The sequence below is a fragment of the Camellia sinensis genome, chromosome 7 (assembly GCF_055761805.1).
Source record: "Camellia sinensis isolate YWXY chromosome 7, ASM5576180v1, whole genome shotgun sequence".
Lineage (NCBI taxonomy): Eukaryota > Viridiplantae > Streptophyta > Magnoliopsida > Ericales > Theaceae > Camellia > Camellia sinensis.
The window spans coordinates 72,895,463-73,039,641 of NC_138967.1; the positions used below are offsets into that span (position 1 = coordinate 72,895,463).

The window sequence follows — 144,179 nt, forward strand, 5'->3', positions numbered from 1 at the left end:
ACCCGCCTAGGGCCGCGTGTCACGCGTTCTGAGATAAGACAAAGTGGTGTGCGATGGATGCACAAAGTGAACAAGTAGGTTCTCATTCCGAGACACAAACGACTTTACCTGGAACTCCTCCGAATGAACCGTACATACAATATCATTTGCCTATGTTGGCAAAGGAAGAAAGAAAATAACTTTCCTGTTTGCAAAAGCATAACTAACATGAATAATGTGCGATACAGTGTCAATGCATATTCTACGCAAGATAAACAACCGAGATATAAAGTTAAGTGAAGGCATGTTCTATGCAGGGTACAAAATCATGTTCTATGCAAAATTGGACAGCATGTTCTATGCATGATACAAAAGCATATTCTATGCGTGAATCATAATTGATGCAAGACGCGCATGCAGCATACATATATGTGAAATGCATATTCTATGCAACAATACATGTGAGATGCACATTCTAGCAGCAAATATGTGAAATGCATATTCTATGCAACAATAGAGAATTAAAGGAGAATGAAAGGAGAACGAAAACAAAATGAACAAAAGCGACATTCGATGGCACCTTCCAATTTACCTCTCGGAGGAATTGCAATATGTTTAAAAAAGATACACCCCGTTCATGTTGACAAGTGATGAACATCGTGCGCCGAAAAAACAGTTTCGAGCTTCCATAGAGACAATCTGGACCCAATAGTGAACTTTCCTTGTACTTCTTGGGAAACAAAGGCACAAAACAGCATCAAGACTCAAAGGGAGGCCACCGGCCACCTGCTGGCCACAGGGGGAGGCTGCCGGCCATGAACAAGCTTTGCTGGCCACCAATGAGCCTTCCTGGCCACCTGCCGGCCACCGATGGCAATTCGAGGCAAACTTGTCTTTTCACACACGGGTCTTTAAGTATAGGCTTCCATACTTCATTTCCTCATAACCCCATGTTCGAAAATGCTCCCTCCCTCTCTCTAGACACGCCTTCTCTCTAGATTTACGCTTTCTACGCGTTTTCCAATGCCCCACACAAACTTTATTCGCTAAACCCTCTTAGTTCTCTTCACTTTGAACCGATTGAAATTTGATTTTGACACTTTTTTCCTCATTTTCACCCGTCTAGGCTTGTTCCCCTCGAGTTTTCCTTGGGTTTGTTGAACTTTTCCTTTCTTTGACTTTTTCTTCTATTTCTCTCTCCTAGGGTTGACTTTTTCCAAGTTTACCCTCTTTTCTCCATTTTTCTTCATTTTTCACCTACTTCTCACCTATTTTCCGGATGGAAGTGATTCACCACATGACGGGGCTCCTCCAGAGGTTCCCCCTATATTTTTACCTGTTGCTAAGGCAGGGGAGCCGGTTGCTGTTGAGGCTGGCGAGACGGCTCAAGGCATTGAGGCCGAGCTCGAGGCAGAGTTTGAGCCTGAGGTCGAGCCGAAGCCATTACTGTTGATGGTACACCCTTTTGATCTAGCGAGGTACCATCCCCGCACACACATCTTGCCAGCCAGTGGCATTAGGCACTTTAGCGACTTCATTCTCTGTTTACTGGAAGACCTCTTACTGAGGGAGCCGGCTTCTCACCTTTCATCCATCGCCATTGAGGTATGAGCTTTGTTTTCATGCATTCCTGCCTTTCTGTACGTGCATTTCTTGCACTGCTTTTTATCTGACTGTATTTTCATCACTGCCTTATCTGATTCATCTGTTCTTTACCACAAGGTGAGGCTCATGCCTTCAGAGGGTACGAAGCCACGACTGTACTGGTACAACGAGCTCCTTATTAGAGTTCGTGACATTGTGGACGAGACTGGTTTCGGTCTCTTCTACTTCGGCCTGACGCGGGTCATCGCTAACCGTCTCCTTCTGGGAGCACTTGTGGAGAGGTGGTGGGACACCACCAACTCCTTCTACTTCTACACTGTAGAGGAGATGACGATGACTCCCTACGAGTTTACCATGATCATTGGTTTAGGAGTAGGAGGTGATCCGATCCCGTTTGACATAGACATCGAGGAGTGAGAGGCCGTCTAGGTCGAGCTGCTAGGAGCACGCCCACCCCTGTATAGGACAGCTATGGTCAGGTATAGCTGGTTCGCTAAGTAGTTCAGAGGAAGCGAGCCAGAGACATTAAAGGAGATGGGGCAGTGCGCCAAAGGCTTTTGGATGTTTATCCTCGATACCACCTTGTTTTTGAACAGGTGGAACACCATGGGCTTATATCTACTGAGTGCCCTAGTGACCTTCTCCCGGGTGCGCTTCTATAATTGGGGCAGAGCTGGCCTCACTACCCTGTATGGCTACATGAGCTCTACCTCCCGCCTGAGGGGAGAGTTGATCGGAGGCTACTGGCGAGCCTGGGAGGTATGCATTTCAATTCCCCCTTTGCACTTTACATTTTCTGTTTTATATCTGTTCAGCACTTGTGCTTTCTACTTTGCACTTTTTGCTTTGCACTTTCTGCATCTGTTCATAAATTATGCTTTCTGCTTTGCACTTTCTATATTTGTTCATGTTGTATGCTTTCTGCTTTGCACTTTCTATATCTGTTCATGCTCTGTTGATCACATATCACTTCACTTTTCTTGCAACTATGGGTTTGTGCTTATTTCCCGACTCTCGCCCCAGAGCCCATAGAGGAGCTCCCCCTGGCAGTCCCCTATTCGAGGCGGTATGAGGACAGGTGCCAGCGTCAGAGCCGTGAGTCATTCACATTCTTCCAACACTATTTCGACACAGTGGCAGCCCATGAGGTAACCCAAAACATATGCATTTTTTATTTACAACTATTCTGATTCACATTTTTGTAACTGACAGCAACTAACAATCTGTAGACTCTTTGTTTGCAGATCACGTAGCAGCCTTGGGCCATGATGCCAGCTGGGATACAGGACCAGTATGTCATGGCATAGGCCATTTCTCACTTCCGTATTCTTCTTGAGGGCCCAATTTGTCGAGCCTGGTTTCTAAGTGAGCAGTTCGTTTGCTAGACGGTGGGCTTGCCGGACCCGATCATTCTGATGGCACCACATGAGTCTATGAAATCAACAGACAGCCTATCTGTGGATGTAGTTACTCAGTTTATAATGGGCTTGGATGCTGAGTACTTCAGGGTAGAGGGCGACTATGCGACCTTTATTCAGACCCATCTCATGCTACCTTTGACTGGTGTCCGCGGAAGTGAGAAGGTAAGGGCTCCTACAGCGGGAGAGGCACGTAGGGTGACCAAGGCGACCAGGGCCTGTGCTAGAGGGGCTCCTCATGAGGGGCAGTGGACCCGTTGGCCAGAGCTTCCTACCACACTTACATGATGGCGGCATACTGAGACGGCTTACTAGGTCCCGATTGAGCCTACAGCAGCTGAGTATGAGCTTGTCGGGGTTCGAGGCCTGACTAAGGTATGGACCATACTTTACAATTTCCACTCCACATTTCATTTCATATATATTTATTGCGAACACTGATCATCCAAATGCATTTACAGGGATCGATAGAGTACACAGGGGGCGCTCTCGAGTTGATAGCCTCCTTGATAGACATGGTATAGAGGAGGGAAACGCTGCTTGGCCTCCACGACATCCCAATAATTTCTCTAGATAGCGGTGCTGATGGAGATAGTGCTCCAGAATCCTCTCCTCTGAGGAAGAGGACGAAGAGGGCCTCTAGAGTATGAGGCCACCGACGTTGATTTTTGATTTTTTTTCTATTAGTCTCTTTTCTGTTGGCACCATTAGCACATGTATAGCTTCAGATAGGTTTATTTGCTTTAAAACTTGTACTCCTTTTTTTGTAAAAAACCAAGATCGAAATAAAACCTTGTAGTTTTTATGAAAAGAGTGTTGTTACTTTTGCATCATGAGCACCATGTTTGCATGAAAATGGACATGGAATTGAATTGGCCAAGGGCACTTGATTAAAACAACGTTCTTAATCGGGTAATGAACCGACCAACAAACAAAATACAAAATGCAAAACATAACTCGATAAAAAAAAATAACTCGATAAACAAAAACAAATCGAATACAAATAAACAAACTTGCTAAAACCGAAAAGACTCAAAATAAGACCTTAAAACACTCGAAGATCAAAACAGAACACATGCCTTCAGCATTGCTTAGCACACAGGTGGATGGCAGACCCGAAAAGAAGGATGTCGGCCAGAGAGGGAACCTGCCGGCAACCTGTTAGCCACAAGAGGTGGTCTACCAGTCACCTGCCGGCCATCAAATGCAAGAATGGCTAGATTGTTGACAGTTGGCTTCCACTCACTGCCTTATCTTCTACAAAAGGTCCAGGTTCGTGAATTCTTCTCCAGAACTTCATTTCAGCTACAATTTCTTCACAAATGGAACCATTTTTCACGAAAAAACTCTTGGATTGGATTGCGACTTTAGATGGCTCGAAAAAGGTAAATTTCTGAGGTTTTGGTATAAATGCACTTTTTTTGTTGAGCCATACTCCACTTTGTATTCTGTTCCTTCGTGCCGCGGCTAGATGCTGGGACCCGATTACACATGTCTTTAGCTTCGGGGGACAAGAAATGTGCCCGACAATTGAAGAATTTCAGGCTTTAATGGAATCCCGGCGCAATGAGAAAATAATGCCTCAACACCATTTTGGCCACGCCCAAGCTATGGGACAGATGTGTGGGCTCACTCTGCACGAGGCTCGATTTTTGGCCCACAACAGAGAATTAGACATTCCCAGTTTGATTCATCAATTTTTCGACAACGGTGACCAAGGTGACTTTCTCTGGAGAGGTTTTCGGCAACATGCGCTCTACTTATGTATGCTTGGTCATTTCCTTCTTGCCCCTCGTTTCGGCAGGTCGAGCATTCGATTGATCGAAGTAGTCCAAGGTTTGAAAGATGGCAAGAGTTGCATTGGCTTGGTGTTGGCCGAGACTTTGATGGGCTTAGACGCCTTTCATCAGTGGGAGACTACCAGATTTGCAGGAAGTCCACTACTTCTTCAGGTAATGTTTCCCACCCTTTCTCATATGTGTTTCTCACATCGCTCAGCACTCATGCTCTATTTTTCTCTCAAAGCCCTTTTTCACTTTTCTCTCAACATACATCTCTCTATTCTTTAATCTCTCTTTCCTTTCATCCCTCTCCGGGTGTGGCTTATGGATAAGCTGAAGGTAGTAGACTTTTACCCTGAGTACTTAGCTCGAGGCTATTTTTCCGCCACCGTCTAGTGGATTTCCCAAATGAGGGATGGTGGTGCCACTAGATGTGTAATAGGTATACTGCTGACATAGCCTGACGTTGCCCCTGGCTTAATCTAACTGAGATGAGATATAACAAGGCTCGGCAACCTGGTATACAATTGATTGGTTTCACACACTGTGTGTTCTACTTCCTTTTCTGGTTCAAATGTTAGTTTGGGCATGATTAGACCTGCCTAGAGGAGGGGGTAAAGTACCCAGTTTCATTCCCCATATGTAGTTCACACTTGGCTAGGCACCTCACTGCTTGGAGGACAAGAGAGCTTCTAGCCCCTACCTCGAGTTTCAATTTCCCCCTTTCTGCTAATTACTTGGCTTGGCTCGAGGATGAGGCACAAACCGGGCCCACTTTGGCTTCAGAAGCTTCCACAAGCACAAGCGAGGGACGCAGGAGCACCTGACTCACCTATGCCCCTAATTTATTGCTTTGACCTTTTTTTTGCGATGTAATAAAAGAAACTTTGATTTGTATCAGAGAGTTTGAGAACTTTTATGTTGAAATCAATGAAATTAAAGTTATGAGCACTGGAAAATTTCATTTTGGTCCAAAAACGGTCTAAGTTGTAAAAGACAAAAATTTGAACAAAATCAACTTTTATCAAAACTTTCCAAAACCATTTTTGAAAGGGATCACCACTTGACATGCACGGAATCAATCCTCGAGATGTACAACCCCGAATCAAAAGATCACAAATTGCCCCTTGATTGAATAGCACTGCTCAACATTGTAACCAGCTCTTCTCTCAGAGTGAAGATCACAACCGAACCCTCAAGTAAAGAATAGACAAAGATGACCTGATCAGACAAATGGACAGGATAGTTGATTTAGAGGTGTTTACAGTTGAACTTCAGGATGAAGTTGCCTACGTATCCCGAAGATGGGAATCAGGCCTTACGTAGTTCGATTCAAGTTCACTCGAGTATTAACTCTCTCCTTTCGTGCTCTAACCTTTGCCAAGGTCGTCCTTTCAGGTTTTCAACCTTGCGAGCTCAATTTTTCTTTATTTCTAATTTTTCATGCTCTAACTTTTGCCTAGGTCACCCTTCTGGGTTTTCAGCCTAGCGAGCCTCTCAGGGATAGTATTTCTTCAACTTGTCCATATTGATCAGTTGGGAAAATTCTAGGCCATCCAGGTCCATGAGAATAACAGCTCCACCCGACCAGATAGCTTTGATGATGTAAGAACCAGTCCAATTGGGTCTGAACTTGCCCCTAGGGTCATGGGTGGGAGCTCGATTGTCTTTCAACACCATATCTCTCTCTTTGAGATTCTGGGACCTAACCTTCTTGTTAAAAATCCTAGCAATTCTGCGTTGATAGCCCTGAACGTGATACAATGCTTTCAGCATTCTCTCATCAAATAGCATCAACTCCTCAAACCTACTTTGTTGCCAGTTCGCCTCTGTTATCTGACACTCAACCATGACTCACAGCGACAGGACTTCTATTTCAATTGGCAGAACAACTTCCATCCCATAAATAAGAGAATAAAGAGTTGCCTCTGTAGACGTCCGGATTGTAGTTCTATAGCCCCAGAGTGCGAATCGCAATTTATCTGGCCAGTCCATGTAGGTCTCAACCATCTTCTGTAAAATATTCTTGATATTCTTGTTGGCGACCTCGGCAGCTCCGTTGGTTTGCGGCCTATATGTAGACGACTTATGAAAAGTCACATTGTATTTCTCCAACAAGTCTATCACCTCCTTCTTGAAGTGGGAACCATTATCATATATGATCTCGTTTGGGACTCTATATCGGCAAATGATATTGTTTCTGATGAACTTAGCCACATACGATGCTTTCAATACTGCATAAGACTGAGCTTCCACCCACTTTGTAAAGTAATCAATTGCCACCAGAATGTATTCATGCCATTCGACCCTTTGGGTGTGACTGCACTGATGACATCAATCCCCCAGACCGAGAAGGCCATGGTGAAGTCATGTTGTACAGTTTTGACGACGGGATATTCATGCGATTAGCATGAATTTAGCATTTGTGGCATCGCCAAACAAAACCAATACAATCCTCCTCCATAGTTGACCAGTAGTAACCTTGCTTGAGAATCTTTCGGGCTAACATTACTCCGTTCATGTGTGCTCCTCATTCTCCTCCATGGATGGCCTCCATTAGGCGCTTTGATTCCTCTTCTTCAACACACAACTTGTGCATTCCCAGATGACCTCTTTTGTATAGTTTACCTCCGCAGATAATAAATTGGACGGCCATTCGCCGTATTCCCCTTTTGTCCTTGGCATTTGCCCTTGGTGGATAAATCTCCTTTTCCAAGAAGTTCCAAATATCGTAGTACCAAGGGTTTCTGTCTTGCATTTCATCTATTGCGGCGATAGTCTCATAAGCCGACATGTACTTCTGCTCAATGATAATCGGACACATTCGGACTACAAGCGAGATGTCTATCAAAGAAGATAGAGTTGATAAAGTATCAACAAACTTGTTGTTCTCTCTCAGTAGATGCGTGAAAGTCAACTATTCGAACTTAGGAATCAAAACATCCAGGGTCTGATGATAAATCTTCATCTTTTTTTTTTTGACCTTCCAATCTCCATTTGCTTGAGAAATAACCAGACTCCGCAGACTCTGTGGAATCATATTCTGGTTCATCACCCAACTCAAAACTAGACATGTATCCCTCTTCCAGCTGCCAGATAAGAGATGGTGCTTCAGATGCATCCAAAATGCTACAAGATGGGTTCACACCCGGTTGGTCCCTAATCATGGAGATGGTAAGGTTGTCCCCTAAGCTCTCTGAGTCGGCAGGAGGATCTGTAAAGAGACATGCTAGTGCTGCCCCTACTCCAAGCTCGCTGTTGTCCGAGTCACTTTCCATGCTCTTTTCAGTTTCAGCACTTGGTTCAGCCTTTTCCTCAGCATCACTTTCTTGCAATTGGAGGTCAAAGAAGATTTCAAAGCCAGAGACGCGCTGCTTCATAGAATTCATCCAGGGCTCAGGAAAGCCGCAAAAGGAGAAGTCTTCACCCTCCCAAACAAAGCAGCCATTCAACATTCCCAAGATCGGCCTGTGGATAAGCTCATAGTGTTTCCCGGCTTGCTTGGCTCTAGCTTTGCCTGCCATCTCTTCCCTTTTCCTAACCTAATCCTTTTTGATGGTTACATAACCCAGACCAAGGGTATGCGGATTATGTAGCACTTCAGCCAATGCTATGACACCTTTTCAACCACTTCTTCCAAGCCCCATTCCTGGCACATGTTACAGTTTATTCATGAAATAAACAGACTAGGAGCTGACATATATGCCCTCATCTGTTACCAAGATGGTCTGCACTACCCAGGCCTCAGCCAGCGTAAACCCTGAGAGGAACACATCCTCCTCGCCATGAACCATCTCCAACACTGGTGTAGTTACCTCTGGTGGGGGATGGATAGACGAATTCCCGAAGACAATTGCCACTCATTTCTCGTGAGGGTATTTCAGCATTTGATAGAGGGTAGAGGAGACTGCTTTCACAAGGTGTAACCAGGGCCTTCCTGGCAATAAATTGAAGGTAGCCGAGACATCCAGGACATGGAACTCGACATCCTGCTGAGCTGGGCCCACCTAGACTTTGATTTGTACCGTGTCCATAACCTCTCTACTTGTATTATCATATGCCCAAATTACTTGGGCGGTAGGCACAAAGTCTGCCAGCCTAAGGTCGATGGCATAGGCTGTGCGAGAAGGACATACGTTGATAGCCGAACCGGTGTTGACCAACACCATCGGTACCCACTTTTCTCTGCACTCAACAAATATATACTGGGGTTTGTTGTGAGTTGAGCCTTCCAGTGGCATTTATTTATCAGAAAAGGTTAAGGTTGGTTGGGCACCACTCGGGAAGACCAATCCCACAAGCTGTTCAGGGGTAGTGTCAATGGATAGTTTGGCTTTGTCCATTGCCGACAGCACAGCTTGTCGATGCACCCGGGAGGCCATTAAAAGACCCTAGATCAAAATGTTAGCTTGGATTTTCTTTAGTTGCTTCAACATTGCCTCTTCTTCCAACTGTTTTTCTTTCTGTTTCTTAACCTCTCTATCTTTCCAAGAGGCCTCAGCTTGGTCTAAATGTGGTGGCTTGAAATAATGTCTACTCCTCATCATATGATCAATCTCTTCAGTATACCACGTGTTGTCTGGAAGGGTCTCACCCTAGTCCTCGTCGATGTGAGCCAGAAGTAGATTGTCATCCTCCCACCATATACCTCCGACAATCGAAAAACGGTTGTCTGGCTCCGTTTGGATCACTTTAACTTCACAAGTTTCCCCTGCAGGGTGTTGAGCCATTCCAACTTTCTGCTTGTCTTCAACCCTCTCTTGTGCAAATTGTTGCAGCGCAATTTCCTGTTCTGTGTCCATAGTACTCACGGTGCCCAGTTCCTAAGTTGAATTTTGTGTGCCGGTGTTCTCCGGCATCTTTCTCTTTTCATCGGCCATTCCGACCACTACAACAATTCTTGCTCGATTTTCTTCTGATTTTGTTTCAGTTCCTTCCTCCCTGTCGGGTTCATCACTCAACCACCTAGAGTTGTCCGTCGACTCATTCAAATCAAACCAATCAATCTGCACATCCCCTTGATCTTGTTCGTCAAAGAATTGCAGGTTGTCTAAGTCCCCTTCTAGCTCCACCAGATCATCCAAACCTTGGCTCGGGCCATCCTCCCTAACCACATTGACCTCCATTGCAGTTGGCAATACCACTTTTGGCTTGTCTTGATCAATCAGCACAATGTAGCAGCTTGGATCATACTCCCCCTCAGACAAGTACTCAGAGCACTCAGGCAACGGACTCGTACTCTCCTCTAAGGCCAGCCTCTCTTCTACTCCAATCGTTACCAACACAGGTTTAGGTTGAAGTGTAGACGTGTTCATCATGCACAAATCTATGCTTTCAAGAATGAATACTGTTGGTTTGGGTAGGTAGGAAGGGATAATATATATGCTGGGGTCGTAACGGATGGCCAGTGTATGGATTAGGTTTAGGTTCCGAAGTGGGGGAACTTGATTGTAGGCTGGGAGAGGGTTGGTGGTTGCATTTGCTTTTTAGGGTGATGCAATCACCTTATTGTCAATGAGGTCTTGAATCTCATGACACAGTCTGAAGCATTAGTCAGTGTCGTGACTATGCTGCTGGTGAAACGCACAGTACTTGGCTGGGTTGTGTTTCGATGGAAGAGAATCGGGCAGTTGGCGTGGCTCTAATGGTTTAAGGTGCCCCTTTTTGATTAAGACCTTCATGGCTTGAGATAAAGGCATGTAGAGTGGGGTAAAAATCCTCTGGGATCAGGCAGGGTTGTTTGAAGTTTGTGGAGCTGTATTGGCAAAGGGATTGGTGGTCTTGGTTGTGGTGATGATAACGCTCATATCAGATAGCCGTGTAGCTGTGCTACCATTACTGGTTGCATTGGAACTGCACACAAAAGGCCTCTTGACCTGCTCTTTCTCATCAATAATCAGCCTTTTTTTCATGGCGTCTTCAATCTAAACCCCTATCTCATAGAGCTCGATAAATGTGAACAAAGGTAGGACGATCATCTTCTACAACAACTTCCCGTGCAGATTACGGATTACCATCCTTATCTGAGTTTTCTCTGAAAGTCGTGTAGTCACCATTGAAGCCTTGGTCCTCCACCTTGTCACGAATTCTGAAAAGCCCTCATTTGGCTCATGGCACATTGTCTCGAGATCACGGGTTATGACCTCGATTTGTGCGTTGTATGAGTACTATGCAACAAAGGCCTCAACCATTTCCTCCAAACTCTACTTCACAGAATCCTCTAGCTTTGCATACCATATAGTTGTTATTCCCGATATAGTCTGCCCAAAAGTGAGAGCTTCTACAGTATGGTCAAGCCCATCAGCCGTAGGATGTCTAAGAACAACCGAAGATGAACCATGGGGTCTCCAGAGCCATCGAACCAGTTGATGTGTGACATTTTGAACCGATCTGGCAATGTCACTGCATAGTCGGTATATTCGTCTTCTATATCAGGAATAAAATTAACACACTGCACTCTCTTGAAAAGCTTCTCCAACTTGTTGATTTTAAGCATGGTTGGGTCAACCTCAAACTCAAATAGAACCTCAGTCTGATACACAAGCGCTTTAGAGGCTTGTGGTGGGATCGGCTCTATCGGATTTCCCTAATTCACAACAGGGGTAGTGGCTCCGGGTGTTGGGATACCCGTAGGAGGTGCATGAGATGCAAAAGCTGCTACCGGTTATGGTTGTTGTGATTGTTGTTGTTACAGCCTGTTTATTACCTCAGCCTGGCGTGTTGTGACCTCGGCTTAACGAGCATCGTCTACTACATGATTTCAACTGTTTGCTGAAGGCGGTGAATCAAGTCCTTCATGCTGACTAGTGGATTTTGTGCCATCAGAATGGGTGAATGATCTCATACTGGACTGGATGTAGAAGACTGAGCCTGACTAGATGCAGGTGAAGTGAGGGGTGACTGCTGTAGAATTTAAACTGGTGAACTCTGTCTTACTTTCTTCCGTCTAGTAACCGGCGGGAGTGAAGTAAACACTGGCTATCTGTAGACACCCCATTTTTGACCGTCCTCAAGACTTGGACGTCACCATTGGAACACTTGGTGATTACCCTTGTTTGTGTTCGTCTTGAGTTCCCAGAGGTCTCAGTTGCGCGCCTTGCCTCAGGACCTCTCGACTCGACCGTGTTGTGTCTGGTTTTGCACCAAACACTTGTGTTTTGCCTTGGAGGGGCAGGGAATGCCTTGTGAGGCATCCCCACACATCATCGGCCATGGCTTGAGGCCACCGGCCAGTGATTTTATGCCATCGGCAATGTATATTGCCGATCGGCACTCTTTGTTGCCGTCGGCCATTTATTTTGCCAAAATGGCAATTTTGAATGACCGATCACTGTTCATCTACTTTTGGTATATTTTGTGTCAGCTGTGATAGCTGGCACCCACTCTGCTCCTCTCCATACACGTGTATGGAGGGATTTCTCTCTTAACAAGCTTATTTGACAAGCTTTACAAGAGAGAGCTCTATAAGAGAGAGTCTCATCTCTTGGATTTAGGGTTAGACAACATAGTTAGAGAGCTCTGGTTTTAGGGTTGGGAATTTGTATCTATCCTATATCTCTCTCTTTCTCTCTTGAGCTTAGTGTGTGTGTTTTGTCTTACTTTTGCTCACAAGCACCCACCATTACACCATCCCTTGGAGCTGAGGCCTCTTGAGGGTTATTTTGGAGGTTTTGAAGCTGGTTTCAACCTAAAGAAGCTGCTGGAGCTCCATTGTTGAAGAAGGTCTTCAAGGGTAAGAAGCTTGCTCCTTTTTACCCCTTTCTTGCATTGTATTTTTGCCTACCTTGCAACTATTTTTGTGTTTAGTATATAACATAAAAAAATTCTTTTTTTAGGCCCTTTAAATAGTTTGTTTAGAGTGTTTTATGGTTTGAGGTTGTTTGACCCCTCTTAAGCCTTGTAAGGCTCCATTTTGTGCCATTTTGTGTAAGCTCCGAGACCTTGGTGTTTGGGCCTCCTCACCACTAAAATCTTGAGGGATTTCAGAGGTGAGGATGGTGCCTTGAGGTCCCAAGAAGGAGAGGGCCACCCCCTCTCCTTGTTGTCCTTGAAAAGGACCATTTTTGCCTCTTGAGGGAGCACCTAGCTTAGGCTCTTGTTGACCATGCCTTGGCTGTTTTTTTGTGCTTATTATGTCATAATATGCCTCTATTTTTAGTTGGTTTTTGTATACCATGCTTGCTTAGCATACATGCCTTGTAATGCCATGATTTGCCTCAACATGTGCCTAGCATTTAGACTACCATGCTCATGTGTTTTGGCCTAGCTTTGTGAAGCTTTTATGCTTGTTTTAATATGCTAAGGGACTGTTTTTGGTCATTTGAGTCATCCATGCTTTGCTTTGTATAGCTACCATGCAAACTCTCTTGTGTACCTTGAGCATTGACCCCTCTCGCGTGCCATCCTTGCATCATTTTAGTAGGTTGGGATCAGTTTCCATGTTATTTCAGTCCCTTTGATATGCTTGTATGCTTGCCTTGGACACCTCTTTAATGCTTTGAAAGCTTATGTTGTATGCTCCATGTTTTGGCCTTTGTGCATGCTTTTGAATTTGAGCCACTTAGATTCCATCTAGGGGGTCCCTTTGCATGGTCTAGGTCTACCTTGGACCTGTTTTAAGCCTTCTTGGCCTTGTGAGGCTTGGTTGGCTTAGCCATGGTTTAAGTCCCCTTTGACTTGCTTTAAATGCTTGGACCATTTGCATGCTAATGTTTGTCTTGTTTAAGTTGGTTTGGCACCTCTTATAGCATGATTTTCAAGGCTTATAATGCATGCCATATGTCCATGATCATTCCCTTTTAAGTGTGCTTAAAAGTTGTCCTTTGATGCTTAAGCGTTAGGCCTTAACATGTGCATGTATGTATGCATGTTTGGTCCCATTTTCTTAAGCTTTTGGCCACTGTTTTGGACCTAACTTAGAGCTGTCCAATTAGTGTAAGTCCATCCCTTGCATGCCATTCAAGTGTTGTTACATCATCCCATGTTTGCATGCTTTGGTTGCACATGTTACATGCTTGAAATCACTTGCATTCACCTTGCATTCCAGTGGTCAAGTTGCTAGCATGTTGCGTGATTGGATTACATCTTGCATGCTCTAGTGGTTTGCATAATTGTGGTATGCTTGTTTGCTTTGTTGCTTAGTTTGTGTACCTAATGTGCATTGCACGTTTGTATGCTCTCTTTTATGCCATTTTGCATATTAGCTAACATGCTTAGGTTGCATCGCATTGGACATGCATGCCTTGCCTCTTGAAGTCAAGTGATAGAGGTTGGGCCTTTATGTGCTTATTTGGTTTGCATTTCATTTGACATGAAAATGCACAACTTGGTCTCTTGGGCCATCACGCATTGAAATGCGCGATTGATGGTCCGAGAACCAAGGACCATGTCCCTTTGAGTCATACACATGATAAGGGATAGGATTGGTGCATACATTGCTTGAATTGCATTGCCATGCTATGCCTTGCCCTCTGCTGCTGTCAATTGCAGATTCTGCAGACATTCTTTGCCAACCGGCAGTATTCAGTGTCGACCGGCAATCCATTGGTGGCCGATAGCTTCACCAACAGCCGATGATCACATACTACTACCGGTGGCCATTCTACTCAGCCGGTGGTGTCTCCCAATGTCCAGGGAAGCAATTCTGAGACTTTGGCAGTCTTCAAAGAGGCAGAGCAGGGAAAACAGAGGCAGCCTATGCATGGCAGTGCACTTCCGAGCAAGACCCGAGCACGCGCGCATCAAACTCTCTTCCTGAGGCCCCTTTTATTGCTTTTCTTATGCTTAGTTAATTCGTTAATTAATTAGGGGATTTGTAATGATTAATTAGCTTGCGAGTTAGTTAATTTGTATTATTCTTTCGATCCCTCTGAGCGAGGGCGAATTTGTAATAAGTGTGGGTGAGTGTGTGCATGTCTTCCAACCCCCACTTCTTTCTCCCTTTTACTTACCTGCTTTGATGGTTAGTAATAGGACATGTCTAATTTAGCATACCTTATGCTATGCATGCGTGCATCATTCATCAGTATTGCATGCACCGGGCTCGGCGCATCATGCTAACTGCATTAGTATTTCAAATCTAACTTGAATACATGATGTTGGTGTATTTCACATGCCACTTCTACATTAGCCGAGCCTATTCTAGTGACATTTTGTATGCGTTGCATTAGGCACTTAACATGGACTTGGATCATACATTGATTTGCTAACGAGTTCCCTGTTTTGGCTTGGAGTACCATGTAAGTATTTATGCTTTAGCATACCACATGCGTGTGAGTGTTGCCATAACAGCATGATTACCATAAGGCTAGCTGCTTACGTGATATAATTGCCTGAATGCCTGTGGGTGAAGGTGGGATTGTCTGAGTTGGAATAGCTCATTGAAATCCGTGTTTTAGTCTACTTGCGAGTAGAAAATTCCAAACCATTTTTCAAAACAAACGGGTATGCAATGCTTATTCCCAACTTAGGCAATCTAGTCTATACTTTTGTGCTGTGCGCATAACATAGTAATTCTAGGCTAATAATCGGGATAAGAACACATAACGTTTTCAAAAACGGATATCATGGTTAGTAGAGGCCGATCTTCGGATCGGGCGAGAGGGGGTGTTCATAGCTGACCTTCCCCAATCGTACCCTAGCTCCCAAGCCGAGGCAACTTTGGTGATGACGGACACGTGGCCTTTGGCACCGAGTCAGGGTTTCCTAAATTCCCCCAAAAATAAAATATTTAGGTGGCGACTCTGTATCTGGCAAAGCAGTCCATGTTTGGCACTTCTTTTCAAAAATTTGTTTCTCAAAATGATTTGCCGGATTTGGACTCTTTGGTTCAGATTAAGAACCGTGACACAAATCGAGTCCGAACTGTAGCGAGGCCCACGCGGGAGTGTCTACACTATCCCCTAACAAGATCTCCAGCCCTGTAAAGCCTTCTAACACGGGTCCAGAGCGCTTGGGGAATATTTGAACTGTCCGAAGCTATGGTGTTATACTACCTAGCAAAAAAAATAAAGCAAAAAGAAAATAGTAATCAGAAACTGCACAGCACCTTAGCTCAGATGTTAACAACACAAAGATCTAATCAAAGCTGTAGAACTGCACTCAATATTGAATTCTGCCCCTAAAACTGATACCCAACTTGCAACTGATACGAACATTCCCTTACAGTTTCACTGTAAAGCACATACCAGTTAAGTGAGAACCAAAACACCCTTATGAGGGGGTAGGGTTACCCTGTCCTAATTTCGTCAGGAACTAGGGTTCAGTATCTAAACAAAGCGGTTTCACGCAATCCTGTATTCGGGTGAGCATCATGTCCTAGTACGGAACAGTCTCTATGGCTTTCGATATGCAACTAGGCCAAATAGTCAAAAAGGGTACCTTAGCAAAAATACCTAATATATCTCTCACACCTAACACTAAGAAGTGAAAAGAGGATCAAACGGTATAGTGGTAGTCCAGATCCAAGGGTTGTGTTCCCATCATGGTAGAGCCCATGACCGGTCAGCCTTTTGGCAAGCTTTTCAAGCAAGCCTCCGACAAACCATCCAGGAATAGCATATGGCAAACACAGTGACTTAAACACACCAATGCAAATGCAATGCAAAGAAACATATAAGTGTAGATAAAATTTCATATCATGAATTTCAAGTCAACTTCTCTAATTTCCCCAGCAGAGTCGCCAGAAACTGTAGCTCGACTTTTTCACGCCCCCCTTTCGGAAGTTCGAAATAAGCCTTACAGTATCAGACTCCCACGGTTCTGAATCTAATCTCACAAGTGCAATGTGAAATTGATAAACACCAAAGAGTCCAAATCTTGTAAATCTTTTGGAAAATCGATTTTGAATCAAAGAGCCAAAAATGGACTGTTTTGCCAGATACAGAGTTGCCACCTAAATACTTCATTTGGGGGAAATTTAGGAAACCCATGACTCGTGCCAAAGGCCATGTGTCCATCATCACCAAGATTGTCTCGGCACGGGAACTTAGGTACGAGAGGGAAAAGTCATGAATTGAGCACTCCCGCTCGCCCGATCAAAGATTGGCCTCTAATAATCATGATATGAATCTTATGTAGATTATATGCTCTTGTTCCAGTTATTAGGCTAGCATTACTATGTGATGCGCACAAACAAGTATAGACTAACTTGCAAGAATTGGAACACTTGATTCATGTTTGTTTTGAAAATTGTTTCGAATATGTACCACTTGAAAAAGCGATCATATATGAACATTACTTAAACTATTCCAATTCAAGCAACAAGCCTTCATCCACAAGCATTCAAAAGTTATAACATTTAAGCATTTAGCCTCATGGCAAGCATGCTACACATGGCAACAATCACATTCATGCAATAGGCTAAAGCGAGTAAAGGCTCACCTAGTACTCCAAGCCAAAATAAACAAAAGAGTTAGAAAATGCATGATCCTAACTTTATGCAATATGACTAACGCAACACATGCAATATGCAACTAATAAGCTCGGTTACTAGTATGGCATATGAAACAATTTGATAACATGCGGTCTAAGCACGTATTCAAAGAATGTTTAAACTAACAATGCAGTTAGAATGATGAACCGAGCCTCGGTGCATGTAAAACAAATGGATGTAAGCATGAATAATGCGAAACAAAACATGATGTCCCTAAACTAACCATCATAAGCTAGTAAATAAAAGGGAGAAAGACGTGGGGTTAGAAGACATACACATTATTACATTACGCTCTCACAAAGGAGAGTCTGAATGAATAAACTAACTAATTAACTAACTAATTAAAGTTAAGCTAATTAAGCTAACTATTACAAACAAATTAAATTAGCTAAACTACCTAACTAATTATTACAACAATGAATTAACTAACTAGTTAACTAACAACGAAATTGAATAACTAGTTAACTAACTAATTAAATAATTACAACACAAGTGCAATTAAAAGAATTAAGTAAGCAAAACAATCTAGATACTACTTCGCCTTGGAAAGCGTGGAATGTTCATGCGCACGCTTGGTTTTCACCCGAAAAGCCACTGTTTTGCTTTCAGAGAGCCTCTATTGCGCAATAGAACACATTCGTTGTTGCCCACTTCCAGAATAACTCTGCTCTACCTTACAAACAGACTGCTAAATTTTGCATCAGTGGCCAGGTAGCCAGTGATAAGGGTTGCTGGCCACCAGTGATGGCCGGCCGGCCATCAAAGGTGGTCTGCCGGCCACTGGCCGGCCATGGAAAGTGGCCTGCCAGCCACTGCTGCCTAGTTCTCCTTACTGCAACAGAGAACAAACAGTGCAATGCACAGGGTATTTCAAGGGTTTGTTTGCACAACTCACCCATCCTTTTCATGAACAAATCAAAGGAGTAGTGAGCTTAAGCTACAAACCACCAACTCAAGCAATTTCATTGCATGATGGCTTGTGAAGCCAAGTGTGCAAGTTCAATAAATGAAATGAAACAAGACACAAAAAACCACCTCCCTATCATGAAAGATCAAAGGAAGTGATGACCTTGGAGACTTTGAATCATTTTATCACTAGTAAGTATGAAACGGCCCAAGTTCCATATGTTCAATTAACGTCCGATTGAACACAACCAAATTATTATCTTTCACCATTTCAGTTCCAATTTTATTATATCATTTTAGTTACCTTTCCATTCTTTAATCAATCGAGTCCAAAGGGTGAGTTTAAGTCCTTTAATGGAAAAAGGGATCAAACCAAAAGTTGTTTTAGGCATGAAAGAAACATCATACCGTTGGTAATAAACCCCAAAGGGATTAAACCATTAAGCATGATATCTCAATCTCATGCTTTAAATAAACGAGTCTTTTGAACCAATTTCAAAGCAAAACAAAAAAGGCAAGAAAAGAGGGAGGTTGCAGAGATTATTAGTGTTGAAAATAAGTGAGAAAAGCATAAATAAATGCTATCAACTCAAATGAGATGGTGTCTAAGGCCTAGAACACCAAACTCATGAGGACTATTACACTACAAACATGCAAAACAAAGCTCAAATGTAACTAACAGCCCAAAATAGTGCTAAAATAGTCTAAAACAAGTCCTAAAACATGCTGGAATTAAGACAAAGATAGCTAGATTAATATGTTAACACATGGCACAAACTAGGCTAGTAAGCAAAACACAAGGAGGGGAGGCTAACCCCTCATAATTTGGGCACTGAAAATGCTTTGAAAATCAGTATTTAAAAGCTAAGAAAAAGATAATAAAAGGGTGGGAAACACAAGGGCAAAGGCTTCCAAAACAAGGTACAAAGAAGGGTTAACAACCCCTTAACCTTTAATGGCCTTCGAACCCAAGTTTCAGCCCAAAAATACATAAGTTTTACAGCCCAAAATCAGTTGAAAGACCGCAAGAAAAATAATAGAGAAAGCAAGCAAAGAGACAAACCCTTATACCTCTTGAAGAGAAGAAGCAATTCAAGCAACAAAACCAAATAATCAACACCCTCGAAAGCTCAAACCAAGCTCAAAAGTACTCAGCTCAAAGATGAGAAGATTTGGTTAAGGGTGTATAGGCAAAGATTGAGAGTGTATAGGCTAAAGCGTAGAAATTTGCTATAGAGAGAGAGAATTGTAGAGAGAGAAAGGAAAAATTTTGACCTCAAAATTTTCTAACCTCAAAACATGAGAGAGGGGTCTCCTATATATAGAAAACATGAATTCCCTACAAGGATATCCATCTCTACACGTGTGGACAGATGCATGCATCTGTGCAAAACAGTTGGCACAGCTGTCATAAAATATCTGCAAAAGAAACTGGTGGCCGACAAGCCACATCAGTGGCCGATAGCCCAAAAGTGATGGCCGGTAGCCTCAACAGGTGGCTGGCAGGCCACCAGAAGCTGCAAGCTTGAAGGACCAAGGCCTGGTCCAAGAATGAGGCAACAAGGGTGTAGGGCTTGAAGAGCTCAAAGTTGTGGCATTCCGCTGAGGACTTCGAGCACTTGACAAGCAAATAAACTCATCATCGGGTGTGCATGCGATGGCATCCAAGTCGTAAGGGCTGTCAAGAATGGGGTGTCTACACATATGCACCCATAGTTATGACATTTTCTTATTTAGTTATGATATTATTTTAGTTATGGCTTATGATATCTTTGATTATGCCTCATGTGATTTTTGGTTATAAGATTTTTTTTTTATAAGGTATATATGCTACATAAGTGTGTACCATAACCTTTCCCTTTCCCCCCTAGAAAAATTTACTCATAAATCCCATATTGTGATTCATTTAATCTCATAAGATTTCTTGTAAATCAATTAATCCCACTATTTTTGATATAGTGAATTTAATGGGACTAGCTTCCCTCTAGTATGTGATCGGATTAGAGGGTACTATTGGGCCTGTGAGGGTCCACCACGGGTCCCATTTCGATAATTTGAATCGTTCAATATGTAGAACTCGTCGAGTACTATATGCTTGTAAAACATCATGTTGATCGGATATCGATAGTTACATGATCAAATCAGTTTTGTATATAAAAAAATGGACGGTGAAAAATAAACGATTGACAGAAATCTGTTTCGATGAGATAGCTATTGATATTCGATCAACGTGATTTTTTACAGATATATAGTACTCGATAAGTTCTACACATTGAACGGTTCATATTATCGAAACAAGACCTGTGGTGGACTCCCATGGATCTAATAGTACCCTCCAGTCGGACTGGAGGAAAGCCCAACCCGAATTTAATGGGTGCCTCTATTTACACACCACATTTTGTCTCAAGGCACACCATTAATTGGTTATTTTTTATTACAATAATGACCTTATCTAAAAGGTCCAAAATGACCACAAAAGAATATCAATATACACCTTAGTTGAATACACAATATCTAAACCCTGACTCTAGCCACAATTGTTGCAGCCGCCGTCATTTCACCACCGCTGCCTCATCGCCCCTCTCTTGCTTCAGCGATCTTTCTCTCTCTCTCTCTCTCTCTCTCTCTCTCTCTTGCGATTTGTATTTTCACAATATGCAAGGTGGTGGATTGCGGGGTTGGTGACGGAAGGAAGGTGCGACTGGGCTAGGAAAGGGACAGTGGCAGAGCACGAGTGAGAAGAGAGGTTGACAGCAGTGAAGGTGATCTACAAAAGAAGGCAACTTATCGGACTGGGCAGTGGGTGGAATACTCAAAGGGTCATCCATTTTTGAAAATGAAACAGAAAACAGTGAAGGATAAATCCGTTCGGAAGTACAGAGTCGGACTATTCAATTTTGTTCAACACTAAAATGTCGAACATATTGAAGATGTTCGACAGAAACACTCTGGACAGAAGGTTAATGTTCGACATACCAGAGTCGAACGGTTCACAAAATCAAACTTTAATATATAATGCCATTGGTTCACAAAATCAAACATTCATATACAATGCTCATGGCAATGGAAAAACGTACATAAACCCTCTAATCTAAGCAAAATGAGAATTTTCACCTACTATATCTCCAATGTGGAGTTGTTTCTACCGGCTTCTTTGATGAAACAGAGAATGTAGGAGAATAGGTCTTCACCAGTGGCGTCTTTGATGATACAGAGAATGGAGAGGGAGATGGAAGATCGTGGGTGGGGTATTTGAGTGAGTAAGGGTGAAGATGGAAGATGTGGATGGGGTGTGTGAGTAACGGTAAAGATGGAAAATTATGGTGTGTATTGAGCAAATTTTGAATTTATAAAATTACTAAAGGTGTGCCTTGAGTAGTGGTGTGCCTTGAGAGGAAATGTGGTGTGTAAATAGAGACACCCGAATTTAATATATTCTTTGAGTTGTGAGTGTACTATTTTACCCTTATTCCATTCAAATTTCATCCGATGTTTTTATTGGGTAAGAAAGTTTGGAGGTAAAAAAGGAATTTTTTTTTTTTTTTCAAAACACCCAAACCAATGTAACAATTAACAATTCCACATTAGGCACCCACCATGCATAATCTACCATGGATTACATACATTTATGTTATTGACCATTATTAATTAAATGTCTCCACACCCACATTGTATAAGCCACATTTCACAGAATTTGAACTTCGACGGTATCACATTCCCACATAATACACCATTGTTAATAAAATCAAACTTATTCAAAATGGGGGTGGATGCTAATATGAGGATTTTCCTATTTTAGAATGGCATTTGTGGAATTTTTGAAATATTTCATAAATGAGTACAAAAAATCTTTAGTAAATTTTAGATAAATATGCAATTTTAAACCATGGATAATTTGGTCATTTATGAGTACCACCTAGCAAGAAAATTATATTTTCACACACTTAATTACCTCAGTGTACATCTTTTTTTAGTACACACATTTATTAATTTGATTATTAATTAATTTTCTCAATCCACACACTAAAAGTTACAATTATACCATTCACTCATAATTATTATATACACACCACTCGACCCTCTTTTCCGCTCACTTGTTGAGCGACCCTACTTCCAGATTTATAGACCCATTGTAGACTCACGTGAAGACCATTCAAGACTATAGTGTGAAGTGAAGTAAAGTGAAGACAAAGTTTTCCATTGAAGACTCTATTGAACCTCCATTAAAAACATCATTGAAAACCCTTCAAAAAATATTGTTAAAGATGAGTCATCTTTCCATTTTATTATTGCATTTACCATTTTGTTATTGCATTTACCATTTCTACATCTCTGTGCACTTCATTGCCATAAAACCCTCTTCTTCTTCTTCTTCTTCTTCTTCTTCGGTTTGGGGATTTCGGCATTGATTTTCCGAAATTATACATTTAATTCGAAACTTAACTTCCGAATAAAAGTGATTAGTTCGACAAATTTGTTCCCGAAAAAAAATTTCGACAATTGATATCCGAATATAATGAAATAATTCAGCACTGGTTGTATCACAGAAAACAACGGAAAAAAAAATGTTTTACACAAAAAAACTAACATTTTCATTACTAATAGAGTATAAATCTAGATATTAAAGTAATATGAGAGTTGTTATGAGTATTGTTTTGTAAGCAATAGAGGAGTATAGAATGTGTAGCAAGCAAAGTGACAATAATAAAAAAAATTAAGGCTTAGTTTTTGAGAGGGTAATTTATATGAAAATTGGGCCGAGCTGGGTAATAGGTCGTTATGGGCCACAGTATGAAGGGCTGAGTAAAAAGGCCATAAAGCTACTCCGGTCCAAAGGAGGCTTAAAGTTAGTCCGGTCCAAAGGAGACTTGAAGTTACTCCGGTCCCAGAGAGTTTACGGTAAGCTCAGTTGTCACACACAAAGTTATCCTGGTCGGGACCACGTTATTGGTTATCCCGGTCGAAACATACCATGGTTAAGCACTGGGAGAAACCAGGGTAAGAGCCGTGAAGGGAAGAGCCGAGCTAAAGTTAGCTCGGTCTAGTCTACAGTTTAGCATGGCCATGCGTACCTCGGTCATATTGGAGTCCGACCATGGTAAAACCATCTCACTTGGTTTAAGTAGTGACGAGGGTGTTGAAGGATAAGCATTATCTTTCAAGAGTATGACTCCTAGGAGGACTCTACATGGAGGAGTAAGAGTCCTACTAGGATTATGCCACGCGGAACCTATAAAAGCTCACAACATCACCTATAGAGAAGTAACAAAACTTTGATTCTCAAATACACAAAGCTTTTGTCTATTTGTCTATTTTGCTGACTTAGGCATCGGAGAGGTATCCGGCACACACCCGCCGACTAGCTCACGTTTGTGTTTTCAGGGAATAAAGCGACATCATACGGAAGAGGGCAGACTTGATCAACAGGATTATACGAGAAGGTTTATTTCTTTTTCGTACAGTTTTTTTATTCAAAAAGTGTATGAGAGGGAGATTTATGATCTGGAATTGGGCTGAGGTAACGGCCGAGCAGGTTGAGAGCCTAATGGTGCATGGGGCCGAAATGACCGGCGATCTGCCCGGGGATGGGCTGCCAGAACTTGGGCCAGGCAGGAGTTGGGCCAAGTATGCGCCGCCCCAGACCGTAAAGAAGCTGCTCGGCAAGGAAGTGCTCGGTTGGACCGAGCTGCTTGATTAGGCGATGATGGAGCCTGTCAAGCTGAGTGACCGGCGCCCGGAAAGGCGTGGTCAGCCGAGGTAATCGTTTGATCGGCAGGAAGGCCGACCACAGGAGGTGCCCCAGGCTAGGCTTTGCCGAGATGCCGCCTAGCCCGGTCCTCCTTGGGCTTAGCCAGTGAAGTGCTTGGGTATGAAGCACAACACGGCCGTGGATAGAGAAGCTCGGCTGCCGAGCTCCAGCTGAGAAGGCAGGCAGTTGAGATTAGGTGATGTTCAGCAAGGTTTATGCTGACAGATGGGATAGCGGAGCCACGTGTCAGGAGATGACTGGGAGTGGATATGGGGTGCAAAAGGTATATAAGCATGTCTGAGCCCCCCATACGCGACAGACGAACACTTTGTAAGAAAACTCCTACACTCTAACCCCTCTCTCTCTCTCTCTATCCTAAGGTGTGTGCTAACTTGATCGTCGGAGGGTTTTTCCGGCCACACACCGCCGGGTAGCTCACCGTTATTTGCTCGCTGGTGATCGGACAGAAACGGAGTTCGGAAGAAAGGAGTACGGGCGTGCCAGAATATTTGCTCCCCGTACAATTGGCGCCGTCTGTAGGAAACTTGACAGACAAAACCTTGTCTTCCAGGCTCGTCTGATCGCCGTCCATGGCGAACAACGAAGAGTTTCCATTGTCTGCCATAGACGGAGCCACCCCGGAGTACACCCGAAGGAGAGAGGGACCTCCCGCCATCCATCCAATGGCGGACTTGGGGACGCCCACCGGAAGATAGTCAGTAGACGCGCGGGATAAGCGCGGAAGAAGTCATGGTCATTCACGGAGTCCAGACGGTCACCGGCGGAGGAGAGACTCACACGCCAGACGTCTGGAAAATAAGTTGAGAGACCAAGATGCCGTCATTCGGCGAATGGCGGCGGAGATGGAGGATCTGAAGCGGCATGTCAAAGGGAAAGGTATAGCTGGAGTGGGTGACCACAGTGAGGGCACCCCATCCCGCCGTTCAGGCGGTCAGAGTCAGTGACGCACCCCATCCATCTCTATTACCAGAAGTTACCAGGTTGGTGATTCCGACGTGCATGCAGAGAAGTCTAGCACGCAGGATAGCACATACCAGCCCTCACGTCCGGTGACGACGTCGAGGTACTCATATTCTGCTCACTCCGAGGATTTGCGGGCGGTCTTGAAGGAACGGGCTCGCCGGCGTGAAGCACAGAGGATACCGGCGTTCCAGCGGTTATCCTACGGGGTTCACGCCAGCGAAGAGGTCAGAATGCCTCCACCCCGCCCAGCAGCGCCACTCTTTGTAGATACGGACCTGGCCAGGCTAAGCGCCACCCCCTTTTCCCCAGAAATAGAAACAACACCGTTTCCAGCAGGCTTCCACCAGCCTAAGTTCACACTCTACGACGGAAAAACTGATCCTTACATGCACGTAAGCCACTTCCGACAGGTTATGGCCGGACATAGGCGAAATGATGGACTTATGTGCCTGATCTTCCTGTCGAGTTTAGGCGAGCTAGGCTTAAAGTGGTTCGAGAGGTTGCCGGAAGGGAGCATACAACAGTGGTATCAGTTGGCCGAAGCCTTTGTGACGCACTTCAAAACCAACACAAAAACACCAAAGGAGGTCGATCATTTACTTAGTGTCAAGATGGAACCGGGCGGCACACTGAAGGCATATAACTCCAGGTATTGGGAGACCTTCAACGAGATCTTGGATTGCCCGGTCAACCTTGCAATCACTCAATACAAGCATGGTCTCCCGATCGGACATAGACTGCGGGACTCGCTCACCATGCACCAACCGACGTCCATGGGCCAGCTCATGCAGCGCATCAACGAGCATATCTGGGTCGAGGATGATGCGTCAGCATCTACCGTGAAGTCAACCCCGGTAGCAACAGACAAGAAGACGGCAGGCAAAGTGCATGCAGTTGGGCGAGAGTCCAGCCGCTCAAGTGACAGAGTAGAGGAATCAGACCGTGGCTCGAATCGTAAGAACCGGGGTAGAGGACGTCGGAACGACCGGGATGACTACGCCCGAGATGATGTTGCGGATGCCAACAGAAGATTGAAGGCAAGGACTGGCATCACCACGGTCTTCAAGATTCCAATTTATCGCATACTTAGTGAAATCCGAGACGAGGAGTATGTCCGGTTTCCTGCTAAGTTGGGCGATGGACAGAAGGGCTACAACCCGCGGTATCGTTGCACATTCCACCGGGAGAGGGGCCACCGGACTGAGGATTGTTTGCCTTTGAGGCAACACTTAGAAGAGCTGGTCGCGGCCGGGCATCTAGACCTTTACATTGATGGCGGCGTAAAGCCGAATCAGGCTCCGGTCGATCCCAGGGGACAGGATGACCGAGACGCACCACCACAAGGAGTTATTAATGTCATCCACGGCATCGTAGAACCGGAGCGTGTTTGTGAACTCCGGGGCATGATAAAAAAGGCAGAGCATATGAGGGAGGTTTTGTCGGTACAGCCTGCCATCAAAAGGGAGAAGACAGAAGAAAAAGACGTGATTAGTTTCACCTCAAGGGATCTAGAGCGTATCCAGGCGCCGCACAACGATGCCCTAGTAGTAACACTACGCGTCAAGGAATTTGATGTTAAACGGATCTTGATCGATCAGGGAAGCTCGGTCGAGATCATGTATTATGATGCGTTCAAGCAGCTCAAACTCCGGGAGACAAACTTGGCTCCGGCAACTTCGCCACTGGTTGGATTCAACTCGCAACCGGAGTGGCCCTTGGGAAAGATTATCCTGCCGGTTAAAGCGGGATCCGTGGTCAAGCAAGTGGAGTTTTGGGTGCTACAAGTGCCTTCGACGTACAACCTTATCCTTGGAAGGGGATGGCTTCACGCTATGCAAGCTGTAGTGTCGACCTACCACCAGGTGATGAGATTCCCCTCGGCTATGGGGACAATCGAGGAGATCTGGGGGGGATCAAGTCATGTCCAAACAGTGCTTCGTAGCGGTGAATGGCAGCCGGGCTGCCAAAGGGTTCGTGCAAATGATAGAAGGACCGGAAGACCGAGGAGTTCTGGAGGATGTGGGCACTAAGGCAGAGGACAAAGCTGTGGAGGACCTGGTTGAGGTGTGACTCGATATAGAGCGGCCGGATAAGTTCTTCCTGCTCGGTTCCAGCCTTACTGCCCAAGAGAGGACCAAGATGGTTGAGTTTTTGATTGCCAACATCGAAGTCTTCGCATGGTCGCCTTACGACATGCCTGGCCTCGATCCAAGTTTTATCTGCCATTACCTCAACGTCTTCCCTGGAGCAAAGCCAGTCATCCAGCGAACAAGAAGATCGGCACTGCATCACGCCGAGGTAGTTGCAGAGGAGGTGAAGAACCTGCTTGAGGCACGAGCAATTCAGGAAGTGCACTACCCTCGGTGGATTTCCAACACCGTAGTGATGCCCAAGAAGAATGGAAAGTAGCGAATTTGTGTCGACTATAAGACAGTCAACCGAGCTTGTCCCAAAGATAGCTTCCCTTTGCTGCGAATTGACCAGCTTGTGGACTTGATGGCTGGACATAAGAGGCTCAGTTTCTTGGATGCCTACCGCAGCTACCATCAGATTGCCATGCATGGGCCTGACCGAGAAATCACCTCTTTCACGACTCCAAGGGGACTCTTCTGCTACCGAGTCATGCCTTTTGATTTGAAGAACGCCGGGGCAATCTTTTAGAGGATGGTGACCAAAATGTTTGCTCCTTTGCTTGGCCGGACAATGGAGGCTTACATCGATGATATGGTGGTAAAGAGCCGACATGAGGCAAACCATTTGTCCGACTTAGCCGAAATGTTTGCCATTCTAAAAAAGCACAAGCTGCGCTTGAATGCGTCAAAGTGTGCCTTTGGCATGGGATCCGAAAAATTTTCGGGGTTCCTAGTCACGAACCGAGGCATCAAAGCAGACCCTACTCAGATAAGAGCCGTGCAAGAGTTGAAGCAGCCTAGCTCGGCTGAGGACGTGCAGCATCTGGCCGGGATGGCCGCCGCACTTAATCGGTTTATAAGCCAGTCATCAGATCGCTGCCGCCCTTTCTTTCAAGCATTGAAGTCAAAGTTCTCGTGGGACGAAGATTGTGACCGAGCTTTGGCCGAGCTCAAGGAATATCTGTCTTCTCCGCCACTGTTGGTTACACCAAAGCCGGGTGAGGAACTCTACCTTTACCTTGCCGTCTCCCAGCAAGTAGTCAGTGCGGTGCTAGTCCGCGCAGAAGGAATCAAGCACCTCCCAATTTTCTATGTCAGTAAGACCTTGCTGCCGGCTGAGACGAGGTACTTGCCATTGGAAAAGCTTGCGTTGGCATTGATGATGGCTTCAAGGAAGTTGGCGCATTATTTTCATGCCCATACCGTCATTGTACTGACCGAGTTTCCCCTTAAGGCCTTGTTTGAACAGGCGGACTTTTCAGGCCGAATTCTCAAGTGGGCGGTCGAATTGGGACAGTTTGATGTAAAGTTCCAACCGCGCACAGCCATAAAGGCCCAAACTCTGGCCGATTTCGTTGCTGAATTCTCACCAGGAACTCATCCGGTATGCCCGGTCGATATTGCCGTGGCAGAAGAAGAAGCGACTGCAAGCCTGACCGAGATACCACAACTGTGTGGAGTTGCCGACGCGAAATTTGCACGCCCCACCGCAGTACCCTCAACTTGTACACTTCAACCAACCGGTGACGCGATGACGGAGTCGGGTATTGTGGTCCCACCCACTCTGTCCGGTACCGCGTCGTCAGGGGGTGAAGTAATGGAACTACTCAGCACAGAGCCTGCGGCCGACATAATACCGCAACCTGGTGATTCGCCTATGGACTTAAGCATTGTAGACCGACTTGCTGAGTCCGGTGCCGAATCACCAAGGGGGGCTGGAGCTGGAGTGGAACCAATCAACACGAAACTTGAAACCAGACAGCCAAGAAACCGTGATCCTATTGCCCTTCGCAACTCTCAGGACCCATCAGACTGTTGGAAGCTTTTTGCGGGGGAAATGTGGAAGCTTTTTGTTGATGGAGCGTCTAACCGTCATGGTGCCAGCCTAGGTATCGTTCTTATCTCCCCGGCTGGCCTAACCATTGAACATTCTATCACGCTTGGCTTCCCAGCATCTAATAACGAGGCTGAGTACGAGGCCCTTCTCGCCGGGCTCAAGAGCGCTATTCAAATGAAGGCTGCCGAGCTATTAGTGTACAGTGATTCCCAACTTGTGGTTAACCAAGTCTCTGGGATTTACGAAGCAAAGGATGACAGAATGGCGAAGTACCAAGCTCTAGTCAGGGTGCACATCAAGCAGTTTCAGGCAATCAGAGTCCAACAGATTGGCCATGAAGAAAACAGCCGAGCTGATGAGTTGGCCGGCATCGCTTCAATGGTAGATAGTACGTCTCCAAACCCCCTGTTAATTGACTTTCTTCCACGGCGAAGCATTGAAGACGCCAGGCAGACGGATGTACTCTGCGCCGCGCTAGGTCCTTCCTGGATGGACCCCTTAATCTTGTTCCTCAGAGACCAGACTCTACCAACTGACAAGAAAGAAGCACACAAAGTCCGGGTGAAGTCAGAGCGGTTTTGGCTCTCTCCATCTGGTGCGTTGTATAAAAAGTCCTTCACTGGTCCTTATCTAAAGTGCGTGCACCCGAATAGTGTAGAGGCCTTCTTGTACGAAATTCACGAAGGCATTTGTGGCAGCCACATAGGGGGCAGGTCCTTGGCCTACCGAGCTATTTCGCAGGGATACTGGTGGCCGTGCATGCAGGCCGACGCACAAAAGTACGTCCGCAAGTGCGAAAAATGCCAGAAATTCGCCCATCAGATCCATCAGCCTGCTAGGGAACTTCTTCCCCTCACCAGTCCTTGGCCCTTCGCCATGTGGGGGCTAGATATAGTGGGGCCACTGCCAACAGCACCAGGCAACCGGAAATTCTTCATTGCGGCCACAGATTACTTCACGAAATGGGTTGAAGCTGAGCCCTTGGCAATAATTAAAGAGAAAGACGTGAAGCGGTTTGTCTGGCAGAACGTGGTCACGCGGTTAGGCGTCCCCAAGATCTTGATCTCTGACAACGGCACCCAATTTGACGGTCGCCTATTCAGAGGATTTTGTGAAGATTTGAAGATTGAATTCTACAACCCACTCCGGCTTACCCGCAGTCTAATGGTCAAGCCGAGGCATCGAACAAGACTATTCTGGATGGGTTGAAGAAACGGCTGGAGAAGGCAAAGGGAAAATGGGCTGAGGAGTTACCCAGCGTCCTCTGGGCATACCGAACAACCCCGTGGCGATCTACCGGGGAAACTCCATTTGCTTTGGCTTATGGCATGGAGGCGGTCATACCTTTGGAAGTTGGCATGCCCACCCTAAGAAGCGAGAGTTTTGAGCCCGAACTGAACGCCGAGGCTATTGCCTTGGAGCTGGACCTAGCGGAAGAGCGTCGAGAGAAGGCCCTCATCCATGTGGCCGCCTACCAACAAGAGCTCTCAAAGAAATACAACAAGACGGTGCACCCCAGACCGTTCAAAGTTGGTGATTGGGTTTTGAGGAAGGTTATGGGCAACACCCTGGTGCCAGGTGAAGGCAAACTAGGGGCAAATTGGGAAGGACCCTACAAGATCACCGGTCTAGCGGGTAAGGGGGCTTACCACTTGGAGGATCTAGAGGGAAGAGCAATACCCCGGCCATGGAATGCGGCCAACCTGAAACTGTATTATTTCTAAGATTTTGCTTTCTTTTCTTGTGCAAAGGAATTTTTTAGCTTGCACTGCAGAATGTAAATTCTTTTTGTCAATATATAGAAGTAATTTTGCTTTAGCACTTGGACTGTTGTTTTAATGTAAAAAATCGAAATGATTTACTCCAGTTGGAAGAGTTGGTGTTTTGTCCAACTTCGAATTCCTAACCGAGATGATTTACTCCGGTCGGAAGAGTTGGTGTTTTGTCCAACTTTGGAATCCCCAACCGAGATGATTTACTCCGGTTGGAAGAGTTGGCGTTTTGTCCAACTTCGAATTCCCAACCGAGATGATTTACTCCGGTCGGAAGAGTTGGTGTTTTGTCCAACTTCGGATTCCCAACCGAGATGATTTATTCCGATTGGAAGAGTTGGTGTTTTGTCCAACTTAGGAATCCCAACCGAGATGATTTACTCCGGTTGGAAGAGTTGGTGTTTTGTCCAACTTCGAATTCCCAGCCGAGATGATTTACTCCGGTCGGAAGAGTTGGTGTTTTGTCCAACTTCGGATTCCCAACCGAGATGATTTATTCCGGTTGGAAGAGTTGGTGTTTTGTCCAACTTAGGAATCCCAACCGAGATGATTTACTCCAGTTGGAAGAGTTGGTGTTTTGTCCAACTTCGAATTCCAAACCGAGATGATTTACTCCGGTCGGAAGAGTTGGTGTTTTGTCCAACTTCGAATTCCCAACCGAGATGATTTATTCCGGTTAGAAGAGTTAGTGTTTTGTCCAACTTAGGATTCCCAACCGAGATGATTTATCCCGGTTGGAAGAGTTGGTGTTTTGTCCAACTTCGAATTCCCAATCGAGATGATTTACTCCGGTCGGAAGAGTTGGTGTTTTGTCCAACTTCGAATTCCCAACCGAGATGATTTATTCCGGTTGGAAGAGTTGGTGTTTTGTCCAACTTAGGATTCCCAACCGAGATGATTTATCCCGGTTGGAAGAGTTGGTGATTTGTTCAAACTGCTATTCCCAACCGAGATGATTTACTCCGGTTGGAAGAGTTGGTGATTTGTTCAACTGCTATTCCCAACTGAGATGATTTACTCCGGTTGGAAGAGTTGGTGATTTGTTCAACTTTGTTATTTCCAACCGAGATGGTTATTTCAGTTTATGATATTGCTGTTTTGTTCTGCTTAAGTACTTCAACCGAGTTATGAATTCCAGTTGACGAGGTGTTTTGTTCAATCTATGATTTATACCGAGATGTTTTGCTGAAGATGGAATTGATGACAACCATGCAAACACTTGGCAAAATTTGAGTTTTTCATTGATAAGAAAGTCAATACAAAAGGTGGGGACAGAGCCTGGTTGCATCAGAAGCGCTGAAAGCAAAAATACAAAAAGATAAGAAAACTAAACTAAGGGGGAGAGATTGGTAAACTCGTCCTCGGCGGCATCAAGGTTGATGGTTGGACTTTTGTCTTGGGCACCGGGCTCGTCATGGCCGGGCTGCTCCTGCACCTCGGCATCCTCTACCTCTGTATCTGTCTCGGCGTCTCCCTCTTCAAGCCCTTCCTCGGCCTCAGCTTGCAAAGCGCTGAAGACGTCGTTTGCGTAAGGCACAAGGTAGACCGGTAGCGAAGCAGGAGGAGGATTGGCAAATACGTCGGTGTTAGAGCCCTGGCCGAGATGCTCGCAGGCGGACTTCCAGCCAGCTTTGAAGTAAATGTCTTGTGTTGCAAAGACTTGTTTCTTATAGCTCTGCTCGGCTTCGTTGAAGCCAGCGTTGTTAGCAGCCCGGCAGTCTTTCTTTCGCGACTTTTTGAGCGCGCTTACCTCGGTCTAGAGCTCATCCCGTTTTTTCTCGGCCGCATCCAGCTGACCGAGCAGTCTGTTGTTGTCTGCATTAGCCATCTCAAGTGAAGACTTTGCCCGGCCGAGCTCGGCTTGGAGGCTCTGGACTTGGCTGGTTGTCTCATTGGCCTTTTGCCGAAGTCTATGGATGTGCTCCATTACTAGGTGTTGTTTCTGAATGGCCTGCAAAAAGTAAAGTTGATTAGAGAAAGAACCGAGCAAACACTTGTGAAAATTTCAGAGGCACATTGACTTACCCTAGCCATAGACTTCACTGATGATTTTATCAACCGAGTGTCAGGGACGTGGTCGCTGCCGACCACGTCGCTCGGTAGAAGAAGAGCTTTGGTAAGATCGAAGGCGAGCAAATGCTCTTTATCGCCCTTGATAGAAGCCGTGGCCGGGATGTCTTGACCCCGGTGCTTCAGCTGTGGACGCCAGGCCGGCACTGGAACGGGAGCGTCAGATGGATGCTCGGTAGTCAGCTCGGCGACAAGCTCGGCAGATGGGTCTGCGCAAGCTCTTTTACCAGCACGACGAGGAGCAGGTTCTCGGCTGGACTGCCCGGTCGCTTGAGAGGCAAAAGCAATCACGGCGCCGCTGGATTGACCGACGGCTGGCGAGCGGGTGACAACGCTCAGCATCTCGACAGACGTGGCGGTGAGCAGGTTCTTGATTCTGCTTCGTTTGGTCATCTCTTGCTCCTCTGTCAAGTGAATGAGTGGAAAGTCTGGCAGAGTTGGATCTGGTGGAGGTATTGGAGCACGGAGGAAGTCTGTAACTTTACTCCGGCGGGGAGCGGAGTATCTGTATGTGGGATTGTAGCCGAGCAATTGGTTGCAATCTCGGTCGTGGTAGCGGAGCGTAGTTCTGATTGCCTCTACGTTGGGGAAATGATAGTTGGCTTGCAAGGCTTGGATTGCTGCAAAAGAAACAAGAAAGAAAATGACTAAGTACAGAAACATGAAGAAAGTGTATTAACCGAGATAATTTGCGCGGCTTACATGTGCTGCCAAAGTTTTTGCTTATCATCCAGCCCGGTACCTCGGCTGTCTCGTAATTGCCTGACACCCAGAAGAAATCATCGTCATGAAGATCCTTGTCTGGTGTGCCGGCCACGATTTTCTCTCTGCCCGGTCTAATCTTGAGATAATAGGCGAGGCCGTCGCCGGTGTGGCCTAGGGTGTATTGGCGCAGGATCTCGGCTAAACCTAGGCTTATGCCTAACCGGTTGTTTAGCTTGTGCACGCCGTTTACTATCCGGTAAGTGTTGGTGGACACTTGGGTGGGTGCTAGCCCGGTTCGGCGCAGGAACTCGGTAATCAATGGATTGAGTGGGAAACGAAGGCCCCCTTCGACGATGGATAGCACGGTGAAGGGGCATTCATCCCTGCCCCAAGGCGTTGTCTCAATTTCTGCAAGTTCAAGGTGGACATCAGCCGGGATGCCGTACTCCTCCCTGAATGCAGCCAGTGCAGCCGGAGTATCTACGAGAAATCGAAATTTCCCCATTTGTGGCCGGCCTAGGATAGCTTGGCTAAGGGGTTTGGCACTGTGGTAATTGGTTGTTGCTCGGCCTGGAGAGCCTCAAGAATGGACAGTGGTCCCCTTGGACTCTGCAGGAAAATGATGGCAAGTGTAAGTGTGAGCGCGGTCGCGCGAAAGGAGCTGGACTTTAGCTCGGTCATTAAGAGTGCCAAACCACCTCAGTCGTCTAAGCTAACTAAGGAGTTCGGTCGCCCAAGCAGACCAGATGTTAGCCCGGTCGAGCGACCAATTCCTTTTGCTATCTCGGTTTCTGCTAGGGTTGAGACAAACATGTTATTTGCTCGGTCAGATTGGTTTTTTGGATCAAATGAAGACCAGGAGCCCGGTCAGCCCCAGTTTTTCAGTGTTCTTCAGGAAAAATGAAGAACACCATGAGTAATTGAGGGTTTGGGATGGTTTTTGGTGCCCGAATCCTAAAATCTGCGTTTCTCTACCCTAATGTGTGAAATATCGAAGAAAATGACAATAAAATGGGAGTTTGAGGACTTACCAAGTTAGGGCAGTGCGTTCTCCACCTTGGAGCTCGAGTTCAGGAACGGTAGAGGATGGGCAGGAGCTCTGTGAAAGCTTGATAAGCAGGAGAGGCAGTAAGAATGGAAGGAAGAGGGCAGGGGCATGTTTATAGAGGAAGAGAGACCGCCCAAATTCAAATTCTGGCAAAACGGCGGGTTGGCTGCTCGAGAACCAATGGCAGCCCGCCGCGTGTCCCCATTTATGGCGACGTCAGAACTGAGGAGACAGTTTGAAGAGTCGAGGAGCCAACCGGGCTACTTTCAAAGAAGAGGACGTCAGCCGAGGAGTATAACCAGGCAAGTTTGCAGCCAGTAATGTTAACTAGCCCGGTCGCCCTACAGCATTTTGAAGATCGAAGAAATGTTATCCCGGTCGAAGTGAGTAATCCCAGTCACACTTTCGCGGACGGAATTAAGGGGCAATTGAGAAAGAGATTTATGATCTGGAATTGGGCCGAGGTAACGGCCGAGCAGGTTGAGAGCCTAATGGTGCATGGGGCCGAAATGACCGGCGATCCGCCCGGGGATGGGCTGCCAGAACTTGGGCCGGGTAGGAGTTGGGCCAAGTATGCGCCGCCCCAGACCGTAAAGAAGCTGCTCGGCAAGGAAGTGCTCGGTTGGACCGAGCTGCTTGATTAGGCGATGGTGGAGCCTGTCAAGCTGAGTGACCGGCGCCCGGAAAGGCGTGGTCAGTCGAGATAATCGTTTGATCGGCAGGAAGACCGACCACAGGAGGTGCCCTGGGCTAGGCTTTGCCGAGATGCCGCCTAGCCCGCTCCTCCTTGGGCTTAGCCAGTGAAGTGCTTGGGTATGAAGCACAGCACGACCGTGGATAGAGAAGCTCGGTTGCTGAGCTCCAGCTGAGAAGGCAGGCAGTTGAGATTAGGTGATGTTCAACAAGGTTTATGCTGACAGATGGGATAGTGGAGCCACGTGTCAGGAGATGACTGGGAGTGGATATGGGGCGCAGAGGGTATATAAGCATGTCTGCGCCCCCCATACGCGACAGACGAACACTTTGTAAGAAAACTCCTACACTCTAACCCCTCTCTCTCTCTCTCTCTCTATCCTAAGGCGTGTGCTAACTTGATCGTCGGAGGGTTTTTCCGGCCACACACTGCCGGGTAGCTCACCGTTATTTGCTCGCAGATGATTGGACAGAAACGGAGTTTGGAAGAAAGGAGTACGGGCGTGCCGGAATATTTGCTCCCCGTACAGTGTATATTGAGATTTTTTTTTTATTTAAAAAAACGTATACAGATAATATTTTCATATAATATTATGGATGCTAATGGATGTCCATCATAATCATTTTAGTTTAGAGTATAATTGCCATTAAAATAATATTTCCTTAAATATGTGTGCATTAAAATAATTAAGTGTGTAAAATAAAATTTCTCACCTATAGAGTAATATTGTCATGTCCACGCAGATGGAACTATTGGATTCATTAAAATATGTAGATGACTTATACTTGTAAAACATAGAGTCATATTGTCATGTTCACGCATTCATTAAAATATGTAGATGACAATATGAGCCGCAAAAGACAGAATATGCTATTTGAGCTACAACAGATAAAACATCACATCTAACCCATAATCATTACACTCTTTTCTCACAAAAAAAGTCAAAAAAATCAAAAAACTCTTCCCAAACCAAGCTTTTGAGCCCAGGCTCAAATAGCAAAAAAAAGTCAAAAAACTAAAAAGTCAATCCACTTCCCAAATGGAGGTTTACTAACCCATGAAAATAAGATAATCAATCTTAAATAATCTATTAAATTTTTTTTATGAATATGAAACCACACAAATCTATACAATGTGGGCCTCCCACTATATAAAAGGTTTGATAAAAAATTAATAAATTATTTGAAGTTTTTAATATCACTCATGAAAATATGATTTGTTAATACTTTCCTCTTAATATTTTATAAATTTTAGCATTTATTTATAATTACCCTTACAAGAAATTTCCCTATTTTAAATGGCCAGGTGTAGCTTGAACCCTAAACCCTCTTACATGCAACGACACAGGTGCCTTCAAAAGCCCCCCAACTCATTTTTGGTAGAGAGAGAAAGAAAAACAGTTAGAGAGAGAGAGAGAGATGGATCACATAGCAGCAGCTGAAGAGCAAATTGCAACAGAGAGATTTAGGAGAAAACTAAACGAAGTTACCACAGCCGCCGAAACCCAACTCTCTGGTGTCCAAGATCACGTCAATTTCACTCTTCAGGTCTCTCTCTCTCTCTCTCTCTCTCTGCATATATACATATATATATATATATATATATATATAAATGGTTGTTACGTAATGGGTTCTTTTGATGATGATATATATATGATTGCAGCAAGCGTATTTCAGATGCGCGTACGAGTGTTTTGACAGAAGGAGAACGCAAGATGAGATTAACAATTGCGTGGAGAATTGCAGTGTCCCAGTTCTCAAAGCCCAGAATTTGGTTGAGACTGAGATGGCTAAATTTCAAGTAAAATTGCTTCTTCTTTTTTATTTTATTTTAGGTTGAATTACATTAACCGTCTATAGTTTGGGGTAATGTCACTTTGTCCCGACTTTTCAATTGTGACACAGTTGATTTTAAATTTTAAATTTTGTTTCAAATAAGGACAATTAAAAACACTATTACTTAATTTGAAGGGTAAAATTGTCAATTTAATACAATATAAACTAATTTGATAAAAATAAATGTCCAAAAAAATGTTTTTAAATTTTTAAAAATTATTTCTACTAACCAAAGATAAGATAAAATTATGTGAAATTAATAAATCTTTTAGACATTTATTTTTTTTTACCAGATTAATTTTTATTATGTGTTTGGATGATAATCATGTAATGGGCGATTGTTACGATTTTAATGTGTAATCGATATATTTAATATATGAAATATTTTTAGTTTTGGATTTTTTGATTTAATGGATTAGTTTAATAATGACATCAAAGTTATCGTCATATTTGACATTTGGAAAAATAGAAACTAATTTAATGAAAATAGAACAATCATCTATTATCTGATCATCATCCAAACACATAACAAAAATTAATTTGATAAAATAAATAAATAAATAAATGTCTAAGAGATTTATCAATTTTACATAATTTTATCTTTAGTGGGTAAAAATAAATTTTAAAAATTTAAAAATATTTTTTTGACATTTATTTTTGTTAAATTAATTTATATTTTATTAAATTGACGATTTTACCCTTAAAATTAAATAATGATATCTTCAATTGTTTTTATTTGAAACAAAATTTAAAATTTAGGGTCAAATATGTTATAATTAAAAAATTAAGAACTAAAATGAAGTTCTAAACTATAGAGACTATTAGTGTAATTCGTCATTTATTTTATATATATATATAGATATTATATCTGATAATTGCTATGTCTAGTTTTTTGTGCATGAACACTGACACTCCAAATTGATCATTTATGTATTTTACATCCAATTAGAGCATCTCCAACTTTTACTGTTTTTTCATCAGCGTTCCAACTTTTACTGTTTTTTTATTTATTTATTTTTTATTATTTTAAATATAATACAATCATGTGAATCATACTTTGAATAAGCTTTTCGGCCTTTATCAATTTGACCTCTTAATATATGTGATCCCAAGGCAAACAAAAAGATGACTAATGTGTATGAAAAGGCATCCATGACAAGATGAGCTTGAATAATCAAACCAAATAAAGTCTTAAATCTTATCAAATGGGGTCGACTACATGAATCATTGTTCTCCACTCAACTCTATCAAAGGTCATTTGGTTAGTCAAATTAAGGAGGTTCATATTTATATTTACTACACCAGCCCACGTCAATCTAGGTCTACCCCTTCCCCCAACACTTCTCTCTACCATCATTGTATCGCATCTCTTCACGACTATCTCTGTTGGTCTTCGTTGTATATGACCAAATCATCTCAATCTATTCTCTCTCAACTTGTCTTCTATTGGCGCTACTCCTACCTGTTCATGAATATACTCATTCCTAACTCTTCCTTTTCTAGCCTTGCCATACATCCACCTTAGCATCCTTATCTCAGCAACACTCATCTTATCTACATATTGTTTCTTAGTTGTCCAACATTTTGTCTCATACAACATCCCTGGTCTAATAGCTGTTCTTTAGAACTTTCTTTTTAATCTAGTGGGTAATCGTTTATTATACAGTACTCCAAACGCACTCCTCTACTTAAGTCTCCCCGCCTTAATTCTATGGACCACATCTGCTCCAATCCCCCCAGCCGTTGTGATAATCGATTCTAAATAATAAAGAAGTTCACTCTTAGGTAGTTCTTGATTCTTAATCTTCATTTCTCATGTTTCCATTGTTACTATTAGTAAAATTACACTTTATGTCTTCTATCTTCGTTCTTCTGTTTATCCTAAATCCTTTAGATTCAAGTCTTCTCGCCAAGTCTCCAATTTAGTGTTAATTCATTCTCTAGTTTCATCCTCTAATATGTTATCATCTGCAAAAAGCATATATCATGGCACATCATCCTGAATATTTTTCGTCAACTCATCCATAACTAAAGCAAAAAGATAAGGACTTAAGGTTGATCCTTGGTGTAACTCCACAATAATTGAAAATTCACTTGTCTCTCTAGCCGGCGATCTAATAGTGGTCACCACACTTTCATACATGATCCTAATCACATCAATATAGCCTTTTGTTACCATTTTCTTCTATAACATCTAACAGATTATATCCCAAGTCACTCTATCATATGCGTTCTCAAGATCGATAAAAATCATATGAATGTCTCTTTTCTTTTCTTTTCTCTATTCTTTTCTATTACTCTCGTCAAAAAATAGATCGCTTCCATTGTTGACCTACCGAGCATAAATCCAAATTAATTATCTGACACCTCTCTTATATCTCATAATTGACTTAAAAATTAATATATTTGTGAAATGTTAGGAATAACACCAATTGGAGATAAGTTGAGATAGAACAGAATAAGATAGTTTAGTTATGTACAGTGACGACCTATAGAGTAGATGCCACGGTAAGGAAGAATGATTTGATCACTGTTTAATAAGCACAAACACTTCTATGGAAAAGACTAAACCAACTGGAACTTTTCATGCAATAAGGCTCTCTGAGAAAGCCTTTGAGAGGCCTCGATTTTTGGGGGTTTGTCTTTTCGTTTGAGGGTGACAAGACAACTTTTGTGGTCAGCTGGATGAACTTTAGTTCCCTATCCTTGTGCCAATATGTTAACAGGGAACTTAGACTCTCTCTCTTTCACTCACATTTTTATAGCATATACCATGGATTCTGGGATTTGCCAATTGACTAAGAGATGGGTGCTCTTGAATCTTTTTGGATTTCCTTTTTAATCTTTTGCTGCTTCCCGTTTGGTTTGTCTTAGCCCCTCCAAGAATCTTTTCTTTATTTGGTTTTTTGTCTCTGTTGTATGTTGGTTGAAAGATTGCTTGTCCTTTTTCCTCATTCTTTTCTCTTCTCTGTGATAAAACTCTTTTTCCTTGGGGGGAAAACGAGAGATTTCTGTACAATAAAACTCTTTATCTTTATATGCATATAGTCAGCAAATGTCATTACCTTACCAGCTGATAACCATATCCTTACCAACTGATAACCATATATGTGGTAAGCATTCTTCCATCATGTCTCTTTGCATTCTAGATAGGTTAAAACTTGAAAAGGGGGGGGGGGGGGGGGGGGGGGGGGGGAGGAATCAGACAATCAGGCCTATTCTTTGTTAGTTGATGTTGTTCATTCTTTGTTAGTTGATGTTGTTCTTAAAATGATCCTTTCTTTCTTACATTCCAATGGAAAAGCAAGGATTACTAAGAAGTGAAAGTAAAAAACTGTTGACGATGATGCATCAGTCTGCCCTTATCTCCACCTTTCCCTAGGCATGATATGAACTTGAAAGATTTCTCTCTTTTGCCATTGTTTAAAATTCATGTTACATGAATATCTCATGTCTTGGGGATATTGTAATCTTAAAACTCTAACTGGGAACATGGGAGGAACTCTTTGGCTCACAATCATGTTACAGAAAACCAATTCTCTCCATTGGCATGTATGTGTGTGAGAGACAGGGGGGGGGGGGGGGGGGGGGGGGGGGGGGGGTTATGGGGTCCATTAGAGGGACCTATAGAATGGGGGGGGGGGGGGGGGGGGGGGTTGGAAGGTGGCTTGAAGGGTTGGGATGGCATATACAAGAGCCTCACTTCTTTCAAGGTGAGTAAGGGGGGGTATGTGAGGTTTTGGCGAGATATATCGTGTGGGCATAGGCCCTTGAGGGAAGCTTTTCCAGATCTCTTTGGGATTGCAGCAGACAGGGAGGCCTTTGTGAGGATTGTTGGACGGTAGATGGAGTTTTTTTTGGCTTTTTTCTGGTATTTTTTATTCAGCTGAAGGTGGAGGATTCTTTGGTTTTGTTTGGGGTTTTGGTTGGTATTTTTTCAGTGGCGTGTTTTTACCAGAGTTGTATATCATGCTGACGTTTAGGAGTTTTTGTTGTGCGGTAGTTGCTTTGCGCCCCCTTCTGGCATTTCTTTATTTAAGTCTTTGTACTTTTTGGGGGAAAAAAAAAGGTTACATAATTAAACTTTTTTTTATTTATTTATAATTTTTCCAATAAAAAAAGAAAAGAAAAAGAGAAAAAGAAAGAAATCACCACAACAGTAAAATGATAAATATCTCTTAGTGTTTGTACATGGTCAACAAAACATTACTCCTAATTGCATCCAATCAACTGTGAACATGTTTTACCCCAGCCTTTTTGTTTAGCTGTCTAAAAAGATAATATATATATGATGTGTATAAATTCAGTTAGTCTAACAAACACATTCGTGAGCATGATTTTAGTATGTGCACGAATGTAACCACCTAAGAAGTTTATGCTTAGCAGTATACCAAATTTAGATTTGTTGTTGCCTACATGCTCTTGCATCTTAGAGAACAACCACACACAACTTTTATTCTTTTTAACTTTCTGAAATATACACATATATACACGTTTTCTGGTCAACGCATGCTATCTGATGATGAAGATGACAACCAATATTATTAGGGCATCTAACTCTATATTTTGAGTTGAACCCTGATCCCCGTCTTGAACTTTTGTTTTTTATAGAAGCATTTTCGAAACTTTGTATGGTGTATTGTGTTCTCGCAGTTGTTTTCTTTTGTAAACTAGTAGTAATTGTTTGAACATCTCTTTTGATGGATTCAGGAAAGGTTGAATAGGTCTCTGATGGTCTGCCAAGACAAATTTGATGCAGCCAAGACCCAACAGATCGGAAGTGATGCCCTGAAGGGTTTGGAGTCATGTGTTGACCAGTCAGTCCAAGATAGCATCAAGACGTTGCCACATATTGTTGGAAGATTGAAGGCTTCTCTCTCCATCAGCGAATAAAACATGGTATTATGAGAATTTTCATCTTTTTCTATTTTTATTTTTTTACCACTTCTATTTTTTGTGATCAAGTGATAGAACTCATACAGACATGACCTGATCTGCAGTGACAATGGAGGCTGAAAGACAAAAAAGAACCATATGCTACTTGGTTTGACAAACTACAGAATGTGGTACCAATTGGTAGGACATTTTTTTTGTAATGAGGCAAACTGATGAATTCTACCTTCTGGTGTTGGATTTCATTTCATTCGTAACCAGAAAAGGGAACATGGGTTGCAAATTTTGGCTTACATGTGATATTAGTTAAATCGATTATTGCTATAAATTATTTCTAGAGCAGTGGCTACACCTGAATTTGTGATGAATAAATCGGATTATCCTCTTGCACATTTGTGTCATTGTGTATGCTGGTTGTGAACAACTGTTCCTTGCTATCTCTTGGTGCAAAAGGACAAAGATGTTTTTTATTTTTTTGTTTTTTCAAATGTGTTGTGTGGGAAAGAGTTTTCTTTTTCTTTTGTTGCTTCCGGCCATGATAGATTCTTCAGATTTCATGTACAAGGAAAAGAGTTTTCAAGCCCACCCCTCTTCATTGCCAAAAATGGTATGTCAAAGCTGTTATTTGACATGTTACAATTTTAACATATTACTATATTTGAGCAATGTTATTCCATTAGGATAAATGTCATATTAGCATAACCATTTTGTTTTTATTTCTGTTGATCACATTGATTCCTTTTCCCTCGTTAATCCCCTCATTGTTGATCTTACTCGTTGATGCCGTCATCGCATTCAAAAAAAAAAAAGAAGAAACTTCACCTGTCACTCACAATACTTTTTTTTTTTCCCCCCATATATGGGTGAAAGGGGTGTACATAGTCCGGATTAGTTTGGTTCTAAGAAAATCTAAGAACCTAACTGATCTTAACGGTTCTGTGATTTTGAAAACCAAACTTATAATCGGACCAAAACCAAACTAAAAAAACGGTTCGGTTTCAGTTTGGTTCACGGTTTCAAAAATTTCTATTTACAAGAATAAATTGTTAATATTAGTAAAATAATTACTCAAACTAATTAGATTTAACTCACTATAAAAACTAATAATATTAATGTATTACTCAAAATTACATATCTATATTATTCTAATATCATTAAAATTATAAAAAATCAATTAATAAAAATAAAATTTGATATTATATATATATATATATCTATCTTTTAACTATTCGGTCTAATTCGATTCAAATTATCGGTTTGAACGGATTTTTGAACAGGCCTAGGTGAAACAACTTTATCCCTCTCACAATAATAGATCTAGTCCCTTGATCTCTCTATCATCTTTCCGCAATCGATCTCCATCCTATGCCTATGTGTCTATCACCACTAAACAATCTCCTTATCTTTCACAAAATTGAATTTTCACAAAATCGAATCAAATATAAAGATGCATGTAGCTTTATGACTTTCATCACAATCTTAAACTAAATGGGTCCTATCATCATGAACGGAACTAGGAGAAGACAATCATAGCCCCTTATTTCTATAAAAATTATTATTTGTCATAGAACTTTAAAAATATATACATTATTTTATATATAAAATAGTCTTCCAGTATGAAATATATATATATATATATATATATATATCATTCTTATTTCATCTTAAATTCTCTTTGTATTTTGCAACAAAAAAACTTCATCTTATTAGAAATTACTTCTATGGTATTTAAATTTTTTTATGTATATATAATTTATATATTATATTATACATACATGTGTATTTTGTGTATATGATGAAAAAAATTATTTTTCTTTTGGTCTCTCCGATAATGAAATCTTGGTTCTCTCCCTGCCTACCATTCATCACAAGCAGATCATTAATTTTAGTCAAGTTGTGAAATTTGAGTTTCATATCTTGTGTGTGTGTGTGTGTGTTTTTTATAATATATATATATATATATATATTCTTCAAGAAAGGTGAATGGAAGGGTGGGAATACAATTGAGAAGCTAAGGTGGAAAATTCAGCAACTAATTTAGCCCTTCCAATACCAACTCGTTGGAAAACTTACTCTTACCAAATCTTGGCTATTACACACCTCCAAACCATTGGAGTGCTCTTATACAACTCACTAAATTTTCAAGTTAATCAGTTGCCTTAGACCCATGATGATGGGCCATCTCCTGACTAGGATCTTCTCAAAACTTTATTTTCACAATAGGGGTGAATTTGTACTTTACTCCCAACGCAGGTTTTCAAAATACCCTTTCTTGAAAATATATTTTCAAAGCACATTTTTTTGATTTCAAGATTGATTAAAATACTAATAAAAATATAACACAATAAATGTATATTGAAAAAATATTTTTGATTTAAGTTATGTTTAAAAACTTAATTAATCAAAAGCGGGTTTTTGTAAAGACACTTTTACCGAAATTATAAATCACACAAAAATATTTATTTTTATTTTTTATTTACGACTTAAATATTTTTATTTTTTAGCAAAAATATTTTGTATACATAAAGCGGGTTTTGTAAACACCTATTTTCATAGAGTTTATGAAATACATGGGGTGTCAGCCTAGTATTTCATAAATATCTCAATCTCAATTTGTTTTCAATTTAAATTATTTGTTTATTAAGTAAAATAGTCGAAAAATATATATTTTAATTATTAAAGTCAATGTAAGTGTAAATAAAATGTTTAAAATACCTATTTTCATAGAGTTTAATGTCTGAAAACACTTCTTTTCTGACAATTTTATTTAACGAAAATAGGTAAATAATTTAGATTGAAATAAATCAAAACATTAGAGTTTAAATTGACAAAAATTAAAAAATCAATATTTATTTTGTTATTAGGCTCAAACCTTAAAAAAAATTTGTAATTTTTTCGAAAATTTCAAATGCCAATGCTCACTTGAAAAGGAAAAGGTCCAGTTTGATCTGATATCCAATAAACATTCATTTTCTCATGCATTAAACTTTCTCATTCAAGGCTCAGGTTGCATTTTCTCGCATTCTTCTCGTATTGACTGGAAAAGAACAGTTGACAGATATCGTTCACCAAAGCTTGGAAAAACTACCTGCAAGCAGTTTAAAGATGTCAAATGTGTTGGTATTTAGAAATGAGAAGAAAATATAAACACACAATGTTTGCAATTGTTGAATCCTTAATTAGAACTTTGCAGAGATGATGTTTAAAATCTGTTGTTCAACAACAAATATTTTAGTATAGTTTGTTATTGCTGATTCAAGGAATTCACTTCAGTTGCCAATACTCAAAAAATTCAAGATAGTAATGCTGTGTTTGGTTGGGGGATTTGGGGAGAGATTTGAAAAGGAAAAGAGAAAAGGTGTATGAAACTAAGTGAAATGTAGGTATATTTTATTCACATTTCACCTAACTTTTCCCTTTTCCTTTCTAATTCCCTTCTCAAATCCTCCAACCAAACACAGCGTAAAAGCAGACTCTCACCTTTAATTTTTTGAGCGTTATGTATTTTATATATAAATACATTGCAAGAAATATTTGTGTTGCTTAAATGTAATATTTATGTTAATATCAACATTACACTAACACTTAAACTATTAAACATAAGCATAATAAATTCTCGTTCATCACCAATAACATATATCTTTAATTCTCAATCTTCACAAACCCAAATTGAAGAATCTATCAAAAAAATCTTCATCCTTTAATTCTAAAAAGGAAAACCAAAAGATGAAGATAAATATCGGTTTCCTACCTTTTTTATTTTTACCTTTCTTTTATTTCTTTTTATGTTTTTTGAGAGCTCCCCACCCTAGTTGGAACAGTGGTACTATCTTGACGAGAACAAGGATTCTTATGCTGAACCGTGATAACAGGAATGAGTTTTAGACAATTCTTACTCTGAAATGCTACATCACGGTTCTTGAACAGAAACTTCACCCCTAGGAGTTAATTGCACTAAGTGCTCGACTGGAAGCATCAGTCAACCAATCCAAAATTCAGGCGAAACTACTGACTGACCATAGGTTATCATTCTTTGATCACAAGTTGAAAAGCAATCATAAAACCCATCTGGAACTTCCCCTCTAGGATATACCGAAACCCAAATGCAAAACAACAAAAAAAAAAGTTCAGATTACAATGGTCAATGATGCCTGTTTGGAAAAATTATACCTAGTAACCTACATAATTTTTTAAAATTAAACCAAAGATGAAGAAGAATAAGAAGCTTTAAGCCATTCTCTGGTTGATAAACCCATGCTTACTGGCAGGATCAGTAAACAATGCACACTAGTCATGGACCCTAAATTCAACAGCTCATAAGTTCAATTCAACATAAATGTATTGCCATTTTATTTTCCAACTGTTCCTATGAGCACAACATAATATATTCACTTGGTTGAGGAACCTTAAATTCAACAACAAAAGCTTCCAGGATATAGGCCTTAATACAACTTAAAATGACCTTTTCATAAGAGAATTCAATCATAGGATAAAGAGCTGTCAACCACTATCCAATCACCATACAATGATTTCGAGTGGAAGATCACATGTCCAGCGAATATGTATAACTTCAAATTGTAGATTAAGTTGGGCATACATTAATTTCATCAATCATCAACAACGAATTTTTTTTTTCAGTGGAAATTTATAGAACCAGAAAAATTGTCAAACTATGACGTTTAGACACAGCATGAGAAGAGGAAATTAATCACAACATTAGAGAAACGATGGTGAGACAAGTTTTAATGTACTTGACAAGAAAATAATGAATGAAATAAATGACCCCCCTACGAATTTAAAGGTGACATTAAACAGGGTTAACATGGAAAGGAAAGTCGAAGGTAGAATTTAAAGGTGACATTAAACAGGGTTAACATGGAAAGGAAAGTCGAAGATGAGTAATTTGAAATCAAGTTGAAGATGCAACAATGACAAAAAGGCCACAAAAACATTGATCGAGTGGTGAGGAAAGACAGATGACCAACGGTCTGACTTCTAATAAAGGAGATGACCTAGACAATGTTGAATGACAAAACGAAAATTGTCTGAACAACCCCAAGTCATAGAGGTGGTATAAGCATAGAGTTAAAAGTTTTGGAATGCGGCTTTTTAGCTCTAATGAATTGCAATCGATGTCAGATATCAATGAAAAGGCACAACATACAAATATACCTACCGCAATAAGCTTTCCTGCATTCTCAGGTCTCTTTCCAACCTTTAGTGCAGCAGCAGTTGCTGCTCCAGAAGAAATTCCGACCTGGTAACAGAGCATATAGAATGGATATGCTTTAAGGCAGATATATAAGTACATAAATACTTGCCTATGTAAATAAATATGTACATATACCAAAGAACAAAGGTAAAATTATAAATTGTTGAACACAACCTGATGAAACCAAAATTAAAGAATGGATAAAAATTAGAGAGAAAACATCATGAAACTGAATTTCCGAGACCCTAACTACCTATTTATAGGCTAATTCCCACTAAGCAACCTAAAACATAATAATCATACTAATTCTAATTACATTAGACTCCCCCTCTAAAGAAAATGAACTTGTCCTCAAGTTGGGACATCAACAAAATGACTCAAAACAAGGACATCAACAAAATGAATCAAAACAATGACTAATGGAAGCATAATGGACTTGCAAGGGTGAATAAGACTATGTAGTTGCGGCTCTTTATTCCATAGTTCACCCTAACATATTTCGTTTATGCACATCCACGGAAGCCACGTTCAAGTGTGAGTAGACCACCCATATGGCATGCCTTTTTGGAAACAAGATGTCATCAAAATAGCTCCTCAGAAGGCACCTAGAACCATGCTTTCCTAAACAAAGCAGATCCGGGTATCAAATCAAAACTAAGCTAATTTGCGTCGAAGGTAGTATAAGAGGCACTTCTTGGAAGCAAATATTACCAAACCCCCATGGAAGTTCAACTTTCAGCTCTTTCATCTTGTATTCACCTTCGGAAACAAAGTCAAAGTATAGCGAACTACATGATGCTCCTCCAGATCTTTATTTGAAGCTAGACAAGCAATGGATGATCAAGTTGCAACTATCTCTTCAATGAAGCTTGTTTCATCGCCAATGCCATTCCTATCTTCCAAAATATCGTCATCATCATTATAATGATAAAAATTTGGAACATCTTCACAATCATAAACTCAACCCCATCACAATCATCAACTTCTATACAATTCGGTTCCTCTCCATATTCACAAATGACAACTCTTTCACAACTAATCTTTGCTTGTCGGTTCATTAAAATATGAAAACATTGTCATCGTAACCTTATTCCACATCTTGATAAAAAATGGGAATATCTTTGTCAAAGATGAGAGATCTTAGACCACAATCTTGTTCATGGTCACAACTTTCTTCCACATCTTCTTAACCAAAGATGGAAACTTCACCCTCATCATAGCTTGGTGTTATAAACTCCTCACTAAAGAGTACTTGATGACGTCAATCCTCAAAATGATTGTACCTTTCAACACTAGTCAAAGGACCGTCTTGGACATGGTTATAGAATGGTTTGGCAAAATTCAAAGAAGCCTTGGTATGGATGCCTAGATTTGGAAGCACTCTTCCTTTGTTGCTTGTCACCCAACAAAGGTTGCAAGTTGCAAGTGGCAAGACTAGAATTGCTCCACAAGCTTCTTCTTCATTTTCAAACCTTTTCTTTGCCTAACAACTTGTAGTTGTTTCCACCAATTGCAGGCATGATCCTTGAGGTGTTGAGAGACCAATTTCACCTTCCCTCCGTCCAGCACATCATGATACTCCAAAAGGCTCTCAATTGTGTTCAACCATTCCTCAAATGCATCCGCATTATAGTTCCCATGGAACTCAGGAAACGAATCATCCTTGATGTTATTCTCCCGCTTATATTTATGCCTATTCAGAGCACCGAACAAATCATCAAATTGATGACCATTGGAACCATTACTACCTTCAAAAACTACCTTCAAAAAGAGGTTCCAACCATTGCACTCTTCCAATCAAGATAGCAATTTATTGACTCAACTCTTCAAACTCATTCCTTTGGTTTTGGTTTAACATTGTTCCTTCCAAGTGAAGATTCATCCCGATTTCTTCTCCTAATTCATAGCATAAACTCTACCAGGGCCCCTTCGCCAATCCGTACCTTTATTAGCCATTAATTGACTCAACAATGTACAATAGTGCACTGTATTAGCTCAGAACATGAACCAAACCAGAGAGCTCAAACTCACTAATGGATTTGAACCAAACCAGAGAGCTCAAACTCACTAATGGATTCAAACAAATTCCAAACATTCAAATCCTGTTCAAGTTTGTTTAAACCAGGCATACAACAGAGGTCACCAATTGTGAGGCAATACAAAAAACCAGTTCTTCAGCAACGAAAATCAACAGAGGAGCAACGAAATCAAGAGACATACACAGATCACAACTACGCAGCAGTTCGCAGATCAATCCTGATTATCAAACAGAGTCCAGAATCGAAAAATGAGAACCAGAACGGAGTCAACTCGAAGTCAGATAAATAGATGGAAGACAAATTTCCAAATCAAGATTCAAAGAGTACACTTCGATGTACACAACAGGAGGTGTGATGTTCACTTGCGATATTACTTCAAAAGGTTGCGATGTTTACTTGTGATCTGTGTTGCTCCTAGGGTTCGAAACAGCACAAGACCTAGTCGTGCCATCCAGCTAGGGTTCCAGCTCCAGATCGAAGCAAAGAGCCAGACGTGGAATCGGCAAATCGCAACTAGATTTGGATGCGTACAGCAGATTCGAAAATAAATCTCAACTCCTTTGGACGAAACCGACTCTGATATGGTTTAAAATCGTGAAAACCAAGCGTACGGTTTCCAGCAGTGATGTGACAAAGTTCCGACGATTTCAACTTCGAAATTGCAGAATTTCAATTTCGATTTCCACACTTCGTTCACGTCCTTCGATGTCGATTCTCTATCTTTGTTCAAAATCAGATCTTGCAAAACGACTGAAATCTCAATTTCAAAGTCAAATCAGGTTGGTACAACTTTTTAATTTTTTTTTTTTTTTTTTAACCAAAAAAAATTAAAAAAAAGTGGCCCTCAATTAATTTTTTAACCAAAAATTAATTTTTTTATTAAAAAAATTAAAAAATTAACTTTTTACCATTATTCTCAAAGTGGCCCTCAAGTCCATAAACAAATCGAGATTGAAGTGTCAGAATGAGATCTGTTCATAATCCAGTCAAACAAGATGCAATGGCTCCAAACAATAGCATGCGAAGGCTAGGTTGACCAAGATCAACAGTCCAATACGAAGCTAGGGTTTCAGAAAAATGTCAATCTCAACTCAGCAAGCTACGGCTTCAAGTTATTTAAGTGATAAATATATTTTTAATGAAACCAAGGTACTTGTGTATAATAATTTTTTATTTTAACATATATAAAGTTGTCATGTGAGATGAAGAGAATAATATTTCACTAAACTAATTTAGGCTTTCACTTAATAATAATATAGTAATGGCCGCACGAATTAAAAAAAAAACATTGATGAATCAACTCAGACGTGGCATGAAGAGAAGAAGATTTCAGTAAAGTAATTTAAGCCTTCACTTAATAATAGTATAGATAATGGCCGCACGAATGAGGAAAACAATGATGAAGCAACCCACACGTGACATGAGGAAAAGAATGTTTCACTAAACTAATTTAGACTTTCACTTAATAATAGTATGGATAATGGCCACATAAATTAGGGAAACAATGATGAATCAACTCAGATTTGAGAGAACAAGATCCATTTCCTAAGCTCTGATACCAAAATGATGAAACCAAAATTAAAGAATGGATTTCATTAGAGAGAAAATCTCAATTGAAGACACAAAGAGAACTAAGCTCAGAAATAAAATCTAAAATATCATAAAACTGAATTACCAAGACCCTAACTGCCTATTTATAGGCCAATACCCACTAAACAACCTAAAACATAACCATACTAATTCTAATTACATCACAATCATCTGTTGCTGAAGCACTCGAGAAATTGCATATGAAAAATAAGTGAACACTACGACCTTACTTCCCATATTAAAGACCATTCCAAGTGGACATCTTTTTATGCATTTGCTTCTAGGATAAAATTAAGGCCCACAAGCAACAAATCCAGGACATTGCAGTTGAGTTCAATAATATGCTACGTGCCATTGTAAGTAGCATTTTCTTATTCAAACAGATCATCACTGGATAAATACAGTCCCATCATCTCCAATGTATGCGTACATCTCATTCAACTGGTAAAAGTGCAGACTGACATGTATTGGAATGTCGATTAAGCATTACAAGCAGTCACTTCATAGAAATAAGGAATATGTTAGATTTGTAGCAAGTCTAACCCACTAGCACTCTATATCGGCAGGTTACTGTTAGAATGTGTCAGGATATTTCCTATTTTATTCTTATTCAGTATCTTTATTTGATGTAATGGGCCCTTTATTTAGGCCTTAACTCACTCCTAAAATTATGTTTATGATGTAATATAAAAGAGGATGAGAGACCACTCATACCTTCAATTTTTTCTTCTCAAAATTGACATGGTATCAAAGCTACTCTAAAATCCTAGAAACCATGAACCCTATTCACCACCACACCACCACCGCACCTCCACCCCTGTCGCAGAACCCCTAGGGTTCCTCCATCCCAGTCGCTAACCCCTAAGGTTTCGCCAGTCCCCATCAGAACTTCCTAGGGCTCAGACAGCACCCTAAGGCTCGTCGGAGCCTCCATTTTCCCAGCCCAGGCATGTCGGCTGGCTTGGAGGTTCAGTCGAGGGAGTTTTTTCTTTCCTTCTCTAGCTACCTATGGCCTCTAAGGAACCTGGAGGTCCAGTCGAGTGTGACGTCATTTAGGTAGCTTCGTCTCGTTCTTGTTCTCTCTCTCTCTCTCTCTTCATGTAATCTGTCTCTCTCTGTTATGTAATCTGTCTCTCACTCTCCTTCGTAATCAACTTTTATCCAAAAAAAAAAATGTTCTCTCAAATTCTATTTGTTCTTATTGTTATGTTCTCCCATCTTCCGGGTTTGTGAATTAGACCAATGTTTGTTTGTGAGGATTCCTTAGTAGAGTCTTCATGGCGGAATTGACAAGTAAGTCTACTACTTCGCAGCCTGCTACTTAGGGTGCAAGTCTGTTTTTTACTATTACTATGACTGATTCCCTCAACCCTGGCCAAAGAATCACTACCTCTCTCTTTAATGGTCAGAACTATCTGGCGTGGTCACAGAGTTTGACTATATTTTTGAAAAGCAAAAGGAAGATGGAATATGTTGATGGGCGCGTTCAGGCTCCCAGTATCACAGATGCGGGTTATGATCAGTGGGAGATCACCAATTCTCTTATAATGGGTTGGTTGATACATTCAATGGTTCCGGAGATTGGTGAGGGATACTTGTTTATGGACATAGCACAGGATATTTGGAGGCTGTGGCCGCTACGTATTCCCACAAAGGCAATTTCTCACAGACTTTTGAGTTGCGACACTCCATTGACCGGTCCATCCAGGGTGAGATGCCTATCCTCTAGTATTTTACTTTCCTTAGCAATGGCTAGAAGAGACTTGATCATTTTTAAGACTACAAGCCTGTCTGTCTCACTGATTCTGTTGGTTACCAAAAATTTGTTAAACAAGTGCAGGTCTTCAAGTTTTTGGAAGGTCTGAATGTGGAGTTTGATCCTATTTGGAGTCGTGTGCTTGGTATGGATACGCTTCTTCTCTCCAAGAAGCATTTGCTTATGTGCAGAATGAGGAGAGTTGTCGTTCTGCTATGCTTCCGTCTGCCTCTTCTGATCGATCTGCCTTGGTTTCTGCACCCTCTAAAGATGGGGAGCGTGGTTTCTGTCCTCCTTCGGATAAAGATACCCTTTTCTGTGACTTTTGTCGTCGCCTTCGCCACACCCATGAGACTTGTTGGAAGTTGCATGAACATCTGGGGGTCGCGGCGACCGTTCTGGTTCTCGAGAGGGTCGCTCCAATCAATCTAAAGGCCAATGGCCCAATGCCCGAGCCCATTATTCTGATATAGTTAAGCCACAGTCCGCAGCTCCGGTTGTTTCATCTATTGATATGTCTGGGTTTTCTACTTTTGAGTTGGAAGTTGTTCTTCGTTACTTGTTAGACAATCAGGCATCTAGTTCGTCTTCAGGTAACCTTGTCCATTCAGGTAACTTAGCTTCTTCAACAAGTGCTTTCCTCTCTTATCAAACGTTGCCTTGGATTATCGATTCTGATGCTTCAGACCACATGTCTGGGTCTTCTGATTTGTTCTCCACATATGCTCCTTCTTCAGAACAAAATAAAGTTAGAATTGTTGATGGTACCATTTTTTCTGTGCCTGGGAAAGGTTTAATTCATGCCACTGCTTCTCTTCCTTTATTTTCTGTCCTACATGTTCCCAATTTTAGTGTTAATCTTTTATCTTTGAATCGTATTACTTGGGACTTAATTTTAGTTTGACCTTTTTCCCTGATCATTGTTTATTTCAGGACCTTATCACGAGAAAGATGATTGGAAATGGTAGACACGAGAATGGTCTCTATATCCTGAATCAAGTAGACAAGCTGGCTCATTTATCCATTCAGTTCCCATCTACCAAGGAAGACATCTAGCTGTGGCACCGCCATCTTGGGCATCTATCTTTTTTGTTAGTTAAGCATCTTTTTCCTTCTGTTTTTTTGAAAAATAATGTTTCTGAATTTCACTGTGAATCGTGTCAACTTGGCAAATAACACAGAGCTTCTTTTGCTCATTCTCTAAATAAAAGTTTAGTTCCTTTTTTATTGATTCATTCTGATGTATGGGGTCCTTCTTGCTTTGTGTCTTTAAAAGGTCAAAGATGGTTTGTCACCTTTATTGATGATTGTACTCGGACCACCTGGGTGTATCTTATGAAGGACAAATGTGAGGTTTTTTCTGTGTTACAAAATTTTCATAAAATGATTTGCACTCAGTTTGGGGCGGTTGTCAAAATTCTATGTTCTGATAATGAGGGGGAATACATTGACTCTGGCCTTGCCACCTATTTTGCCACTTATGGTATTATTCTCCAAACTTCTTGTACCAATACTCCTCAACAAAATGATGCTGCTGAGCGTAAAAATCGACATCTTCTTGATATTGCGCGCTGTTTGTCCTTTGAAATGTGTGTTCCTATATCATATTGAGGGGAAGCAGTTCTCACTGCCGCCTTCCTCATCAATCGTCTTCCTACTCAGGTTCTTCACAAACAAACTCCTCTTCAGGTTTTGTTTGGGTCCCAAACTTCTGTTTTCTCCATTCCTCCCAAAACCTTTGGGTGTGTGTGCTTTGTTCATAACCATTCCCCTACCCGTGGTAAGTTGGATCCTCGGTCTCTTCGGTATGTTTTCCTAGGTTACTCCGCCACTCAAAAGGGCTACAAGTGTTATCATCTACCCTTTCGGAAATGGTTTATCTCTATGGATGTGTCTTTCTTTGAATCTCAATCCTACTTCCTGTCCTTCCCTGTGTCTCAGTCATCTCTTCAGGGGGAGCCTTGGTATGAAGAGACTCCTGAATCACTACCATTAACTATAGAGAATGTTGAGAATGTCGAGACTATTATTACTAGTGACCCAACTATTGAGAATATTGACCCTTAATCCGCAGTGAAAGGCGACAAAGTATATGTCAAGGACAAGGATAGACAGAAAGTTATTTAGATACAAGAGACCAATTTGGATTCTCCACTGCTATCTTCTCCTTCCGATGAGTGTTCAGAGTCCTCTTCTTCTGATGAACATCCAAGTAACTCAATTCTTTATGATTTTTTTGATCTAGATGTTCCCATTGCTAAAAGGAAGGGGGTTAGGTCTTGTACTCAGCATCCTATTTCTCATTTTGTCTCCTACACTAATCTGTCATCTTCCTATAAAGCTTTTATGTCTAAAGTTTCTTCTGTGAGTCTTCTTTCTAATTTTCAGGATGCTCTTTCTAGTCTTGAGTGGAAGCATGCCATGATGGAGGAGATGAGAGCTCTTGTTAAAAATGGCACTTGGGAAGCTACGTTACCTAAAGGCAAACGACCTATTGAATGTAAGTGGGTGTACACCGTGAAGCACAAAGGCGATGGTTCAATTGAACGTTACAAGGCAAGATTAGTGGCCAAAGGCTTTACTCAGACTTATGGAGACGACTACCATGAGACATTTGCACCTGTTGCTAAGATGAACTCTGTCAGAGTCCTTCTCTCCCTTGTCTCTAATCTCGACTGGCTGTTTCATCAATTTGATGTAAAGAATGTTTTCCTCCATGGAGATTTGAAAGAAGAAGTGTACATGAACATTTCCCTAGGCTTTGAGGATATTAAAACTAAAGGAAAGATATGCCGATTACGCAAGTCACTTTATGGCCTTAAGCAGTCTCTTACGGCTTGGTTTGAGAGGTTTACTCAGGCCATACTGAGATATGGTTTCAAACAGAATCAAGCTAATCATACTTTGTTTGTGAAACACTCCTCACATGGTAAGACGACATCTCTTATTGTCCATGTGGATGATATTGTACTCACAGGGGATAATGTTGAGGAGGTTCCTCGGTTAAAGGAGTATTTGGCTAATGAGTTTGAAATCAAAGACTTAGGCAGCTTGAAGTACTTTCTAGGCATTGAGGTTGCTCGATCCAAAGATGGCATCTTCATATGTTAACGAAAATATGTGCTTGATTTGCTAAAAGAAACTGCAATGCTTGGAAGTAAAGCCTGTGATACACCACTAGAGCCTAGACTGAAGCTTAGTGAGGATCAAGGAGGCGAGCCTATAGACAGGGGGAGATACCAGAGACTAGTGGGTAAGCTAATTTACTTATCACATTCGCGTCCTGATATTGCTATTGCAGTGAGTGTGGTTAGTCAGTTTATGCATGCTCCACGTGCAACTCACTTAGAGGTGGCTATGCAGATTCTGAGGTACTTGAAATCTTCTCCGAGAAAGGGTCTCTATTTCTCAAAGCATGGTCATCTTAGTGTGGAGGCATATATAGATGCTAATTGGGTTGAATTAATTGAAGATCCACCTCTGGTTATTGTACCTTTGTTTGAGGAAATCTAGTTACTTGGAGAAGCAAGAAACATAATGTAGTTGCAAGGTCTAGTGTAGAGGCCGAATTCAGAGCTATGACTCAAGGTGTGTGTGAGCTATTATGGATTAGATTATTCTTGAGGGATTACCATTCTGTGACATTCTCAACAAACTGGCATGAGAGATATATTCGCACCAACTTGAGGGGGAGTGTTAGAATGTGTTAGGATATTTCCTATTTTATTTTTATTGAGTATCTTTATTTGATGTAATGGGCCCTTTATTTAGGCCTTAACTCACTCCTATAATTGTGTTTATGATGTAATAAAAAAGAGGATGAGAGACCACTCATACCTTAACTTTTCTCTTCTCAAAATTGACAGTTACTTCATTGGAAATATCTAATTTGATTTTCAACAATCTAAACGCAACCTATTTCTAGGCTTCCAACTGTCTTCAGTTGTGATGTGAGTAAATTTAACAATTTTTATCATAAACATGCAACTAATGTTGTTATTTTCCAAACAATTACATAGATGGATTTTCTTTATTAAATATATATATATGATTTTTTTTTTTTTAAAAAAAAAAAAACACCTGTGATCCAACTTCTTCTGCTCTTAGTTATAAAATGGGGGGAGGGGGAGGGGGGGGGACATTAAAAAGCGTCACTAACCAACAAGCCCTCTTGGAGTGCCAACTGTTTCGCAGTCTCAACAGCTTCATCACTGGGCATCTAAAAGAATTAACACAACATTAGAAACAAGAGATGGCAAACAGAGAAACCTTGCACTCTAAAATAAGTATGCAACTGTAAAACAGAATATGAACGACTAAATTAATGGGCTATATTTTCATACAAACAAATTCATATTCTTCAAAAGAGTGTGCTAACCACTTCATTTTGTGACATGCATAGCACGGACAAGCATTTAGTAAAAAGACCAGGCTAAAAAACAAAGTTGTGCAAATGTTTTCAATCTCTAGAACTAAAAATGAAAAGTAGAGAACAAATCAATTTTTCCGCTTATTACCAAAGGTAATAATATATTAGTACACAATGGACACAAAGTATCAAAATAAGAAAAGGGAAAATCTTGAATTTTACATGTAGCATAGGGTCAGTTTGAACCTTTATTTAGGGAAATTATATTATAACAACATAAGTACCGCCTTACATCATTTTTCTTTTTACACTCATTCAAAAAATTTGAAATTTTTACTTCATCTCTTTATACCCTTTATAATTCCAAAAATAACCTCATCCCTAAACTTTCTCTTCTCTTTACACTCCTAATTTTCCCAACCTTAACCCACATCCAACATCATCTCCAACCACCACCCTAACCACTTCCCTACCCTCTCCACGGCCCCCTACACACTCTCCAACCACCGCAACACCTTTCTAACCTGTCCATCGGAATAAAAGTGACATTTTTTAGACATTTTTTTTTTCAGCGTTCATCTTTTGTTCGATGGCCTAAGAAAATGGCCTAACAAATCAAGTTTGTTCAGTTGTGTTTGTGTCCCACCGAACAGGACAAATATTGATTAATTATCCATGTTCGGCCGTAGAAATCTCAACAAACTTAAATTGTTCAGCTAACGAAGGCCGATCAATCTCAATTTGTTAAGTGAGCCAGAGCTTGAAAGAGTAACTATATCGAAATTATTGAAAATCATACCCAAACATCTTTTAAACACAAAAAATCTTGTGTATTATTAATTATAATGATTATATATACATTTTAAATATAAATTTTATTGCTTTTTTTTGTTGTTGTTGTTTGTTGTGGTTTATATGTGTGTGTATGATATTCTTTACGATAGATGTATTTGAGTTTGTAGATGGATAGAGAGAGTTAGCGGTGGTTGGTGGACAGAAGGGATAGTGGCTAGGTGTGCCGGTGGTTGGTGGAGGAGAACGGTGGTGGTGGTGGTGGGTGATGGAAAGAAAAATGAAAGGGTGTAAAGAGAAATGTGAGCAGGAAGGTTTGGGGCTTTTAGTCCTTAATAACAATTTTAAAAAGGGATAAAATGTAACAAAAAAATAATAAAATGAGGGGTGTAATGAGCTAAAAGTGTTGCATAAGTAGAATTTTCCCTTTATTTAATGCATTTTATAGGTTAGAACTTTGTCAGGCATATATTATGGCTTTCTATTCAATTTTAGGTACAAGAGTACTTTATTAATTTTGTAAAATTTTGAATACGAGTTAAGTCACCCATAGGTCATTTTGTGGGCTAAGTAGTATAGACATGGACACACGACACGACACGACACGAACGTACTGACATGTCGATTTTTAAAAAATGCATAACATGACATGTTGAGACATTAAATTTTTTTAAACCAAACCAAGCCAAGCCTTAAGTCCCATCAAATGGGGTCGGCTACATGAATCCTTCTTTTCCACGCGACTTTATCAAAGGCCATTTCGTTAGTCAAGTTAAGTAAATTCATATTTCTATTTACTATGCTAGCCAACGTCAATCTAGGTCTACCCCGTCCCGTAACACTTCCATCTATCGTCATTGCATCGCATCTCTTCACTACTGCTACTATTAGTCTCCGTTGAATATGGCCAAACCATCTTAATCTATTCTCTCTCAACTTAACTTCTATTGGTGCTACTTCTACCCATTCCTGAATATACTCATTCCTAATTCTGTTTTTTTTAGTCTTGCCACACATCCACCTAAGCATCCTTATCTTAGCAACACTCATCTTATCTACATGTTGTTTCTTGATTGCCCAACACTCCTTCTCATACAACATCGCTGGTCTAATAGCTATTCTATAGAACTTTCCTTTTATTTTAGTAGGTACTCGTTTATCGCATAGTATCCCATACGCACTTCTCTACGTAAGCCATCCTGCTTTAATTCTATGGATCACATCCGTATCAATCTCCCCTGCCGTTGTGATAATTAGTCCTAAATAATGAAAATGTTTACTCTTAGGTAGTTCTTGATTCTCAATCTTCACTTCTCTTCTACTTTCATTATTACTGTTACTAAATTTACACTCCATGTATTATGTCTTAGTTCTGTTTATCCAAAATCCTTTAGATTCAAGTACTTTTCTCCAAATCTCTAACTTTGTGTTAACTCCTTCTCTATTCTCATCCACTAATACGAAATCATTTGCAAAATGCATACACCACGGCACCTCATCCTAAATATTTCTCGTCAACTCATTTATAACTAAAGCAAAAAGATAAGGACTTAAAGTAGATCCTTGGTGTAACCCTACAGTAATTGAAAATTCATTTGTCACTCTAGTAGGCGATTTAATAGTGGTCACTACCCCTTCATGCATGTCCTTAATCATATTAATGTAACATTTTGTCACCCATTTCTTCTCTAACAGCTGCCAGATCATCTCGAGGCACTTTATCATATGTTTTCTCAAGATCAATAAACACCATATGAATGTCTCTTTTCTTTTCTCTATACTTTTCTATTACTCTCCTCAAAAGATAGATCGCTTCTATTGTTGGCCTACCAAGCATAAACCCAAATTGATTCTCTGACACCTCTGTTGTATCTCGCAATTGATGTTCCATCACCCTCTTCCACACTTTCATTATGTGACGCATTAGCTTAATTCTTCTATAGTTGTTAGACATTAAAATTTTTTATTTTTACAAAATTATTATGTCATACATATGAATAATTTATTCATTGATAATGAAAAGTATGTAATACAAACTAATTACATTAAAAAAGTATATATTTCATAACTCAAACGTCAATATATAATTCACATAACAATTACATTCTAAAGAATTCAAAAAAACTATAGGTCATGTTTTTTTTACCGACGCGGGTGGCTAGATTGGATTGCTATGACTATGAGTCCCACCCATAGTGTGTTTGGTGATGATTTGGGAAAGGAGGGATTGATAGTGTGAGGGGCTTAGTAATCCCCCTTAGTAAGGGGCTTAGTAATCCCCCTTAGTAAGGGGATTAGCTTGGCTGGGTTTTGGATGGGATTAGAAAAATAGAGAGCGGATTGAGTCTATTTTATATAAAAATTTTATTTTTTTTACCAAGTGCACTTGTTTGTTTTAATATTTGTTTTAGTTTTTTTTTTAAATTATAGAAATGATTTTTTTATTTATTTTATATAAAAATAATTTAACAATCCCATCACTAACATCAAAACAAACACACTTTTGCTTAATCCTCTCACTAACAATCCCCACATTAACAATCTCTTCACTAACCATCCTCTCACTAACAATCACATCCAACCTAATCTGCCAAACAAACATGGCTATAGAACCTTAGAATACACATGATATATTCATGTTATATGTAGAAATTTAATGTATAAAGAGAAAAAGAGAATTGTATTATTGATTGATGTTTGTAATTGTTGAATTATTAAATGCTACAATGATTCCTATATATAGAAGAGTAGGTGGTAGTAGGTGGTAGGTGGAGTAGGTGAAGTGGAGGTGGTAGTGGTGTAGTGGGTTTAGTGGAGTAGGTGAGGTGGTAGTGGTGTAGTGGGTTAGGTTTAGTGGGTGAAGTAGGTGATAGGTTTTAACAGCCCCCCGCAAACTCAAGGGGGATAGGAACTAACCAACTTGAGTTTGGAGAGAGTAACAAAACAAGAAAATACATAAAAAATAAAAGAGGATAGGAGACACTGTATGGTCGTGTCAGACCGTTGTAGAAGACCGATGTAGAAGACACTGGCTCGTGTCGGACCGATGTAGAAGACAGTTTATGGGGTCATGTCGGACCGTTGTAGAAGACAGTTTACGGAGTCTTGCTGGACCCTTGTAGAAACTAACCGGAATCAATGTCGGGACAGTTTACAGAGTCTTGTCGGACCCATAAAGGAGCTAACCGGAATCAATGTAGGGACAGTTTACAGAGTCTTGTCGGACCCATGAAGGAGCTAACCGGAATCAATGTCGGGACAGTTTACAGAGTCTTGTCGGACCCATGAAGGAGCTAACCGGAATCAATGTCGAGACAGTTTACAGAGTCTTGTCGGACCCTTAAAAAGTCGCACCCTCAAAAGGTGTGCCTAATTTTTCAAAAAGGCGTGCCATCAAAAGGCGTGCCCAATCCATAAAAAAATGTGCCATCAAAATGCGTGCCCAATCCATAAAAAGGCGTGCCATCAAAAGTTGCGCCCTCAAAAGGCGCGCCCACTTCATCAAAAGTCGTGCCCGACAGAAAGCGTCGAGCCATCAAAAGGTGAGCCGGAGACGCGGCGAGGCACGTGAGCGACAGAGCGGCGTGTCGGCCGCGTCGTCAGTGTCAATATAAACCAATGCGGAGGCGGAGGAAACCAAACCAGACTGAAACCTCTGAACTTGTCATTCTGAAACAATCTGTAAATACTCTGTATCCAACCCTTCTCGGAAACACTCAGCAACCCAAAAAACATGGCCTCTTCTTCCCGTTCAGCTACCCAGAACATGGCCTCATCTTCCCGTGGTCTGCTCACTCTCTTTCCCGACCTCAACGAGTCAACAGGAGAGATAACAGGTGCGGTGGCCCGTGAACCTCAACCAAACACCTCTGGTTTTGCTCCGTTGAACTTTCCGATGCGGTCGGTGGAGCAAAAAATGGCAGTGCAATCGGATGTGGAAGCCAATCAGTATACATTGAAGTCATGTGTGGAAACCATGACTGCGGTCACAAACTTGTCGCACCGGCTGCAGAGTAGGACAAATGAGGTGCAGCAGTTAAACGCCCAACTGGCTATGCTCCAGCGCATGTATAAGGATGCGCGAGCAGAGATAAGTGTGCTAAAGGCGGAAAATAAGGAGCTGAAGCGGAAGGCCACCGTGATGTTCCGATTTGGAGGTCCGCCATATGCTGCAGTGGAGGAGTATGGGGGAGTGAACGTGCTGGGCGGCGTGGAAAACACGGAGGCAGCACCGGCAAGGGCCGCTCAGGACGGAGGCAAGAAGAAGAGACCGGCGACAGAGTAGAGAAGAAAAATCCCGCCTGTGGATGTGGTTATTTGGGTTTGTTGTTTTTTTTTTTTTTTTTTTTTTTTGGTGTAAAATTGTGATCAGGGCGAAATCCCGATAGAAATAAAATGAGTGTATTGTGCAAATCCGAATGGCTTGAAGGTACAAGACTGAGCAGAAAAATTAGATGGAATGAATTTTTTTTTTATTTTTTTATTTTTAATAATAAAAAATTGAGGTTCAAGGAAAAGTTGGGCTGTGGAAAGAAGAAAAAGAAAAAGTAGCACCCACGTGAGTTCCATCCAATTTTTTATATATATAAGATAAAAAAAAAAGGTTTGGACGGTGGAAAAATATTTTAAAATAGAAAAAATTATATAATATAGTTATCTCTTTGAAACTATATGCTGGTGTTGATCAAAAAAGTGGGCCAAATTACCAATACCGCCAATCTTGTAGACATCCTGAAGTGGGAGACGAAGAGGCTTGTCTGATGGCCTCTTGGGCTCTGTAATCATGTCGAGGGCATCAAGAAGGGTTGGGCCCTTGTACCATGTTACCGGTGTAGAAGACACTGTATGAGTGTGTATATAGACTGCCCAAAAGATATACATGGATATAGATATCGAGCCCTCAAAAGTCGTGCCCTATTTTGTGGCTTGGAATAGCAGGGGATTGAAACCAGACGCAAGGAAGGCCGGTGTCGCGACGGAGCTTTGGCAAAGGGACATCGACGTGCAAGCGGTGGTGGTCTCCGGTGACTGAACAGTAGTGCACTCAGAAAGGAAATTTCAAGGTATGTGTAGAAAAATTTTAGCAGATTAGGTTGAGGTCCGGCGGACGGCCAAGGCGAGGTTGCCGCCCGCCGGTGAAGCGAAAAATACTAAGTGCTTAACCTTGCTCTGATACCATGTAGAAATTTAATGTATAAAGAGAAAAAGAGAATTGTATTATTGATTGATGTTTGTAATTGTTGAATTATTAAATGCTACAATGATTCCTATATATAGAAGAGTAGGTGGTAGTAGGTGGTAGGTGGAGTAGGTGAAGTGGAGGTGGTAGTGGTGTAGTGGGTTTAGTGGAGTAGGTGAGGTGGTAGTGGTGTAGTGGGTTAGGTTTAGTGGGTGAAGTAGGTGATAGGTTTTAACATTATAAAAGTTTAAAATTATAGTTAGAGTACAAGTTGTGCTCTAAAGGATGTAAAGCGTTGTCATTATAAGGGGAAACAACACATAAAACATGTTCGGATTGTTCAAAAAGTGTTTCTAAAGTATCCGCGAAGTGTCAAAAAAGGTGTTCGATATTATGAATTTGATTTTGTAAATAAGTCATGTTGAAGAATTGTCAGACATGCTTTTAGGAGTGACCGAAGAGTGTTGGTATCGGATATGGCACGCTTCCACTGCAGAAGTGTTTGCGCTTCTTAGCTTGTGGTCAAATTATATTATTGGATCTTATTTGGAGTCTTTATTAAGTCTAGAATATTTATTGTAGTCAAAATTTCCTAGTTAGAATTAATATTTTTTTTAAGTTTGGAGCCATAGTCCTTCTAAAAATAGAAGTCTAGAAACCTATAAGGGTTGTATTGAGTGCACAAGACTTGTCCTTGCAATAGGATCTGAGAGAGGTGGTAGGTAGGCAATCTTTCCCCTACTCTTTCACGAAAAGTTAATTCTACTAACTCAAACCTGAGTCACAAGACTATGGGCAAATAGCACTTGCCATCCCACTTATAACTATGTAGTTCTTACTATTCTATGTGATCTAGTTTTTTAGAATGGTGTGAAGCTTTTGTGGCTTCGTGTCATGCTTTGCATAACCTTACCTTAGGAGGTGATTTGAGTTCAAGAAGGGATCCATAGTGTTTCATTCCCTCTTCTTCTTTTTCTTCTTACAACTATTATTCTTGAGTTATTGTTCAACCCCCCAAAAAGTGCCTTTTTTCAGCCCCAAAGGTCCGTCCAATCAAACCCTAATCCTTAGCCCTACCCTTTGGCCTTTGAATTAACACCAAAACCTCATAAATCGCTGTTGTCCAAAGCTTCTAGCACCACTTTACCTAAAAATCCTACAACTTGAGAAAATTAAGCCGAAACTCATCTATCCCATCCATAAACTCTAGCCAATTTCTCCTACCATATGGAACCTTAACAAAAAAGGATAAAAAGAATTGTTTTGGTTTACCTATGAATGAGGTAGAGCCTTGTATTTATAATGAAACAATATTACAAAATAGGAAACAAACAAAATAGGAAACGAAGATATATATAAAAAAAAAAAAAGACGTTAAATCTGTGATTGACATAATCACAGATTTTATACACACTACCATAATTATAATATCACTATTTCCTAATTCCAACACTACCATAATTAAAATATCACTATTTCCTAATTCCAACACTCCCCCTTAAGCTGGTGTGAAGATATTTAATAAACGCAGCTTGCCGATAGACAATTGGAGTAATGTTGGGCCTATAGACTTGGTGACCATATCTGCTAACTGCTCAGAAGAAGAGACAAAGGATGGTCTCACAACACCAATCCGAACCTTCTCTTGAATGAAATGTATATCAACCTCTATATGTTTGGTACGCTTATGTATGACAGAATTAGAAGAGAGCATACTAGCAGACTTGTCGTCACAAAACAAAGACGCATGAACAGTCTCCTCAAAGCCTAACTCTGCCAAAATAGAACGCAGCCATAGAATCTCACAAGTGCCTTGTGCCATAACCCTATACTCAGCTTCTGCAAAAGACCTAGAAACAAGTGCTTGCTTTTTACTTTTCCATGATATAAGATGATCACCATAGAAAGTACATAAACCCCATGATAGAAGATGATCACCATAGAAAGTACATAAACCAAAAGTAGAACGTCTATCCATTTTAGATCCTGCATAGTCAGCATCAGTAAAATAGGTGAGTCCAGATTGAGGATCGACTGTGAAGAACAATCCCAAGACAGGAGAGATCTTCAAATATCTCAAGATGTGATGAACCGCATCAAGATGTTCTATACGAGGTGCATGCATGAATTAGCTAACCATACTAATTGCAAATGTCAAGTCAATTCCAATATTGGTCAGATAGATGAGACACCCAACAAGACACTAATACATGCTTGGGTTCTCTAGTAATTCGCCAGACTCTGATGTGAGCTTGACATTGGGATCCGTAGGAGTAGAAGTAGGTTTACACCCCAACATACCAGTATCCTTAAATAAGTCAAGAGTGTACTTCCTTTAAGATAAGGAAATCCCCTACCGTGAGCAAGCCACCTCAATTCCTAGAAAATACTTGAGATTCCCCAAATCCTTAATATCAAAGGTGTGTCCCAAATACCGTTTTACTTGATCAATGCCTATAGAGTCATCACTGGTGAGAATAATATCATCCACATAAACCAACAAGACTATACACTGACTTGTAGAATTACGACAGATGAAGCACGTATGGTCTAAATGGCACTAAACAAAACCCATTGAGATGATGACTGAGCTGAAACGACCAAACCAAGCTCGTGGAGACTGCTTCAAGCCATACAAAGACTTGCATAGTCGACATACTTTCCCCGAATACTCCTCCTCAGCTTGAAAACCAGGAGAAGGAGCCATATAAATCGTCTCAAGAAGATCCCCATGTAGAAAGGCATTCTTGACATCAAGCTGATAAAAGGGCCAAGAATGGGATGCTGCAAGGGAGATGAGTAGGCGAATAGATGTAAGCTTGGCAACTGGGGTAAAGGTAGCACCAAAATCTTTGCCAGGAACTTGAGCGAAGCCCTTGGCCACTAAGCGGACCTTATAATGGTCAACGGAGCCAACAGGTAGGTACTTAATAACAAAGACCCATTTGCAACCCACAGTACTCTAGCTAGAAGGTAAAGGAACCAAATCCAAAGTATGATTCTGTTCTAAAGCTTCCATTTTAGTTTGCATGGCCGCCACTCATTTTGGATTCTTAAGGGTCTTTGACATAGAACGAGGAATAGACTTGGACTCAAGCTTGCCAAGGAAAGAATGATATGAGTCTAAAACCCTGTTATAGGAGAGATACTGGGAAATAGGATGATCAGTACTACACAGATAACCCCAGCGGGGGATGTCGATCTCGAGGAGGATTGCAACGAGGAAGGAAAGGAGATGTATGTAAAGGGAAAGAATTACCTAACCCAAGATTCGGAGAGGTGGCAGGAGGAGGCTGAGCATGAGGGTGGCAATAGTATACTTGCAATGGGGGAAAAGGAGGCGAAGGTGGAGGATGAGAGAGGGGGGCAACCCTATCCGCAACCTCATCCAAAATGGGAATTGGGCGGACACTTGGAGTATCAGAAGGTGAAACCTACAACGGGGGGTTAGAACTAAAAAAAAGGAAGATCATCACAAAAAGTAACATCTAGAGTGTGGTGAAAGTGACGAGACACAGGATCAGCACATCTATATCCTTTAGACATGGAAGAATACCCCCAAAAAACACAACGAATAGACTTGTCATCTAACTTAGTGCAAGTGGGACGCCGGTCTTGAACAAAACATGTACATCCAAAAACACGAGGTAAAACAGGAAAAAATGTAGTATTAGGCATAAGAATATAGAATGGGGTAAGGCCATGTAACACACGACTAGGAATCCTATTAATGAGATAGAAAACAATAAGGACAGCCATGTGCCAATAAGACTTGCGCACACGCATACCATGAAGAAGAAAACGTACGATAGACATAATATGACGGTTTTTACGTTCAACAATACCATTTTGGTCAGGGGTCCGAGGACATGTTAGTTGTTGAAGAATACCCGTTCAGTTAAGGTGGGAACGAAACTCGTTGGAGATGTATTCCCCACCATTATCAGAGCGAATGTTTCTAACTGTACAAAATTGTGTCTTAACTATTTGCAAAAACTAAACGAAGATGGGAAACACATCAGACTTGTGGCGAAGTAAATAGACCCAAGTGTACCTAGTGTGATCATCAATAAAAGTCACATAATAATGATGACCTCGAAAAAGCAGGAATGGGAGAGGGACCCCAAACATCAGAATGAATAAGGTTAAAAACACTAGGGACCCATGTCATATGTGGTATATAACTAGTATAGATATGTTTAGACAACTCACAAGTAACACAATGAAATTTAGAATCCTTGCAAGCTTTATTTAATAAAAGGAAAAGTTGACATAAATATTGAAAGTTAACATGATCCATACAGGCGTGCCATAACTCTAAAGTTTGAATAGAAAAATCACAAGATATAGAAGGAGGCAAAACAGACGCCTAAAAATTGGCTAAAGTCAAAGAAAGTTGGTTCAATGGATCTCCAAAAGTAGTATAGCCAGTCGCGCTCATATCCGCTACCAAAAATCCTCTTCGAACTCAAGTCTTGTAAAAGACACGAAAAAGGTAAGAAAATGACAGCATAGTTAAAGGTTTTGGCAAGACATCCAACAAATAAGAGATTATAAGCAAACTTGGGAACATGCAACACAGAAGATAAAGTGATATCAGGGAATAAAGACACAACACCCTTATGTTGGATAGAAGAGCAAGAACCATTAGCAAGACACACATATTAGGCAGCAGTGGTGGGTTCAGGAGAGGAAAGAAAAGAAAACTCACCAGTCATATGATCATTAACCCTAGAATCCAAAATCTATGAAGGACTAGGAGACCGAACATGGAAAGTAGTAGAAGTACTTGTAGCTAGGGTGGCAATAGAGGATGATAGACCGAGAGAACCAACGGTGAGGGACCCAAGTTAAGCCTAAAGCTGACCAATCTAAGTCTATAACTGCTGTAGATTAGGGACATTAGGAGGCTCAGAAGCAGGAGTAACTTCCACTAACACAGCAGTGCGAGCAAAGCCAGAACCATGTGGAGCAAGACCACGAGGACGGGAAGGGCGTTGCCTCAACTCAGGATGAAGTTTGAAGCAACGGGCTTTGATATGTTTAGGCGCACCACAATGATGACAAGTAACAGAATCGGTGAAACTCTGAGAACCAGAACTCGCAACAAGAACCATCCGATCTGCTAAAACTGGAGGGACTGAAGGAACACTAGGCTGAACCAATCGCCGGTGACGCTCATCACTGTCAATAGTGGCAAAAGCCTCATAAAGAGATGGCATGGGTGATATGTTTTGAATTTGAATTTGAAGAGATTCAAATTCAGAGTTTAAATCCATGAGAAACTGATAAGTGTGCTGTCGGGCAAGCCCCTTAGACACAAGGGAGGTGGCTTCTGGTGGAAGGTCAGTCAAAAGCTTATATTGAGCAAGTTCCTTCCAACGAGCTTGAAGATATCCAAAGAATTCAACAACAAAAAAGCCAAGAGATGACTGAGATGCATGAGCTATATCCTGGTAAAGCTCGAAGATACATGCATCATTGTGAGCATGAGCCTACATCTGTGACAATGCCTGCCACAAACTCAGAACTGTATCGCAATAAAGGAACATATGATAAATCCGATCTTCCATGGAATTGAATATCCATCCTAATATAGTACAGGTATCGATATCCCACTGAACACGTGCAGGGTCTGTTGCAGCTGGCGGGGTAATAGCAGATAAAAGCCAATGAGCCTTTCTTTTTCCCCCAAGACAAAGTTTAAGGGAACGGCTCCAAGCAGCAAAATTTTTCCCATTCAGTACCACACTCGTAATTCGATGAATAGGAGTGTGATGGGAAAGAGAAAAATCAGCCCTCGAAACAGGCACAGGTTTGGTGGAGATCATAGTAGAAACCTCAGTAGGAATGGTATAAGATGAGTTATCCATGGGGAGGTGATGAGGGCTGAAATAGACAGCAATACACAATATGGTCTGAGTAAACAACCAGAAAAGCCAGAAAAAACTCAACGAGTTAAATACTATCGAATAAAGGTAGCCCACAAAAAAAAAAAAGGCAAAAAGAGGTCCAAAAAAGTGCTTAAAGCATCAGCACTATACCCTGGAAAAGAGAGAAAAAGGGTTCAGACCACCCTAAAGAGGATGTTGAAGTACTCTAGGCCAGGATAAGACCTGGTCGGTAGCAATAAGGCCCTCGGTAGGTGTGATACAGTCCTGCCGAGGGGTATAGGAGGGTAGGTAAGTGGTTTCGGGTTGTCTAGAGGGAAGAGGAGGTCTGTCGGCTATTGGAAGAAGAAGAAAGAAGATGAAGAAATTGTTAGGCAATGAAGAACAAGAGCCAACAGGGAGGAGGGGGTTGTCTAGGGTTTTTGTGTTTTGGCTTTGATACCAAAAAGAATGAAAAGAATTGTTTTGACTTACCTATGAATGAAGTAGAACCTTGTATTTATAATGAAACAATATTACAAGATAGGAAACGAAAATAAATATAAAAAAAGGCATTAAATCTACGATTGACATAATCGCAGATTTTATACACACTACCATAATTACAATATCACTATTTCCTAATTCCAATACTACCATAATTATAATATCACTATTTCCTAATTCCAACAAACCCTAGAATCCATTCATGCCTAAACCCACCACAATTCCTAATGTAGGCAGCCTTTTGCCTAGTTCCCTAATCTTCCCTAATACAACAATAATACATCATAAATGTTGCCTATGCTTCACTCTCTGGAAATCATAATGCCAAACTCAACTGCTAATACATTGTAGTTGTTCCCCTGGAGTAATTCATGTGCCAAAATTTATTCCCGAGCATATCAAGTTTATTGGGTCAGGAAAGGGGGCATTTTGCACACAGCTCAACTTCCCTAAATGCTGCTACTGTGAGTTTCAGAACAACAAACACCCCAAAAAAAATGTTGCTAGCTTGCCACATACGTATTACATAAGCCAACATCTATCCTGTCGTTGCAGTTACAAACATGTGTCAAAAGAACTATGCAAAGACCTTAAAGTGTGTTATTTTTTGTTATCACTGGAATTGCACTTGTTGCAATCAATGGTGGGTCACTATTCCATAACCGTTATTTTTCTGAAAAGCATCAGTGATATGCTGTTAGCATTATTTTAACATCACTGGAATTGCTTTTTAAATGTTTGAACACCAAACAAGTGACAAATATGAATACGTTTTTTTCAATAGAGAAAGGAGATTAGACCCTCGCATCCACCCAGTAGCACAACCAAGAAACTAAAGGGACACTTATTAATTATAATTTCATTTTTTTTTTTATAACCAACAATATTTTTGAATTAATATTAAGTATAAAAACTCAAATAACTTATTACAAAAGTATTTCACATGAAATTTTACAATTAATTTTGAATAAAGTCGAAAAGAAAGTATTATGTATAACTAGTGTATTATAGACAATGTAAAAAAGTCATATATTTAAGTTTTAAAATAAATTATATAATGGTAAGATAAATTAAATTTTTACAAAATTTGAATAAAAATTTCATATAATAGTGATATCACGTCATCATTGACATATGATATCACCAACTAATAGTAAAGCAACATATGAAAGTGAACTCCACAAGCAAATATAACTAACACTCTAGTAAATTTTACATATATATAGTTAGATTAATTATATTTGCATATCAATAATGATGAATATTATCTTTACATTGAGTTTTTTTTTCACAAAATTTTTATACATAAATATATGATTTATTGTGGTCCCTTTATTTTCAATAAAACAATCACTATTGTTCTCATAAATTAAAAAATGCCCTTGACATTTTATTCTAAATATTATTCTTGTTTAAAATTTTATTTATATACATATGTTAAAAAAAAATAAAATCCAAAACCTAAGGGGGCACATGACCACCCTGGTCACCCTGTGCCTCCGCCACTGATCCACCTCATATTTTCCAATATGAATGACACGTTAGAAAAGAACTGAATTAATCAGAATAGCCAAAAACACTAAAGGTAGAAACCCATGATTAATCTGTTACAGTTAAGATGTTCAACTCAGATGCTATAGCAAATATGATATACCTCCAGACCAAAAGAAATAACATGAAATTGTAAAATAAGACTGACCGCTATGACTTCATCAACCACATCTTGATTCAAATTTCTGGGAATGAAACCTGCTCCAATTCCTTGAATGTTGTGAGGACCTGCACTTCCAAATGGTAACAAACACAACAACATGCAAAACATTATTTTAAAACAAAGCTAAAAAGGTCTATCTGCTGACTTACCAGGCTTCCCACCAGAAAGAATGTTGCTTTCTAAAGGTTCCACGCCAATAACCTTATGTCAAATGAAGACAATTGAGAAAATGGAAAAGAACACATGAAAAAATAAGCTTCGTTTGAAAACATTTTTCCATTACAAAATTAGTTTTCCGTATTCACAAGAGAATGAATATGGAGAAAAAAAAAATCATATCTAGGCTTGGCCAGTTTAAAATAAAAATAAAAATTACCTTTATGCTTGGCTTCCTCTCTTTAAGGAACCGACCGACCCCAGAAATAGTTCCACCACTTCCAATCCCTGCAATAAAAATGTCCACCTTGCCTCTTGTATCTTCCCAGATCTCTGGACCAGTTGTCTCATAGTGAATCTGCCAAAAAAGGAAAAAAGAAGAAGATAAAGAAAAGAAAAAAAGAAAAAGTTATATGAACACTGCAGTGATCTCTTATCTTGTAAGTAATACTAATTGGAATGGAACAAAACCACTGCCCCATCCATGATAAATAGCACCATACTATCTAACATGAACTCACCAGTCCAGTTAGATTATCTGTTTGCCAAAAAATTACCCTGACTAGTTAGTTGGCTCTGACCATCTGACCCATAAATATGTTATTGCAAGAATGTCCTGCCAATTTAATCGGGAGAACCTCAGATTGCATATTCAAATATCTAAGCACCTGATCAACAAAGTAAGAAGTATCTATTCTATATATTAAGCGAGAGGTTGTACAAACAGACGTCTTACATGCTCTTCCCTCTTTTTTCTTCCCTAAACAGGTTACATGTGGTCACCTCTATGTTGGATCGAAGGCCATGAGGGACAGAGCTTGAGAGTGACACAGAAGAAAACTCAGGGAGTGGGCATTACATGGGGCAGACTGGGGTGGGTGGTAAAATTTGTAGTCCGATATTTTAAGCAAGAAAGAAAAAGGGATATAAAGATCATGGGATTATCTGGATACACATCAATTCCCTTTCCATTCTAATCGAACAAAATATGAACAAACATAGCGTTTGCTGGCAATAAAAAGTGAGAGTGGGAAAAGCTAAAATATTGAAGAAAAAATAGAATGAGTGTATGTGAAAAAATTAAGAATGAAAGGAGAGAAAGACATGTACCAATTTCTCTGTTTATTTCAGTTTTATTTTTATTTTATTTTATTTTATTTTTGCGACTTCTTAATGTGACATATATTATTCAAGGATTATAACGGTTCAGATGTTCTATTAAAAGAGTTTATAATTTCGTAGTTTTTCATCATGAAAAATATTTTGAGCAAAAAACTTTGAATAAGAGTCCAAAACTCACTCTTTTCCTTTTCAAGCATCATCCCAAAGCTCTTATACCTTATTTTTCTATGGTCGTACCTAGTGCACAAGCCTCCCACTTACAACAGCATCTGGGAGAGGAGAGGTAGCAGGTAATCAGGCTTACCCACTTTTTTTGTGTAGAGGCTAGGTTCAATGACTTGAACCCGTGCCACAACGCTAGGGAAGATAGCACTTTCCATCAAAAAAAAAATTTACTAAATTTAATAACATAGCTAAATTAAAAATAAAACATATTTTAGGTCTAGAACTTTTATTTTTATTTTTCGCACCACATATTGCATAGGCTTACTGTTAGTGTCGGATAATTTTAGAATCTATACACCCAGATGGCATACTATAATCTCTTTAACGAGGTGCCACAGAAAATCAAGTCTTCCATAAAGGATATGATAACAAATGTTGCATATATACCTTACTAAATATAGCCTTCTAGGGGAGGCTCTCAACTATTGCCCAAGTTCTACATATCATGCTATAATGTTGTTTAAAGGCCCACATTTTGTATCAGAGACACAAGTGAGACACTTTTATTTAATTCTATCGAATACCATTTCAAACCGGAATTACAAAAATATTGAAATGATCCTGTCAGACCCAGGTTGAGAAATCTCAGAGGCAGCAGCTCTGATGTATGTAGGCAACTAGTCATGCCTATCTTTGGTAAATTATGTGAAACCTGGACATGACTCATGTCCACAGGGATACAACAGAGAACATAAACAGGCAAACAGCCAATTCAATGGTGCTATAAAACCTTGAGAAAAACTTGGTAAATGGCTTTTCTAGTAAATCTGGAAGCAACAAGCTGGGGAAAAATTATAATAAAAAACCTTTGGATTTGCAGGATTGTCAGATTGTTGAAGCATGTAGGCATTTGGTGTCCTATACGAAATTTCTTCAGCTTTCTGAACTGCTCCCTTCATGCCCTTAGCAGAGTCAGTCAAAACAAGCTCAGCTCCAAATGCTTTCAAAATAACCCTTCTTTCCAGGCTCATTGAAGCTGGCATTGTCACGATGAGCCTATATCCTTTTGAAGCAGCTATAAATGCAAGGCCAATGCCTGTGTTTCCACTTGTAGACTCCACTAGAATGCTCTACAGAGAGAGGGTGAGGAGGAAGAGAAGTAAAAAAAAAAAAAAAAAAAAAAAAAAAAGAGAGAGAGAGAGAGAAAAAAGTTGTATCAGAAAGATAGAAAGGATAGATGTCAATCAAGATTAAAGTTGTTATCAACAACATATGACTTAACAGAGTTGCATTCATATAGGATGACCATGCTGCAGAGGCAAAAAGCCATAGTTACACGATTGTTTGTAAATTACAGCACTTCATCACCTCATGAAAAGAATAGAAAAACAACTTAACAAATAAACATATGCCCCAAAAAATGGTGTCAAACAATCAATACTTTTATCTATGAAGCACGGGTGCAGGTATGAGTATGGTGCGGGTACGCCGATATATTTTATTTATTTATTTATAATTATGGTTAAAGAATCCAACCAACAAATTAAAATTAAATATCAAAACTAAAAAGAGAACTACAAAACTAAAAGTCAAATATATTTCAATTCAACAATGCCCACACCAAAGGAAAAACAAATATCGGCTCTAACTCTAGAAAAGGAAAAACAAATATCGGCTCTAACAATGCCAATTCAGTCCATAATGCAAGCAAAGGAAAAACAAAAGAAAGCCCTGTGTATCTAAACTTGACACTTCAAAGTTCACTTCCATCAATTTCATCATTGAATAAAACAGCTTCCATCTTTGGTTCATCAAGTGAAAGATTTGCAATTTCAAGGAAACCATAACCCTCCAATGAATCAAATGCATCTCCCCCAATGTCCCATAACTTAGTCTTTCCTTCTGTGTATAGTCGACTCCTCCTTGATAAGAGGCGAATATTGGAGTGCACAAAAACCAAATCCTCGCAACGTGGTGGTGTCATTTTATTCCTCCTCATAGAATGAATGAAAGAGTAGGTGCTCCAATTCCTTTCACAACATGATGAGGAACATGGTTGGCCAAGTAATTTCACTGCCAAGGATTGGAGCATAGTGCAGAAGAGCCATGTGCCAACCACCAAACCATTGGTTCCATTACTCCTCTATCATATATTGAGTCAGAGTCTCCAAAACTTTTTAAACAACCTGAAAACTTAGCATACTCTGTATTAACAACCCTTCTCTCATCTGAATCAGGAAAGTATCTCTTAAAACACTTGATTCTTATCTCAGAAATTTCAGCATCTTTGTAAGGAGGAACACGAATGGGATTTCATGAAGCCACATCCCACTATAATACCTAGATTTCATAATTAGGAAAAAATAATAAGTAAATCATGCAATGAAAAAAAATGAAAGTATAAACTACAAGTCTAATGTGAATTATACCTTGGATTCAAAGAATGAGCAAGACAATGAAGAGGTGTGCTACTTTTTGTCCACCTTTCCACTAATATTTGATGCACTACAGAGTAAAAGGCCGACTCTTCATTTTCTGACTTCCCTTCACGCATTTAGATGGATGCCTCTACCTGTTCAATCATTGAATCCCACATCTCATAAACCAAATGTAGACATGGCTTATCGGTGTCACAAAATCTGAGCATCTCATAAATAGGCAATGTGAATGAAAGTACATATTCAATCTTGTCCCACCAAATATCATTTAACAACTTTTCCTTTACAACAACTGCTTTCCCAACATCATCTTCCCTGTAAGAAGCCCATTTCTCACTTATCACCATTGCTTGGAGACCACGATAACTAAGTTTAAACATTTTTAGCATAACAATTGCAGATGCAAAGCGTGTATCTGCAACAGATAGTAGCTTCAAAGGTACAAACTCATTAAAAATAGCTAATCTCATAGAATGATTCATGATGAAATTTCTCACAAACATTACATCATCAATCACAGTAGTGATCCAATGGCATTCATCATAAGCATATGCAACAACTCCAATTTCCTTCGCAGCACAAATGTTCTTAAGAGCAAGATTAAGAGTGTGCACTACACAAGGTGTCCAAAAGATCTTCGGATAATTACCTTGAATGATTGATCCAGCTGCACTACAAACAGGAGCATTGCCAATAATTACTTGAATCACATTATGAGGGCCCACTTCATCAATCACTTCACTAATTAATTTGGCAATATGATACTTGTCCTTGGGCTCACCCTCACAATTAACAGCTCTTATAACCATAGCTCCACCATCAGATGCTACCATAAAATTAATAAGAGACCTCCTTTGTGCATCAGTCCATCCATTAGATACTATACTCAACCCCTTCTCATCCCATGACTTTTTTAGTTGGTTCCAATAACCTTTCAATATTTGCCCTTTCTTTTTGAAGTAAGGTAGTCCTCAACAAATTATATCCAGGAGGGACATACCCAATAATTTGATTCTCAACATCATATTGAAAAGTACCCACAAAGTATGGATTCCTAGCCAAATGGAAAGGCAAACCAGCTGAATAGAACATACGAGCAATTAAAGAATGTAAATATTCTCTAGCACTTTGCTGGAATGCCTTATCCAAAGGACGACTCCCAATTGCCTTTCTCTTTCTTGGTTCGTAACCTTCCATTCTAAATGTTCCAACATCTCCTATGCTGCCGTGGCTAGTACTAATTTGAGAAGATGGAGGTGATAAAGGAACATTTTTAGGCTTTGCCATCTTTTTTCGGTTCTCAGCTTCTTGATCTGCCGTTCGAATTTCAGAAAGAAGATCACTCTTGTCCGTCACAATTGCACACACTCTAATTCCATGGCCAGTAAGTGTAAGTTTCTGAATAATTCTATATATTCAACTAGTAAATAATACAAATTTTATAACCAATATTTATAGGAATCCTAACCCTAATCTAGAATAGGAAATACAATCAATCCTATATTCAGAATCAACCTAATTCCATAATTACATAGGTTTCCATAATTACATAATATTCTTACACCCCCGCTCAAACTCAAGGTGTTTTAGCAGAAAATACTGAGAGTTTTGCCAAGAAGAAACTGAAATCGAGCAGTGGTGTGAGTTTTCGTAAAGAAATTAGCAAGTTGCAAAGCCGACGAGACGAAAGGAAGCGAGATGGAGCCAGACTGCAGATGTTGATGGACAAAATGACAATCAATCTTAATGTTCTTCGTCCGCTCATGAAAGACAGTGTTATGTGTAATCTAAATAGCACTGCGGTTGTCACAGTAAAGGGAGGTCGGAGAAGACTGAGGGACACCTAACTCAGTCAATAGACAATGAAGCCAAACAATCTCAGCAGTGGCATGAGCTATAGCATGGTACTCAGCCTCGGCAGTGGAACGCACAACAACAGTCTGTTTCTTTGCCTTCCAAGAGATCAAGGAATCACCAAGAAACATGCAAAAGCCAGAAGTGGACTTGTGATCAGTGACATCACCAGCCCAATCAGAATCAGCATAAGCCACCAAGTCCAAAGAGGAAGTAGAAGACAACAGTAAATCCTAAAATATAGTGCCCTGGAGATAGCAAAGAATCCAAACCAAAGCAGCCCAATAGGTAGAGCGAGGAGCAGAGACAAATTGGCTAACCACATGAACAACATAGGCAAGATCAGGATGAGTAACCGTCAAATAGACTAAGCAACCCACAAGCTCTCGATATAAAGTAGGATCATCCAGAAGAACACCATCAGTAGTGTTGAGCTTTACATTAAGCTCAATGGGGGTATCACAAATCTTAGTGTTAGTAAGACCGGCACGATGAATAACCTCATTGACATACTTGGCTTGAGATAGAAAGTAGCCCTTGGGAGAAAAAGCTACCTCTATACCAAGAAAATACCGCAAGTGGCCCAGATCCTTCATTTCAAAGGTGAGGAAAAGATGCTGCTTGACCTCAGATATAGCAGAAGAGTCAAAACCAGTGATGATCATATCATCCACATACAGTAATAATGCAAAAAATCCAACAGAGGTGTGGAGAAGAAATAAAGCAGAGTCCTAGGCACAAGGGTAAAACCCAAGCTCAGTAACAGTAGTCTGAAAGCGATTATACCATGCACGAGGAGACTGCTTCAAGCCATACAGAGCACACTGAAGGTGACAAACCTATCCAAAGAAATGGTGAAGGCCAAGGAAAGGATGCATGTAAACCTCCTCTATGAGATGACCATTAAGAAAAACATTCTTAACATCTATCTGATAAAGAGGCCAAGAACGAATAGTAGCAACAGAGATCAAAACACGAACAGTAGTCATTTTGGCAACAGGAGCAAAGGTTTTCTCATAATCAATACCATACTTCTATTAGAAACCTTTGGTAACCAGACAAGTTTTGTAGCACTTAAAAGAACCATCAGAATGAGTCTTGACTTTGTAGACCCATTTGCAACCAACCAGATTCTTACCAGCAGGCAAAAGAACTAACTCCCCAGTACGAGTTTTCTGTAAAGTAGGCAACTCATCCTCAATAGCTTGAACCCAATGAGGATCCTGATAGGCCTCCTTGTAAGACTGAGGTTCTAAAAAAGAGTGAATAGTAGACAAAAAAGTATGATAGGAAGCAGAAAAACGTGTAGTAGACCAACCCAACCTGTTTGAAGGATGACGCGTTTGAGTAGGATAGCGGTGTGCAGCAGAATCAGAGTCGTCAGAAGCAGGAGGATCGGCAGTAGGGGTAGAGACAACTGGTGGAGGAGGAGCCTTACGACGAGAATAGACTAACAATGGAGGAGGAGAAGAAACTTAAGGAGGAGAAGTAGCCAGAGTGAAGCAGGAGGAGAAGATGAAACAAACTCAGGAGGAACTGTAGAGATGTACTCATCAGACGGTACCTCAGAAGGAAATGGGTTAATGTGAACCAAATCCTCTTTGGAAACTGGAGCAGTGACAGGAGGAAGCTGAAAGTAAGGTAGACGTTCGAGAAAAGTAACATGATGGGAGACATAAAGACGGTGGGAAACAGGGTCATAACACCAATAGCCTTTCTGAGTAGAACTATAACCCAAAAAGACACATAGGACAGACCGGGCACTAAGTTTGGTTCGATCTTTATGGGAAAGAAGGACAAAACAAGCAGACCCAAACACACGAAGGAGAGAGTAATTGGGAAGTTGAGAGAACAGAGCCTCATAAGGAGACCGACTAGAAAGAAGGGGAGTAGGCATACGGTTAAGAAGAAAAGCAGCTATAAGAACTGTTTCTTCCTAAAATAGAGTTGGGATTAAGGCAGAGAGAAGAAGAGACCTAATTGTCTCAAGGAGATAACGGCGTTTACGCTCGGCTCGTCCATTTTGGGCAGGTGCATCAGTATAGGAAGTTTAGTGAATGGTACCCAAATTGGCCAAATACTCACAAAACTCATTTTTAAAATATTATCCACCCAAGTCAAACCGTAACACTTTAATTGTAAACCCAAACTGAGTAGTGATCATAGACTGAAAGGTACGGTATATCTGATAGAAGTTGGACTTATGAGTCATAAGATAAACCCAAGTGTAACGAGTGCAGTCATCAACAAATGGCACATAGTATGCAGAACCCCTTTGGTGAGAACAGGAGAAGGACCCCAAAAATCAGTATGAACTAAAGAAAACGGTATATCAGATATGGATGTACTTTTACGAAAAGGTAAGACTATCATTTTGGCAAGTTTACACCCCCGATATGCAGAAACTTTACCCAATATACCAGACTAAGCTAAAGACCGTAAGCGATCAGCAGACAAATGCCCTAATTTAAAATGCCACAAGTAGAAATGATTAGATAAAGAATCTAACTGAAAAGAGGAAAAGGCAGTCGGAGAGGGTGTCATAGGCAGATGTAAGCTCTCTACCACTTAGAGGTCTCCAATTCTACAGCCAGTCCCAATCTGCTGCTTGGACATCCGATCCTATACAAAACAGATAGAAGAAGAAAGAAAACATCAAAATTGGAGGAATCAAACTGACTGATAGATAATAAACTGACAAATAACTGAGGAACATAAAAGACAGATGGAATAGAGATAGCAGACATAACAGATGATAAGACAGACCTAACAGATATAACAGACATACTAGACCCATTAGCAGCAGTAACAATAATAGGAGAGGGAGGAGGAGTACAATTTTGAAGTAAGAAGAGATGGGGAGTCATATGATGAGAAACAGCAGAGTCAAAAATCCAGATAGACGAAGAGATACCTGAAGAAGACCCAAGCAAACCTAAATGAAGAAAGGGAACAATGGAGGCAGACAGGGAGGGCTGGGAGATAGACAATGTATGCTGAAACTGATTAATTTGAGCTCTCAAGGAAGCCAAGTCAGGATTAGGAGTTGGAGCAAATGTAATAGAACTGACGGAAGCCTGAAAATTACTCAGAGAAGAAGGGCAAAACTAGGTCCGAGATTGCTGAGAAGACGAGCTAGACAGACATCCTTTATTGGGACAATGATATTTCCAATGGCCTTTCTGATGACAGAAGGCACACTCATCCGAAGCCACAAACATCAACAATCAGCGAAGACGAATCAAAGAATAGTTAGAGAGCTTTGCAATGCGAACCAAAAGGGTTAGTCACTTAGATGACCAGTCATGTAGCAGAAGGCGAGTCACGAGAGAACCAGTCTAAGTGTAATAATCAATGAAATTTTGGGGTCAAAGTGTAAATACCAGCAAATTAGTTCTATGTATCAATACCAGAGCTGATTGTGAACCAGAGAAGCTTCAAAAGACAGGATGGAGTTGCGATGGCTGAAGACGATTACGAGGTGAATCACGATGGCTAAAGACAACGATTGAAGATGATCGCGACCTGAATCAGAAGCATAACGATAATGTTTGTGAACCAGAGGGATTGAGTTCGTGAACCAGAAGTACCCAAACTGAGTCGCGACAAAGCAGGGGGCTAAAGCTGATCGCGAGTTGCTGATGATGACTGAAGATGATCGCGACCCATGAACCAGAGAGACCAATGAACCCTAAGTCGCAACTGTGAAGAAGACCAGAGAACAGAGAGGCCTTCGCAACTTCGGAGAAGCCTAGAGAAGTCTTCGAACAACAAGCATGAATGCAGATGAAGGACTTCGAATGATCAAGGCCAGACCTAGGGTTTTGGATGTGGCTCTGATGCCATGTAAGTTTCTGAATAATTCTGTATATTCAACTGGTTAATAATACAAAGCTTACAACCAATATTTATAGGAATCCTAATCCTAATCTAGAATAGGAAATACAATCAATCCTATATTCATAATCAACCTAATTCCATAATTACATAGATTTCCATACTTACATAATATTCTTACAGTAAGTAGCAACAAATGGGCTCTAACTCTAGAATATGACCCTTGGTACTTGATGTTACAAAAATTACACTTAAATTTTGTATTACCACTTCCTCCTTTCCCATTTTTGACTAATTTTGTAACATAGCCCCAAAGAGGAGCATTTTCATCTCTAGATTGATCAATGGAATGAGCAAAAGAAGCACTTGCAAATGAACCTGAACTGCTTGATGAACTCATTTTTCCTATAATATAAAACCATTAAGCATTAAAAATAATATTTGTGAAATCTCTCACTTTGACATGTTATGATGTTATGCACTGTGATCATAATTTATTTTTAAAATCTTTCTTTTGGCTCATCAATTTGCTATTTTTATAGTGTGAGACCAAAGAAATAACAAGAGACCAAAGAAAAATTTCATAAACACAATAGATAAAGAACAACAACAACTAACATTACACAGAAAAGCACTTGAATTAAATCAAAATCAAGATAATACTCTACTACATTTACACAGATCAATAATCTCGTCCATCAAAATTGTTGATCTGCAAGGGCACCAAAAAAAAAAAAAGGGAAAGAGAGATGAAGAACACTCATCGGAGGGAAGACGAAGAAAGGAACAAAGAAGACGAAGACCAATTGCTGATCTGCAGAAAAAAAACGAAGGAACAAAGATGAAGACACGAAGACAAAGACGAAGAAACGAAAAAGAAGAAGAAGACGAAGACGAAGAAAAAGATGAAGAACACTCACTGGAGGGCTTCGTCTCATTGCATCGTCATCGTCGGAGGGCTTCGAAGTGAAGAGATGTTGCTGTTGCTGAAGAAGAAGACGAAGAAGACTACGCCGTTCTCTTTGCTATTGCTGAAGTGAAGAGATGTAAGAAGGGACAAAACCTAGATGTATATATTCTTAATATTACAAAACAACACTGTACTTTTTATTTTTTTTAATAAAGAACATAAATAAATTGCTCTGATACCCCTAATTCTCTTACAAATTTGATTTTTTGGGCATACCCGAAACGTACCATACGCGTACCCATGCCGTACCCATGACGTACCCGATTGAACCAAACGTACCAGACCCCCTTTTGCTGTACCCGGTGCGCGTACAGCCGTACAGGTATGCGTACTCGCACCCGGTAAGTACCTGGTACTCGTATGACACTATTTTTGGAGTACCCGTGCTTCATAGACTTTTATAGATTGTATGATGCAACCATTAATTTTTTTTTGGGTATTTATGGCTTTGTTACCTTTCCTGGTGTTATGAGACCTCTTTGCTCAGCATCAGTTATCATACTGTATCCTATCCTGAAACCCAAAAAAAAAAAAAAAAAAGACTAATCAACATATCATCAAATCTCATAAAAACTCAAGTAGGAAATTACTTACCAAAAAAAAAAAAAAATGGAAATCACTCAGAATTAAATTGATATGGGTGGCTTAGCCAACAGGTAAAGGCTTCTTGTTAGTGTTGTGCTAACTTGGGTTCGAGTCATGAAAACAATTTCTATAGAATGGGAGTACGGGTCCATATATCTGGCCCTTCTCAGACTCCACTTTAGCAGGGTCTTTGTGCACTTTTTTATTTATAATTAGATGGAATCAACAATATATGCTCCTTATGTGAGAATATTATTGTAATTATGGAAATATATCAATTAAGTTGATTGTATATTTTAGATTGATTGTGTGAATATTAGATTGATTGTATTGATTGTTAGGGGTGCAATTCGGACGGGTTTGGTCGGTCGGATTGGGAGGTTGTCCAAGCCCAACCCAGCCCAAGTTGTGCTGAGACATGCCCAGGCCCGAATTGTAATCCAAGATTGTCTGTCGAAGCCCGACTCGAGTTAAACCCGAATTGCCTGAGTTGCCTGAATTAGCCGAGTTGTAAATGATATTTTTTTTTTGTTTGTTGCATCTACACATTATTAAATTATTAAAATTTGACTCTATTTACAATTTTTTTAAATAGAAAATCATTAATACCATCAAAACAAATAATTTATATAATGTAAGAGAGATGCCGCTCTAGTAGTCTTCACAATTTATGAGTGAAAATAAAAAAAAGTAAGATTTTATGTTATTTGTATATATAATATATATTCAATATGATTTAATAATTTAAATTACTTAATATTATGTAATGGCTAAAATTTATAAGTATATTTAATATTTTTATATATCTATATATGTACAATTCGGGCTTCGGGTTACTCAGGTTGTTTGACGTTTTTTCCCAAACTCGTCCAAATTTAATTCGGGCTTCTGAATTTTTGCCCAATCCCATACCAAATTTAAAAAAATCTTATCCAAGTTCTAAAAAAATTCAAGTTGGGTTCGGGTTGCTCGAGTTGATCCCACCTAAGTTGCACCCCTATTGATTGTATATGGTTATTATTTTCTATTTTAGATTAGGTTTATGATTGCTATATATATCGGTTGTAATCTTTGTATTAGCAACAATTCAATATACTGAAATCATTCAGAAAGCTTACATGGTATCAGAGCTAAGTGCGAAACCCTAACAGAAATCGCAACTGGTTCTCTAGTTCTGAGCTTTAGTTCGATCGAGCCCTCTGATTCTGTTCTCTGGCTTCGATTGAGTTCATCCTCTGTTTCATCAAGTTTGTGTGACCCATCTGAGTTTGAATCAAGACCTATCAATTGCAACCGAACCCCTTTGAGTTTGGTTCGCGTCTAATTTGTGGTTGTCGACTATCGTCAATAGTGATTTTCCAGTTCAAAGTCTTTGGGTGATCTTTGGAGTCACGTTTCTCATCGGAATCTCGACTTTGGTTGTCGCTGGAGTTCCTACATCAGTTCAGTTGCCTCTCTGGTTCAACTTCATCGTGATCTCTCTCTCTTACTGTTTCTTGCATGTTCGCAACCTGGTTCCCTATCGTGACATCTCTCTCTCTCTTGTTCTCTCCGAGTCGTGACCTCGTTCTAACTCTCGCTTGTTCTGAGTCATGATCTGGGTGTTCCTCTTTGACTGTGACGTGGACTGACTACAAGTCTCTCTTATTCTTGTTTGGACCAAACAAGTTTTTAGATTATTACACTTTGATTACAACCATACAAATCTTGTGTTTATCTGGTTCTGGCATTCTTTGGGTTTATTACTTTTTAACCCATCAGTTTGTGGTTTATTACACTTCAATCCATCAATTCTCTTTTCGGTCTCTAGTTCATACCAATGTCAAAGGCTAAGCCCTTGTTTAGCATCCCCTAAAAAAGATAAAAAGCCAAAAATTCAATGAAAAAGAAAAAAATTTGACACTATTCACAATGTTTGGGCGGGAAAAAAAGGTTGAATACTTAGAGGGCAAAAAGATAGAATTGCCCTTGCTTTTGTCCTGTCATCTTAGAATACACAAATTTAAAGGATAGCTAGGGCTTACAGAGGGTCTCACCTCAACATCTCCTCTCCTTCTCCCCTCAACATCTCCTCTCCTTCTCCAAACACAAGCGTAAACACTCCTTGTTGAAGCCACTGACAATCAGTCACGCTCACATCGTCGACTGCCGGAGCTCCGCCACAACCTCCCCTTACAGCATCACCAAAGGCATCCCAACACGCCAGCACGTCACACCAGTAGCAGACGGGAAGGACCAGCCGGCATCCAGATCTGCACCACCGTTGACCAGATCTTCACCATTTTACCCCCCAAAGTAGAAGGTAACATCTCTTCTAGTCCAATATTTTTGCCTATGTCAAAAATTCGTACGTTTCCCCTTTTTGCACAAATTGTTTACCTTTTTTTTGGCTTCCATACTTCGGATATTCACATTGGCATATGAATTTGTGTTTGCATTTTTATGGGTTTTTCAAATTTTAGGCCAACTTGGTATTGTCTCTGTTTTTATGTCTCTCCTTTTTTCCCCTGGTTTGTTGGTTTGTTGGATGAAATTTATCTTATATCTAACTAATATGTTTATGGTTTATAGTTTCACATGACTCTGAAGAAACAATGAAGAAATAAACTTCATTTTGTAGTTGAGGATCTTGTTTTCGAGTAGGATTATGTTTATATACCATATTCACATTTGAGAAGGTGTTTTTTTTTTTTTTTTGGTGGTATTTTACATTTACAGCATAAGGGTAGTACTTTCTTTTGAAAAGAAAAAAAAATGCTTCAATTCGATAGGAAAAATTACTAATTCAAAGAAAAAGAAAGTAAAGATTTGCATTTTGATAGTGCTTCTTCAAAACAAGTTACAAACAACATTAGCAATGGATTTCTTTTTAACCAATCTTGAATACAAAACATGCTCAAGTTAAAATAAAAATTATAGATTAGGGTCTTGCTTTCATTGCTAAATTTTATTGCTTCTTTGATATAGTGATAGGGTCTTACTTCTTGGTGTTAAGCTATGGTATGCTACTATGTGCCTGGAAAATCATTGATTGAAGACCTGGTGTGTCCCATTTTGTAGATAAAGTGTATTCAATGCACTGGATTAGATTAATTAAGTCATTAATTTATATAACATCTCAGAAATGAGGAAAACCGTTGTCACTTTCCTCTGAAATGCATGCAAATTGGACACCAATGCATTCAAGGACGCTAGTATCCAACTGATAGATGGTCACAAAGGATTTAGCCTTTGTTAATTATAGATATTAAGTGACATATTTTTAGATACATGAAAATTTATCTTTTATAGATGTTAATTACATTTGTAAAATTTTGAACATTTTAGCCAAAAATATTATCTTATGCATCAATTGTTATGGCTTGAGGACCCAAAAGAATCATGGGCAGACAGAAAACTTATAAATACATGAAGAGGGAAAATGACATGAAGAAAGGTGCATTGAGTGGTACCTCTTGCTGCTTGCTTTATTTTGTTAATTACAAAAAGGGTTGTGCTCTAGTTAAATCACATGATAACATGCTTTTTAATGGTTACTAATTGCGATTTACCTTTAAAATGTATTGGAACAAATGTGGAAAAGTATAAAACTGTTATTCACAATAAAATGCACATTTCATTTTACAAAGTCAAATATGTTGATACTAGACAGGATGAAAAGTAATGAGACTATTATTTTTTAAAATATGATTACGAATTACTTATAAGAAATTCAACCAAACAAACAGTATTGAATGAAATATACATGGAAATCCACAAATGTCTAAAAGCATTTTGGCCACTAAAAGAACCAAACAGATCATAATGCATTTGTGAGGTTAATGACACATGATGTTTAATGAATGAAACAACAAGGTAGGTATGAGGGGAGGCATTCATGCATGGTTTCCCTAATTTTGCACACATACACTAGGTCCACACAATGCCAAATTTTTTGAAAGATAACTTGTAAACCGTGTCCATGTTATGCCATTTCATTGTTTTCATCTATGGTTGTTCCCAAAACAGACCATGGCTTTGTTTGTGTCCTCTGCCACGTCTACGCATATAACACCCTTTTGTGCATGTGGCTTTGGCCCGTGTGTTGTGAAGATTTAAATATTTTCTAGAAATCCGAGTCGTGCCTACTACCAATGCCCTCATGCAATGGTGAGTATTCACATGAAAGTGCATTTACATGTTTTCAAACTACACTAATACATGTGTCTATTCAGCCATGTCGTTCTTGGATTGGATGGAGTGATGAATATGGCCAAACATCCGTGCCTGACACTCAAAACTCAGTTATGGACATGGTCTTCTAGTTAAAGGCTGACATCCTCAACCTGCAGCACTCTTTGCATCTCCTTCAAATTGTGACGTTTGTCTTGTGTGTTGTTGTTGTAATGTTGTTGTTTCATAGTTGATTTGCTTCGGTTGGTAGGTTGTATGTAGTTGCCAAGTGGTACTTTTGTTTTTTTTCGAACTGACTACAATGTCTAGTATGTCATTTTCTTACGGTTAAGCAATATTCTATTGTTCAGTCTTCTGTTATATGCTTGTTCATCATGTTGCCATGTTATGTATATGCATGTTACGTTTAACATGATTTTTTGCACCTATACCACAATTATTGCTGCACTGCAGTAGCCACATGGACCACTCCCGAATGCAGTCTATGCCTTCAAAAAATTTGCATAAGCAGGGTAGTAGTTAGCCTCAGCCTCAGCCTCAGCCTCAGCCACGGCCACAGTCTGCATTTGTGCACAAAGCAGTTTGGGACTCCGACGCAGTGCGACTTTTCTTGAAACTTGTTGTGAAGGAGTTGGAATCCAGTTACAAGGGCAGCGTCCATACGATGACAATGCACGGCTACAAGGCTGTGTCCAAGGCTTTCCAGGGGCATACGAATAGGTCCCATAAGGTGAAGCAACTGCAAAACAGGTACAACTTGCTAAAAAAGGATTAGCAGTCGTGGTCACACCTTATGGACACAAGGCACGGCCCAACCAGCATAAGTTACAACGAAAAAACCGGTTTGATACAAGCATCCGACGAATGGTGGGCCAAATATGAGAAGGTAACATTTCCATGTCTTATTATTTTGCTAGAAGCACAATTCCATGTCTTTTTATCTGCTCTTGAGATTGAATCATTTAGTATACTCATAGCAGAGGAAAAATCTTCATAACATTGTTATTTCTGATTAAAATTATGATGCTTAATCTTCATATTCAGTTTGGGCCACATTTATTGTGTTAATATGCTTATTTCTCTGCATATTCATATTCATATTCATATTCGTATTGAGTATAATTTTCATCTGTCATACTGGATTTTGTTTGTTTGATCCTCGTTTGTTGCTTTTGTTGGTTTTTTTTTTTTTTTTTCTTTTCAATAAGAGAATAGTATTGAGTATAATCAATCTGGGAGTTAAAGATGTTTTTAATAAAACAAAAAAACTTCCTCAAAACATGAATTTGATTGCTGTTATTTTTGTTATAACCAGTGACATCGTATGCATTCATTATGGAAGTATAATGAATGCATACCTCGAATGCAAACCCTAATCATCCCCTGATTTCGATCCAACCCTCCACTCTCTCACCATTCACAAAAAATTCCAGGTAAATTATATATATATCAATTTGTATGTGTATTGTCGGGTTGTCTCGATTTGGTAGTTGAGAAAACGAAGGAAACATAGAAGGAAACCAAATTCTCGATCTTATTATTTTTATTAAAGAGATAACATCATTACAAATTTCCTTGTTGGAATTCTAGATTTCTAGGCACCCAAATGAGAAGATACCAAAGCCTGAAAATGTTTAAATTTATTTATTTCCCAATACGATTATCAGTGTAATGCTATGCTAATACTCATTCAAATGTATTGAAAATGAAAGGGTTTTTATAAACATTGTTGTTTGTAGAGTAGTTCAGAATATGGGGTTGTAACTTCTAGATGTTCATCCTTGTACTCTGTGACTGTCATTTTCTTAGCAACCAAATGGAGCATCAAAAGATGGGTCTCACCAATTTTTATTCCTACACTTTAAAATTGACTTATTCTAATAGTTATCTGTTCAAATGTACTTAAATTTGAATGTTGTTATCTATAATGCTCTTTCTAGAGTATCTATGCATTTGGGTTTATAAATGTTTATTCATTTACTTTCTTACTATTACTTTGGTTGCTGTTAAAACCAAAGTAAAACAAAATAGATTGTGATTTATTCATTTACTTTCTTACTATTACTTCCATGTCTTTGTTTTTTTTTTTTTCTTTTGAGATTGACAAGAATGCTTTGAAGTTCAAAACGAAACTGTTGGAGCACGTGGAACTTATGCGAAGGGTGTACAAAGGTGCCACGACAATTGGAAAATTTGCATGAACGCCCGGTGCTGATTTCAAACTACTCCCAATGGATGACGTGCCTTCACCTATGGATGAAAAAGGTTGTGAGGACAGCAGCGGTCTGCCCTCTTTCCAGCCTGCCTAGCACATTGTGGAGGACTGTTACGCGCCTGTGGAATAGACTCCTATGACAGAACGTGCTGCGTCGTCAACAATTCACGTTGATGACACACCTACGAGTGGCGCGACCAAACGCAAAATTCCAACCACAAAACAGGGACAGCGAAAAAAAGGGTAGAGCGAGGGAGTTTCAAAGTTGGCGAGTAGCATGGAAAACCTTGCGTCCTCAGTCAAATCACAACAATGTGAGGTCCGAGTGCATCATGATTACGGAAATTCGACGCAGGAGGTGATTGGTTAGTGCCTCGCAAGGTTGTACTCCTTGCACGCTATTTATCCGGAAGACCCACTAATACCTTTCGCTGTTTCGCTAATGGATAACCCGGAAAATCAAGCCATATTTTTGCAGCTTCCGACGGACGAGGCGGTCATTAGTTGGCTGCAAATCAAGTACTCCCAAAATTCTGGTGGCCCATTCGTGCCAACGCATGGATTCGAAATAGGGGGCTAGTTTTGAGGACACGTTCCACTTCATAGTTACTGAAGTTTCAATATAAACAAACATATCTGCCTTTGAATTTGTTTGGTCTTTTTTTTTTTTCCTCCCTAAATACTGTGACGTTTACAAAAATTTCGGTTTGGTTAATGCATTTTGGTTTGGTTTATGCATTTCGGTTTGGTTTATGATGCTGAAGTTTAATTGTTTTTTTTTTTTTTTTTGCTAGCAGTTCATACGCTCTTCATATTTCAACATTGAAGTTGTTGACATTATGGTGGAAAAATATATATATAAAAAAAAAGAAGTTTGAAAACAAGGTTAATGACACACCTAAAAAATTATACAAAATACTAATACAACATATGGTGATTATTTTGTAAAATAAATATTCACACATGCGTAACAGATTATTCATCATTCCTTTTTTGTGTGCTTCGTATAGGTAACATGGCGAATGAAGCCAGTCCTAGTAACATCTACGGAAATGCAAGGTTACGGGAAGCAATCGATGAAATTGCGAGATAAATGGTGTTACAAACTCATCACAACTTGCTAGAAGCGTGAAACAGTGCGGCAACGTATTATTACTACCATTACTACAAAGTCCTGCGAAATACATCAATATTGTCGGGACGTTTATGGATGTATGAGTTGTTTAACGGCCACCCGGGCCAGTTTGAAGATGCCGTCAGTATGCCCCGACTAGTCTTCTTGTTGTTGTGCAACACTTTTCACGATTTTGGGTTGACAGTGCCGCAGCGGGAGCATGGGGTGCCGCTAGAAGACAAGGTAGCGAGTTTCATTTCTATTTTGCAGGGAATTTCTTGGAGAACTTGCAAGAACGGTTTAAACACTCAAAGGAGACATTTTCACGGCATTTCCACGAGGTTTTGCAAGCTATGATACCATTTACGTCAATTCATAGTAGGAGTCTTGCGCCGGAGCAAGTCCAACAAGGGGGCCATCCACATTTACGGTTGAAGCGGCAGTATCGGCCATTCAAGGTGACGCCATGTATCAATTTTGGTGCCTACAGTTATTCATAAAATCTGGAATTTTTAATTTACATTTTGTAAAATGCTTGCGTCGCGTAGGACTACATTGGTGCACTGGACGTCACGCACGTGATGGCCTGTGTCTCTCAATACGCCACTTTGTACTATGGCCGGAAGGCGTGCCAATGCAAAATATTATTGTCGTTTGTAACTTTGATTTGTGCTTCACATTTGTGTCCTCCAGTTAGGATGGGAGCATGCACGACAACAGGGTGTTGCACTATGTCACAACTGAGCCTAAACATTGATTCCCACACCCTATGCTTGATAACATATTCCCTCTTGTCCGACTTGTTTACGTGGACCACTGTGTTACTTTTACGTAGATTATTTGTGATTAACAAATAAAATGCATAGCAGCACCATGAAAATATATATATATTAAATTATAATTAGTCTTAACTATATTAGGAAAATTATGTAATAACTGTTATAAACATACCTAAGAAAAGCAACGTAGGTATTGACCCTTTTTTTAAGTCGTGATATTTGACAATGTATTTTTTAAAATATAAAAAATTAAGAGAGGTTATTGTAACAAAATGTATTTTGTTACAATCAAAAATAGATTTTCTCGGTTTTCAAAATTATTCCAAAAAAGTAGCAGTACAAGCTAACAAACAAAATAATATATTTATAAAGTATGAATAATACACAAAATTATATTGCTCCATCATACATTGTTATTTCGAAAAGTACAGGGAATCTCTTCAATAAAATAACATATTTTTTTTGTTACGTCATATGTTACTGTGATATTTTTTATTGAATTATGAGCATAAGTTAGTAGGTAAGAGTAAAATTTTCAAATATGAAGGCCAAAAGGAGAAAACAACAAAAAGTCGTTATATGATATTATGAAACTACCATTTCATATTAATAAGTTATATTTTTTAATATGTGCAGGAAAATACTATTTGGTCGATAGTGGCTACAGCAAACAGACAGGATATCTAGCCCCGTACAAGGGGTATAGATATCACCAAAATGCCCATCGGAACCGAATAGCACAGAATGAGTACAAACGGTTTAACAAGGCACATTCGTCCTTGCGTAGTTGTATAGAGCGGACATTCAGTGCTTGGAAGTCGAGGTGGGAGGCTTTACGGAGTATGCTGAAGTTAAAATTTTCCGATCAGGTGCCCTTTGTATGTGCGTTGATGGCGTTGCATAATTTCATACGCCGGAATAGTGAAACTAACAGAGTCACGCTGAATATCTCAGATGACGACGAATACGTGGCGCCGCAAATGCCTGACCACCCCGAATACATCCAAGTTGCGATATCATGGAGCCAGGGGACTCAGATCCTGAAATGGCCACTATAAGAGCGAATATTACATACGCACTGCTACAACAAGCGCAGGTGTAAGGCCAAAGCATTTGTTGCTGTGGCGGGTGTTATCTTCGCTGTATGTTGTATAAAATTTATGTATGTTGTTGAAAAAAATTGTATTACATCATCATAGTTACAAGGATACTATTTGTTATACAAAATTATCAACAACCAAAAATAATATTGTAATTATCAACAACATTCAAATTCGTAAACACGTCAGGGTTATAACATTGTAATTGTATTTTTAAATTTATGAGATAATAAAAATGATTATAAAAAAAAAACTTTTGCTAAGTTTGCATTTCTATGTTATAAATTTGGAATTTTTTTTTCACTGTCATTAGTAACATTATTGAAATAATTTGTAAACTTATAATATTATTGTTCATCACCACAAATGAACATAGAAAATATGAAAGAAGTATGTGATATTTCACGTGACTACTATAGTAATGCATTTGTAGCGTGAAGTCTCATCTTCTGCCAAATATGAAAAAGACAAAAAAACAAAATCGCACAAATGTATGAGATATTGAAAACATTATAGCATAGTGCAACCCCAAAAAATGCTTTTTTTTCTTGACTAACAATAGAACATCACTCGTTTTTGTTTAATTTGTCGCATTTTAATTTTTTTCGGCTTTTTTTTTATAATTTATTTATTTATTTTTGGTTTGCTATTTCCCCTCCCCCCATATTGTAGACCTTGTACTACTGGGCTGCCACCATTATGGTCTTGTTGAATTCAACACAACAATATATGTATTCAACAACAGTGCACAGATCACAGGTGGAAAGAAAAAATTAAAAAAAAAATTATATGAATAAGGGACAGGTGCACCAGTAGCATAATGCCACCATTATGGTTTTGTAGAAATCGACACAACAATGCATGTACCCAACAACAGTGCACAAATCACGAGTGAAAAGAAAAAATGTTTTTTTAAAAAAGAAAGAAAAAAACAACAACAACAACAACAACAACAAAGCCAGTGCCAGTGCCAGTGCCAGTGCAAGTGCAGCTTAGTGCACTCAAAACAGACCATGACAACCGTACTGACATGCACGGAAAGCATGTTACTACTGAGAGGGGGTAAGAAGGTAATTTTGGCATTTCATACAATATTTTAATACACATTTTTTCGTTAAAAATCAAAAAGTTATCCCAAACAATTATCTTTTCTTCCTCTACTTTTTTAGCCAAAAAGTCAAAAAGTGCACTTATATAGTTCATCCCAAACAACCTTTAAGATTATTAGGCCTACAAATAGGCCACTGGCTTCAGATCTGTGTGCTTTCTGCCATCAAAAAGGTCATTGGAAGTATCGTCGTCCCAAAAAGGGATGTCTATCTGCTTCGCCTGTGTCTGTCTCATCTTCTCAGCAGTTTGCGATCCAGTTCTGCACCTCTCCTTTAAGTACCATTCGGCCTCCTGCCGGTTCTACTATATTTGCTCCAGCTCTTGATCCAGACTTGGCTTCCTTGAGTGCTCAGATTAGTCAGTTTCAGCATACACTGTCTACCTCTCAGCCATCCTCGTCTGCCTTCATTGTTTCCTCTCCTCATTCAAGTTTGCTTGGGTCTCCTTCTAGTATCTCTTCATCTGTCCGGATATTTGACTCTAGTGCCTCTCATCATATGACTCCCCATCTCTTCTTAGTTCAAAATTGTACTCCTCTTCTCTTTCATATTACTGTTAATACTGCTAATGGGTTTGGTATGTCTGTGATATCTGTTGGGTCAGTCCTATCGTCTGCTATGTCTGTTGTCTCTATTCCATCTGTTCTATATGTTCTTCAGTTATCTGTTAGTTTATTATCTATCAGTCAGCTTGATGCCTCTGGTTTTGATGTTATATTTTTTTTCTTCTATCTGTACTGTGCAAGATCAGATGTCCAAGTAGCAGATTAGGACTGGTAGTAAAGTTGGAGATCTTTATGTGGTGGAGAGTTTGAATCTGTCTCTAGCAACCTCTCCGACTGCTTTTTCCTCTTTTCAGTTAGATTCTCTGTCCAGTCCTTTCTACTTGTGACATTCTAGATTAGAACATTTGTCTGCTGACTGCTTACAATCTTTAGCTCAATTAGGTATATTGGTAAAGTTTCTCCTAGTGAACTTACTGAATGTCGGGGGGTGTAAACTTGTCAAAATGACAACATTACCTTTTCGTAAAAGTACTTCTATATATGATACACAGTTTTCTTTAGTTTATACTGATGTTTGGTGCCCTTCTCCTGTTCTCACCAAAGGGGGTTCTGCATACTATGTGTCATTTGTTGACGACTGCACTCGTTATACTTGGATTTATCTTATGACTCATAAGTCCGACTTCTATTAGATATATTGTACCTTTCAATCTATGATTACTACTTAGTTTGAGTCTACAATTAAAGTGTTATAGTCTGACTTGGGTGGGAAATATTTAAAAAATGAGTTCTGTGAGTATTTGGCCAATTTGGGTACCATTCACCAAACTTCCTGTACAGATATACCAGTCCAAAATGGTCGAGCCGAATGTAAACACCGTTATCTCCTTGAGATTGCTAGGTCTCTTTTTCTCTCTGTCTCAATTCCGGCTCCGTTTTAGGGAGAGGCAGTTCTTACTACTACTTTTCTTCTCAATTGCATGCCTACTCCGTTTCTTTCTAGTCAGTTTCCTTATGAGGCTTTGTTCTCTTAAATTTCTAATTACTCCCTCCTTCGTGTGTTTGGGTCTGCCTGTTTTGTCCTTCTTCCCCACAAAGATCGAACCAAACTTAGTACCCGGTCTGTCCTCTGTGTCTTTTTGGGTTATAGTCCTACTTAGAAAGGCTATCGGTGTTATGATCCTGTTTCCTGTCGTCTTTATGCCTCCCGTCATATTTCTTTTCTCGAACGTTTGCCTTATTTTCAGCTTCCTCTTATCACTGCTTCAGTTTTCAAGGCGGATTTGGTTCATATGGATCCATTTCCTTTTGAGGTCCCTCCTAATGAGTACATCTCTACTGTTCTCCCTGAACTTGTTCCTTTTTCTCCTCCTTCTCCCCAGCCTGCTTCTTCTCCTCCTCCTCCGCTGTTAATTTATTCTCGTCGCCAAGCTCTCTCTCCACTAGTTGTATCTGCCCATATTGCTGATCCTTCTGCTTCTGACGACTCTGATACTGCTGCACACCGATATCCTACTCAGGTGTGTCATCCTCCAAACATGTTGGGTTGGTTTAATACATGTTTTTCTGCTTCCTATCGTACTTTTTTGTCCGCTATTCATTCTTTTTCAGAACCTCAGTCTTACAAGGAGGCCTTTCAGGATCCCAATTAGGTTCGAGCTATGGAGGATAAGTTGTTTGCCTTGTTGAAGACTAACACTTGGGCATTGGTCTCGTTGTCTGCTGGCAAGAATCTAGTTAATTACAAATGAGTCTATAAAGTCAAGACTCATTCTGATGGTTCTCTCAAGCGATACAAAGCTCGCCTAGTTGCCAAGGGTTTTTCACAGGAGTATGGTATTGATTATAAGGAGACCTTTGCTCTTCTTGCCAAGATGACTATACTTTGATCTCTGTTGCCAAGATGACTACTGTTTGTACTTTGATCTTTGTCACTGCTGTTCCTTCTTGGCCTCTTTATCAGATTGAAGATAAAAATGCTTTTCTTAATAGCCATCTCATACAGGAGGTTTACATGCGTCCTCCCCTTGGCCTTCATCATTTCTTTGGACAAGTTTGTTGCCTTCGGCGTGCTCTGTTTGGTCTGAAGCAGTCTTTTCGTGCTTGGAATGATTGCCTTTAAACTGTTGTTACTGCGCTTGGGTTTCATCCTTGTGCTCATGACTCTACTTTATTTCTTCTCCACACCTCTGTTGGATTTGTTGCCTTATTACTGTATGTGGATGATATGATCATCACTAGCTCTGACTCTTTTGCTATCTCTGAGGTCAAACAACATCTTTTCCGCACCTTTGAAATGAGGATCTGGGCCCCTTGCGGTATTTTTTTAGTATTGATGTTGCTTCTTCTCCCAAGGGCTACTTTCTATCTCAGGCTAAGTATGCCAAAGAGGTTATTCATCGTGCCGATCTTACTGACACTGAGATTTTTAATACACCCATTGAGCTTAATGTGAAGCTCACTACTACTGATGGTGTTCTTCTAGATGATATTACTTTATATTGAGAGCTCGTGGGTTGCTTAGTTTATCTTACTCGCTATAATCTTGACTATGCTATTCATGTGGTTAATCAGTTCGTTTCTACTTCTCGTTCTACACATTGGGCTACTTTGGTTCGGATTCTTCGCTATCTCCGGGGTACTATATTTCAGGGTTTACTGTTATCTTCTACTTTCTCTTTGGATGTGGTGGCTTACGCTAATTTTAATTGGGTTGGTGATGTCACTGATCGCAAGTCTACTTCTGGCTTCTGCATATTTCTTGGTGATTCCTTGTTGAAAGAGCAAGAAACATACTATTGTTGCGCGTTCCATTACCGAGACTGAGTACCATGCTATGACTTATGCCACTACTGAGATTGTTTGGCTTTGTTGTCTCTTAACTGATTTGGGTGTCTCTCAATCTTCTCTGACCTCCCTTTACTGTGACAACTGTAGTGCTATTCAGATTGCACATAACACTGTCTTTTATGAGCGGACGAAGCACATTGAGATTGATTGTTATTTTGTACGTCAGCATCTACAGTCTGGCCCCATCTCGCTTCCTTTTGTCTCTTCGGCATTACAACTTGTTGATTTCTTTACGAAGACTCATACTACTGCTCGCTTTCAGTTTCTTCTTGGAAAACTCTCAGTATTTTCTTCTAAAACACCTTGAGTTTGAACGGGGTGTGAGAATGTTACTGTAATTATGGAAATATATCAATTAGGTTGATTGTATATTTTGGATTGATTGTATAAGATTATTATTTCCTATTTCAAATTAGGTTTGGGATTGCTATATATATCGGTTGTAATCTTTGTATTAGCAACAATTCAATATATTGAAATCATTCAGAAAGCTTACACCTTACTAGCAGCATGATAGCATCATTATTCAAAAACAATTGAATAAGGAGCGAATGTTCCATAAAACACGTAAGCAACCACATAACAACCAGAAACATGTGCCGTTCTATAAGGAAAATGGTACAGAAACATAATTTTTGTCCAAAATATCAATCCATAATATTGTGGTAGTGGTATTTTTTAAATTATGAGCATAATGGAGGATATTTTAATTTGTAATGAAAGGACAACAAAATGCCACATCATTCCATACAAAGTTATGTTTGTATAGCATTACTTATTCTATAATTATATACTTTACCAAGACCATTATGATTTTCATACTCAGTTTGATAATATATATATACTATATGGGTTCATAACCTTTTTCATAGGTAAGTTTTAAATTATTACTACAATCCAATGTATGGCTAATTTACACTGGTGCAAGAACCATTAGCTAACATAAGATAATAATGATCCATCAAATACAAAAACTTAGGTGGTATATATAGCAAATTCCAAAATAGGGCCCAAAATCATCTGATTGCAAAAAGAAACATGCAAGATATGTACACAAGCTTTTAGTTTTTTGACTTGCACATATGGCTGGAAATGTCTTACCTGTCCTTGACACTGCAACATGGCTCCATGATCTCAAGTTTAGCAGCTATGTTTGCAACAGATCCCTTTACAATATTATTCAAATACACCATCGGAGTTTTTCCAATAAGCTGTCACCAAGCAACCAATGATGGAAAAATAAATATAGACACTATGATAGTTTTTATCCATTTAATATACATAATCCCAGTCCAAGTTGACCTTGACCAACACTAAACTTATTACTGAAAACAGTTTGTAAGATCATTGAAAAAGCAACATTTCAAATCCTAAAATGGGAAAACTTTAATATTAGCGCATTAGCAATGATATTTTGCACTATGAATACACATCATATTTCCCATGAGTTATTCTGAACAAAAATTTGACTTTAACAAAATGCTTGCATACATATAAACTTAGACTTATTGGCAACAAATTCCTATCACTTTTTTATTACTTCCTTGAACCACATAATAGTCATAGCCCGTAACTTCCACAAACATAGGAGGTGGTGACCTTACGGGGGAACATACATGGAACGCAAAGAGTTTATCATCCTAATTCACATGAATTTATCATCGATTAATTGAGCCACCTCAACCATTGACATGATTACAAAATTAAAATATATGCTTGAGGTGGCTCAATTAAAATTTTAAAGACAGAATAAAATTTTAAAGCATTTTTTAAATAAAATTTTAACTAGATAGGGTTTTACTAATTTATAATACTTATAGGCTTATATTTTATTTTTGTAATCATTTCCGGAACTTAATAGGCTTGATTTAATAGTTTAGAGACTTAATACATTTAATCAATAGTTTAGGGACTAAATAGACTTTAATCTATATACTTTAGGGACTAAATAGACTCAATCAATAGTTTAGGGACTAAATAGATAATTTGACGATAGTTGAGGGGTATAAAGTGTAATAAATCCTATTATTATTGATATCTACTCTATTTCATTTGATTTATACTTATGAGCTAGATGGATTTTTTTACTGCATGTGAATCGATTGTGTGATGGGACTTAAGGCTTGATTTGGTTTGGTATGTGAATTGATTGTGTATATGCATCAAATTGACACCCCCCCCTTTTTCTTTTCCTTTTTTTTTTTTTTTTTTTAAATTAGTTCTACCAGATGAAATAAGGTTGTTGTGCAATCAATTTTAAGATATGACAACTGGAAGAGGTCAATTGTAAAAATGCATGTATTTTTGTTAAAATTAATAATAGTACGACTATATTACAATATGATTTTAATCATGATTTGAGAAGTTTAAATTAAATAAATAAAAAAACAAAAAAAAAAACAACAACAACTTTTGACATAATACATAAAGTGGTGATCCCAAGATTTGAATCCATAACTTCAAAATTATTAGGCCAAGTCTTAACCATTGAACCAATTGTCACTCCTTTTGAAAAGTTTAAATTAGTTTGGTAAATATTGATTAATGTAAATTTTCTATAGAATTTGCATAATTCAAATTTTTGAGTGTCACCACTCACAAAAATTCCTGGCGTCGTCACTAAAAACAACTAAACAGGGGTGGACAGAATTTAACAACTAAACAGGGGTGGACAAAATTTTCACATTTGTCACACTTACACATCAGAATATACTTCTATGGTTTCTATCAAACTATGTCACAGTAACAAGAATTCCAATTCAAGTCTACAGCTTCACCTACCAATTGCTTGACCATATATTTTTCCATCATTACATTAAGAATTGACCTTAGCAAAATTAACAAAATACCCAAAAAAAATTCAGAATCATAAACATGCAACAAATTTTCTTTTTCTAAACAATGAGAGCACCTCCAATGGTGAGTTACATGACTTGATATTGCTATATTCTGCCTTGAAACTTTAGAATTTTTGCTCGAATGGTAAGGTATATGTCTTGTTATATATTACCTATAAATAAACATTTGGGTCAAATATAGCTCAAGGTTTACCTATAGGTAAAATTTTTATGTCTACATCTCCCCTCTATATGTATTTTGATTTGGCATTTTGGGACAAAAAGTGAAATTTTTTGCATTGTACCATTATAACATTACTAAAATAAAATATTTTAACACTATTATTGCTAAATTGTATAAATAACTAGTTTTTTATCTATCCAACCATTGGAAGCCACTTCAAATTCAAATTATAAAAATAATAACCACTGCCCAATTTAGAAGGATTGTTCTCAACAACACCATTAATGATGAGAAATTTTCTCGTGAGTGAGAAATGGTGAGAAAGAGAATTCTATTAATGCTGTGTTTGGTTGGGGGACTTGGGAAGAGATTTGGAAAGGAAAAGAAAAAAGGCGTGTAAAACTAGGTGAAATATAGGCATGTTTTATTCACATTTCACCTACTTTTTTCATTTTTTTTTCCAAATCCCTCCTCAAATCTCCTAACCAAACACAGCATAAGTCTATTTCATTTCTTACCAAAATTGTGAGATTTGATGAGAAACAAGTTGATTGGTTATAAAATATTTATAATATCAAGTTTTTTACAAAGAAATATGCCTCTCTCACGTGCTTTCTTACTCATGCAAAAATAATGGTAAGAAAACGCAATATTTTTTTATTTTTTATTTTCTCACTAAACCACACCCTTACGACCCAAACGGATTTCTTCACTTGACTAGCATGCTAACACCACTAAAACCGTTCTAAGCATTCCGAAATTCGATAAGATAGCCAACTCATAATTGAAATTGAAAAAATGAAGCCACCTTGTGTAACTTCCATCAAATCTTCAGTAAGACAAGTCAATTTAATTGAAAACTAACCAATTCACAATCAAAATTTGAAGAAATAACAACTACCAACAATAAAATTATTGTGTAGTGAACTAGAGTGAAAAAGAGTAAAGAGTGTGAGACCTGAGTAACATCTTCGGCAATATTAAGGCCTTCAATCTGAGTTTGGGGCGTCACAGACACAGCTTTGCAGACAATGGGAAAACAAACTCTCCCGGAATTGTCGAGACTCAGAGAACTGAACCCAACACCACACCGATTCGAAAACCGAATTTCTGGGCACAGCTCGGAATTGGAATTGGAATTGGAAATGAACTTGTACTTGGACTTGTAGAGAGGCCTCAAGGGATTGTTGATCAAAGAAGCCATTGATGTGTGTTCTGCTGTCACACACTCTCTCTCTCTCTCTCTCTCTTATCTCCAAATACCAACTATTTATCAACCCAACAAAGTATTTATCGTTACGTGTTCAAGTGTTGTCATAAATACCAACTATTTATCAAGGCAACAAGCTAACTATTTATCGTTACGTGTGCAAGTGGATATGGATACGTATCGTTACGTGTGCAAGTGGATATGGATACGTAGTTGTCATAAATATATATATATATATAAATTATTTTATAAAATTATATAAGTTATTATAAATATATATAAATTAATTTACAAAAATTTTAAAAATCATAATTTACGTATATTTATAAAAATTTGTGTGATTTTATGAGATATTTATGCATAATTATAAGAATTTATATAAATATATATGATATGCACCTTACATATTATCATTACTTCTAGGTATATTTTTATCATTTTTTAAGATATTTTAATATTTCAGTTGAAAAGAAAAAGAGATTTTAATATTTCAACGAATGATGTTGGAAGACAACACTTTTGCATTGAAAAGTTGGTTATTTTAGTTAGTTATTTGGCTTTTTAATTATTTTAATTTGGTTAAAAAATTTGTGTTTTGGAAGGAAGTTTACTTTTTTTATAGTTGATTTGATAGTTTTCAGAAAAAAAAATTAAATGATTATAAGTTAGATAAAACATTTTATTTTATTGACTATTTTGATCTATTTTATCTTTTATTAAGTTATTTTAACTCAACCCCTTTTCTAAATAAGGACTTTTGCGTACAATTTAGGATAACAAATGAGACTAAGAAATTGTTTAAAAAGTGCTAAATTAATATATATTTTTTTGACTTTCACCTTGCAATTTTATGTACCTTGCATATTATCATTACATGTGGACATATTTTTGTCATTTTTTAAGATATTTTAATTTGTCAGCTCAAAAGAAAAGATATTTTAATAGTTGGACGAATGATGTTGGAAGAAGACAGTTTTGGGGCATTTCCCTAACTAAGTTAAAATATTAATTTAATTTCTAAACTAAATCTTGAAAGGATTTTTAAAATAGATTAAAACGTGGTTTACAATCACGCTTTCAATGTGTGTGTGTCTGTCTCGCGTGAAAATTGAAAAGTCTTAAAAGTATGGTTACAAAACGCGCTTTCGATTAAGAAAGCGCGGTTACAAAAGACGCTTTTAATTAATTTTTTTTTATTCTGAAATCGCTGTTCTGAACCACGCTTTTATCAAAAAAAAAAATTCTTCTGAAATCGCTATTTTGAACCACGCTTTTATCCAACAAATTTTTTCATCTGAAATCGCTATTCTGAACCACGCTTTTACAAAAAAAAATTTCTTCTAAAATCGCTGTTCTGAACCACATTTTTTGGCAAAATTTTTTTCCATTAAGTAAAATCGTGGTTCACAACCACGCTTTTAAAACTTATATATAATCTCTCCAGTCCCGTGTTTTGCATTCACGCTTATTACAGTTTCACTCTCTCGCTCTTACTGCTCTCTCTCTGTCTCTGTGCTCGAGCTCTCTCTGCTTCTCAGTACTGTCGGTACCTCTCTCTCGTTGGTATGGCTTCTGTCATCTACTTTAATGCGTTTTTTGTGTTTGTGAAAATGTGAATAAATTAGGGTTAGGGTTCATGAATGTGGGTATAATGTTGGTAGAATAGGGTTCATGAATGTGAAAATGTTGTGAAATCAGAAATAATAAATTAGGGTTAGGGTTTATATTTGTGAAATCTGTTTAGAAATCTGTTGAATGTGAAATATTAAATCTTAAATTAGGGTTAGGGATGTTGTTGTTCATCTAACGTACAGATGTATTTCAAGTATTGGTTTTATGAACCTGAAGTTTATGAAATAACTACATTTATAACTGCACATTTATTAGTTCATGACTTTCTTTATTGAATTGCAATGAGTTAATGAATGTTCTGGATTAATGAATGGATTAATGTATGTTGAATTATGTGAATACTTAAAACACATAAAACAGAACAGGTAGCTCGGTGAAAAGCTTCCCTTAACTGGAGACTCGTGAAATAGGGATCCTGTACGTAAAGAATTTCAATCTCCATCAGGAAAGAAGAAAGATTCGCCTTCTAATTCCTGGAAGCCCGTCAAAATGATGACTCTGTTAAGGAATGGGGGGTTGACATATAACTAAACTTGAGGGGCTGGACAAACAAGCTCAAAGCCAAGTGGTTGGTCCAGTTGGGGGACTAAATAAAGTTCATACAAACGAACTACTGCCTTGAACAACACATAAAACAGAACAGGTAGCTCGGTGAAAAGCTTCCCTTAACTAGGGCTCGTGAAATAGGGATCCTGTACGTAAAGAATTTCAATCTCCATCAGGAAAGAAGAAAGAGTCGCCTTCCAATTCCTGGAAGTCCAGTCAAAATGATGACTCTGTTAAGGAATGGGGGGTTGACAAATAACTAAACTTGGGGGGTTAGACAAACAAGCTCAAAGCCAAGTGGTTGGTCCAGTTGGGGGACTAATAAAGTTCATACAAACGAACGACCGCCTTGAACAACACATAAAACAGAACATGTAGCTCGGTGAAAAGCTTCCCTTAACTGGGGCTCGTGAAATAGGGATCCTGTACGTAAAGAATTTCAATCTCCATCAGGAAAGAAGAAAGAGTCGCCTTCAAATTCCTGGAAGTCTAGTCAAAATGATGACTCTGGTAAGGAATGGGGGGTTGATAGATAACTAAACTTGGGGGCTGGACAAACAAGCTCAAAGCCAAGTGGTTGGTCCAGTTGGGAAACTAAATTTAAAACCCAATTGGTTTTACTTGATTTGCTTGTGAAAATCACTATTTACAATTAATTATACACAAACAGATTGTTTTCTGCGCCTTTTTCAAGAAATCGACGATTCTCTTAAAATAGAATAGCAATCAACGCAAGGCCAAAAATGTAAGAAACTTGACTTGTACCCAAATGACAACAAATAATTCAAATAGTCATACTTTTCAATGAAATACATGAACGTTTGGTCGTAACAACGAATGATGCATAGCTAAGTGAAACACAACATTGCCTACATAAGCTTCATTTTCTATTACAGTCTCAATTCAGAAAGTCACATGGCAACAGTGAATTCACTGATTTACCTTACAGTGAGCATGCCATTATTTTGTCTGTATATGCAGATGGATTGTCAAGTCATGTGACTTGGTGCACATGCTTTGGTTTTCTCGATTTTTTGCTCGATTTTTTTATTACAGTGATGACTCCTTTCTTATTAATATATGTGGGATTCTCAATTCAGAAAGTCACATGGCAACAGTGAATTCACTGATTTACCTTACAGTGAGCATGCCCTTATTTTCTCGGTATATGCAGATGGATTGTCAAGTCATGTGACTTGGTGCATAGGCTTTGGTTTTCTCGATTTTTTGCTCGATTTTTTTATTACAGTGACAACTCAACACCAATTTGATATATGTGGGATTCTCAGTTCATAAAGTCACATGACAACAATGAATTCACTGATTTACCTTACAGTGAGCATGCCCTTATTTTCTCGGTATATGCAGATGGATTGTCAAGTCATGTGACTTGGTGCACAGGCTTTGGTTTTCTCGATTTTTTGCTCGATTTTTTTATTACAGTGACAACTCATCTCTTATTGATATATGTGGGATTCTCAATTCATAAAGTCACATGGCAACAGTGAATTCACAGATTTACCTTACAGTGAGCATGCCCTTATTTTGTCGGTATATGCAGATGGACTGTCAAGTCATGTGACTTGGTGCACAGGCTTTGGTTTTATCGATTTTTTGCTCAATTTTTTTTATTACAGTGATTCTCAATTCAGAAAGTCACATGCCAACAGTGAATTAACTTATTTACCTTACAGTGAGCATGCCCTTACTTTGTCGGTATATGCAGATGGATTGTCAAGTCACGTGACTTGGTACACAGTATTTCCTTTTCTCTGTTTTTTCATTCTACTGACAACTCATACCTTGTTCGTATATGTGGGATTGTCATGCAGGGGCATCTTTCTAAAGCTGTTTATAACCAACTATATAAATGACTAAAGGTGAAGACACAACCTTACAACTCATTTCGCCCTATGAAATTATCACTCGTTTGTTTTAAAAAATTAGCATGGCTACATGGTTCATGGGAGGGAGTGGGAATCGCAGAGGTGGTAGGAACTTGCAAAGGGGTAACAGTTCACGACGAGGAGGGGGAAGGGGAAGTGGCGATGCTGAAGATGAAACACCATTTACTTTGTTAGATGCCTCTTGTGCTTATCATGATAGGTTTGGGAAGCGACATTTTGTCATGCCCAAGTACTATCGAGATCCATGTGGTTTGGTGGAGGAACCATCAGATAATCAAACAGGATATGGTTTAGCAAATGCTAGACTTCTGAAGTGGGCCGCACCATTTATAGAGTGAGTGCAAATGAAAAGATTATGTCGGGAAAATCGATTGAAGGTGCCAAAAGCACGTTCTGTTGAGATCCAAAAGGAAGATCCTGATAATGTTGATCGACTATGTGAAAGACTACAACGTGAGATTTTTCAAATGCGCTGTAGGTTAGCCCGCGATATGTAGCTATACATAGTTAAGAAGGATGCCTAGAAGAACAGAACAGAACCAAATGATGCGGCTATCAAGGGTATCATGGAGGATCCTGAGCTTGTCTCTGACGCTGAGCTGTTGAATTATTCAGACTCTAAGCCACCTACCGATTTAAGCGCGAATTAGGTGTTAATGTTTACACTTCGACAATATTAGGTCATGCATTAATATGTAATGTCTGTGTTAGAGTAAGTGTTTCCGTAATGAGTTTGTTAGATTGTCTGGCTAATATTTGTCTGTCTAACTGTTATGTTTATGTATGTATTGTGTATTCAGTTCATGGTGTCCAGAATGTATTGTTGTTGGAGACTTATGTCTGTACTATCTATGTATTTTTGTGGGAGACTTATGTGTTTTTTCCTCAAGGTTTTATAAATTACATTATCACCTTCTAACCTAAAACAAAGACAACAGAAAAAAAAAATTATTTAAATGAAAACGACTTTAGTAAAGTCAAAATAAATTTCTGAATAACACATTCTAACCCAAAACAAAGACAAGAGAAAAAAATAAAAAATAAAAAACTTTACATGAAAACGAATTTAGTAAAGCGAAAAGAAATTTATGAATTACATTATCACCTTCTGACCCAAAACAAAGACAAAAGAAAAAATATATATATTTAAATGAAAACGGCTTTATTAAAGCCCAAACAAATTACTGAATAACACCTTCTAACCCAAAACAAGGAGAAAATAAAATAAAAAAAATTTATATCAAAATGGCTTTACTAAAGCTCAAAAAATTTATGAATTACATTATTACCTTCTAACCCAAAACAAATACAAGAAAAAACAAAATAAATTTACTTTAGTCAAGCCAAAAAAAAATGCTGAATTACACATTCTAACCCAAAATAAAGACAAAAGAAAAGAAAAAAAAATTAACATGACAACAGTTTTAGTAAAACAATTTTAACCCAAAAAATTATTCTGAAATACATTATCACCAAAACAATGACAACAGAAAAAAAAAAAAAAACCAAAAATTTTTTTTTTCTTCTTCAGAGTTCAGTTAAATTGAAACTAAATTTTTTTTGGCCAAAAAGCGTGGTTCAGAACCGCGCTTTCAGAAGAAAAATTTTTTAAGCTAAAAACGTGGTTCATAACCACGATTTCAGAAGAAATTTTTTTTGGGATAAAAGTGTGGTTCAGAACAGCGATTTCAGAAGAAAAATTTTGTTGGATAAAAGCGTGGTTTAGAAAAGCGATTTCAAAAGAAATTTTTTTTTGAATAAAAGCATGGTTCAGAACAGCGATTTCAGAAGAAAAAAAAATTAATTAAAAGCGCCTTTTGTAACCGCGCTTTCTTAATCAAAAGCGCGTTTTGTAACTACGCTTTTAAGACTTCCCAATTTTCACGCGAGACAGGCGCGCACACGTTGAAAGCGTGGTTGTGAACCACGTTTTAGCTTATTTTGGGAATTCTTTCAAAACAAGGCTTAATTTGGGAATTGAATTGGTATTTTGGCTTATTTAGGGAAATGCCCCACACTTTTGCTTTGATTGGACTTTGGTTATTTGACTTTCTAATTATTGAGTGTGTAAACTTTTTGGGAAAATCGGTCTAAGGTCCCTATCCAACTTTTAGTAATGGATTAGGTCCACAATCTGTTCTTTTGTAGTCTAAGGTCCCTCACCCCATTCCCTCTCTCTTTCTACTCACTTTCTCTCTCTACATGGGCTCTCTGTTTCTGCTTCACATTCAAATGGCCAAGACCAACAAGGTCTCCAGGTGAGTTTAGCATTTTGATGTGGTAATGGAACTGCATGGAAATTATTTCTGGTGACATTGGTATACTAAATTCCCTCTGAACAGGTGGTTCTCGCATTGGGCATTCATCAACTTAATTTTAAAAGGTCTTTTGATTCCTGTGTTTCCCTCGTTCAAGCTCGATGTTAAGTTAACCAGGTTTTGGTTGTTCTAATTTTATTATTTGACATTTTTATAATGTATTTAGTGAACTTGGTGCTCAAATCTTGGATTTTGTATGTGATGATGGGCGTGTAGACTGCAACGACTTGCTAACTTCCATTACAGGTTCTTCTTCTTCTTCTATTTTCGTCCTTTATGCATGTGCTAATCAGGCAGCATTTAATAGACAAATATAATCAAGTTTGTCAAGAAACATATTTATTTATAACTTTAAATTCTTTTGCATGAAAAATTTATATTCTGAATGCCTCAGAATTGCTGTTGCATTCAATGTCAACATGGTAGTTGGGAGGCCACTATTTGGCAATTGAAGTAATCTGGACTTGGAAATAGTGATGTGAATCATGCGATAAGTGTACATCTCTATAGTTCCTAGATGAATCAAGAAGAAGAGGGCTCCACTTTGAGGGTCATGTTAATTACATGAGGTATTTACATCCTATGAGATCAATAGGAAGGCATCATCAGCCTACTTCCTTGAAAAGCATCCTAGTGGATATATGAAGGAAGCAAACAAAAAATTATTTTGGAGAACTAAGATTTGTCATGTAATTCTTTACTGTAGTGCTAGATTAAGTTTTAAGATGCATGTGGATTTTTTTGTTTTATCTTTACTGTGGTAGCTGCTAATCAAGATATTAGTGAATTGGACTGAATTTTCTTTGGGTTGATCCAGAAAAATTCTCTGGTTTGAACTGAATTTTCTCTGGGTTGATCCAGAGAAATTCTCTAGTTTGGATTGAACTAGTCCTCAAGTGTTGTCTAGAGAAATTTGGCATTTTCTCTGTGAATTTTCTCTAGTTTGGAAATCATGTTTTTTGAATCTTTAGTATGTATAAAGGTGTAATGATGTCATGTTGAGAATTGAATTCATTTTATAACCCATAGATTTCTTCTCTCAGTGCTCTAATTCATTTGAATTCTTTTTTCTTTTTTTTTTCCGTTGATTAAAATTTCTTTACAAAGTTGCTCATTTTATTCCCCCAAAACGAAAACCACATGTGATTTAAGGCAATTATTGACAAGATATTCCAGTGTTTAAATCACCAGAAAATACTCTGATTTGCACCATTTTTGGGAATTGGATGAGACATTTGCAAAACATAGAAAATCAAAAAAATTGAACAAATCAGAGAAATTTCAAATTTCTCTGGTTTGAAATTTCTCTGGATGGAAATTTCTCTGTATAGATTTTCTCTGGACCTGCAGAAATTTTTCAAAAAATATTACAAACCAGAGAAATTCTCAATTGTTATTTTTAATAAACCAAAGAAATTCTCAATTGATATTTCAATAACAAACTAGAGAAATACTCAGATTTTCAAGAGTTTCTCTGGTTCTGGTAAGTTGCCATTGTTATCCCATTCTAATGTTGCTTACATATTACAATGTGAAATTTTTCCAGTTGAATTCAGTTGAACAATGTTGCTTACCTAATGAATCACAATGATTTGGATGTGAGTGAGAAGAAAAGTAGAGAAACTCATCCAGAGAAATTTGGTCCAAAGAAATTTCTCTGAGCCAGAATTTCTCTGACCAATTTTCTCTGCACTGAAATTTCTCTGGACCAATTTTCTCTGGACTGAAATTTTTCTGGACTGAAATTTCTCTGGATCAAGGTTGAGGGACCTTAGATATTATGAAAATATTGTTGAGGGACCTTAGACATTATGAAAATATTTGGTGTCCTTTATGCTATAAAATCATAATATCAGGGACCTTAAAAAAAAACCCCAAACTTTTTTATTAAGGATTAGTTGAGTTTGAATTTGAGCTAAGCTCAAATCAAACTTAAATAATCGAGATCGAGTTTGAATTTGACTGCTCAAATATTTTAGAAACTCAAGTTCGGTTCAAGTCAACTCGATTACATAAATAAGTTGAGTTCGAATTGAAAGAAAAAAACTAAAATTAATTTATCATAAAAGATAAATAAAAAAAATATATGAACAAAATATACAAAAATACTTGTATTAATAATAAATGTTATTAATCATGTAAATTTATATAAATACCAAACATAATTAAAAAAGTAAAATAAACTAATGAAAATTTATTTATATTAATTTATTTTCTTTAGGTTTACGAACTTGTTGACATATTTTTTTTTTTTTTATCGATTATGACATGTTAATTATAACTAAGTTCGATTATGACATGTTGAGGAAATCATGAATTTAGATTATCCCTTTTTTCTCTCTCTCTCTCTCATATGTAGTTGAGCCTGTAAAAAGCCAAGTGAGATACAAAGAAATTCAACCAAATACATCAACTCCACATGAGTCCAATTAGGATTACTCTACCTTAATTTCTAGGAATAGTTTATTCTTTCTAGGTATAGTTTTAATTTAGTAATTCTATAATTATTTTCTGATTCTTAATATGAGTAAACTTTTTTCTTCCTCTCTTTCTGTCGATTATTGTGTTTTTCAAGTTTTTGTTCTTATTTAAAGTTCATGTAACTTATAACAAGTGACATTAAGTTTGACTAATATAATTTCAATTACTTTTTCTTATATTTTTCTTTCTTTATTTTTCTCTAAAGAAATCATTAATCTATTTAAGGTATACAACTCAATCACAAAGTCTGATATATTTTTGTTTAGTAAAATTTAAGTTTTGTCTGTCGATTGGCTTATGTCAATTAACCTTAATCAACTTTTTTGCTAACAGAACCTTATCAAGCCAAGTTTAAGGCTACTCAAGTTCAACTCAATTAATAAACAAATTTAAAAATGGAGCATGAATTGTTCATGAACATCTCAATTCATTTGTACCCCTACTTACAAATTAGTAGTCAAAAAAAGTATGATTTTAGAAAAATTCAATAATACAAAGATTCTAGTTTTAATTTTTTATAAATCAGTATCAATTGACTGGACCGATTAATCCAAAAGACTAATTCCACCATTTAGTAATGGACCCAAGTAAAAGTTTTAATTTTTTATAATCTTATGTTTTAATTTATTATAATGTTAATTATAACTAAATTATGATATATTTTTATTTTAACATATCACATGATGGGGTGATTATTCAGTACTCCCGGAGTATGAACACGTGGTACTCCATAAAGTTTTGATTGGTGAAAAGACACAAGGGCTCACGATTATGTTGGAGATGGAGGACAACATGGGGCTAACTAACTAATTGGTGATTGGTTTGGAGTATGGACACGTGGTGTTCTGGGAGTATTGAATAATTTCGCATCAATCTCTCACTAATAATTCCCTCATTATAAATTCCCTCCATTCTACCTCTGAAAATAAACGAGACTAATGGATATCCTATGATTACGTTGAAGCGAATATATACACGGCATCTTCGCTTAGCCCTAGTTATTAGGAGACAAAAAACTATACTAGCAGTGGCCGTTGTTTGAGATCTCCAATGCCATCCACGGGTGGGTTTGTCTAACATTATTCCATTTATAAAACCTCATGTTTTATTGTAGAATCTCATGTTTTGTTTTTTGGGTTTCATTCATTGTTCAATTTTATTTTTATTTTTTTTCTAATGACATATTAGTGGATGAATATTTGATAGTATTGATAATGAATATATTATATAATAATTTTAAAATATGAAATCTCGTCGGTTGCAATTGTAAAAAGTTTGTGTTTATATTTATATGTTGGAACAATGATATTAAAATATTAGAATTTTTTTTTTTTTGTGTAATTTTGGAAGTTTAAATTAGTAAATTTGTGAAGTGTAAGTTTTTGAATGTCTATCCGGATAGAAATTTCTGGAATATCCACTGTCTGAAATAAAAATTTTTGAATGAGATTTATCCTAGCATAACGAGACTTGTATCTAATTATTCCATAAACATATAAGAGTAAATTTTTCAAATTATATTAGATTCCCTTGTAAAAACTTTTGAACTGTACCAGGTCAAATGTAATTTCTAAAAAACTACTTATTTGAAATTTTTTACCCAACTTTCACCGTCATCATGTGGGGAAATTATTCAATATTCCCGAAATACCTACGTGTCCATACTCTAAATCAATCACCAATTAGTTAGTCCCATATTGTCTCCCAATATCTAACATAAATCGTGGGCCCTTATGTCTCTTCACCAATCAAAACCTTATAGAATACCACGTGTCCATGTTCCGAGAGTACTGAATAATTATTCGGGGATTGATAGTGAAGGGATTAAATAAAATTGTGTTTATTTTGATGATAGTTGTTAGTGTTGGAATTGTTAAATTATTTTTATATAAAATAATAAAACAAATATAAAAATATAAAAAAATTAAACATTAATGTTTTAAAAAAAATTCCCAATATGTAAAAAATAAAATAAAAATCTAATCCCCTCACTATTTTTCTAATACCACCTAATTTCCTCCACCCCAATCCCCTTTCCAACCTCCATCTCAAACCCCTCCTCCATCCTAATCCTTTCCTCAACTCTACAAACAAACACAACACTAAATAATCTCACCTCTATCCTAATCCCCTCCCATCTATTACACCACAAAACAAACGGGGCCTAAGTTTGAGACATTTCAATATTTTGAAAAATTTGGTCAAAATCTTTTCATAATAAAACTTTAATACATTAAGAACAAGTACAAAACATTTCCTTGAAAAGTCCAACACACACCACTATTACCAAAATATTCTTAGTGACTAATTTAATATTTTAAACTTTAAAATGATATAACTTTTGATCTAAATGTTGGTTTTTAATAAAATAATATTTTTAAAATTATTTAATCAAGATCTATTAACTATGATCTAGATTGAGTATGAAATTATTTTTTTAAAAAAGGGTCAAAATTGACAAATAGTAAAATTTTACTCTATCATCAACTTGAATAGCATGTTGAATAGCATCACATATGTCATTAGTGAGATACTTGTCCCACCATGATTTAAGCATTCCGGTAAAATCAGAAGTAAAAAGGGAGACTATCTCAGGTTGAATATAATCAGGATAATTACTAAGATAACTATTAGCGACCATGGACATATGTTTTAACTTTTTGGAGGATTTGATTTTCGCTAAGACCATCAATATTTCATTTATATAATTTTTTAACAAAAACGAAAAATTGATTATTAATATTAGTTTCTTCAAATTGAATATCAGGTGGTGTGGGTTTAGTATACCAATTTTTGGTAAGAGTAGTAGGATTAACCTTGGGGTGTACTATCCTATTAAGATTAGTAGACTAAAATTATTTTTCTATTAATCTTATTTCATCATCAGAGGAGGCGGATGACTCATTATTAGTGTCGAGAATAGGTTGTTGAGTGATAACGAATACACATTTATCCTTGGAAGGTTTAGTAGAGGATGTGGCAATTTTGTTAAATATTTCTTCCATTGCGTCAACTGTATGAGTATCTTGTGTGACTAAACTAAGTTTGCGGCGGTCACAAAGAAAATTGATAAGCGGCTTTTCAATAATTTTACTAGTGGAAGTGTGACTATTTGAATCATCATCAAAGATTGTTTCAATTTTATCTAATTTTTTACCAACAGTTTTTAAACAATGATTAGTATGATTATTTTATTTAATAACTCTCTTAATTTCATATTCATCACCAAGTATTTTGAAAGGCAAAGCATTAATAGTTGATCCTTTATGTTCAATTAAAATCGTTTCAAGAGGAGGATGACTAGAAGAAACAAAAGTTTTAGCAGAAGTCTTCCATTATTTTTTGTTATAGTATTTACTTGTTGGTAATTTTCAAGATAGTGAAAAAATTAGATTTTAGTTCGATATTCTAATATAAACATATTCCGTGATTTAAGTGTCGTTGACCTATGTTTTTTACTATGTGTAGACTTATAGGTTTCTCGTTTGGATTTGTTTTCTTTATATTTAAATTCTTCATAGAGATTGAGTCGGAGATTTACTGAGGGGTTGACTTCAAAGTCTATTTGAGTATTTTTTGTTATAGTATTTAGATTCTTCTTTAAATTCTTCTTTATATTTTTTGTTTTAGTATTTAGATTAGGTGTGAAATTAGTGTGAATAGTTAATAACTGTAGATTTACTGAGGGGTTGACCTCAAAGTCTATTTAAGTCGGAGATTCTTGAGACCCATCATCATCATCTTCTTGAATAATGAGCTTGATTTTTTTTTTTTTAAATCCAGTGCATAAATTAATTGGCAAATATTTAGATTGGATTACTGTATAAAATTTTGCGTGAAAATAGTCTGATTTTATATTTTTTAAAAAATTAGTTCTCGTTCACAAAAAATTATGAGTATTTATTTTATGAAAATTTGCGAATTGATTGGTATTCAGTTTAGTTTATAGCAGAATTTAATAATGAGTTTTGGATGTTTAGACATAACTTGAGATAAAGTTTGTTGGATCTATTTTGGTATATAATTGGGCCATGTTTGACTTATGAGTGTGAATTTAATTCAAAACGCATGACTTAGATTCAATTTAATTTGAATTTGTTTATGACTTATGTTTAATTTTTTGATTTTTTTTAATTATGTGATTGATAGTGAATACCTTGAGAGTTGTTATTATTTATTATATAAAATTATAATAAATATTTAAAATTTAAATTTATAGTACAAATCATATGGTGAAAAATTATATATTTTTATAATGAATAAAAATAGATATGTATTTTATAATGAATAAAAAATTATATTTTATGATATTTTTGTGATAAGATAAAATTATATTATTTTATAATTTGTAATATAAATTTTATAATATTATTATAAATACATATGTATAATTTTTCTTGGAGAAAGGGAACAACCCACGTGGGGTTGTCTCCCTCATCCCTCCTCATTTCGTTTTTTCCCGTCTCTTATCTTCATTTTCGTAACTTTTCATTTCTTGGACTTCGTAATCCGGCAGAGAAGAGAGGTGAGGCTCTGCCTGTATCTCAAACTTTTGAACAAGTAATTTTGGTTTACATGTTATAAGATTGGAGCTAGATCAGCTTAGATTTTGAAAAACTTTTGTGAATAAAAATTGGATAGCTAGTCGTACTCTTTATAATAGTAGTTTCGGATAAAAAATACGATGAGGTTTACATTCGTGATATGCTCTTCATTATTTGAGGAGGGTCTTTTTTTCATATTATTGCTTTAAGATATTTTGAGAGGTATTACATATATATGATTCTTAGATTTCATTTGAATAATTTTTAGAAGAAAAATTATGTGAAAATGTTAAGAATATTGATATTTTGTATTAGTAATATTTGTTAAAAAACTTTGAAAATAAATTTAATAGTTGTTTGGTTTGTATTAACATTATATTATGACTAGATAATTTATTTTGAGAAAAATAATGTTGAAATATTATTTCATCTTTTATTTTATTTTTTTGAAATTTATTTTTGAGAAAAATAAATTGATATTGATAAATATTGTGTGAATTGTTAAGTTGAGATTATAGAGTTATTTTGGAAATATAAATTCTAAAAGTGTTATATTCATGATATTTTATGAAAGGTGATTTGTTGATGATTAAGTTGTGTTTATTTTTGTGAAAATGAAAGTATGAAATGAAGATTTTTTGAACTTCCAACTTTAAAAAGTGTACTCTTGGGTATATTTCAAGATTTTTGATGTAATAAATATCATGTTGATTAGTTAATTTTAGAAAAGTTGTGAAATTGTTATTTGTAAAGAATTTGGGAAAATTAACTATTTAAGTAGCTTGGTATGACATATGGTTATGTTTGAAGGATGAGATATGTTAATTTATGTTTGGTATTATTTTTTTTGGAAAAATGTGAATATTATAAACTTACTAATTTAGTGAATGAAATTAGTTTGGTTAAAAGTTTATATCCTTTATGATTAAAATTGTGTTATTGAGATTATACCATAATTTTTAATAGAGTAAGATGGAAATAGTAATATTCAATAAGTATGAGATTTGGTGAAAATTATATTGGTTATTTAGGTTGAGGTGGAACAAAGTTGATTGAGAGTTTTGTGTAAGTCAAAATAATTGGGAAATTGATTATTAGTTTTAATAGTTGGAGTATGTTAATATGTTATTTTTGTACCTCAAATTCATATATAAGATACTTGATTTGTAAATTGATGGTTTGGTTAAATTGGGAGTTGATTACCTATAATCTTGCTATTTACTGTATTTTCTATATATAAAATTGCATGTGTGTATTTGAAAGTGAAAAAGTCCCAATTTGTGAAAAATCCTAAATGTTAATGTTTTGGAAGTTGTTGGATTATTAGGAAAAGATTATGTTTGGTTTTAAAACTATGGAATTGATTGGAAAACACTTACGAAACTTTTGGAATATCGGGTATTGGTTACTCCTTCGAAATGTTGAGTTTGATTGAAAATTATATTAGTCTTGAAAATTTATCTTTAAAATGTGGAATATGGATTGTTTCCAGGTGTTGGGAATCATAGGAGATTCCAAGTTATGGTTGTATGTTGGATTGTATATCTATATTGTTATCTTTTAATTAATGCATTAGAGATAACTGTTTTGGCTATCGGTGGAGGATAATATTGATTGTTGTAAAAATTGTACGAGGATTAGGTGAACGGAAACTAATTTCTCATACACATTACATGGAACATTGTTGCATACTTAATCATTGGAAATGAATTGTTTTGAGAAAAGTGGGTGAATACTTTGGTGAATTTGGGAAAGAGACGTGGTTACTTCAAATTAAATTGGCCTATGCGTCCATGGTGAAAGTCCTAAAAACCGAGTGTATACATGGGTGCCGATCCCGCGGACGAATTTTTCGTGAAATGGCAATAGTAGTGCTTGTATAGCCTATGTTTACATGGGTGCCGATCTCACGGACGAAATTTTCGTAAAATGGTAATAGTAGCGCTTGTATAGCCTACGTTTACATGGGTGCCGATTTATGGTTTCCTGCGGACGAAATTTCTGTCATGCCCTCAAAATAATACGTAAAACCCGTCACTTTAGACATGCATTGACATAAAAGAAATCAACCATCTTTCCATTAATCAGAGTAGTTCTTACAAAAGTATTACATGTTAACAACAAAAGCAAGTGCCCTACGGGCTTACAGCTTTCCAAGTTAACACTTGGTTACAAAAAAAAGAGTACTAACTCAATACATATAAAACCCTTGGCTTGAATTTACATGTAATAAATCAAAAGAAAGCAAACAACAAAAGCAATCTGTCTGCCTCTAGCCTCCCAAGCTATGTCTTTGGAGGTGGCATGCTACCTGTACCTGAAAATAATGTCCCATAAAGGGTGAGCCACAGCCCAGCAGAAATACACTAAACCAGCTATAAACAATGACTAAAAGATTAGCAGTTGATAGATGGTCAACACCGATATACTCACTTATATCACATTTTAGTTTCATGACATTTAAGTCCATGTTACACTTCATTTCTCATTTCTTTTTCAACCATGAGTTTGAAAACAAGGCTCAACACTTAGGCCAAGTTTGGGAAGACTAAAAAAGTGAACTTTTTGTCTTTTTGGACTAAAAAATTGAGGTTGAAAATATGGATGTTTGGGTTAACTTTTTGACTTTTTATTGAAAAATGTGTAATAAAAAATTGTAAAAATTGATTTGTAGAGAAAAATTTGAATTGGGAGTTGTGCAGCCGTAATTGTTGACTTTTGGTGAATAGTGTTAACTTTTTAGCTTTTTGAGTAACTTTTTGGCTTTTTGGCTTATTTGGGACTTCCCAAACTTAGCCTTAGTCAAATAACTTAATGAGAATAAGACTCATCTTAAAAATACTTTCAAAATTCATGATGGATACACATTTTAATGCTGTATCAATAACACATAAACCACTCCCATACTATACGAACGATACACATTTTGGTGCTGTATCAACATAACATAGAAACACTTCTATACTTCACAATTGATAACGATATACATTTTAGTGCTATATCAAATCAATTTAAACACTTCCAAAATCAACACTTGATACACATTGTAGTGCTGTATCAATGTCACACGAAATCCGGTTTAGAGGTCCATCCCCCATCTTCCAATAAACCGTAGAGTATATCCCCCACCTCCTCCCACACAATACAATGTATAGAAACAATTATCATATACGAATTCAATCAATCAATACACATTTTAGTGCTGTATTGTACTGACCACCATATTCAATGGCTTACTTAATTGATTAGTTTTAGTTTGCCTAATCATCATGCATTGTCTACAACAATCAAGACTATCCTCCACCGATAGCCCAAAGCAGTTATTTCTAAACCGAAAATAAATGCACCAAATGGATATATCATCAACATTCAACCTGGGTGAGTGATTAAATGAATCCAACCACACCCGTTAATCCCATAATCTTTTCAATTTGAACACTCTCAATTCAATTCTTCATTTCTCAAAATTAATTATACAAATTAATTTATCCAACTAATTAGGGCATTTTCCCATAATTAACATAACAACCCTAAGGTTCCACTTTCATCCATAGCTCATCATCAATATCATTTCTCCATGCCAAGCATGCATATAGGTTTAATTATAAATAAAACCCCATATTTTGTAAAATTACACAAAGACCCAAACTTCTTCAAAATTACCCAACAACCCCCAACATGTCAAAATGCTAAAATTTAAAGACAAAACTCATAAAGAGGAGTAGGATAGCCCTACCTAGAAGTTAGAGCTCAAACGAGGAAGTTGAAGAAAACCAAAATGCTCCAAACTCAAAGATCCACGGATCAAAATGGAGCCCTCGACGATCAACACACTTTTTACAAAGGCCGGAGGATAGTGAGACACTCTAACTAGATCAAACCCTAGAGAGAAGGGAGATCCTAGAGAGAGAAGCTCTCAAAAACGTTTTTTAGAAAGTAAGAGAGAGAGAGAGAAAGTAAGAAGTAATTTTAAAACGCCCAGCTGCTAACTGATATACGACATTCTTGCTCGAGCGGATAACAGGACGCTCGAGCGTCAAGAACAGAAAACTAGGTACGCTCGAGCGCAATAATGCCCGCTCGAGCGCCAAGACACAAAGAAAAAGGACACCCGCTCGAGCGCGGAAGACCAGTCCGTTCGAGCGTAGATTTTCATCTCCCAGAACTTTCACCAACGAGGTACTACTCGCTCGAGCGCCAACAATCCTGCTCGAGCGTAACCCGCTCGAGCGCAAGAAACCCGCTTGAGCGCATAAAACACACCTGTAGAAGTTTTGCAGGGACTCGAAATGCTGAAAGGGTGTAAACCCCACTCGAGCGTAAAATGACCCGCTCGAACGGACCACTCAAAAACTGGGCAACAGCAATGGGAGCCAAGGCTCTACCAATCTGTAACAACCAAGCCCAACACATCCTAAAATTCAAACAAATGGATTTAAAAGATGACAACAGGGTATACAACCACCAATATCATGGAACCAAAGTCTGGAAAACAACAGATACGAAAAGGGAAAACCGGGATCGCTATAATTTCCGTGAAACATTATGTTTGATAGAGGTTCCCAGTGTGTGTACTTACCGCATGTTTTCTGCTTTAAAGAAAAGACATGCATATAACTCGTATTATAAACTTTGGCATCATATCCGTTTTGAAAAGGATATCTTATTGACATTGAAGCATGTAAATTTATTTAAATTAACTAGTTATGGTTAATTAATTAAATTTGAATTTAAGGAGTTAGGTAATATGAGATTGTTTGGTGAGCTAGTGGTTTGCTTACCCCCTGCCCGTACATGTGTATAGGGAATGCTTTTCGGATTTGAAGATCAAATAGTTGGTTTTACCATTTCATAAGTGTAATGTAGTGATGAACTTTAATACTTCATTTGTTTATTTGGCTGAGTGCTATTTTTTGTAAAGAATAGTGTCTTCTCTTTTATTGGAAGCTTTGAGGCATTCCATTTGTAATGATTATGTTATATTAATTGAGAAACACGGAGAGTGGGTTTATGGTTTCATTCATGGTATTTTTTTTGTATTGACTTGTGGAAAGTAAAGAAAATGGTTAATGAAAAAGATTTTTATAATTAATTAAGTAAGAATGAAGGTATTTTTCTAAAACCTCACGCTTGGGTTATTTAATTTCCGCCTAATTGATCTTTGAAAATCGGGATATTATAATTTGGGTTTGTTTTGAATAAACAAGTTTACTAATCTGAGATGTTGAGGAGGTATCTATTCTTTTTAATTTACTTTGTGATTCTAAAAGATGTCTATCTTTTCTAATAAATAAAGATGTACTAAAAATTTCATCTTTGTCATTGAGTTGAGAAGATTGACTATTTCGTGAAGATTAATGTGAGTCATATTGTAAACGTAGACGATTAAAACTTATTTTGACTAAACCATCACTATATTGTTGAATATGATTTAAATCATTAATATCATGTTGAATTTTGTGAGAATAATTTTCATTTACAGTTAACCAGTTTTCACAGAGAGTTATTTCACTGCAGACTGTGGGTCTTGGGACGTCAACATTAGCATCAGAAGTACTACTTTGAATAAGTAAGATTTTATCTTTTGGACTTTTGACTAAAGCATGAACATTAAGATTAGTCTTCATACATTTATAATAAATTTGATAAATTAAAGCAAATGTATTGGGAACTAGCAAGCATATTTGTAAATTCACTAGAGGTTTGAATATTTAATGTTAAAGTCTTGACTATGCGAGGGCCAGAAAGGCTTAAAGCAAAATTAGGAAAGCAATTAAAATGGATCGCTCCTCTATGGAGACCAGATTCCATCATACCCAGGATACTAGTTTGGTAATTTCTAAATCTAGCATCTCTTAAGAATAAAAGAATAGATGAATTTATGCCTAGAATGGTTAATGGTTTGACTGCAACTTGTATTAACCTTATATGAATAAAGTTGTGACCTTCAGATTTAAGTTTTCTTATAGATTCTTTGGTTAATAAATGACACGTTTCATGTATTTTAGTTAAAGCATAAACTTGTTCAACAATTTTTTGCTTGTAGAGTAACTTTAAAAGAGGATTGTAGAAAGCTTGTTTTTATAAATATCTTTAATTGGTACTTTCGGTATATTCCATCCTAAATCTATTTTTAAATCTTAGAATTCATGTTCTTCTTCATTCACTGGATCATGTATAGAAGCAAATGAAATTTTAGAGTTGACTGAAGAGTTACTTTTGAATAAACGACTCGTGATTCTAAAATCTATAAATTTAATTAGAGATGATCTAAATTCTTTGTTGACTTATAATGTTTTCACTTACCATGTTTTTGCTCATACCCTCTCTAGGAATCCCTATATCCTTTATCTACCTAACCAAAGGACTAACACTGGATGTGGGATGAAATTTGGGTGGCTACTAGCAAAGTGGAAAACGTTAGATAAGTAAAAGAATAAAGAAGACTTGAATAAATTATAGAAATAAAATGGAGACGATTAATCAAAAGATAACTAATCAATAAACGACCAACAACAACTTGGCTCTGATACCAAAGAGAGAGATAGAGCAGCGGAGACTTACAATAAATAGAAATAAATACTGAAAACAAAAGTAAGTGACTTACAATGCTTTACTGAAAGCTAGAAATAACTTCAGAATACATATTACAAAATATTTAATGTTTAATACAGCTTGAAAGGGTATTAGAGAATTTAATGAGAGTTTCTTCCTTTCTAGGCTTGATTTGATTAATGGCTGAGGAGGTCTTTTATAAAGAGAGCCAATGACTGTGATGCATGTGATCTGATAAGAGAATCTGATTGGAAAGTTGCATGTGAAGGCACATGGGCATTGTCTGCTGCTTTTGGTGATTGACTGAGTGACTGGTGCACATGGGTGATGTCTGTTACGTTTGACTGTGTCCGATTTATGAACAGTGAATAGTAAAATTGAATTTTTTCACTATTCATTACTTTTGGTAGAAAAGTTGGCGAGGCTTGATTGCATAGTGACTAATGGGGAATCTATCTATATATATATAAAAGCAGCTTTCTCGGAAGAAGAGTGTTGATTGAAGCTTATATATATATATATATATATAATCCAATGACTGAATTAGGCATATGGGTCCTGAGCATCTTGGAATTATGAACCATATGGATCATGACTAGTTAAGGCTTCAGAAGAGGCTGATTTGTTTAAGGCTTCATCTTCAATTTGTGACTTTTCTTAGGCTATTAATAACTTTTCCATTTGAATAAGTTTATCACTAGTGGTTGACTTGGGCTTGGACTTGGATAATTTAGGTTTGGAAGGCCCAGAGCTGGATGTTGGGCTTCCAAGTCTGACTGTTGTAAGAGGAACTGGGCTTCCTTGAGTGACTGGAGTAATTGGGTTATGCTATGAAGACTCAACCTTTGGGACTGTCTGAACAGGAATGTTGACTGGGAATTCCTGTTTGACTTGTTCAATTATGCGGTGGTGTTTGAATGCATCCCACCATATGACAAAATGTTGTCGAATGACTATGTTATTAGAAATACCATATTGCCATTTGAATATCCAAGGGACTTTGTATTTGGACATAAAAAGAAGGAATATAAGAAATTAACTCTTAATGTTGACTGATTGGGTAAATTGAAGCAAAATAGTTGACTTGATCCATGAGGATAAAAGAGAGGAGTTCTGGGATAGCACCATGTTGAGACCACCATCTCAGAAACCAAGACGGGAATTCTGATTTGAATTTATGATCAAAAGAGAAAAACCAAGAATGACTAAATGACTCATTTTGATGTGAGAGGATTTCAAACCATGCATCAATGTAATCATAATAACTATATTGGATCGGATGATTAGAGAGGTCTTGTAATAGAAAGGGAAGACCACACTCATCAAGAGATACAATACTTTGAATATACAAAGAATGATAAATGATTTTACTGGTATTGACTTGATCATAAATGGGTTTAATGACAATGGATTGGAGGTGGTAGAAAATATCTTTGTAAAAGGAAATTGATTGTTTGGATAAGAAGGAGTAAAATGCCATCCAGAAGGGAAATATAATTTGACTAAATCAATGGGCTTATGGATATTTTTGTGGACTTGTTCTTTGTAGAAGATATTGGATGAGCAAGGTTTAAGAACATAATCTGTTCTTGGCGTTGACTTGTATGGATAATTTGGAGGCATGATTTTCCATTGACTGAGAAGCAAATGGGTCAGTTGTAAGAGCAAAAGTGTAACTAGGTTTAGGAATAATACCAAGAATTTGGTATCTATTTATTAGGTTGACTGGTGGTGTTATAATTGCTTGACTCGATGGTATTATAGGAAGTGGTCTAGAATGAGGCTTCTGACTTTACATCTGTAAGGAGAAAATGGAGATTAGCATCCATTGAGGGTATCTAATCTGGAAAGATGTATAAAACGTCTGTAATGACCAATCAACGAAGATCGTCGTTGAATATTGTGGTAATTAACTTCATCACTAATTTATGACTCAAGTTGTTTAATCATGTTACGATAATTGTTGACTTGTAATCTATTAGTAAAACAGTAAGGAATTGGTATTTTTACTGAAGTTTTTGAAAATGTTTATGACTATCTACCCTATAAAAATTCTCGAGTAAGAAAATCAAAGATAGAATTTTGACTACCTTGAATATATTCACTATTAAAGTTCAAAATACTAAGAATAAATTGCCAACGGGCAAAAATTTGCTTACTAGCAATATTTTGAACATCTTTTTCCAAAATATATTTAGCACTTTTACAATCAACATGTACTAAAAATCGTTGATTTAAAATATCATCTTGAAATTTACTAATACATAATACAATAGATAAAATCTCTTTGTTAATAGTATTATAATTTTTTTGTGTGGTATTCCAAACTCTGGAATGAAAACTAACAATTTGTTCAGATGACTTGAGATTGACTTTCTGAAGAAGAATGCCACCATAACCAATATCAGAGGCATCAGTTTGAATAATTTTGAATGAATCTTCAGTTGGAATATCAAGACAAGTCAAAGTCATGACATATTGTTTAATCTTTTGAACAATAGCAGTATGACTAGGAGACCAAGGAGGAGGATTGTCTTTCAACCGATCAAAAAGAGGTTGACAAGTTTTTCTAAGGTCTTTGTAGAATTCAGCAATGTAATTAAGGGATCTTAGAAACCTTTGTAATTGGTTTTTGTCCACTATCTCATTAGGAAATTTACTAGCGAATTCAATTAACCGACTGATAGGAAGAATTGTACTTTGATGAATTTAACAACCTAAAAATCTTACTTTAGTTTGAAATAACTTAGTTTTAGAAGCAGAGATGACTAAACCATTATGTTTAATAGTGTAGAGAAATGATTGGAGATGTTTCCAATGTTCTTCAATGGACTTAGAGAAGATGAGAATATCGTCAATGTATACTACAGAAAATGACTCGGGGGTTTGAATATTTCATTCATAATATTCTGGAATTCACTAGGTGCATTTTTTTTAATCCAAAGGGTATTACATTCCACTCGTAATGTCCAAAGGGTGTAGTAAAAGCAGTTTTATAACGATCACTAGGGTTAAGTTGAATTTTCCAAAATCCACTTTGAAAATCAAATTTACTACTAAAGATGATTGCTTGATTAAGTCTTTTAATTATTATTTTTTAATTAGGGATTGGATATCTAATCCATTCTAAGATTTTGTTTAATTTTTTGTAATTAATTACTAATTGTAGAACGCCACGTTCAAGTTCAACATTTTTATTGACATAAAAGGCTGGGCATGACCAATGTGATTTACTTTACTAATAATTTGATTTTTGAGTAAATCGTTAATTTCTTTCTTACATATTTCCATTAATTCATTATTCATTTGAATTGGTCTTGACTTAGTGGGAATATGGTTTTCATTAAAGTTTTTAATATAAGGGAGATTTACTACATGTTTTTTTTCCTATGCCAAAAGGCACTGGGAAGAGTAGAACAAACTATCTTTTCTAAATGACTTTCAAATTTGTCAATTTTTTTGATAAGAATAGGATTAGTTAATTGAGTTTCAATCCTTTTATATTGAACTTCTTCTTTTAGAAATTTTAATTGGCTAGTTTTCTGGTTTAATATATTAATTGATTGAGAGAGTGAGTAATCTTTTAACTAGTTTGATTCTTTTAATTCAGGAGGAGCTAATAATTTGAAAGTTGCTATTTGACCAAAGGCTTGGGTTATAATACGATGATTATTAGTAGTGAATGGGTATAATAAATAAATAAATGAGACACCTAAAATGACTTTATCAGTCATATTTTGTACTAGAACAAAAGATGTTTTAAAACAAATATTGTTTGGACAAATATGAACTTTAGGTAATTTATATTTAATACGCATTTGACTACCATTAGTCGAGCTTAATTGGTCACTTGTTTTATGATTGCATTTAGTAGGGATTAAGCCTTCTTGAATACAATTAAGATTAGTGCCCATATCAACTAAGGCTATGACTTCCATTTCATAATCATTAATTACTAGTTTTACTTTTGAATGCCATTTCTAGATATTTATTTTATTAATTATGTTTAATAAGTTATTTGCTTCATTATTAGATTTATTTGAACGATTGTCAAAAATTACATGACTTCAAGTATTACTAGATTCATCGGAGGATGTATCAGTTTTACTTTCAAAATCATTAAAACTTTTATTGATTTTTAATATAGCAATTTCATCTTCAAAAGATTTTTCTTTATTTTTTAATTTTTTAATAGTTAATTTAATTTGATTAATTTCATTTTGTAAATCTTGTAGAGTTACTTCTTTATGTTTATTTTTTCTAAATCTTTCTAAAGTAGTAGTTAGACTAATAATTGGTTTACTTGTAGAAAGTTTACTCTCTTTGTTAATTAATAAAGATTTTAATTTATTAGTATATTTTCTTTTTAATTTAGGATTGTCTAATTTATTAATTAATTCAATTAATGAATCTTTTTTTTTTTTTGATTTACTAAGGACATTAACTTGTTTACAATAGGTGTCATTACATCCTAATTCTATCTAATCATTATCAGTATCATTACTAGGGGAATAATAGTTAGAGGTATCACTAGATGGGTTACTATCACTAGATGGGTTACTAGATTGATCCCAAGTATTAGCTAACTTGAATATTTTAAATGTTTTACTTTGATTTTCTTTAGTAATCTGTAATTGATTAAGCTTTTCTTTAACTTTACATTTATTAGAATAATGACCATTTTTACTAGGGGATTAAATATGTCATTCATAAAATTATATGAATGGAATATTGATGATCTTAGTGAAAATCAAATCCTCCAAAAGTTAAACCATATGTCTGTAGTCGCTAATAGTTATCTTAGTAATTATCCTGATTATACTCAACCTGAGACAGTCTCCCTTCTTACTTCTAGTTTTACTGGAATGCTTAAATCATGGTGGGACAAGTATCTTACTAATGACATACGTGATGCTATTCAACATGCTACTCAAATTGATGAAAATGAATTTCCCATCTTTAATGAAGAAATAAGGATGAGTAAGCCTGATGAAATAAATGCTTTAATATTTACCATAGTCAAACATTTTATAGGAATACCTAGTAATATTCATTCTAGAATACATGATCAACTTAGTAATTTAACATGTCTAACATTAAGTGATTTTCGTTGGTATGAGGATGTCTTTACATCTAGAGTCATGTTTCGAGTTGAATTTACTAAATTATTTTGGAAAGAAAAATTCATTAATGGTGTGGGTATTGATTTCCGACCTCACAACCAAATAGAGAAGTTAGCTAGAGAGCACGCGGTAAAATAGATTAAACTAAGAACCGGCCAACAATGAGACAAGAATACCTCGGTGGCTCGTCTACCCAGGGACACTTTGACGATCAAGTTAGTCAATCTTATCTCTCAAAGATATCAAACAAGTATTCAGTGCACAAGTAAAAGCATACCTTAGACCTATGGAGGTGTCTCACTTTTATAGCTAGAAGTGCCCTTGCTCCCTAGAAGTCTTACTTCATAAGACTCAAGGACAATGCTTATTTTAGACTCTTAGTTAGATATGGATGAACTCCATAAGAGCCTTATCCCTATCCGAACTAAGCCTCTCACTCATCTAGGACTCTTGTCCTCTATCCAAATATCTTTGATTCTGATATTACCTCACTATATCTCGGCAATATCACAATCACCTTGGCAATCTGGCTCGTCCATGTGGCACCTCGGCCTATATCTTGGCCACATGGTACGACCCAAAAAATACATCCCAACAACTGCCTCCTAGGTTCCATTACCTCAGCAACCTGAGGTGATAAAACCTATAGCATCTGATCTTCCAACATGTCGGCTAAACAACATGTTAGAGATACTTCTCTGACCGAGATCATGACTCGTTGGCTTCAAGAAATAGGGACTCAAATGTCCATTCGTTAGAGGCTAGGAAGACTCAAGAACCCATAATCAAGATTCAAGAACCAATGTGTTCTTTTCAACAACATTTCAACAATGATTATACCACTAGTCGACATCATAATGCATTGGTTCAAGAACTCCAAGAATCTCACATGTGTGCAAGCTGTTATGCACGATTTTTTCAACCATTTTGGCCATGTAGCATTGCCCAACTAGTTCGTAATTACCGCGCATTAGTTGCGTCGCTTCATCTCTGGCTCTCGTTACCTGACATCATTATGGCACGTCTGTCTAGGCATTTTAATCAAGGTTTTGCCGCCTTTTTCCTTTTTTCAACAAAATTCTCTCTTTTCTTTCCGACTCTTCACTTTTGCAATTACAGCCCTCTCTCTTCCACCAGAGTCTTTCTCTTTAGAATCCTCCCAATCTACCATTATTGCACCTGCGAAGCTCTATGCAATTAGCTCCGTTTATCACTTCCGGCAAGCATTCTGTTATTCCATTCCAATTGCAAGCGTCGTTTGATTTCAACGGGCAAGATCCCAGCCTCCATTTTTACAGCTTCAATATGTAAGTCCTTGAATATTTCCCTTTTCGATTTCGATTTTTTGATTTTTCCAAAATCTCCATGCTTTCATATCTATATGTTTTTACATCTTTATTTTATTTTGCACATTAGCATTGTGAATCATCATCGACCCCTCATGCCTCTTGCATTAATATGTTCATTCATGTCCTGAATGTATTCTTGCTCTTTGTTTCAGATTTTGAATCTATTTTCTCATTCTTTGTTTATAGATTCTTTTATTCAATTCTTGCATATTTCAATTATTTTTCCACAGCTTTAGGCTTGGGATTTGTTAGATCATTATACACCTAGGAAAATTGAGCCCAGTTGTGTTCGTAGCCTTCCACAGATTTCCTGAATCTTCATACCAACATTCTTTAGGTTACACCAAGGTTTTTAAACCTTTAGAGAGCTCTCAACCTGTCCCATTAGAAAACAACACCAATCTCATTCATTTGATGTCATGGGTATGCATAAGTGGAGAGTAGATAGTCCCGCTAAAATAGAGGCTTTCCGTTGAGAGTTTAATATCCCGACTGATGTAAATATCAGGCTTGCCGGCAAGAATGACTTAATCATGCCAGGAGGAAATTACATGCCCTTCCCTGTCGTTTCAATCCTTGAGGATGGAGTTAGGTTCTCCCTCAACATCCTATTTAGGGAGATGCTTAACTTCTACAAGCTAAACTCCATGCAATTGGCCATTAACACCTTTCGTGTAATCAACAGCATAGCCAAACTGGGGTTGAGTTTAAAGACTACAGAGTTTCTTACCAAGATTGGTGTACTGCATGCTAATGCATCCTCAGTATGCTACCTGTGCAAATCTGGGGTTGAGTCAATTAACCACGTGTTATTGTCATGCCAAGAGGCTTGGAGTGTGTGGTCTGCAATACTAAAATGGTGGGATGTCCAAGGTGCTTTGCCAAATTCAGTGGAGCCTGTTCTTGACTGGTGGGCAGGGGTGAGGTTTAGGAAAAATGTGAGGTTGATGTGGAAAGCTCTTCCTATGGTTGTTATGTGGTCTCTATGGAACCATCGCAATGAATGCTTATTTCGAGATGTTGCCCCAAGTGGGGAGGGTGTTTCTAATCTGATTAAGGTTAGAATGGTTGTCTGGTTTAACGAGGTATTTAAAGGTTGTAGGTTCTCTGTGCATGATTTCATTTTTAATTTGGAGTACATTAGATTTTGCTTGGGAGGTGGATCCAGGGGTGCTTCATGATGTTACTTAGTGAGCGTGGGTTGGTTGATATCTTTGTGATCATCAAGAGTGTGCAGTGGTTTGGTGGTGGAGTCCGCTTTGATGATGTGATTTGTTGCTGTGCTATTAATCTGCTTCATCTGAGTTGATCTGTTAATCTACTTCAACTGATCTGTTAATCTGGTTCATCTGATCTGGTTCATCTGATTTGTTAATCTATTCTGTTTGTTAATCTGCTTTGTCTGAGCTCCTCTGTTATTCTATTTGTCAAGTGCTCCTATTCAAGTCCCATGCAGAAACAGGAGAATGTATTCAGTGGTTTGGTTGTTATCTGGATGTCTAGTTTTTGTTTGTTCTCTAGCTCCTCTTCTCTCAAAGGTTTTTGGGCTATTTAATCTGGTTTGATCTGTGATGATTGCCGTGTGATTGCTGTGTGAATGATTAGAGGTGATGCTGATTGATAATGTTAATCCCTGCAGTATTCATACTGGTGTTTGATCAGAGGTGTTGCTGGAAGCTTTTGGTTTCTGTGCATAGATGTCTTCGGGGCTGCATAGTCTTGGCTTTTGGTTTCGTGCTGTTGTTTTTTTCTCTGTTTGTTGGTTTCTCACCAACTAGGAGGTTGGAGCTTGTTCTAGCTCCAAGCTCCTCTTTATTGATGTCTTCCATTGTACTTTGTACGTGCATCATCAATAAAGTTTTCTTTGCCAATCAAAAAAAAAAAAAAAATAGCATAGCCATACTCAATCGTCGACATAGAGCACAACTAAACCTTTAGGATGTCTAATACTGTTATACAATGTGCACCTTCCAATCCAAAAATGGCATAACTTACTACTTGAAACCAAGATCTACAGCTTTCAAGATTATTGCCGACCTCCCTGATTCCAACAAGGATGCAAGAGATGATTATCTTATCATTCAGGCAATTGGGAGTTTGCTCCTGATGATGACCTCTACCTCTTTCCACTCCCCATAAGCATCCTAGGAGATCACAAAAGTAAGTCACTAATAGAACATGCATCTATTGTCTTTTTCGTGTAGGTCTCCCTCAGCCCGACAAGAACTTTCACAAATACTACATCCCTAGAGCCGACCTGCAAAGGCTCCTGGACTTGCCCATCAATATTTGCAAGGCTTCCTTCCTTTTGAGTTATATTGCTACATACAAATCTCCGCTCCTCGACGTCTTATCCAAGAGCAGATCTCATTTCTCTATATCGACACCAACTGCCTCTCCAAGGGACGATCAAGGTTCTTCTTTATATCCAGCCGACCAGCCATCAATGTCGGTCCCTTCTCAACAAATTCTACCCTCTGAACACCGTCGTCGCCGACGTCCTCCAAACACTCTCGTTTGCAGGACCAGAACCAAGAAACGCTGAGGGTTTAGCTTACCGGCTTACGATCTGGAAAATTCTCCACTAGCTCTTCCAGCCATCAAACTTGGGACCACAGTCACCATCACCGCCACTTCCGAAGAGATGCGTCACAAACCTACCATTGCAGAAGACTTTTTAGTTGATCTCTCCAATGTTGTTACTGTCCATTCCTCTCCTCTCCCACTAGTGAAGAAGCCAAAGAGAGTAAAGAAGGCTAAAGCTAAGGCCAAAGTTACTGTCACCTGTAGACACCCTATTTTGACCGCCCTTAAGACTTGAGCGCCTTACTCTGAGCACTCGATGATGAAATGTTACGCTGTGCAATTGTTCGAATCTTTAGCAAAAAGATTTAGTTTTAGCGCAGCGAATATTTTGCAGCAGCCAGCTGCTCCCATGCATATGCTTTGGACCAATTGTCTTTGTTGGAGATATTTCCGATGTGAGAAGTTGAAATTCTATAAATACAACATCCTCCTCATGGTTTGGGGTTAGAAAATTTTTTCCAAGAGCCTATTGCTTATCTAACACACTTCTCTACCCTCTTGCAATACTGATACACAATAGATACACCATACAAGCTTAAACTTGAAGCTTTTGCTGAGGTTCTTGAACATAATTTCATATACTTGAGAGTGTTGAGAGTGAGGTTTGTTAGCTAAGAAGCTTTTCCTCTCTTTCAAGAGGTAAACTTTGAACCTTTTCACAATTTTTTTTCTCTCTTTTCTTTGTCTTTACATACTAATTTCAGAGCTATTTTAAGCCGAAAATATGATTAAAACTTTGTTACAAGTGAGTGAGCTAGCCACCCTTTCATTGGCTATCTCACTAGTAGTGCACCCCTTTGTTTTCTTTCTTCTTTTTTTTTTTACTTTCTTTTCACATCATTTGGTTAAATTTTAGTACCTGTTAGCACTATTTGTAGATTGTTTTTGTGTGATATAACTTGATTACGGGCTTACAAAAAGGTCCTCGTCCTCCCCGCTATATGTGCTCTTATTTCTTATACTTTAAATATCATATTTGTATTGTTGTAAATCCTCACGAATTTGGTATGTTTAGGACATAACGGCCAATTTGTTTGAGTTCATCGTTTTTACCTTGTTGTAGCTTAACTTGGAACCTTTTGGTCATGGGAGGATTAGAGCTTAGGCTTAGCCACCTCGCCACAAATTTGCTTATCGAGCCGTAAATTTCTTACTTTCGTATTATTGTTGTCTACTTTAAAGCTAGGTAGTAGCTTTCGTGTTCAAATTGTTGAAAAACTCTCTTATCGATCATTTTCAAAACATAGAAATGGATGTCCCATCCTTGTTCCATGAAAAGAGGAGTTGTCAAGAACTTTGGCAAATTGTGTGTTTAAGCTTTGATAGATAGCTTGCTTATTGATTTTTTTTTCCCCTCTTACTTGCTTTGTTGCTCCTAGAGAGCTCTTTATTGAGAAGTGTTGAAAACTCTCTCCTAGTTCCACTTTGAAGCATGGAAATGGATGTTTCATCCTTATTCAATGATTAGGGAGAGGAGTTGACAATAATTTTTGAGTTGTTGTTTTCCAATTTAGTGCTCTATGATCATTACATACTATCTTGTGATGCATGAGGATTTGTGAAGCATGTCTACCTCTTCCTTGAATACATTTCATGATATGAAGGAGGTAAGGAGAATAGCTTTGTTTTGTGTTTAGCCAAGTTTTTTCTTTTTGCTTTTAAAGATCTCATGTAACAAATTTGCAATGATTGATGATTTGGGAAGCAAACCTACTCCCTCCTTGAAAATCTTCATGGTAGGAGGGAGTAAGAAGGATGGACAGCCTTTGAAAACACTCTGTCTTGCTCTGTTCCAGTTCTGCTGCATGTAGGGTAATCCTCAGAAATAGTGGCCTGTTAACCATTATTCTGTACAGCCGACCATCTTATCAGGCTGACAAGCCAAACATATTGTACGACAGTGGTAGTTTTACAACAAAATAGAGCAGATCCTGAGGTCTAAACAGAACTATCTTCTGACTGTAAATAGAGCAGGTTCTGGCAGTAAGCAGATGAGGTTTCCGAGGGATACTCTTGCCTGTGCACATGCGACTCCTCGCCTTTCGTTCCATTCCTTTAGATTAGCCGCTCTAATTCATATTTGTAATTAATTAGTTGCTTTCATTCGGACTTGTAATAATTAATTAATTAGCTCATTCAATCGTGTTTGTAATAATTAGTTAATTAGGATATTTAGACCCTCTTGTGCGAGGGAAAATTTGTAATATGTGATGTATGTCTTCTAATACCCATTTCTTTCTCCCTTTTATTTACATGCTTACCATGGTTGTATGTAGTATCAAGTTTTCGGTTCATATCATCACCATGTTTTGTATGCATTTTTACATTCATTAAGGTTTGGTTCATCATTCATGAGGATCATTGTCATTTCCCACTTACTTGAATAGATGCATTACCGCATGCTTTGAGTTAATCCATATAACATGTTAATAAGACGAACATAATAGTTGCATTTTGTATGTGTTGCATTAGTCACTTTGCATAATAGGATCATGCATTTTTCTAACTGTATTCTTTTCTTTGGCTTGCCTCGGTTGAGTACTAGGTGAGCATTTTTGCTTTAGCATATTACATGTTTGTTTGTGTTGCCATGTTAAGCACGCTATCTTGAGGCTACATGCTTATTTGAAATACCTCTTTGAATGCCTGTGGATGAAGGTTATTTTACTTGCATTCAGGATGATTTTGATCAAATGTACGTACGAGCTCATTTCTTTCCTTTTGAGTTATGTGCACTCAAAACCCTTTTAAAATTCACATAAAATCAAGTCATTTCCAAAGCAAGCGAAATAGTCTATAATTTGTGTGCCTCACAGAGTAAGTTAGCATAATAAAATTAGAACAAGAGCATATAATGTTGAGAAAATTCACATCATGATTAGTAAAGGTTGATCTTTGATCGGGTGAGTGGGGTGCCCAATTCATGACCTTCCCCTCTCATACCTAAGTTCCCGAGCCGAGACATTTTGGTTATGACGGACAAGTGGCCTTTGGCACGAGTTACAGGTTTCCTAAATTTTTCAAAAACATTTAGGCGGCGACTCTGAAATCTGGCAATGCAATTCATTTTTGGCATCTTTGATGATTACTGGATTTTCTAAGATTTGCTGGATTTGGACTCTTATCTGTTTTTCCCTTTCACATTACACTTGTGGAACCAGATTCAAAACCGCGAGAGTCCGAACTGTAGGGCTATCGTATCCTAGGAAACTAAACCCCTCCGAGGGGCATAAGAAAAACCAGCTACAGTTTCTGGAGACTTTGTTGGGGAGATTGGAGAACTTGACTTGGACTTCATGATGTGTGTAGACTCGACTTTTTCACGCCCCCCTTTCGGAGAGCTTGAATTGGTCTTACAGTTCGGACTCCTGTCACGGTTCTAAATCTAATCTCACAAAGTGCAATGTGAGACTGATAAACACTAAAGAGTCCAATCCGGAAAATCTTTTTGGAAAATCGATTTTATAATGCCAAAACTGGACTACTTTGCCAGATTACAGAGTCGCCACCTAAATGTTTTATTTTTGGGAAATTTAAGAAACCCTGACTCGTGCCAAAGGCCACGTGTCTGTCATCACCAAAGTTGCCTCAGCTCAGGAATTTGGGTACGAGAGGGGAAGGTCTTGAAATGACCACCCCCACTCGCCCAATCAAAGATCGGCCTCTACTAAATATGATATGTTGTTTGATAAACACATGTGTTCTTATTCTGTTTATTGGCTAACACCTAAATGTTTTGTTCTTATTAGCTAACATGCAAGTATAGACTAAAATCGCGAGAATTGGAACAAATCAACTCATGTTTTCTTTCGAAAATGGTTTGAATTTGCCACCCTCAAGTGGGCTTAAAACATGATTTTGCCACTTCGCAAAGTGGGCTTAAAACTCACACTCGTCGAATTGTTACAATTCAAGCAACCAAGCCTTCATCTACAGGCATTCAAGCAGTTAATCATATAAGCAAATAGCCTCATGGCAAGCATGCTAAACATGGCAACACTCACACTCATGCAAGTATGCTAAAGCGTAAAAGCTTACCGAGTACTCCAAGCCAAAACAAAAGCTAGTTAGAAACAATGCATGATCTTAACTATGTTAAGATGCCTAATGCAACACATGCAACATGAAATTAATAGGCTTGGCTACTAAGATGGCATATAAATGCAACGATTTGATACACGTATTCAAAGAAGTATTGAAATACGATGCAGTTTGAATGATACGTCGAGCCTCGGTGCATGCAAGACAAATAAATGATGCAACATGCAAGCATAAGGTATGCTAATCGAAACATGATCCCTAATCTAACCATCGAAAGAGGATAAATAAAAGGGAGAAAGACGTGGGGTTGGAAGACATGTACACACGCACACACACTTATTACAACATTGCGCCCTCACGAAGGAGGGTCCGAATGAATGAGTTAACTAGCTACGCTAAGCTAAGCTAATTATTACAAAACGAAACTAATTAACTATTTTAGTCAACTAATTATTACAAACCATTTGAATAACTAGCTATGCTAAGCTAATTAAACCAATTAAACTAATTAACTGTCTAAGCTAATTAAATAATTACAACACTTAACACTTATATGAATAAAGCGAATAAATGGCCTCGGGGCGAGGGATGCATGCATGCTTGGTTGCTCCACCCGAAAATGCCATTGCCTTCCCATCGGACGCCTCTGTTTGCACTCATTTGATCTTGGAAAATTGCACCAACTTCTAGATTGCCTCTGCTCCAACACAGGAACACACTTGCACAAAAATTCACTAGTGGCCGGTCGGCCACAAAAAGTGGTTGTCGGCCACCTTAATTGGCCGGTCGGCTAGTTTAAGTGGCCGGTCAGCCACTCCCATTTTTTGGACTTCTGCTTTTGCTGCAACAGAGAGCAACAGAGGCAAAACAAAGCATTTTCAAGGAATGTGTGTACTGCTACACTCCTTATTATTTCTCAAGCTGAAAGGAGTGTAGCTCTTGGCTCTCAAGCCATTAACCAAGCATTTTTAATGCATGATGGCCAAAGAACCAAGCTTGTACTAGGTCAATGAATGCACAAATAAGACTCGAAGGACCGCCACCCTATCATGCATGATCAAGGGTGTCGGTGACCAAGAAAAGTGGCACGTTTCATCACTTTGAGTATGAAACGTCCCATTTTTCTTATATTTGGATTAACGTCTGATCTAAACACATGCAATGCAACACAAATATGCTTATCTTGCTCAAGTTTTACTTGGTTCATTTTGTTTACACATTTTACATTACCGATTAGTCCTTTAACTGATTAAGTCCAAAGTGAGAGTCCTCTAATTGGAAAGAGGGCTTAAGCCACAAATACCTTGAGCATGAAAGAGGCCTCATGCTGTTGGTTAGTAGAAACCCTTAAGAGAGGATTAAAACCATTAGGCATGAGAGCGTCAATTTCACACTCAAGCCAATAAAGGACTCATGGCCACTTTCAAAACAAAGTAAAAAGTGAAGAATTGAGGGAGGTTGCAGATATTTCAGTGCTGAAATAGCATGCAAAAGGACACTAAATCATGTAAGCAACACATGCAAGACATACTAAGAGCCTAAAACATTAAGCTAGTAAAGATCACAATACTATAAGCATGCAACACAAAGCTCAACTGACCAAATTAGCTCTAGACAGAGTTAAAACAGTGGCTAAAACATGCTGAGATTGAGGCACAAAAGGCTAGAAAAACATGCTCACATGTTAGCTTGCAAACAAGACTCAAAACACAACTCTCAAAAACAATGAAAGAGTGAAATAAGTAAGAGTGTGACAGAGCTATATACACTGAAATCATATGTAAAATGATGCTATAACATGCAAACAATTCAAGCATAACATGCTTAAAGCCTTAACACAATGAGCAAGTGAAGACCATTACACTATAGCCATGCAACACAAGCCTCGAAGGACTTAACCAGCCCAAAACAGAGTTAAAGTAGGCCAAAATAGTAGCTAAAACAACTTGAAGTTAAGCTAACACAAGCTACAAAAATAGGCTAAACCATTAGGCATGCTAGACTAGTAAGCACAATTGCACTACAAGTACAAAAAACAAGCAACAAATGCTCCAACAAACTCCAAACAGAGTTGAAACATGCAAAAATAAAGCCTAAAACACGCTTGAAAAGCTAACACAAGCTACAAAATCAAGCTACTATGTAACGCTAACTAGGCATGCAAGAGAGACATAAGGAGGGGAGGCTAACCCCTCTATTTTTGGATTTCAAAACTACTTTTTACCACTGAAATAACTCTGAATTTTAGTGGTTTAAAGGCCTAAAAACTTTGATTTTAATATGCTAAAAGATGGCACAAAAGCTCACACAAACAAACCACAAGAAGGGTGGACAACCCCTTGGCACAAAATGACTTCAAACCAACATGTTAAGGCCCAAAAATCAGAGTTTTTTTTAGTTGAAAACTAGGCTCAAAACAGTGTAAAAAAATGGCAAAGAAAGAAATTAAAACAAAGCTTACAAGGCAAGTCCTTTACCTCTTGAAGCATAACACAAATTAGTCACAATTCTGAGCTTAAACCACCCATAGGAGCTCAAACTAAGCCTCAAAGAACCTCAGCTCCAAGATGAAGATGTTTGGTTAAGGGTCTTAGTGCAAAAGTGTAGAGAATTCTAACTTTCAAGCACAAAACAAGAGGAAAGAGAGATAATTCTAGAGAGAGAGGAAGAGATTTTCTCAAAATTGTCTAACCTCTCAAGATGGGAGAGAGACCTCCCCTTATATAGAAAATCAAGCCACAGGCTTGCATTCATCCCTCCATACACGTGTATGGAGATGGCATTCAGTGAACAACAACTGGCATAGCTGGCTAAGAAAATATCTAAAAAAGGAGAAAAATGGTTGTCGGCCACCTCACCTAGCCGACCGACCACTTCAAGTGGTTGACAAAGAGGAAAAGTGGCCGACAAGGCCCCTTCTCCTTCCTGGCAAAAGGCACCAAGGTTTGGCCAAAAAATAAGCACAAAACAAAAAGGGTTTAGAGGCTTAAATATGAGGCGTTCTGCTGAGAACTTCGGGCGCTCAAAACAAGCACAAATAAGTACAATCATCGAGTGCATAGACGATGATGTCTAAGTCTTGAGGTCGGTCAAAAATGGGGTGTCTACAGTTGCCTCTCTTTGACAAAACTCGAAAGTCATGAAATGACGGGAGTGAATGTCAAAGCCAAGAGACGACCCATTTTTGACAAGGCCGAAGACTCAGACAAACAAGCAATCAAAACAAAGAACGGTTACGCCCGAAGGCTGCCTACGTATCTCTTTGCAAGGAATTAAACCAGCGTAGTTCTGGGGCGAGATGCAAATGATATGCACGATGCAGAACAAAACTTATGATAATACAATAAGGGCTGTAATGAAACATCTAGATGCAAATGTTATGCAAAGAAACGTTACAGCAAACTCATACATAAGCAAGTAAACATGAACCAAACCACATTTCATGCAGAAAGGATGTAAGAAAGTTATGCAAGCTTAACTGCACATCACGCAAGAAAGGTAAAGAACAACACAACCCCCGGGCACACCCGAGGTGTGAAACAAGATCCCAACGCATAGCACACGCAAAGAGAGAAATGGTGTGAACCTATGGACACATCCTAAGGCTCCGAATCACAGAGAACAATGATAACAAGTGAAACACATCCAACTATTATGCAACCAAAACAAAGAGCGGTATAAGCATTGGAATCCATCAAGATGCATTCAACCAAAGCATCCTAATGCGCCGTGCGCGAGAGGGAAAAAGAGCGGTGCAAAAACCGGAGGGTGGTATAAACATCAGAGCACGTTCCAATGTCTTTAACCAAAACAAAGTGGTATAAGTGTCGGAACACATTCCAAACGCTTCTAATCGGAGGGGTGGTATAAACATCGGGCACACGTCCCAATGTTTCTAACCAAAGCAAGGTATAAGCGTCAGAATACGTTCCAAACGCTTCTAACCAAAGGAGGTGGTATAAACATCGGGCATACCCGAGTATCTTTAATCAAAGCAAGGTATAAATATCGGGCACACGTGTCACGCCCCAATTTTAATTACTCGGAAACATTACCAATGCCTTAAAATTAGGTCCATTTTTTTTCTTCAAACATCCATTACCCTTGAGGAATAGAAATACAATGATACATGTTTTCTTTCTCTCAATGAACATTACAATGATAACAATATATGGAAATCTCCTACTGTGAAGCTACAAATGAATAAAATACAAATACATGATCCATCACATCTATAATGAAATTACAAATAAAAGACACATGGACTTCTTAACTCTTCAATCAAAGAATCCAAACTTTCTTCCTATAAAAAGATAAAACAACAAGGGGTGAGCACTAATGCCCAATAGGAATCTCATAGTTCTAAATCAATAACTAACACCCAGATAGAAATGATCATGCATGCAGGGTGATACCATATAGTAGGGTGACATCTTCTAATTTCAAAATATCATAAGTAAAGTACCTTTTTCTCAAAACTATTTAAACACTTTTAAGAAAAACCTCCAGCCATTAAAATCATCCCTTAACTTTAGAAAACCATAGATCCTTGTGAAACAAACATGTTTAAGAAACAACATCATTTAAAAAAATTATTAACCAATTTCCAAAATATTCCCCATTTCATTTCCATTTTTCCCTTACACTATTTCCAATCACTATAACTTCATAATGTCAAGATCCAATTTCCTTTATGTTAAAAAAGAGACAATCCTCGTACACTCAACCCCAACGTGCCCAACAATTACCTCACATTAACGTTTGCATTACCAAATAGAATACAAGCATAACACAAGAATAACAATCCCTTTTTAATTCAATTTCTCTATTATTTACAAAACAGAACTCCTGATCTTCCATTATAATCACAAGCAATCCATTGAGTGTATCAACACGATCCCTAATCCCATTACCATTTTATTTTCCTTTCTTTCAATTAATTTCATATCAAACACCGGATCCAATAACAAGTCATCTCCATGAGTCACACACTTTACCGGTCACAAGCCGGAAGGAATGCGGAACCTCACGCTTTACTGGTCACAAGCCTGAAGGAACGCAGAACCTCAACATACCACACGCTTTACCAGGGGCTACTCCGAGAGGAAGGCGGAATCTATCTTAAGCGCTACGCTTTGCCGGCTCAAAATACGGCGGGAAACGGACCCCAAGATAATATCACAATCCATCATTACAATTAGTGGACAATGCCAACACATCTTCCATTATTTCCATAACACATTAATTCAATATACATCCACCATATATTAAAATTTCATTCACATAACAAGTACAAATATGTTCCACGACCTTCTTCATTATCCATTGAATCATTCATTGTTTTGTCACACAAAAATATAACAACACATCCATAGAGGTAAAGATTTATCTTTAAAGTGTTCACAATTCTTGGGTTCAAACTATTTCTTTACTTTTCCATATTATCATCAAGTCTTCAAATTCAATTTTTAAAACACATTGGTTATCAATTACTATCCACGGTTATAAATTAAATCTCCAACATTTAATTTTCTTTGATACAACTCCTTCATATAACATCGTTGTATTTCACAATCTCCAATTTATCATTATTTATACTCATCTTAACCCAACATAGGCTTAATTTCATAAATTTAATGTTGAGTGAAGTATCCTCATTTTCCAAAATAAAACTTCATAACTAGAGTTAAATATAAAGTTGGGCTTTTAGTTTTGAGGTATAAAATCACTTTCTAATTACACAATAAAATTTTTAAATCTCCACTTCATCATCTTATCACAAATTCCGTATCATCTTTCAACTCCCCCCTGCGGTACCAACACAACACCACCCAACATAACTCATCTCAAACTCAACATGACCCAACACAACACAACTCAAACTCAACACACCCAACACAACTCAACACACCCAACACAACTCAACTCAACTCAACACAATTCAACACGATTTAAACACAATTCATCATAGTCCAACACAATTCGGTTCAACATTATTCAACACAACTCAACATAATCAACACAATTCAACATAATCAACACTATTCAACATAATTCAAGGTGAACTCTTAAACCTTTATTTCATCATTTCACCCCAAGGCTCATGTCACCCATATCATTAATAAATCATTTCCCCAATCTTCATTTCACATTATAGCATAATTTACAATATCCATAACAAAGGTTCAATCGCTAATTTTTAACATAATTTTCAAATACATCCAAAATCCAAATAAACTTGTATATATACAATTCAACCTTTCAATTTCATGATTCTAGTTTCAATTTGGGCAAAATCATTAATTATCATCATGAATCAACTTAGGGCTTTCAAGAAAAATTAAGACTCTCAAGAAAAATTAAAACTTCTCTCACCACTACTTTTAATTCTAATTTTTCCCTTAATTACACACCTAAGGTTCATAATCCACCATATGAACCCAACAATTGAACCCCAACATTTCAATCCCTAAACCCCCAAATTCCATAATATAACACTATATGCTCAAAAATGGAGATTTTGTATTTATATCATCAAAATACCACAAATCTATCTATTAATGCAAGTATTGAAGAAGAACTAGGACCCATACCTCAAGAATCAAGCAAAAAGCAAAGCTTTGATGAGATTCCTTCACAAATCCAAATTCCAATCAGTAGAAAATGTTGAGCTTCAAGCATACTTCACTTTTTGGCAAGGGATCTGGGCTGAATCTTAGAGGAATGAAAGGTATTTGGGGTAAAAAAACCTAGGGTTTTCGGACCTAGGGTGAGAGGAATGAAGAAGGAAAAGGAAAATGCAAAGAATAAGCTAAAAAATCGCATTTTAAGCTGCTGAATTCGTGCAGTCCGCTCGAGCGCCTATTTTTTCGCTCGAGCGGACCTGTTTCCAGCACAGATTTCAAAACTTCAAACGGGCATAACTCTCTCATCCGGACTCCATTCTGGGTAGTTCTTGTGTCCAAATTGAAGCTCCGGAAATAAGCTTTCCAATGGTTCTAGCCTCATATTCAAATTCAAAGTGTGGAAAAATAAAAGAGCAAAAGAGTGACGGTTGTTCGTAGGAAAAGTTATTCGAATTAGATTCTTGGTTCACTCTTATTTTACCATCATGCTACCACTTCGATCAATACCCCAAAATAAAATAAGGAGGTTCCAAATACACTAATAAAAATGTCAAGGGCAATCTCACTTTCCACGCTCGAGCGTCGCTTTCCACACTCGAGCGTGTGGACCAACAAAGTTGTTCGCTCGAGCGACCACTCCTACGCTCGAGCGGGAATTCACAACTCTTAGAATTTCGGACCGTCTACAAAAATATTGAGAACCTCTCAAGTCCGCTCGAGCTTCAACTCCCCCACTCGAGCGGAGGGAAAAAATTTCGGATCGTTACAACTCGACCCAATGCTCCTAACCAAAGGAAGGGATGGTATAAACATCACACACACGTCCCAATGCTTCTAACCAAAGGAAGGTATAAACATCGGGCACATGTCCCAATGCTTCTAACCAAAAATACGGTATAAGCGTCGGAATATGTTCCAAACGCTTCTAACCAAAGGAAGTGGTATAAACATCGGGCACACATCCCATTGCTTCTAACCAAAGGAAGGTATAAACATCGGGCATACAACCCAATGCTTCTAACCAAAACAGAGAGCGATGTAAACACTGGGCGTACCCGAGTGTTTGTAACCAACAAGGGAGTGGTATAAACACCAGGCGTACCCGAGTGTTTCTAACCAAAAGGGGGCTCCAAGGACAGGAATGATCTTACCTGGAGTTCCTCTGAATGAACCGTACGTACAATATCGTCTGGTTGTAGTAGCTTTGAATGAACCGCACATACAATATCGTGCCTGCATAAGAAAGAAACTTTGATAGGTATAACAAGATAGGAATGTATGTTCCATGCAAAATTAACAACACATTCTATGCTAAATACCAAATGCATGTTCGATGCAACAGGTACGAGCATTTCTATGTGTATGTAAGGGCATGTACAATGAAATACAACGCGACATGCCTATTCTATGCAAACATGAGAACATAGGTAATGCAATGTAACGCAACATACACATTCTATGCACAATAATATACAACATCAATAGCATGGTTGATGCAAAACACTAAATAAAGAAATGTGCGTCTTAACAAGACTGATTCAGTTGTAACCTCCGATTTACCTCTCGGAGGAATTACAATATATTTCAAAAGGATACACCTCGTTCATGTCGGCTGACGATGAGTTGTGCGTTGAAGACACGAGTTGAAACTTCCGCGGAGACATTTTGAGTTGAAAAGTGAACCTTTCTTGCACTTTCTTGAGAACCAAGGACACAAAACAGCATAAAAACACACAGGGACAACACTGGACACCTGATGGCCACCCTGAAGCCATATCGGCCACTTGCCAATGTTGTCGGCCACCTAAGTGGCCAGTCGGCCACAAAAACTAGCCGGTCGGCCAGTTATGGTAATTCTGGGCTATTTCGGTCTTTTTGCATGGAGATCTTTAAATACACATTTCCAACTCACATTTCCTCACACCCACAGTGCCAAAATTGTCTCTTCTTCATCCCTAGACACTTTTTCCTCCTAGATCTGTGCTTTACAAGCATTTTCCAACGCCCCTCGCGAAGTTGATTCGCTAAAACCTTTCGATTTGAACCGATCAAAATTTGTTTTTAGAGCTTTTTTCTCCATTCTCGCCACTTGAGGTTTGTTTCCCTCAAGTTTGTCTTGAGTTTGACATCTTTTCTTGGGCTTTGACTTTTTCTCCCATTTTCTCTCTTCAAGAGTTGACTTTTGTTGACTTTTGGCATTTTCCACCCATTTTGCTCATTGTCGCCTACTTTCTCAGCTTCTTTCCAGATGGCAGATGACATTTCCCATGGTAGAGGTTCTCCAGGGATGGAGGGAGAGCCTGAGTACATTTCATTGCATAGAGTCCGGCCTTTCGACCCAGAGAGGTACTGCCCCGAGGTGCATGCACTACCATCCAGTATAGTCCGTCACTTCAGCGGATTCGCACGAGGCGCACTAGCAAATCTCCTGCTGCGAGAGCCAGAGTCTCACCTATCTCATGATGCCTCCGAGGTATGCACTGCATTCTTACATTTTCTGCGATGTACTTTATATTTCTTGCATAGCTTGCACTTTTGTACTGTATTTCATCTGCTCATTCTAAACACATTCACACACCATATTTCTTTTGCTCATTCTGAACACAAGTAGACTCCCGTTTTACCTGCGGATATGCGTCCACCGCAGGGAGGGAGTGGTACATGGACCTCCCCGACGGTGTCTGACAGATCATCGATGAGGCGGGGTTCGGTTTGTTCTGCATGGGGCTGTCGCAACTCATGGCGAGCAAGACCCTTTTGGGTGCACTGGTAGAGAGACGGTGGGATACCACTAACTCTTTCCATTTCTCTACCACCGGGGATATGACGATGACCCCATATGATTCGCCATGTTGACAGGCCTCGAAATATGGGGCCGGCCGATTCCATATGACTCCAATATGGGTGAGTGGGAGGCCCCTTGGACCTATTTGCTGGGAGCACACCCACCTATCTTCCGATTAGGGATGGTTCGATACACCTGGTTCGTAGACCACTACAGAGGGACAAACCCAGCAACTGTAGAGGGGACTAAGCAGTATGCCCGAGGTTTCCTAATGTTCCTCTTCGGCATTACCTTGTTCGCCGACAGGACGAACACAGTCGGGCTATATCTGTTGAGCGCCTTAGTGGACTTATCTCAGGTTCGGCATTATGATTGGAGTGGTGCCGGCCTCGCTACCCTATACTGCTACATGAGCTCGACCTCCTGCAGGAGCGGGAACAGAGTTGGTGGCTATTGGAGACCCTGGGAGGTATGCTTTACTTTTCTGCTTTACATTCTCTGCCATGCTTTCTTCTTTGCACTTTTTGTACACTGCACACACCGCACATTGCACACACAGTCTAATCTCTGCTCTGCACTTGTACTTTTTTTACACTGTACTACACACCTTGCTTTCCGCATTATCTGTGTATTCTGTATTCTCTGCATTCTGCATTCTCTGGACATTACACACATACTCTGTTTTCCGCATTATCTATGTTTATCTATATTCTCACTACCGCCCTCTTGCTTTTCACAGCTAAGGGTGTATGCCTATTTCCCAAAGCTTGCTCCAAAGCCGGAGTTCGAGACGCCTTTTGAGGTGCCATACTCGCATCGACACGACAGTCGGTGCCAACCGAGGACCTGGGAGACCCTCTTATTCCTTCGTCAGTATTTCGATACAGTGAGGGCGGTAGAGGTAACTCAAAATTCATAATTCTTTCTGCTTTCAGCTCTAATTCATTTTACATATCTAATGGCAACTAATCAGTCTATGCACTTGCTGTCTGTAGATCACATGGCAGCCCTGGGCGACGATGCCAGAGGGTGCCAGATTCTAGTTTGCTAGAGCTTAGGGCGCTTCCCAGTATCGGCTCATGCTCAAGGAACCAGTAGGATGAGCCTGGTTCCTAGGCGAGCATTTCATGCGCCAGACATTGGGTCTGCCATTACACTCGGTTCCCTTACTACCTCCGCCTTCCATGCGAGCCATAGAGAGTCTCTCCCCTCAGGAGATCATTGACTTCATGCGGGGCGCAGATGCATACCTGTTCATTGGGGAGGGGGACTATACGACTTATCCCCAGACGTACCTCATGCCTCCGTTGGCAGGTGTTCGTGCTTTTATAGGGAGAACAATTGATGTCCCTTTGCCAAGCAGGGCCCGAGCAGCAGATGCCCCTTCGACAAGCAGGGCCCGGGCACCGAGGGGCAGGGCTAGAGGGATACCCCCTGCCAGGCAAAGTTTTGGATGGCTAGATCTTCCGACTGAGCTGACAGGTTGGCGGTACTCTGGAGAGCCTTATCAGATCCTGATTGAGCCTCTGTTGCCTGGTCATCGATATGTCAGGACACCTGATTCACCACCGGTATGTACTTACAGTTTTCATTTATTGCTTAAATACTCAAAC

The 144,179-nt window shown here is 38.3% G+C and overlaps 3 protein-coding genes and 1 long non-coding RNA gene across 8 annotated transcripts; 2 read left to right on the top strand and 2 right to left on the bottom strand.

Annotated features, from left to right (window-relative positions):
* Positions 1-36,388: 36,388 nt before the first annotated feature.
* LOC114282633 (uncharacterized) lies at positions 36,389-42,233 on the top strand. The gene is made up of 4 exons (XM_028225376.2): positions 36,389-36,660; positions 36,776-36,913; positions 41,659-41,847; positions 41,949-42,233. Exons 1-3 carry the CDS (start codon positions 36,532-36,534, stop codon positions 41,839-41,841), a joined length of 450 nt encoding a protein of 149 aa, XP_028081177.2. The 5' UTR covers positions 36,389-36,531; the 3' UTR covers positions 41,842-41,847; positions 41,949-42,233.
* A 2,442-nt stretch (positions 42,234-44,675) lies between these two features.
* Positions 44,676-100,164, bottom strand: LOC114282634 (cysteine synthase, chloroplastic/chromoplastic). 5 transcript variants are annotated; one of them, XR_014335495.1, is made up of 10 exons: positions 99,822-100,164; positions 96,944-97,053; positions 81,867-81,924; positions 73,179-73,442; positions 71,246-71,383; positions 71,019-71,070; positions 70,855-70,934; positions 56,598-56,649; positions 47,014-47,098; positions 44,676-44,925 (listed from the first exon to the last, which is right to left on the bottom strand). XR_014335495.1 is itself a non-coding variant. In XM_082878205.1 (10 exons), exons 1-10 carry the CDS (start codon positions 100,065-100,067, stop codon positions 44,837-44,839), a joined length of 1,182 nt encoding a protein of 393 aa, XP_082734331.1. In that variant the 5' UTR covers positions 100,068-100,164; the 3' UTR covers positions 44,676-44,836. The 5 variants fall into 5 exon arrangements, 4 of the variants coding, with proteins under 4 accessions (XP_082734331.1, XP_082734332.1, XP_028081183.2 ...); XM_082878205.1 differs by having other exon boundaries at positions 56,598-56,657; XM_082878206.1 differs by lacking the exon at positions 56,598-56,649.
* LOC145795159 (uncharacterized) lies at positions 45,638-49,826 on the top strand. Its single transcript, XR_014335496.1, has 2 exons — positions 45,638-46,642; positions 46,696-49,826. It is a non-coding gene; the product is annotated as an uncharacterized LOC145795159 (long non-coding RNA).
* On the bottom strand, positions 73,803-75,727 carry LOC114282636 (uncharacterized). Its single transcript, XM_028225388.2, has 2 exons — positions 74,742-75,727; positions 73,803-74,652 (listed from the first exon to the last, which is right to left on the bottom strand). The coding sequence occupies exon 1, from the start codon at positions 75,581-75,583 to the stop codon at positions 74,867-74,869; it is 717 nt and encodes a 238-aa protein (XP_028081189.2). The 5' UTR covers positions 75,584-75,727; the 3' UTR covers positions 73,803-74,652; positions 74,742-74,866.
* Positions 100,165-144,179: the final 44,015 nt, after the last annotated feature.

Coding starts and splice junctions, on each gene's coding strand:
- LOC114282636 (XM_028225388.2), bottom strand. CDS start 75,583: ATGGTAGCATCTGATGGTGGAGCTATGGTTATAAGAGCTGTTAATTGT.
- LOC114282633 (XM_028225376.2), top strand. CDS start 36,532: ATGGATCACATAGCAGCAGCTGAAGAGCAAATTGCAACAGAGAGATTT. Junction 36,661..36,775: donor ACGTCAATTTCACTCTTCAG/GTCTCTCTCTCT, acceptor ATATGATTGCAG/CAAGCGTATTTCAGATGCGC. Junction 36,914..41,658: donor CTGAGATGGCTAAATTTCAA/GTAAAATTGCTT, acceptor TGATGGATTCAG/GAAAGGTTGAATAGGTCTCT.
- LOC114282634 (XM_082878205.1), bottom strand. CDS start 100,067: ATGGCTTCTTTGATCAACAATCCCTTGAGGCCTCTCTACAAGTCCAAG. Junction 73,443..81,866: donor GTCTCATAACACCAGGAAAG/GTAACAAAGCCA, acceptor CTCTCTCTGTAG/AGCATTCTAGTGGAGTCTAC. Junction 70,935..71,018: donor TCTTTCTGGTGGGAAGCCTG/GTAAGTCAGCAG, acceptor TTGGAAGTGCAG/GTCCTCACAACATTCAAGGA.